This window comes from Pseudophryne corroboree, chromosome 3 (assembly GCF_028390025.1).
Source record: "Pseudophryne corroboree isolate aPseCor3 chromosome 3, aPseCor3.hap2, whole genome shotgun sequence".
In the NCBI taxonomy this organism is placed as follows: domain Eukaryota; kingdom Metazoa; phylum Chordata; class Amphibia; order Anura; family Myobatrachidae; genus Pseudophryne; species Pseudophryne corroboree.
The window spans coordinates 739,926,947-740,071,125 of record NC_086446.1 but is presented as its reverse complement, the minus strand read 5'-3'; the positions used below and the strand labels follow the sequence as shown (position 1 = coordinate 740,071,125).

The 144,179-nt window shown below is 47.0% G+C and overlaps 2 protein-coding genes across 3 annotated transcripts; one reads left to right on the top strand and one right to left on the bottom strand.

Moving 5' to 3' along the window:
• Window positions 1–68,081: 68,081 nt before the first annotated feature.
• ENTPD7 (ectonucleoside triphosphate diphosphohydrolase 7) lies at window positions 68,082–116,568 on the top strand. 2 transcript variants are annotated; one of them, XM_063962268.1, is made up of 13 exons: window positions 68,082–68,265; window positions 72,912–73,032; window positions 73,996–74,178; window positions 95,487–95,692; window positions 98,925–99,075; window positions 100,257–100,360; window positions 100,595–100,654; window positions 101,329–101,477; window positions 102,321–102,487; window positions 102,593–102,917; window positions 103,001–103,086; window positions 107,628–107,789; window positions 114,054–116,568. In XM_063962268.1, exons 2-13 carry the CDS (start codon window positions 73,025–73,027, stop codon window positions 114,283–114,285), a joined length of 1,833 nt encoding a protein of 610 aa, XP_063818338.1. In that variant the 5' UTR covers window positions 68,082–68,265; window positions 72,912–73,024; the 3' UTR covers window positions 114,286–116,568. The 2 variants fall into 2 exon arrangements, with proteins under 2 accessions (XP_063818338.1, XP_063818337.1); XM_063962267.1 differs by having other exon boundaries at window positions 68,082–68,280.
• Window positions 116,569–118,040: 1,472 nt separating this feature from the next.
• LOC135056740 (V-type proton ATPase subunit e 2) lies at window positions 118,041–141,682 on the bottom strand. The gene is made up of 4 exons (XM_063962266.1): window positions 141,414–141,682; window positions 134,028–134,075; window positions 120,120–120,243; window positions 118,041–118,810 (listed from the first exon to the last, which is right to left on the bottom strand). Exons 1-3 carry the CDS (start codon window positions 141,515–141,517, stop codon window positions 120,150–120,152), a joined length of 246 nt encoding a protein of 81 aa, XP_063818336.1. The 5' UTR covers window positions 141,518–141,682; the 3' UTR covers window positions 118,041–118,810; window positions 120,120–120,149.
• Between the last annotated feature and the right edge of the window lie 2,497 nt (window positions 141,683–144,179).

Here is a 144,179-nt window from a genome sequence, read left to right as displayed (position 1 = left end):
GGAGGCTAAGAGCACATATAGACAATTACCACAAAGAACCAAAAACACAGGCCTAGAGTACTTACCTGCTCAAGATAGGACCAGTAACTTGCTTCAGATTGTAAAAGCCTAATATATATCCTATATAAAACACGCTGAAAGGTTAAAAGACTCAGTACGCTATTAGAGTAAGTGGTACCGTAAGGGTACGTACTCAGCGTAGCGGACGCTTAGCCGTGGATGAGACGCACGAGCGGCACGTTCGCTCACGGCTTAATGCGTAAAGGCAAGCACGCTATAGGCTGCCGACTAACGTAATGATACGCTATCAGTGTAGCGGACGCTCGAGACCACGAGGAGATCACGAGCGGCGCTGACGCTCACAGAGTTAAAACTTTGTAACAATATCCTAAACAATGTACTTATATTGTAAACCTTTGTGCAGTGATAAGGTGTAAATGCAACACAGTGTAACCTTGTTAGTTAGAAAGCTGTATGAGCGATTCTTACGCTCTGAGAACCCTTTAGCAATATAATAAACACTCAAATACCGGTCTAAGGGTCTAACACCTTTTAAGGGAATGAATGAACGTTCAATTGCAAAAGAATACACAATACAAGTTATACACTACCAAACTAACATAAAATACCTAACCGAGTTACTACACGTTAAAATACAACAAAGACACAATTACATTTAAGGGGGAAGGAGAGAGAGAATGGCTTACAACAAAATAGGAGATAAATATGGTTGCATAGAACTTACGTACAAGGGGAACAATCGCAAGCGCCTTTCTGGATATCCAGCTCCCGATTATCAGTGATGAGAACCGTTGAGAAGAGTAGAGAGCTGGCCCAGATCGGCTTGTCTTTATATACACTTACACACAGTACAGTACAATGGTCCCTACATTCTTATTGTTCATTGGACACAGGAATTCGTCTCTGCATTATAACAAAAGGTCATAGGTTGGTTCATACAGGTGGGCTGTGACTATTTCAAACTGCTCAGGTGGGAGGGAAACTGGGTTTCCCGCCGCATGGGTAATAAAGTGCAAATATAGTAAATGTCCATAAACTTCTTATGTCCATAACTATACGCACGAGCGAGTAATCCGCTTCAAACCAACACCGGAATATTGCTAATTATATTCTCTTCCGATGGATACTAAACACCACTGTGTAACCCCTGTCTGACCCTTCGTATCAAACAAAGAGGAATCTCTTTGTCCCCGAACATGCTATATTAACTAAACTTTCAGATTCTATCAAAGGGACCATAATCTACAAAATACATTATATGACTAAAATATGTTACGATTGAGTCGCCCGCTAGACGCACACAAACTCTACCGTAAATGCGCATACCGCGCGCCCGCGAGTGCACGCGACCGCGGGTATACGCACGCACGGGAGAGCTCATGCTCGTGCAACGGACACACGCATGAGGTGCATATATGGCAATGTGCAGCGTGATATTTTTCTGACTTTGACAGTCCACCCTTTGGCAGTCACCAATAACTGCCACTTCCTAAAACAGTTCAAAAAGAGAAAAATATATGTCATGTATAATACATTTCTATGATTGGGTAGGGGAGAAGAGGAGAAGGTGGGAAAACGGTATGACCTAGTGAGATAGCAGAAGCATGTGTGTATGAATCCATGTTTGGGGGGTCATGTATCATCGTGCCGTACGTGTTTTAAATCAAGCTTCGAGGTATTGCGAAGTATACATTTGAATTCCTTCTTATCCGTATTAAGGGTCTGTGGATGGGCTGTCAAACTTTACCGAGCTCTTTTCGGCTTTTGGTTGCAACAAAATGGGGAAGCACATTTTAGTTGATGATACATGAATGGGGGGATATGTGAGTGCTGGTATCTGTGCCTATATTCCCTATCGACTATGTGTGTTATTACCTGAAGGTTGTAGAAATGAAGATAAAGAGCAATTATGGTAAATGCAGTCGTAAACTATGTGAGTTTAATGTACATTTGCCGATTGAGGTCTTGTCTGTGTCTTGTCTTGTCTTGTCTCGATGTACATGTTGACTGTAGTCTCCCAATGCTTTTGCTATAAACGGTGTGCAAAAAGCTTTTTCAATGTCCATAGACTTACAAAAAGTGTTGGGCTAGCGTAAAGTTAAAGTTACTAGGGATATGGGGGTCTATGGCATAGTCCATCAGTTGTCTGTGTAAAAGGTTGTCAAATTCTTCTTCCAAGCGGATGTCTTTGTACCTTGGAGGAAAACAAAGGAGAAACGGGTGAAAGAAACGGACCGTGGAATCACATTTTCATCACAACATTGTCTCAATGGTTGGGTCGTAAATCAAATCAGTCGTTGTTATTACAGTATCTTCACTTCTTAAACTCATCACTCGGGCGCTACGTTTACACTTTGTTAAAACCCGAACGCATCTAAATATCAGACCGACCAATATGATGACACCCAGAATACACAAAAGAAATTTCCCTACATCCATGATAATACCTTGGGTCCATTCTCCTAAACCAGAGAACCAATTTCGTGGGTTCAACCATGTCACCCAACCGGTCAGCTCATTACCCACAGCGGCAAGGGTGAGATTGTGTTTCCTTCGGAACTCCCATTTTAATTGCAAAATGTCATCCATCTTTTGATCTATGACCTCGGCCGGGTCCTCTGTGCTGTTTGTAATATAAGTGCAGCACTTTATTCCATACTGAGTCGCTAGGGTAACACAATACCCGCCTGTCACAGCTGTGAGATAATTGAGAATCATCCTATGCTGAACCAGTTCTGTTTTATAAGCTTGGAGCTCCCTACCGGTATACCTGAATGTGTCATCATACATTTCAGTGATATTGTCTAATAAATTTGCAAGCGCAGATATATATTTATAATTTATCACTCCTCTGGCGGTACGAGTGATATCTAACGCGATTAGGAATTGAATCCCGGTGGATTCATGGATCAGGTCAGAGGCCGGATGCTCTGTTCTTTCTATCAGGTGCCGTTTAACGATGTGCTCGTAATGAGTGTGAGTATAAGGAGCTTGGGCACTGCGGTGAATATCCTTCATTTTAGTGTGGGATACGGTCATTACCTCAGGCAGTACTTTTCCAATATAACATAACCCTTCTGAGTTTGGGGCAAGCCACTTATATGCCTTCCTCCCGCATATAAAGTATGCATCATCGGGGAGAACATATGGGATGGAATAGGACATTACCATATTACAAATTTTCCATATGAAATCTCCTAACCCTAATTCTCCCATCTGTTTAGTACACGTATCTGTTTGTACGATATGTGCACAGTATCCTGGTGATACTTCTCCAACTCTCATGATCCTACTTCCTAGGGTATACCTATATCGGAAATATTTTCCACTACCAGCTATGTGGCGTATAAGTTCTGTATCTGTAGGCATTCTATCGGCTCTGTATGAAAAGGTCATGGTTTGTTTGTTCCATGACACTTCCCAATTTCCCGGCTTTCGGGGATTGGAAATGTTAAAACATACTAGGGATCTATCCACATGATATTTGTGGAGCTTCAAACTAGGAGGACTGGAGATATTAAACCTCCTGTCCACCGGCCTCCCACCACTTAGCTCAAGTACCTCCCCTATAGTTAGAGGGAATGGTACTAACCCTGATTTGCTATGGCCTTGAGGTACTTGAGAGCATACCCAACAATCTGTCTGATTTAACACTTTACCCACTAAGGAGTGATAGTCACTCAATGGATGCCGGTCCATGTGGATATTAAAACTGGATTGGCATTTCTTGATACACCCATCCTCAACTACACTGTCACAGAGTCTACAGATACAGTTCTCTTCCGCTAACAATCCTTCACAATTCCTTCTATTGTCAATGCTACCAGATCGTTTTCTGATACTCGCCTTTACTCAGCGATTATGTTGTTCTTGGAAATCTACGCCTCCATCTCTGTCATCAGAACCCATTCCAGAACCTCTCTCGACCTCCATGGTACTCTCACCGGAACAGACTGCTCTGGTCAACATCATGGTCAACAGGAAAATCCGGATCACAGTCTCTTGGGGCAAGTCCATCTTATAGGAGGAAATGGAGAAGAATGAGAAGGGGGAAAGAAATAATTGAGGGAGATGGGATGGGAAGTGGAGAAAAACAATAAAAGGGAACAGGGAATCGACAACTGCCTCCGATCTTATTATTCTCAATGCTCAGGTGCCGTCTCAGTCCTCCTGAAACAGACACTCCAGTGATACAACTTCCTCTACCGTCTGTTCTTTATCACGGGACCTCTCTGGATCAGCAACCTTCTTACAATGGGACGAATGAACCCAAGTCTCTCTCTCGGCAACCTTCAATGCTGTCGTGCTAATCAATAAGACTTGGTATGGTCCTTCCCATCTGTCAATAAGGCAACCTGAGCGTAGAAAATTCCGTATCATTACATAATCCCCAGGTTCAATGTCATGACAATTACTATCTGGCTGATCAGGAATCACTAGCTTCAAATTATCATTCTGATTCCTTAGCTGTTTACTCATCTTAACCAAATACTTTACAGTCACTTCATTGTTACACTTCAAATCATCCTGAGGGTTAATCCTAACATGCGGTTGTCGACCGAACAGAATTTCAAAAGGGGACAGATTAAGAGGGGACCTGGGAGTGGTTCTGATGCTGTATAATACAATGGGCAAAGCTTCTGGCCATGTCAATCCTGTTTCTGCCATAACTTTGCTCAATTTATTTTTAATAGTGCTGTTCACTCTTTCTACCTTCGCACTCGCCTGGGGGCGGTACGGAGTGTGCAGCTTACTATCAATTCCCATCAACTTACACATTCCTTGAAAGACATCACCTGTAAAATGGGTACCCCTATCACTTTCAATTATTCTAGGGATACCGTATCTACACACAAATTCCTGTACAATTTTCTTAGCAGTAAACATTGCGGTATTTGTGGCCGCAGGAAATGCTTCGACCCAATTTGAAAACACATCTATACAAACTAGTACATACTTCAAATTTCGACAAGGGGGTAATTGTATGAAATCAATTTGTATCACCTGAAAAGGGCCGCCTGTAGGTGGGATATGAGATGGTTCTGTTGGTATTGCCTTTCCGATATTCTTCCTCAAGCAGGTGAGGCATGTCATTGCCCTCTTTCCCGCATGGGAAGAAAATCCTGGGGCGCACCAATATGCTCTTACCAACTTGCACATCCCTTCCTTGCCTAGATGAGTCAGCCCATGTGCTGCTTCCGCTAAACTTGGAAGGTATGCTCTGGGTGCCACTGGTTTACCCTGTCCATCTGTCCAGAGTCCTGAGGACTCCTGGCCATATCCTTTTGCCCTCCAAACTGCCTTTTCCTGTGTGAAACACAAATTTTGCATTTCACACAATTTCTGTGTGTTGACGGTACTAAATACCATCAGTTGTGTGGTGTCTGTCTGTCTGGGGGTACCAGCTGCTGACTTAGCAGCTTCGTCTGCTCGGCTGTTACCAAGTGATACCGGGTCTTGGCTATATGTATGTGCTTTACACTTGATAACAGCCACTCTGTCAGGTTCCTGTATCGCTGCTAGAAGCCTTTTGATGTGAGCTGCATGCGCTACCGGTGTACCAGCTGCCGTCATGAAATTTCTGAGGCGCCATAGGGCTCCGAAATCATGGACTACCCCGAAGGCGTATCTAGAGTCGGTATAGATATTGGCTGTTTTTCCCTTAGCCAATTCACATGCTCTGGTTAGGGCAACCAGTTCAGCAACCTGGGCTGAGTGAGGTGGGCCTAGCGGTTCTGCTTCTATGGTGCCTTGGTCATCTACGACTGCGTATCCAGTACACAAGTCTCCCGAGTCCGTCTGTCTGTGACAACTACCGTCAGTGTAGAAAGTAAGATCTACGTCTTCCAGTGGGTTGTCACTGATGTCAGGCCTTGCCGTGAAATTTTGGGTCAAATATTCCATGTGAGTCAGTGTCTGTACCAAATCCTCCTTCACCATCACTCTCATCCCCCACCCTTTGTGCCTGTCCAGGCACACCTGGGAGATACGTTGCTGGATTTAGTGCACTGCATCTCTTTATGGTGATGTTTACAGGGGCCATTAGTGCTAATTCTCACCTTGTAAACCGTGCAGATGAGACATGTCTGGTTTGAGCAGAATTTAGTAAGGCTGACACCGCATGAGGTGTATGGATTGTGAGGTTGTGTCCTAGCACTACATCTTCGCTTTTTGTTACTAGCAATGCTATCGCAGCGACACTTCGCAAGCATGTGGGGAGGGATCGCGCTACCGTATCTAGCTGAGCGCTGTAGTATGCTACCGGCCTGCTGGCATCACCGTGCTTTTGGGTAAGGACGCCTGCCGCGCAACCAGCACTTTCTGTTCCGTACAGCTCAAAGGGTTTCCCATAGTCTGGCATACCTAATGCTGGTGCCTGCGTTAGGCACTGTTTAAGTCTCTCAAATGCCATCTCGGATTCGTCTGTATGCGAAATCCGATCAGGTTTGTTTGATGAGACCATCTCCTGCAAAGGTAATGCTAGAATGGAAAAACCTGGGATCCAGTTACGGCAATACAGACACATTCCTAAAAATGTTCTGATCTGTTGCTGAGTTTGTGGCAGTGTCATGTCTCGAATTGCTTGAATTCTATCAGCGGTCAGGTGTCTCAGTCCTTGTGTCAGACAGTGTCCCAGATATTTTACTTTAGTCTGGCATAATTGCAACTTGTCTTTGGAAACCTTGTGTCCTGTGTCTGAAAGATGAAACAGGAGCTGTTTCGTATCTTTCAGGGACGCTTCCAGTGAATCTGAACATAGTAGTAAATCATCCACATACTGGATCAATACTGATCCACTCCCTGGTTGGAAAGACTGTAAACAATCATGCAAAGCCTGTGAAAATATACTTGGACTGTCTATGAAACCTTGTGGTAATCGAGTCCATGTGTATTGGACTCCTCTGTATGTGAATGCAAACAAATATTGGCTGTCAGGGTGCAGAGGTACCGAGAAGAAGGCGGAGCAGAGGTCAATAACAGTGAAAAATTTTGCAGTGGGAGGGATTTGCATAAGGATGACAGCTGGATTTGGCACTACGGGGAACTGACTCTCAACTATTTTGTTAATCCCCCTTAGATCCTGCACTAGCCTGTAACCCCTCCCCCCACTCTTTTTCACAGGGAAGATGGGACTATTGGCAGTGCTGGATGTTCTCACCAGAATGCCCTGTTGTAGCAAGCGCTCTATTACGGGGTATACTCCTAACTCCACCTCTGGCTTCAGAGGGTATTGTGGGATTTTTGGAGCTATCCTACCATCTTTTACTTGCACAACTACTGGAGCTACGTTTGCCATTAATCCAGTGTCTTGTCCATCTTTAGTCCAAAGTGACTCTGGTATTTGGGATGTCATTTCTTCTATCTGGGATGAACTCCTATTTATCATAAGGGTATGTGACATTAATTTTGATGGGGTCTAGCATATCTTGTACTTCCTGGGCGTGTTTCTCAGGTATGTCTAAGAATACACCTTCAGGAGTACAATAAATTACGCACCCCATTTTACACAATAAATCTCTTCCCAGGAGATTAGTCGGTGCCGATGCAGCCAGCAAAAAGGAATGCTTGGTATGCAAGGGCCCTATTGTAATCTCTGCTGGTTTGCTAACAGGGTAGTGCTGTACTACTCCCGTTACTCCCATGGCTGGAATTGTCTTACCAGTGGTTCTCATGCCCACTGTCGAATTTATCACTGATTTGGCCGCCCCCGTATCTACAAGGAAATTTAATGATTTACCAGCTACATCAATTGTGATCTCGGGTTCACTTCCAAGACTTGCAATCAATTTCACTGGCTGCAGATTACAGGTGTGGCCACACCCCTATTGGGTATGGTGACCTCCCTGAATCGCGCTGGCAGCAATTACTTGTGGTGGGGGTAGATGGGAACTATCAGAGATTTGCCAGTCTCTTCTTGGGGGATACCTTTTTGTTTCCCCTGCATGTGGCTCATAGCTCCGCCCTCTCGGTCCTTGATCCCAATGTCTCGTATCAGGTCGTTGTCTAGGGGATTGATATGAATTTTGTATTTGTCTTGCTTTACAATCACGTGACATGTGTCCCTCTCTGTGACAACTATAACATTTTATACCTCTTGACTTACCCACAGGGGTCACAGTTCTGGGCTGAGGTGGCCGGGTAGTGAGGGCCTGTATGCTTACAGCCATTAACTTATCACTCTGTGACTCCCTGTGTCTGATGATATTCCGATCATGCCCTGCAGCAGCCTCTCCCAATGCATCCACCGACATACCTCTCCAATCAGGCCTAGTGGTTTGTATTTTATTCCTTAAAACCTCCTTTAGACCGTCCATTAATACTGAAACAGCTACTTCCCTGTGGTGTACATTAGTTTTAATGTCATCTATACCAGTGTACCTAGCCATATCCTGCAGAGCCCGGTGAAAATACTCTGGTGTGGATTCACCTTCTTTTTGTTTTATTGTAAAGATTTTATTCCACTTTACTACTGCAGGAAAATATACCCCTAACTGTAAGTTGATTCTTTTTACATTATCCTGATTATACTCGTCTGTTAGTGGTACTTCCTCATCTAACTTGCAATCAGCAATAAACTTTAACGGATCAACACTGGGGGGTAAACATGCCCTCAAAACTGTCCTCCAATCTTTGTTATTTGGCTCTGCAGAATTTCCTAGCTCCCTAATATACTTTTGACATGCAACTAAGTCTTTCCTAGGATCAGGGAATTCAGACATCATTGATCTTAATTCTGCTCGGGAAAAGGGACAGTGCATGGCGATGTTTCTGACAGGAGTTGCTCCTGAAGCTTCGGTTTTCCCATTTGGCACTGCTATTACCCTAACGGGATTAAGTCCAATAACATCATTCTGAGTAGATTCTACAACATGTGGTGAAATGGTTTCAGCATAGTGTATGGTGCCGTACTTACCAGTCGATACGACCTCACCTGTCCCTCCGCTAGGGGCCTTTGATACTAATCTTACGGGTTGGGTCGTGCCCACTGCTGTTTCTGATATGGTGGCTGCTAGGGAGAGTGCTGATATTGTTGTGGGCTCATCCTCTTGGTCACAATCCTGGGGAAAGTTCAAAACAGGGTACAACTTGCACGGATTAGTGTTAGCATTAATTACTTTGGTTACATTATCCTTAACTTCTACACATTTAACATAACCCTGAGTGCCATTCTCTGCAACCAATTTCTCTCCAGGTATGTACGGTGGTGGGGGTGCAGTGGCTATCAGTTTCCTGATAGGGTTAGATCCAGTGTCTTGCGCCAACCCCCTTTGTATTTCACCTTCCTGTTGCCACAATGTTAAATAATCATAATGTTTAATACACCTTTTTGAAGATTTAATCAGGCAAACTCTTCTCCTTAAATTCTGTAACACTTCTGGGTTAAAACTACCTACCCGGGGAAACTTTTCCCCGTCATGCACAGTCATCCTTTCCCATTCATTGCACAACATTTCTGTGTGATGACCATATTTCTCACACATGATATACCTTGCCGACCCGATTGGTCGGTTTACCAAATCAACCTGAACCTGGGTTGATCGCCCCTTACCTGAACAACTGGCCCCCATCTCTGCAGGTGCTGCTTTCACTACCTCTGACTTCAAATCAGGGTCTTCGGCAACCCTTACAAAAACCAAGATGCTCGGGGTAAAGCTGCGGTGGGGGTTTTGCAACGAGGTCCGCCCACTTAACTCCGCCCACGCTGGCCAATACGGCGACCAAAGTTCCCAGAGGTTCCGTACCCAACCTAGGGCACCTAAGTACGTCTACTTGCTCGGGCGTGTGGGAGTGTCTTACCCTCCCCAGCAAGTATCAGTCGCTGGAATGTCCCTGAGTGATCAGGCTACTTCCCTTAAAATAAAAAAATTACACAAATCACGTTAACAATGTGCAAGTAACGTTCTTCTGAATTCAAGACACGCTAATGCACACAATCACATGCGGTACAATCGTATCTGCACACAAGCAACTAATCTTATGTGCGGAACGATCAGTGGAATCGAAAATTTCGGCTGCGAATTCCTTCAGCAATGAGCTTCTTTGGCCTATATGGGTCTCGCACCAACCTTCTTCGGTTGTGCTCTCTACTTTTAGTCTACTGTACCTGAACCTCCTGGTCCTTGACCTCCTGGTCTGTTATGTACAGCAGACTCTACTGCTCATAAATATGTCGAGATTAACAAGGGACGCCTCCCAAGCCACCCCACGCTATCACTCTCGCTGGTGTACCTCTTTCTACTGGCCTATGGTTCCCACTTCCGTAATAAAAGAGAAATCTTATATATACACACTCTTACATTCGAACACTCTTATTTCTGTACAGAATTCCTTTCATTCAGTAATAGTCTAACCCAGAAGAATTACAACAGAGAAAGTCTTTTTTTCTTTTAACTTTAAACTTTTGGATTTGAGATAGATTTGCGTTATTTTCGCGTTACTTCCTTATCGCCTATTAAAACGATACTATCGTGCGGTTTGTATTATTTTGTGGGCGTATCCGTACGCTTCGTTGCGTAATATACGCTCCGTGCGTCGACCCTTGCCTTGCGTACGCCCTGCCCTTGTAAGGACACGTGTACGCAAACCAAGTACGTCCACAGTAACACACTACACGTTTATCAATGTGAATGATCTTTAACAGTAATCCTTCACTGAACACCACTCAAATTTCCCTTGTATTCTAGGCGAGATTGTGTGCGTGCCTTTTACAATTATTCCCTTAAATATTTATCCTTTAACTATTAATAACAACAAATGTCTCAACACGTTATCACTAGTGTGTGGCAATCAGGAGAATGAGGTACGGACAAATAATTCTAAACAAGGAATACAGGTGTGTGTGCTTATGCGTACGTTCGCAAAACAGAAACTAAACAGGTTTTAAAAGACAATAACGTACTGTTCCTACCTTTTGGTTCCGGATTCCTTCAGCACTCCTTACTACGCGAAGCAGACGCTTATCTGGTCAGCACTACGAGGAATATTACCTCCCGCCTTTTGCTGACCGATAATGTCTGCTGAAATTACCTAGTGCAGATATGTGAAGAGCGGGCGAGTCCCCAATTGTAAAAGCCTAATATATATCCTATATAAAACACGCTGAAAGGTTAAAAGACTTAGTACGCTATTAGAGTAAGTGGTACCGTAAGGGTACGTACTCAGCGTAGCGGACGCTTAGCCGTGGACGAGACGCACGAGCGGCACGTTCGCTCACGGCTTAATGCGTAAAGGCAAGCACGCTATAGGCTGCCGACTAACGTAATGATACGCTATCAGTGTAGCGGACGCTCGAGACCACGAGGAGATCACGAGCGGCGCTGACGCTCACAGAGTTAAAACTTTGTAACAATATCCTAAACAATGTACTTATATTGTAAACCTTTGTGCAGTGATAAGGTGTAAATGCAACACAGTGTAACCTTGTTAGTTAGAAAGCTGTATGAGCGATTCTTACGCTCTGAGAACCCTTTAGCAATATAATAAACACTCAAATACCGGTCTAAGGGTCTAACACCTTTTAAGGGAATGAATGAACGTTCAATTGCAAAAGAATACACAATACAAGTTATACACTACCAAACTAACATAAAATACCTAACCGAGTTACTACACGTTAAAATACAACAAAGACACAATTACATTTAAGGGGGAAGGAGAGAGAGAATGGCTTACAACAAAATAGGAGATAAATATGGTTGCAGAGAACTTACGCACAAGGGGAACAATCGCAAGCGCCTTTCTGGATATCCAGCTCCCGATTATCAGTGATGAGAACCGTTGAGAAGAGTAGAGAGCTGGCCCAGATTGGCTTGTCTTTATAGACACTTACACACAGTACAGTACAATGGTCCCTACATTCTTATTGTTCATTGGACACAGAAATTCGTCTCTGCATTATAACAAAAGGTCATAGGTTGGTTCATACAGGTGGGCTGTGACTATTTCAAACTGCTCAGGTGGGAGGGAAACTGTGTTTCCCGCCGCATGGGTAATAAAGTGCAAATATAGTAAATGTCCATAAACTTCTTATGTCCATAACTATACGCACGAGCGAGTAATCCGCTTCAAACCAACACCGGAATATTGCTAATTATATTCTCTTCCGATGGATACTAAACACCACTGTGTAACCCCTGTCTGACCCTTCGTATCAAACAAAGAGGAATCTCTTTGTCCCCGAACATGCTATATTAACTAAACTTTCAGATTCTATCAAAGGGACCATAATCTACAAAATACATTATATGACTAAAATATGTTACGATTGAGTCGCTCGCTAGACGCACACAAACTCTACCGTAAATGCGCATACCGCGCGCCCGCGAGTGCACGCGACCGCGAGTATACGCACGCACGGGAGAGCTCATGCTCGTGCAACGGGCACACGCATGAGGTGCATATATGGCAATGTGCAGCGTGATATTTTTCTGACTTTGACAAGATACAAACAAAAATAAATGAGGCTAATTGGCCAGAAAACAAATCAGGATAACTTCTCCAAAAAAATCACACCTACAAGAGACACACAAGAAGGCTAAGAGCACATATAGACAATTACCACAAAGAACCAAAAACACAGGCCTAGGGTACTTACCTGCTCAAGATAGGACCAGTAACTTGCTTCAGATACAAACAAAAATAAATGAGGCTAATTGGCCAGAAAACAAATCAGGATAACTTCTCCAAAAAATCACACCTACAAGAGACACACAAGGAGGCTAAGAGCACAAATAAAAAAACTAAAAAATATAACATATACAGTACAGTACAGTACAGGTTAGCCAAAAAAAAAAAGGAATACTAATCCATTTAAATTACAAACAGATATCCTCCCAAATACAGAAACCCACCTCCATTGCACCACCAAACATACTTGCCTTTAAAAATGACTAATGTAGGAATACTCACAAACGAAACTTCGCAAAAAAAACGCACTACGCTCTACATGCTATAAGCTAATAAACGGAAATCTGTATGCTTGACAATGCAAAAAATACTCACTCTGCAAAGTTCAAAAGACCACCTTCTCAGACCAAACACAACTACTTTCATCATACACACACTCACAGCCTGCAAACCAGACCCTTAAATAAGCAGTACAATCAGTCACACTATTAGCATTATTTACACCTGTGTGAATGTTCGCTGCGCACGTAGCTATAAATACCCACACACCTGTGCGTACAGACATGTCATTACCAACATGGCTACTCGTGAGGATTTCGCAGCAGAGATGGACCGCATTACGTGGCAGCAGGTAGAATTGGCAAAAAAACGCATAGATTTGCAGCGGCGAATGCTGGAATCCGCCTCTGCGGATTCGGAAGAGGCAGGACCCAGTACTAGAGACTTTCCAGCTTCTGATACCCAACAGTTAAGTGGGGTTACCCTGGCAGACACACATACTGGGCAAACTGAGGGAGAATCATCATTAGCCACACAACCACAACATACAGAAGCTGCTAGTGACGAGGAAGATGGTGAGGAGCAACAGGACCAAAGCTCACAGGCTACCTCAAGACGTAAAAAAAGACAGCCAGCATTCACTAAGAGGGAGTTGCGTGTTTTGGTCACGCAGACCATGTCCAAAATACATAGAGGACCGAAAAACATGGGTGCTGCTACGAAAGATCGCATCATTCTGTGAATGAAGTCGGCTCTATCGTCAGAACATCACAGGAAGTTAGACGACGGTAAGTGCATCTTGGCAGTCCATTCTCTGTGCTAAGTAGTCTTAAAAAGGTAGTTACATGTGATGTTGTGTATAGCAAACAAAAGCAGAACATGTGTCCTATATATTATTACCTCAAATAATAATACTCTACCTTGCCCCTATTTTTCAAAACATATGTAGTTGGGCCGACTTCAAATCCCGCCTGAAGGCCAAGAGGTCTGCGGAGTGGAATGCCTCAAGGGCTACAGGTGGAGGACCAGCTGTCGCTGTGGAGTTTACAGAGTTGGAGGAGATGGCGATGGACTGTGTGAGTTATGAGGAGGGCACAGGAGTGTCTCATATGGACACGGACCTGCCTGAGATCCTGACGGAACATGACTTGCCAGGTAATTTTACACACATATTTGTGTGGTATTTAAACTGTTTGAAAAACAAAAAAATAATTCTTTATTCTCCTTTTTTTCCACACATTCTTCTATTTGCTTGCCACATAACACAGCACAGGGGGGTGAGCAGTTTGAGTCACAGGAGGGTTATGTGGCTGAGGCTGAGGTGGAGGGACCTAGTGGGTCTGGCAGTGTGGGCCGACAAATCCCACCTCTCCAGGTTCCAACTGGTCCCCCCACCCAACCCTCTGCTATCCCGGAGATCCTGCTTGAAATAGCTAGGTATGGTGAGAGCCTAAATGCTTTTCAAGACGGGGTCATCCGGGAGGTAAGCCAGATAGCTGTCCGGCTCACTGAGCACCGAACCAGTGTTGAGCAAGGTGTTGCTCAACTCTGCCAAGGTCTGGCAGAGATCAGGCAGGGACAAGAACAACTTGCCTCCTCATTCCAAAACCTTGCAAATAACATCTTGCAAGGGCTCCAGGCCATCGCTGCAGAGAGCCACCCACATCGGCTCCCTCCCCTGCCCAGGAAGAACAGCCCACTGGGCAGGGCCCACGAAGGTCGCTCCGCAGACCAAGCCAAGAAGAACAGCATCAGGCGGGGAGAAAAAAAAGAAAGTGATGTCTCTCCAGATGGGCAGCACCCATGTTTCTCATGTTGTCTCTATGTTTTTTTGGAGTTGGATTGTGTGGCCAGAATGGCTAACTCCCTCTTAGTGAAATGTATTATTAATGTTTTGAGGTATTGTAGCCTGTGAGCTTTCTTTCTGAAACACCAGAGCCATCTTCCTCTTACTAATGTGCTGTGTATTGTTGTGTTTGTGTGTGTGCTCCTGAATCTTTCTCAGTTGCCCAAATATATTTGTCTGGCAGGGTGTTTCATATTATTTTTTTGCATTTAAATTATTATTTGGTCAGAAGCTGGAGTTTCCCTAGTACTGAGTTCTGCTATATCATTTGTGTCAGTGGCATCTGCTTGCTGCTTGGTCCATCTCTGCCTGTGAAAGTCACCTGTAGCCATGTTGTTTTGAGCACAAAATATATTACAACAGTAATAAAAAAACAAAAAACAAAAAAATTGTACTTTATTCTAGAGATGAGCGCCGGAAATTTTTCGGGTTTTGTGTTTTGGTTTTGGGTTCGGTTCCGCGGCCGTGTTTTGGGTTCGACCGCGTTTTGGCAAAACCTCACCGAATTTTTTTTGTCGGATTCGGGTGTGTTTTGGATTCGGGTGTTTTTTTAAAAAAACCCTAAAAAACAGCTTAAATCATAGAATTTGGGGGTAATTTTGATCCCAAAGTATTATTAACCTCAAAAAACATAATTTACACTCATTTTCAGCCTATTCTGAACACATCACACCTCACAATATTATTTTTAGTCCTAAAATTTGCACCGAGGTCGCTGTGTGAGTAAGATAAGCGACCCTAGTGGCCGACACAAACACCGGGCCCATCTAGGAGTGGCACTGCAGTGTCACGCAGGATGGCCCTTCCAAAAAACCCTCCCCAAACAGCACATGACGCAAAGAAAAAAAGAGGCGCAATGAGGTAGCTGACTGTGTGAGTAAGATTAGCGACCCTAGTGGCCGACACAAACACCGGGCACATCTAGGAGTGGCACTGCAGTGTCACGCAGGATGTCCCTTCCAAAAAACCCTCCCCAAACAGCACATGACGCAAAGAAAAAAAGAGGCGCAATGAGGTAGCTGTGTGAGTAAGATTAGCGACCCTAGTGGCCGACACAAACACCGGGCCCATCTAGGAGTGGCACTGCAGTGTCACGCAGGATGTCCCTTCCAAAAAACCCTCCCCAATCAGCACATGATGCAAAGAAAAAGAAAAGAAAAAAGAGGTGCAAGATGGAATTATCCTTGGGCCCTCCCACCCACCCTTATGTTGTATAAACAAAACAGGACATGCACACTTTAACCAACCCATCATTTCAGTGACAGGGTCTGCCACACGACTGTGACTGATATGACGGGTTGGTTTGGACCCCCCCCAAAAAAGAAGCAATTAATCTCTCCTTGCACAAACTGGCTCTACAGAGGCAAGATGTCCACCTCATCTTCACCCTCCGATATATCACCGTGTACATCCCCCTCCTCACAGATTATCAATTCGTCCCCACTGGAATCCACCATCTCAGCTCCCTGTGTACTTTGTGGAGGCAATTGCTGCTGGTCAATGTCTCCGCGGAGGAATTGATTATAATTCATTTTAATGAACATCATCTTCTCCACATTTTCTGGATGTAACCTCGTACGCCGATTGCTGACAAGGTGAGCGGCGGCACTAAACACTCTTTCGGAGTACACACTTGTGGGAGGGCAACTTAGGTAGAATAAAGCCAGTTTGTGCAAGGGCCTCCAAATTGCCTCTTTTTCCTGCCAGTATAAGTACGGACTGTGTGACGTGCCTACTTGGATGCGGTCACTCATATAATCCTCCACCATTCTATCAATGTTGAGAGAATCATATGCAGTGACAGTAGACGACATGTCCGTAATCGTTGTCAGGTCCTTCAGTCCGGACCAGATGTCAGCATCAGCAGTCGCTCCAGACTGCCCTGCATCACCGCCAGCGGGTGGGCTCGGAATTCTGAGCCTTTTCCTCGCACCCCCAGTTGCGGGAGAATGTGAAGGAGGAGATGTTGACAGGTCGCGTTCCGCTTGACTTGACAATTTTGTCACCAGCAGGTCTTTCAACCCCAGCAGACCTGTGTCTGCCGGAAAGAGAGATCCAAGGTAGGCTTTAAATCTAGGATCGAGCACGGTGGCCAAAATGTAGTGCTCTGATTTCAACAGATTGACCACCCGTGAATCCTTGTTAAGCGAATTAAGGGCTGCATCCACAAGTCCCACATGCCTAGCGGAATCGCTCCGTGTTAGCTCCTTCTTCAATGCCTCCAGCTTCTTCTGCAAAAGCCTGATGAGGGGAATGACCTGACTCAGGCTGGCAGTGTCTGAACTGACTTCACGTGTGGCAAGTTCAAAGGGCATCAGAACCTTGCACAACGTTGAAATCATTCTCCACTGCACTTGAGACAGGTGCATTCCACCTACTATATCGTGCTCAATTGTATAGGCTTGAATGGCCTTTTGCTGCTCCTCCAACCTCTGAAGCATATAGAGGGTTGAATTCCACCTCGTTACCACTTCTTGCTTCAGATGATGGCAGGGCAGGTTCAGTAGTTTTTGGTGGTGCTCCAGTTTTCTGTACGTGGTGCCTGTACGCCGAAAGTGTCCCGCAATTCTTCTGGCCACCGACAGCATCTCTTGCACGCCCCTGTCGTTTTTTAAAAAATTCTGCACCACCAAATTCAAGGTATGTGCAAAACATGGGACGTGCTGGAATTGGCCCAGATTTAATGCACACACAATATTGCTGGCGTTGTCCGATGCCACAAATCCACAGGAGAGTCCAATTGGGGTAAGCCATTCCGCGATGATCTTCCTCAGTTGCCGTAAGAGGTTTTCAGCTGTGTGCGTATTCTGGAAAGCGGTGATACAAAGCGTAGCCTGCCTAGGAAAGAGTTGGCGTTTGCGAGATGCTGCTACTGGTGCCGCCGCTGCTGTTCTTGCGGCGGGAGTCCATACATCTACCCAGTGGGCTGTCACAGTCATATAGTCCTGACCCTGCCCTGCTCCACTTGTCCACATGTCCGTGGTTAAGTGGACATTGGGTACAGCTGCATTTTTTAGGACACTGGTGACTCTTTTTCTGAGGTCTGTGTACATTTTCGGTATCGCCTGCCTAGAGAAATGGAACCTAGATGGTATTTGGTACCGGGGACACAGTACCTCCAACAAGTCTCTAGTTGGCTCTGCAGTAATGATGGATACCGGAACCACGTTTCTCACCACCCAGGATGCCAAGGCCTCAGTTATCCGCTTTGCAGTAGGATGACTGCTGTGATATTTCATCTTCCTCGCAAAGGACTGTTGAACAGTCAATTGCTTACTGGAAGTAGTACAAGTGGGCTTACGACTTCCCCTCTGGGATGACCATCGACTCCCAGCGGCAACAACAGCAGCGCCAGCAGCAGTAGGCGTTACACGCAAGGATGCATCGGAGGAATCCCAGGCAGGAGAGGACTCGTCAGACTTGCCAGTGACATGGCCTGCAGGACTATTGGCATTCCTGGGGAAGGAGGAAATTGACACTGAGGGAGTTGGTGGGGTGGTTTGCGTGAGCTTGGTTACAAGAGGAAGGGATTTACTGGTCAGTGGACTGCTTCCGCTGTCACCCAAAGTTTTTGAACTTGTCACTGACTTATTATGAATGCGCTGCAGGTGACGTATAAGGGAGGATGTTCCGAGGTGGTTAACGTCCTTACCCCTACTTATTACAGCTTGACAAAGGGAACACACGGCTTGACACCTGTTGTCCGCATTTCTGGTGAAATACCTCCACACCGAAGAGCTGATTTTTTTGGTATTTTCACCTGGCATGTCAACGGCCATATTCCTCCCACGGACAACAGGTGTCTCCCCGGGTGCCTGACTTAAACAAACCACCTCACCATCAGAATCCTCCTGGTCAATTTCCTCCCCAGCGCCAGCAACACCCATATCCTCCTCATCCTGGTGTACTTCAACACTGACATCTTCAATCTGACTATCAGGAACTGGACTGCGGGTGCTCCTTCCAGCACTTGCAGGGGGCATGCAAATAGTGGAAGGCGCATGCTCTTCACGTCCAGTGTTGGGAAGGTCAGGCATCGCAAACGACACAATTGGACTCTCCTTGTGGATTTGGGATTTCAAAGAACGCACAGTTCTTTGCGGTGCTTTTGCCAGCTTGAGTCTTTTCAGTTTTCTAGCGAGAGGCTGAGTGCTTCCATCCTCATGTGAAGCTGAACCACTAGCCATGAACATAGGCCAGGGCCTCAGCCGTTCCTTGCCACTCCGTGTGGTAAATGGCATATTGGCAAGTTTACGCTTCTCCTCCGACAATTTTATTCTAGGTTTTGGAGTCCTTTTTTTTCTGATATTTGGTGTTTTGGATTTGACATGCTCTGTACTATGACATTGGGCATCGGCCTTGGCAGACGACGTTGCTGGCATTTCATCGTCTCGGCCATGACTAGTGGCAGCAGCTTCAGCACGAGGTGGAAGTGGATCTTGATCTTTCCCTAATTTTGGAACCTCAACTTTTTTGTTCTCCATATTTTATAGGCAGAACTAAAAGGCACCTCAGGTAAACAATGGAGATGGATGGATTGGATACTAGTATACAATTATGGACGGACTGCCACGGTTAGGTGGTATAAAAAAACCACGGTTAGGTGGTATATATTATAATAATAATACAATTATGGATGGACGGACTGCCTGCCGACTGCCGACACAGAGGTAGCCACAGCCGTGAACTACCGCACTGTACACTGGTTGATAAAGAGATAGTAGTATACTCGTAACAACTAGTATGACACTATGACGACGGTATAAAGAATGAAAAAAAAACCACGGTTAGGTGGTATATATTATAATAATAATACAATTATGGATGGACGGACTGCCTGCCGACTGCCGACACGGAGGTAGCCACAGCCGTGAACTACCGCACTGTACACTGGTTGATAAAGAGATAGTAGTATACTCGTAACAACTAGTATGACACTATGACGACGGTATAAAGAATGAAAAAAAAACCACGGTTAGGTGGTATATATTATAATAATAATACAATTATGGATGGACGGACTGCCTGCCGACTGCCGACACAGAGGTAGCCACAGCCGTGAACTACCGCACTGTACACTGGTTGATAAAGAGATAGTAGTATACTCGTAACAACTAGTATGACACTATGACGACGGTATAAAGAATGAAAAAAAAACCACGGTTAGGTGGTATATATTATAATAATAATACAATTATGGATGGACGGACTGCCTGCCGACTGCCGACACAGAGGTAGCCACAGCCGTGAACTACCGCACTGTACACTGGTTGATAAAGAGATAGTAGTATACTCGTAACAACTAGTATGACACTATGACGACGGTATAAAGAATGAAAAAAAAACCACGGTTAGGTGGTATATATTATAATAATAATACAATTATGGATGGACGGACTGCCTGCCGACTGCCGACACAGAGGTAGCCACAGCCGTGAACTACCGCACTGTACACTGGTTGATAAAGAGATAGTAGTATACTCGTAACAACTAGTATGACACTATGACGACGGTATAAAGAATGAAAAAAAAACCACGGTTAGGTGGTATATATTATAATAATAATACAATTATGGATGGACGGACTGCCTGCCGACTGCCGACACAGAGGTAGCCACAGCCGTGAACTACCGCACTGTACACTGGTTGATAAAGAGATAGTAGTATACTCGTAACAACTAGTATGACACTATGACGACGGTATAAAGAATGAAAAAAAAACCACGGTTAGGTGGTATATATTATAATAATAATACAATTATGGATGGACGGACTGCCTGCCGACTGCCGACACAGAGGTAGCCACAGCCGTGAACTACCGCACTGTACACTGGTTGATAAAGAGATAGTAGTATACTCGTAACAACTAGTATGACACTATGACGACGGTATAAAGAATGAAAAAAAAACCACGGTTAGGTGGTATATATTATAATAATAATACAATTATGGATGGACGGACTGCCTGCCGACTGCCGACACAGAGGTAGCCACAGCCGTGAACTACCGCACTGTACACTGGTTGATAAAGAGATAGTAGTATACTCGTAACAACTAGTATGACACTATGACGACGGTATAAAGAATGAAAAAAAAACCACGGTTAGGTGGTATATATTATAATAATAATACAATTATGGATGGACGGACTGCCTGCCGACTGCCGACACAGAGGTAGCCACAGCCGTGAACTACCGCACTGTACACTGGTTGATAAAGAGATAGTAGTATACTCGTAACAACTAGTATGACACTATGACGGTATAAAGAATGAAAAAAAAACCACGGTTAGGTGGTATATATTATAATAATAATACAATTATGGATGGACGGACTGCCTGCCGACTGCCGACACAGAGGTAGCCACAGCCGTGAACTACCGCACTGTACACTGGTTGATAAAGAGATAGTAGTATACTCGTAACAATTAGGATGACACTATGACGGTATAAAGAATGAAAAAAAAACCACGGTTAGGTGGTAGGTATATAATAATAAATAATACAATTCTGGTCGGACGGACTGCCTGCCGTGTGCCGACACAGAGGTAGCCACAGCCGTGAACTACCGCACTGTACACTGGTTGATAAAGAGATAGTAGTATACTCGTAACAATTAGGATGACACTATGACGGTATAAAGAATGAAAAAAAAACCACGGTTAGGTGGTAGGTATATAATAATAAATAATACAATTCTGGTCGGACGGACTGCCTGCCGTGTGCCGACACAGAGGTAGCCACAGCCGTGAACTACCGCACTGTACACTGGTTGATAAAGAGATAGTAGTATACTCGTAACAATTAGGATGACACTATGACGGTATAAAGAATGAAAAAAAAACCACGGTTAGGTGGTAGGTATATAATAATAAATAATACAATTCTGGTCGGACGGACTGCCTGCCGTGTGCCGACACAGAGGTAGCCACAGCCGTGAACTACCGCACTGTACACTGGTTGATAAAGAGATAGTAGTATACTCGTAACAATTAGGATGACACTATGACGGTATAAAGAATGAAAAAAAAACCACGGTTAGGTGGTAGGTATATAATAATAAATAATACAATTCTGGTCGGACGGACTGCCTGCCGTGTGCCGACACAGAGGTAGCCACAGCCGTGAACTACCGCACTGTACACTGGTTGATAAAGAGATAGTAGTATACTCGTAACAATTAGGATGACACTATGACGGTATAAAGAATGAAAAAAAAAACACGGTTAGGTGGTAGGTATATAATAATAAATAATACAATTCTGGTCGGACGGACTGCCTGCCGTGTGCCGACACAGAGGTAGCCACAGCCGTGAACTACCGCACTGTACACTGGTTGATAAAGAGATAGTAGTATACTCGTAACAATTAGGATGACACTATGACGGTATAAAGAATGAAAAAAAAACCACGGTTAGGTGGTAGGTATATAATAATAAATAATACAATTCTGGTCGGACGGACTGCCTGCCGTGTGCCGACACAGAGGTAGCCACAGCCGTGAACTACCGCACTGTACACTGGTTGATAAAGAGATAGTAGTATACTCGTAACAATTAGGATGACACTATGACGGTATAAAGAATGAAAAAAAAACCACGGTTAGGTGGTAGGTATATAATAATAAATAATACAATTCTGGTCGGACGGACTGCCTGCCGTGTGCCGACACAGAGGTAGCCACAGCCGTGAACTACCGCACTGTACTGTGTCTGCTGCTAATATAGACTGGTTGATATTTAAAGAGATATTAGTAGTATACAACAATACTATACTGGTGGTCAGGCACTGGTCACCACTCCTGCAGCAAAAGTGTGCACTGTTAATTAATATAATTGTACTCCTGGCTCCTGCTAACAACCTGCAGTGCTCCCCAGTCTCCCCCACAATTAATTATAAGCTTTTAATTTATACATTGATGACTGTGCAGCACACTGGGCTGAGCTGAGTGCACACAGACTGAGTCACACTGTGTGACTGACTGTGCTGTGTATCGTTTTTTTTTTCAGGCAGAGAACGGATATAGCAGAGAGAAGTGAACGGATATATTATATTAAATAAAAGTTAACTAGCTGCTGCACTGGTCACTGACTGTGGTAAACTAACTCTGTCTGCGACTCTGCACAATCTCTCTCTATCTAATCTATCTATCTCTATTCTAATGGAGAGGACGCCAGACACGTCCTCTCCCTATCAATCTCAATGCACGAGTGAAAATGGCGGCGACGCGCGGCTCCTTATATAGAATCCGAGTCTCGCGATAGAATCCGAGCCTCGCGAGAATCCGACAGCGTCATGATGACGTTCGGGCGCGCTCGGGTTAACCGAGCAAGGCGGGAAGATCCGAGTCGCTCGGACCCGTGGAAAAAAAAGTGAAGTTCGTGCGGGTTCGGATTCAAAGAAACCGAACCCGCTCATCTCTACTTTATTCAAGGTAATGCATTATGTAAATCTTAGTTCCAGAAAGATTAGCTAAGCATATAGACACTTGGGGAACAAGGGAACAATCTGCTAAATTAAACAAACATTGCATCTTTAAAAATGCAGCAGATATGCCTTGCACCACACTTTAATGTCCATATTAATTAAAATGACACAACTCTGTATTTGTTTTACTATGGGCAACAGGACATCATTTTAAACCTTGACAGATATTAAAAACAAAGTTAAAAGTATAATTTATGCACAAAATTAAGGCCCTCATTCCGAGTTGTTCGCTCGGTATTTTTCATCGCATCGCAGTGAAAATCCGCTTAGTACGCATGCGCAATGTTCGCACTGCGACTGCGCCAAGTAACTTTACTATGAAGAAAGTATTTTTACTCACGGCTTTTTCTTCGCTCCGGCGATCGTAATGTGATTGACAGGAAATGGGTGTTACTGGGCGGAAACACGGCGTTTCAGGGGCGTGTGGCTGAAAACGCTACCGTTTCCGGAAAAAACGCAGGAGTGGCCGGGGAAACGGTGGGAGTGCCTGGGCGAACGCTGGGTGTGTTTGTGACGTCAACCAGGAACGACAAGCACTGAAATGATCGCACAGGCAGAGTAAGTCTGGAGCTACTCTGAAACTGCTAAGTAGTTAGTAATCGCAATATTGCGAATACATCGGTCGCAATTTTAAGAAGCTAAGATTCACTCCCAGTAGGCGGCGGCTTAGCGTGTGTAACTCTGCTAAATTCGCCTTGCGACCGATCAACTCGGAATGAGGGCCTAAGTGTATGCTGCATTATGTTGGCCTTGATATTTTGAATATACAAACGGCACATTTTAATTAGTGTAGATGTTGCTGATTTATTTTTTTAGTTTGCATAATTTCACTTGTTTGCATTTGGTAGTATTACACACATTAAAACATGCAGTTAACAAAAAATTTTATGCACAAACTTGAACACAAATAAAAACCTTATTTGGCAGTGTGACAGATTTATATGTGATTAGATTAAACATGTAATGTGTGTACACACAATTGCTGTTTGCAGGACTTCATCTGAGCAGTATTTAGCAAGTAATTGGCCAACAGATGAATAGGCACTCCAATTAACTGCTAATTAGTGCATACACACTTGTAACACAACTTCGCAAATGCAGAGTAACTGCAGACCTACTCGGCTGCTGCGTGAAGATTGTAAGGAATTGCTATGTTAGGTTTCAGAGCGACAATGCATTTTTGCGAAAAACACGCCTACTGCTAGTTGCATACTCCCACACTATATGCCCACTTTCACGCCCATGTCGGACCATTGCGAAGTCTCGCCTCTGCCACGCCTTCACCACTCCCCGTTTTCGTTTCTGGGTAACGAGCAGTTTTCTTTATAGTATTTTTGCACAAGTGTCGTATCGTTCAGCTCGCGCATGCGTATTTTTGCTTTTGCGCATGCGCAGGTAGTTGGTTTCATGTCGTTTGCGATGCGATGAGTCTCTGCGATCAACTCGGAATGAGGGCCTGAGAGTCCTTCAGGTGCATTTTGACAAACTCCAGACAGGTTGCCATGTGCTTTTTATTAAGGAGTGGCTACCATCTGGACATTCTACCATACAGGCCTGATTGGTGTATTGCTGCAGAGATGGTTGTCCTTCTGGAAGGTTCTCCTCTCTCCACAGAGGAATGCTGTAGCTCTGACAGAGTGACCAACTGGTTCTTGGTCACCTCCCTGACTATGGCCCTTCTCCCCTGATCGCTCAGTTTAGACGGACGGCCAGCTCTAGGAAGAGTCCTGGTCGTTCCGAACTTCTTCCCCTACCCAGCAAGAACACGCCCCTTTTTGGGCTGTGTGCCAAATGTGCACACTGTTCCTATTCAAAATATAGGTGGTAGGAGCACCAAAATGAGGACTGCTATGGGTGAGGGGTGATGGTGCTGGGAAAGGGGTGCAGGGTCAGAGGCGGAACTAGAGCCGGTGTTAGCCAAAATCTTGCCTAGGGCATCATATTGGTTAGGGCTGGCTCTGCCAACACAGTGTGAAAAGTCGTCACTCTAGAATCCTTCAAAAATAGACTAAAGACTTTCCTATTTACTCAGCATTTCACTAATATCTACTATTACGCTTGTTTTGTATTTTGAGCTGTATAGACAATTGTAAAGCACTTCCTATTAGGAGAAAGGTGCTATATAAATATTTTTATTATTATTAGACCTTAATCCACTCCAGAAGCCCTTACCCATCCATCTCCCATTTACATCTCTGACCATATCTCCCTTTACTCTCCCACCCGTCCTCTTCGCTCCACAAATGCACGCTGCCTCTCCTGCATACTGATTACTTCCTCCCACTTCTACCTCCAAGATTTTGCACATGTGGCTCCCTCACTTTGGAATTCTCTACCTCTTCCTGTGTGGGGAATTTATCAAAAATCGTGTTTCCAATGTGATATGGGCGCAATGTTAGTGCCCAAGATCGCATTGCAGGATGCGATTTTACAGGTGCCATGTATCATTTTACGCCCGCAGGGTCAGGGGGAGCCCATCCCTGCAGTGTACTGCCAGGCTACTGTGCATGCGTGGCCCCGCTGACCATACATTTGTGATGGTCATTGCCAGGGAGAACTCCAGGGGAACACTCTGCCAGCTGAATCTGCAATGTGTAGCGAATTGGCCCCCACATCCCGTTATAGCCTATCTCCAGAATGCATTGCATTCTGGAAGATGGCAAATATGGCAGAATCGCATATCCCATGGAAACCTATGGGGGTTGCGGCTGCCGGCTGGAATAAATGGATTGCTTCAGGTATCATCGATATCTGCTGCAGTCCCTCTATCATACATTTGGGGGATACTAAATATTTGTGGTTACTCCCCCCCCCCCCCTTAGAAACGGGTGTCTCCGAAGAATAAACCACAAATATTTATTGATAAATGGGACCCTATAAGACTCTCCACCTCTCTACAAAACCTGAAATGGGCTCTCAAGACCCACGTCTTCATCAAACCCAGTACCTAACCCTCTGTTTCAGCTGCCCTGATTCTTATTTCAGGGTTATGACCCTGATGCAGATATGTTTATATACCATGTACTTGTCCTGCACTGTCTTGTACTGTCTGTAACTGTTTTCTTGTTTCGCTCATTTGTTTATGTACTCAGGTTATGACATGACAGAAGCTAATGGGTTGCTTTGGGGAACGTAACTTTATTTCTTTCCAAGGCTTGATAAAACACTCCCTGGGTCATGGATGTTTGAATGTGCTGATTATCAATAGCTGGTCATTGAAGTGACACAGCTGTGCCAAACCTGGACATTTGTCCTTCTTAAGCGCACTTTTAGTAGGTACTAAGCACTGCCTACCAGGAACACCCCACAAGACCTGCCGCTTAGTGTATGCCCTGACCCAATTCATCCAGCCATCACAATTTGGTCCTTGTCGAAGTCACTCAGGGGTAGATGTATTAATATGAGAAGGCATAAGGAAGTGATAAACCAGTGATAAAGCAGTGTTAAGTGCAAGGTGATAATGCACCAGCCAATCAGCTCCTAACTGTTAATTTACATATGAGAGCTGATTGGCTGGTGTGTTTATGACCTTGGACATATCACTGGTTTATCACTTCCTTATGTCTTCTCCAGGTTAATACATCTGCCCCTCAGATCCTTACACTTGCCAATTTTCCCTGCTCCCAACGCATCAACTTCAAGAACTGAAGTCTAATACCGCTTTCAGATTGCAATGCCAGGTAACACCCGGGATTTGGAAATGGGTTCTTCCCGGGTGCGACGAGGCATTGGACGCTTTATGCCAGGTCAGGTTGCCATCGTGGGCGAGGGTCAGAGGCGGCGCTGACGAAATTGGGGCAGGGAGAAGGCTCCTGTATAGTGTGAACGGTTCTCGGGTCGCATTGACCCGGGTAACCTGTTCACACCGCACCTGACACGGTAATAACCCGTGTTAAACCTTTATTTTAATCGACCCGGAATATCGGACCTTACCCCTTTCACAACGTACCTCGACCCGGCAATATATACTGGGTCGATACCAGGTTATTTGTGCGATGTTAAGGGTTATAATATATCTCCCTCCTTGACAGGTGCCATTGTAACAAGATCATGTTATAATCAATGTCAATCAGTGGTTTTAAGGTTTTGACTGATCAGTGTGTGTATATTCTCTATATATAAATATCAGTGGCGTGCGGTGAGGCAGAGCCTTTTCTGTCATACATATACGCCAGAGTTTTGGCTGTGTAAAATACATGAAAAATACAACGAATATATGAAAAATATATTCTTTGTATTATTCTAATAATTTTTATAGTCCAAACTCTGGAGTAAAAAGTCTATGGCAGCCAATCTTTTCCCCACATCTCTGATCAACACCAAATTTCCAGCAGTATACACCGCTGCACCTGTGTGTAATGCCCACATGAATTCTTGGGCTCATATATTGTGTATAAATCTGGCTCTGGTACTTGCGGGCATGCGGTGAGCTATTTACCTCACCGCATGCCCCTGATATATACATACCTCGCAACTGTCCCGATTTTCGCGGGACAGTCCTGTTTTTTGGGACTGTCCTGCTGTACCCGCTCGTGCGCAGCAGTGTCCCGCGGAGGGGCAGTTGGGATGAGTCACCTGCACTCGATGCCCTGCATAGCAGAGCAGCGTTGAATAGACGCTGTGCGCACACAGCGTCTATTCACGGAGGCAGAGGGACTGGGGGCATGCCCCCATAGTGACAAGAAATGGGGGCCGTGGCTCGTAATAGTGGCATTATCACGAAGCCACGCTCCTTTCTCCAAAGCCATGCCCCTTTTCTAAAGCCACGACCCCTTTTCCCAGCGACCAAGTCCACAATGGGACTCAAAGGGGGAGATTCAGGGGGTCATTCCGAGTTGTTCGCTCGCAAGCGGATTTTAGCAGATTTGCTCATGCTAAGCCGCCGCCTACTGGGAGTGAATCTTAGCATCTTAAAATTGCGAACGATGTATTCGCAATATTGCGATTACACACCTCGTAGCAGTTTCTGATTAGCTCCAGACTTACTCGGCATCTGCGATCATTTCAGTGCTTGTCGTTCCTGGTTTGACGTCACAAACACACCCAGCGTTCGCCCAGACACTCCCCCGTTTCTCCGGCCACTCCTGCGTTTTTTCCGGAAACGGTAACGTTTTTTCCCACACGCCCATAAAACGGCCTGTTTCCGCCCAGTAACACCCATTTCCTGTCAATCACATTATGATCGCCAGAACGATGAAAAAGCCGTGAGTAAAATTCCTAACTGCATAGCAAATTTACTTGGCGCAGTCGCAGTGCGGACATTGCGCATGCGCATTAAGCGGAAAATCGCTGCGATGCGAAGATTTTTACCGAGCGAACAACTCGGAATGACCCCCTCAATTGTTTGAAAAGTCAGTTGGGTGTCTGTTTTTTCCTGTCTATTAGGAAAAAACAAACACCCAACCGACTTTTCAAACATTTGAATTCCCCCCAAAGTGCCTTACATTTGTACTTAAATAAAACACAAGTTACAAAATAAGCTTGACAGAGGACAGATAGGAATTTGGGTTGTATTCTCGTTTTTATTATTTATTTATTTTTTAACAAAAGGACATTAATGAAATGCTTAAGTAAACAGGTTAGCGCTGAGTTTCTTCTGAAGGTTTCTAGAGTGGAGGCCTTCCAAACTGTGCGAGAAAGTGAATTCTGGAGCCATAAAGTTAAAAACTCAACTCCAGAATGAAGAAAGGGAGATTGTAGGCAATGATAATTGTACTTCATTTGTAGATTGAAGTAACGCTGGGTATACAATAGGGCCTAGGCCGATCCGCCGACCTCTCTGACAAATATCGGCCTGATGTGTTGTGCCTGATGTCAAGGCGGGCATTTACATGTGCTCTGCCAAGTTGTGAGGTCAGTCACCAGCGGCCTCTGCAGCAAGTGTCTGGGCGGTCTGCAGACCACCCATACACACAGCACGATGCAAACATATATCTACAGATATATCCATAGGCATGCGCAGACGCCGACATGCGGGTGCCGCTCCGGAATCCCCCCCCTTCCCCCTTCGTGGCATTATAGTCTACTCTCACCTCCCCTGTCCTGGATATAGACTGCTTACCTGGGCGGCCCAGGTGAGCAGTCTTATGTCCCAGTGGAAGGGGTGGAGGACGTAGTCAGTTACCTGGCGGAGGGGGGGGGAGTCAGGAGCGGCACCCGCATGTCGGCGTCTGTGCACGCCTATGGATATATCAGCCATCGGTTGTACTGCAGTGCCGACATGATATGTCTGTGAACGGCATCGTTCACAGACATTTCTGGGGTACACACCCACAGACACGCTGATGAGATATCGGCAATTCAACTGAATGGTCGACACATAGGGGCCAGTGTGTACTCAGCTTTACCGAGTGAGGCAGCAAGGGATGAGAAGCTGCTTCAGATACCTGTTACAAGTGAAGATTCTTCTTCCCACACTGGACGGGCTTGCCGAGGATCTTCTGGGCAGTGACCCGTGTACACCCAGGGTTGAGACTCTTAGGGGTATATTTAATTGAAGTCAGATCCATTCCAACATTCATTTGTCGAAATGGATCCGACCTTGGCTATTCAATGCAATCTCAATTCGACTTTAAAAAAAGTCGAATTGAGATGCGGGAGATGAGACGGGGGAGAGCCGCGGGCAGACGGGGGAGAGCAGCGCCGGAGGATGTGTCACAGCCGCTTGCTGGAGCCGGGTGGACGCTGCTGTGAGCGGCGGCTGTGATACATCCTCCGGCTATGCTGCCGCAGCTGTAGCGCTGCTCTCCCCCGTCTTCTCGCGTTTCTCCCCCGTCTCTGCTCCCGCATATCAATTTGTCTTTTTTAAAGTCGAATTGAGATGTTTTCGACACAAGCATGCGGATCGGCAGCTATTTTGCCGATCCACGTGCTTTTCGACATGTCGAATTCCTCGACTTGTCGAATAATTTGGGGTTAGATTGAATAGGTCAGAACCCTTTCCGACCTAAAAAAGTCAAAAACTGCTGTCTTTTCGACAGACAGCAGCTTTCGACTTCAAATGAATATACCCCTTAGAACTCGCCAGCGGGTCTTCTTGCCTATAACAATCACTTTTACCATAAGGTGGAACGTGGTATGCCGCCAGGAATTATGCTGCTGGCGGTAGTACAAGCTCAACCCTGAGTGACCCGGATCAATGCTGGTACCTGTAATGAGACGACACATGGAGATAAGAAGATATAAAATAAATATGAGAAAACACTAAGGGGTCTATTCACGAAACAGTGAACAGTGTGGATAAGTGAGCCAGTGGAGAAATTGGCCATGGCAACCAATCAGCATTGACGTAACATTTATAATTTGCATACTATAAAATTATACAGAGCAGCTGATTGGCTGCCATGGGCAACTTCTCCACTGGCTCACTTCTCCACTCTTTTCATTGCTTCATGTATAGACCCCTGAGAGACTAAAGTTAAAGAAATACCAAAGACGAATTGGAGGGGATGAAGGGTTAAAGCTGGAAGTGCAGAGGACTATAGACGAACATATAACTTAAAACTACGAAGAGAACCAAAACACAAATTAGATAGAATTACACGGAAACAAGAATGGGGAATAAATGCAAAAGGTTCAGGAGATGACCCGAGGTGGACACAGAATGCTGCAGGAAAACCACTATACAGAGGACAGTAGTATTTCCCAAGAACTGAAGCACAGAGAGACAAGGGCTCCCGCTGCAACACAGGGCCTAATTCAGACCTATTCGCTTGCTAGGGGTTATTTGCAGTCCTGCGTACGCATAGTCGCCGCCCCATAGGAGAGTGTATTTTAGCTTTGCAAATGTGCGAACGCATGTGTAGCAGAGCTGTACAAACAGATTGTGCGCAGTCTCTGAGTAGCCCAGGACTTACTCAGCCGCTGCGAACACTTCAGCCTGTTCAGGACAGGAATTGACGTCAGACACCCGCCCTGCAAACGCTTAGACACGCCTGCGTTTTTCCAACCACTCCTAGAAAATGGTCAGTTGACACCCACAAATGGCTTCTTCCTGTCAATCTCCTTGTGAATGCCCGTGCGAATGGATTCTTCGCACAAACCCATTGCTGAGCGGCGATCCGCTTTGTAGCTGTGCGATGCACCTGCGCATTGCAATGCATATGCATGTGCAGTTTAGACCTGATCGCCCACTGTACAAAAATGCAGCCTAGCGAATTAGGCCCCATGACGAGCAGGGAGAGAGAAAGAGAAGAATACAGAATAAATAGCAAACATGGGCCAATAGGTTGCCAAGCACAGTGCCTCTCTAACAACTCCATGCAGCTGTCTCACTGCACGTGCACCGGAAGCACAAGCCCCCCTTCCGCCAGTGTCACTGGTTGCTAGGGAGCTGGTTTCTGGGGAGCTATAAGCATCCCCGGTCACCAGGGAAGCGGCGGCCGGGAAGCGGAAGCTCACATCTGGTCGCTTAGCAACGACCAGACGCTGCAGAAGTCGCGGGCTGCAGCGGCTCGTGACAATACTTTGGACCCTGGATGGTCATGTAGGACTTTCAAAGTCATTGAAACAATCCTGACTGACAATCTTACAGGCAGCCGGTGACTGGAGTAGAGAATGGGTGGACAGTACGTGGCAGCACCGGAGCTGGTTAGGTAACAGCCTGGCAGCTGCATTTTATACCAACTGCAAACCATGCAATTCTTTTTCAGAATACATATACACAGTACACACACACAAAAGAAAAGGGAGTGGCAAAGTGTAGTAATTGCAAATCCACACCTTAGTGCAGCATTAAGTAATAGGCTTACTAGAAATAAGAAACAATGGGTTTATCTGACGGTTGCACTGCTCACAAATACCAAAGAATTTGCAGTATTGTAAAAAGGTTGTCCGTAAATGGCTATATTACTGTAACTAATAAAATGGGTCAGAAGACACTCCTCGTGTAGTAAGTTAAAACACTTGCTTTAGTAAAACAAAGCTACAACCCTGTACAGAGTAAACAGGGCCGGTTCTAGACCTTGTGGCGCCCAGGTCAAAAGTTTCCTGTGGCACCCCCCCCCCCCTCCAGGTAAAATACAGTTGGTGCACTCCGAGGGCGCGCGCCCCAAAATAGGGGCATGGCTTCTTCATACTTCATATTGTGCCCCCTGTAGCTGTGCCCCCAGTAGCTGTACCCCCAGTTAATTTCCCCCCAGTAGCTGTTCCCCCTGTAGTAGTGCCCCCTTTAGTAGTGCCCCCTGTAGTTGTGCCCCTTGTAGCTGTGCCCCCAGTAGCAGTGCCCCCTATAATAGTGCCCCCCAGTAGCTGTACCCCTTGTAGCTGTGCCCTCAGTTGATTTGCACCCTGTAGCAGTGCCCCCAGTATGTGCCCCCAGTAGTTGTGCCCCCCTGTAGCTGTGCCACCAGTAGTTATGCCCTCAGTAGTTGTGCCCCCTGTACCTGTGCCCCCAGTTAATTTGCCCCCAGTAGCTGTGCCCCCTGTAGTAGTGCCCCCAGTAGTAGTGCCCCCAGTATGTGCCCCCTGTAGTAGCGCCGCTTTGAAACCCTAAAAAAAAACAACAATACTTACCAGCTTCGCTCCTGCTTCCGGACCACTGCTGCTGCTGTCTCCGGGCGCCGGCTCCTCTGTATGGGAGAGATGTCATGACGCCTCTCCCATAGCAGCGCCGCACTGACACTAGGGGTCAATTTTGACCTCTAGCATCAGTCAGCGACGCCGGCTGCAGCGGGCGCACATGGCGCTCGCTGCAGCCGGGGAACGGGGAGGGAGGTTTACTAGTGGCTCTTGCCACGGCGGTGGCGCCCTCAGGGTAGCGGTGCCCCGGGCAAAAAGCCTGCTTGCCCGTGGCAAGAGCCGCTACTGAGAGTAAAATAAATACATCAGATGGCTAATCTTATCAAAGGGCCTTATTCAGGTTTATTAGCAAACCAAGAAAAAAACACACTAATCGGCAAAACCATGGGCCTAATTCAGACTTGATGGCAGCAGCAAATTTGTTAGCTAATGGGCAAAACCATGGGGTCATTCTGACCTGATCGCACGCTATGCTATTTTTTGCAGCACTGCGATCAGGTCAGAACTCGGCAAAACTGCGCATGCATATGCACCGCAATGCGCAGTTGCGCCGTACGGTTACAAAGTGGATCGGTGCTGGGCGATGGATTTAACAAAGAATCCATTCGCACAGCCGATCGCAAGAAGATTGACAGGAAGAAGGCGTTTATGGGTGTCAACTGACCATTTTCAGGGAGTGGTTGGAAAAACGCAGGCGTGTCCAAGCGTCTGCAGGGCGGGTGTCTGACGTCAATTCCGGGACCAGACAGGCTGAAGTGATCACAGCGGCTGAGTAAGTCCAGAGCTACTCAGAAACTGCACAAAACTTTTTTGTACCGCTCGGCTGCACAGGCGCTCACACACTTGCAAAGCGAAAATACACTCCCCCATAGACGGCGACTATCTGATCGCAGCGCTGCAAAAAATAGCTAGCGAGCGAACAACTCGGAATGACCCCCCATGTGCACTGCAGGGGGGTCAGATCTAACGTGCAGAGAGACTTAGATTTGGGTGGGGTGTGTGCAAACTGAAATCTAAATAGCAGTGTAAAAATAAAGCAGCCAGTATTTACTCTGCACAGAAACAATATAACCCACCCAAATCTAACTCTCTCTGCAAATGTTATATCTGCCCCACTCGCAGTGCACATAGGGGGTCACTCTGAGTTGATCACTCGCTAGCTAGCTTTAGCAGCCGTGCAAACGCTATGCCGCCGCCCACTGGGGAGTGTATTTTAGCTTAGCAGAAGTGCGAACGCATGTGCAGCCGAGCTCTGCAAAAACGGTTTGTGCAGTTTCAGGGTAGCTCTGAACCTACTCAGCGCTTGCGATCACTTCAGCCTATTCGTGTCTGGATTTGACATCATACACCCGCCCAGCGAACGCCCAGCCACACCTGCGTTTTTTTAGACACGCCTGCGTTTTTGCAAACACTCCCTGAAAATGGTCAGTTGACACCCAGAAACGCCCCCTTCCTGTCAATCTTCTTGTAGCCGTCAGTGCGACTGAAAACTTCGGTAGAACCTGTGCAAAACACCAAATGCCTTTGTGCCCATACGTCGCGCGTGTGCATTGCGGTGCATACGCATGCGCAGAAATGCCGATTTGTAGCCTGATTGCTGCGCTGCGAACAACGGCAGCTAGCGATCAACTCGGAATGACCCCCATGGTTTTGCCCATTAACTAACAAATTTGCTGCTGCGATCAGATCTGAATTAGGCCCCATGTGCACTGCAGGTGGGGCAGATGTAACAAATGCAGGGAGAGTTAGATTTGGGTGGGTTATTTTGTTTTTGTGCAGGGTAAATACTGGCTGCTTTATTTTTACACTGCAGACCCCACCCAGATCTAACTCTCTCTGCACATGTTACATCTGCCCCACCTGCAGTGTACATGGTTTTGCCTATTAATGTGCTTTTTCAGTTTGCTAACAAACCTGAATAACCTCCATAAATCGCTGAGGATTTGCCAATGTCAGAGATAGCATAATGAAATGGCGCCATCCGTCCGTATCTTTCCTTTCTTGGAATTCTGGGAAACATATGGGAGCCAACCCTACGCCTTTCCTTAGAGACATCATTAGAAATATTGTACAAGCAACAGTGTTCCTGGTCCACCGTATACAATTATATTCAGACCTGATCACTGTTGTGCGATTCCGCATGACGGGCGATTTTCGAACAACTGCGCATGCATATGGATCTCAATGCGCAGACGCAAGGCCAAACTGCAAAAGAATGGTGCGAAAATTTTGATCACTAGGCGTACGCAAGGTGATTGACAGGAAGCCAGCGTTTGGGGCTGGTAACTGGACGTTTTTTTGGGAGTGTCAGAAAAACGCAGGCGTGCCCAAGCATTTTCTGGGAGGGTGTGTGACGTCAGCTCCAGCCCCGACCAGCCTGATTCTATCGCACTGTAGGAGTAGGTCCTGGGCTGCGCACAGACTGGAAAAATCATTAGATGGTGAGTGAGCTGCAAACGGATTTGCAGATGTCCGCTGTCTGGTGAAGCTTTCGCACGGCATACGCATGCATTCTCACACTTGTACGGGGCGGGTTTTTACTCTGTGGGAGGCGACTATCTGCAAAAACTCAGAGGAGCTATCAGGTCTGAATCAGGCCCTTAGTTTTCATCTTTGTTACGGGATCCGGTCTGAAGGTCGACACTGTCTAGGTCGACAATGTTTAGGTCGACCACTATAGGTCGACATTCACTAGGTCGACATGGATGGAAGGTCGACAGGGTTTCTAGGTCGACATGTGCTAGGTCAACAGGTCTAAAGGTTGACATGAGTTTTTCACATTTTTTTTAATTTTTTTTTAATTTTTTCATACTTAACGATCCACGTGGACTACGATTGGAACGGTAATCTGTGCCGAGCGAAGCGAAGGCACCATGCCCGAAGCATGGCGAGCGAAGCGAGCCATGCGAGGGGACGCGGTGCACTAATTGGGGATCCCGGTCACTCTACGAAGAAAACGACAAAAAAAAAAATTAAACCTCATGTCGACCTTTAGACCTGTCGACCTAGCACATGTCGACCTAGAAACCCTGTCGACCTTCCATCCATTGTCGACCTAGATACTGTCGATTTGATGAACCACACCCCTTTGTTACGCCTTAGAGCCATCCTAGATGGACAACCCAACATTTCCGCAAGGTAGGGTCTAACCCTCAGGTATGCTAGCCGGAATTCTTTCCCTTTCTATCTCCTGCATATCTGTCCTGCAAATGGATACTGCCGTTTCCCGCATTGTGCGTGTTTCAAGGCCGAGAGTCCGCAACTAGTAACAACTACGGGCGTTGCCGAGGCATATACGCAGCTCAGTAGCATCTAAAGGGGCGTAACCAGGTGGTGCGGCGTTCTCTGAGGCATGTCAGGGGCATATATGTGGCATTGGTGGCCATGCGGAGATCTGTTGGATTTTGGACGGATCTCTTGCATTAGGTCTAGGGGTGGTATAAGTGCACACTGATTGGGATGACAGCTATTCGAACAAGCTTATGAAAAGTATAGTGCAGCAGTAAAGATGCTTCTAGCGTATATGGGTGAAAATCCACATTTATTTCCGTGTTCGCCGCGCGGCCGACTTGCGTGTATCTCTGCATCAGCACCTTACTGCCTCTGCGATTACCTGGGGTATTTTTTACATTCCTGTTCAGTCTGTGCCTTGCTGCATGGTGTAACGTCTGGGTGCGGCATACCTGTTATATATCCTTTGGCACATTGTGTAATGAGCACACTTAATTTAATTACAGTATGCTCTGCTGCTGCTGCTGCTGTACATAAGTGGGAACATAAAAGGTAAAACATAATTTGAGCCTCCTAAAGCGTAGCGGTTGGGTAACAGGAAAGCAGGTACTGTCTGCCAAGACTTCCCCATTCAGGCTGAAAACATGATCTGACGTTGGTCTGTAAGCTGCACAAAACAGTTCCCGATAATAACAAGAGAGAGTGGTGCAGGGGCGGTGTAAGAGAAAAGAGGGCCTGTGTGCAGGTTCTGTGCAGGCCCCTTCCTCTCTGGCAGCATAGCAGACTCTGGTTTTCATCTCCAGGAACATGGTACCCGTGCTATAGGCCTGATTTAGACCTGTCTGCATCAGCCGCCCGCAGCGCAGTTTGCCTATATTGGCAAACTGCGTATATGCAGCAGTCGCATTGTGGGTACACGGCCTCACACATTGTGGCTGCATCCCAGAAACGGCAGGCATTCGCGGGCCGGCGACACAGCATTGGTGGAGGGGTGTACCCAACCGGGGCGTACCGTGACCGTTTTCGCGGCGGTTGCGTGACGTCACACGCAGCAGTTCCGATTAAAAAAAATAGCCGCAGACTGCCTGACAGTGCGCCAGGTGTCAACCTTAGTTTGATGCGTCCACAATCTAATTGCAGACGCATCGGGGGGTGGGGGGCGTCACATATACTGGGCGGTCTTGCCCTGTGCTGGGTGGCCCCCAGCATGTGAAGAGATGGACGTGGATCTAGCTGCATATGCAGCGATCTGCGTCCATTTCTGAATTAGGTCTTGTGGGGGTCATTCCGAGTTGATCGCTCACTAGCTACTTTTAGCAGCCGTGCAAACGCATAGTCGCCACCCACGGGGGAATGTGTATTTTCGCTTTGCAAGTGGGTGAACGTGTGTGCAGCCGAGCACAGCAAAAACATTTTGTGCGGTTTCTGAGTAGCTCTGGACTTACTCAGCCGCTGCAATCACTTCAGTCTTTTTGGTCCCGGAATTGATGTCAGACAACCGCCCTGCAAACGCATGGACACGCCTGCGTTTTGCCAAACACTCCCTGAAAACGGTCAGTTGACACCCATAAACGCCCTCTTCCTGTCAATCTCCTTGCGATCGGCTGTGCGTATGGATTCTTCGTTAAATCCATCGCCCAGCAACGATCCGCTTTGTACCCGTATGACGCGCCTGCGCAATGCGGTGCATACGCATGCGCAGTAGTAACCTGTTCGCTGCGCTGTGCGAGTGATCAACTCGGAATGACCCCCTATGTTCCTGGACGCTTCTCTGCTGCGCGTGTGCAAATCTCAGGGTCCGTAGAAGCTGTAATATCGCAGAGTGCGTCTTTAGACGCCACCATCGGTCACCATCTAAACTTGAACCAGGCCTATGGCAGGTTCAGAATTTCCAGCTGATTATGGCCTGCAATGTGAGCAATTGGATTCTGTGTACGGAAACACTTTAGCAACACTCGCACGTCATGCCCATAAGACGCCTATACCATGAACCACTTTTGCGCATTTTAATTCCCACCGCCCAGGAACACCCAGCACTTTTCCAAAACATTCCTGATACCGTGCATCTCATTTGCAAATGCGCCTATGTGCATACACACAACGCCTGCACCATAGGAGTTTTTAGGGACTATCCCACCACTTACAAGAGCAAAAAACTGCTCAACTCCATAAACTTCGGCATTGCGTGCAACTCTAAATCAGGCCCTATGTTCCACAATTGTCCCCTGTAAGCCAAATTTCCACAAAAATAGGGTTACTTCTGCAGCTCGTAGTATGATTGGCGGACCATGTTTATATGCTATAATTTTGTAGCTGCACTGCATCTAGATTGCATGCATCTCGGTTCACAGCATGTATATTCTCACCACTTGTGTATATAACAGCCCAGTTTTTGTATAATTAGTCTACTTTGTAGTGTTATACCAGTAATTATTGCTGCTCATACTATTTTGTATTGAAAGAGGAGTGCACTACTGCTTAGACTCCAGTCTTTCGGTCCACCAGGGAGGCTTCATGGCTTATCCCAAGATGGCCACTGAGCTCTCTACTGAGCATGTGCAGTGGCCATCTTGTCTATACTGTTAAGAGTGACATGGTGGGAGACAGAGGTCTCCTACTTAGATCCAGTGAGACCTGTGACAACCTGCTGATATAACTGCTTCCAGTGTTTCTGCACGTGTACCTGGTAATTACATGCACTCACCAGCTGGTGAGCTGTAGAAACCCCGCTCAGCTCCATCTGCCAGTGCATATAATAGTGAGTACGGTTGTACCTGCTTTATTATTCAATAAACCAAAGGCACTGGTTAAGTAACTGGGCTGTTCATAGTGTGAGTCATCCACTAGTGTGTTCCTATATAACTCTGCAATATCAACACCTGCACACACACCATTTCCAACATTTTGTAGGCACACCTGCTGTATGTTAGTTTATCTAATTAACATATGGTATATAGCAGCCAAACCCTTTTTAATTAGTTTGTTTCCTCGTCTTTATATCACAGGGCTGCAGTGTCAGATTACAGTCCCACAAAGTTTTTCTATATAGGCATTTCCCATGTACAGTAGATGATTCTGGAGGTACTTCAGACCTTTGCTGTTCTGCGTTCAGATAGTCGCTGCCTCCAGGGGGAGTGTAAATTCGCTGTGCAAGTGTGCGATCCCATGTGTACGCCGAGCTGCAAAAATCCACTGTGTGCAGTCTCTGCACAGCCCAGGACTTACTCCTACAGTGTGATGAGAACAGGCTGATCGGGGCCGGAGCTGACGTCAGACACCCTCCCTGGAAACACTTGGGAACGCCTGCATTTTTCCTGACACTCCCAGAAAATGGCCAGTTACCACCCACAAACGGCCTCTTCCTGTCAATCACCTTGCGAACGCCCGTGCAAATTCGCTGACTGGTGATGCTCGTTGTTGTTGGCTGACGCGTATGCACATTGCAGTGCATACGCATGCGCAGTCTATTGCTGATCAGCCGCTGTGTGAACACGCAAAGCAGTGATCAGGTCTGAATCACACCCACTGTTTGTTCTACAATATAGTTAACTAATTAAGTTATATACTGTACTAATACACTCTCCAGTTGCCAGCTGCATTCACTAGTATCTCTGGGCCTCATTCAGATTTGTATGCAAACCGATGGTTAGCTAACACATCCGACGGCGGCAGGATTTGTGTATGCTCATGTACAGGGCCCGCAGTTCCATCCAGTGCCAGATTAAGGCCCACAAAGGCCTGGAGCTGAAAATTCTGAAAGGCCTATTGTGTGCCACTGCAGGGGGTGTGACCAATGCTGTGGGGGTGTGGTCTTTACATGGATTGTGGGGTGAGGCTAGCACCATGGAGAGCACAGCTAGCTCCTACCTTCAACCCATTTAATTCTCCCCTCTTCACACATAGGCCCTCATTCAGAGTTGATCGCTCGCTAGCTGCTTTTAGCAGCAGTGCAAACGCTAGGCCGCTGCCCTCTGGGAGTGTATATTAGCTTAGCAGAAGTGCGACCGAAAGGTTAGCAGAACTGCTCAAAAAATTTTTCTGAGTAGCTGCAAACCTACTCCTACCTTGCGATCACTGCAGACTATTTAGTTCCTGTTTTGACGTCACATACATGCCCTGCGTTCGGCCAGCCACTCCCCAGTTTCCCCAGGCACGCCTTTTTAGCGCACTCCCGGAAAACAGACAGTTACCTCTCAGAAACGCCCCTTTCCTGTCAATCACTCACCGATCAGCACAGCGACTGAAAAGAGTCGCTCGACCTTGTGTAAAACTGCATAGTTTTGTGTGAAAGTACTTCGCACGTGCGCACTGCGACCCATACGCATGCGCAGAACAGCCGATTTTTAGCCTGATCACTGTGCTGCGAACAACGGCAGCTAGCGATCAACTCGGAATGACTCCCATAGCAATAGTGTAATGCGAGTCTAATTTGACAAAAAAAGAAAAATGGCACGTAGGCATATTTTTCCATTATTGGGTTTTAGACACAGTAATTGTAAGTTCTTATCACCACTATTCATAGCAATAAGAAATTCTACACGGCCAAAATATATAAAAATTCACACGCATGGACCGGAGCTCCAAAACGAGTAAGTTCCCTGCAATGTGTTTGGCGTTCAGTGGGCACTTCACTCCCCTATCGGGACCCCTGGGTGCTACTGCGCCTGTGTGACGGCCATTGCTGGAGAGATGAAGTAGGCTGAATCTGGAAATGCGCAAACCCACATGGGAGCTGCAGCAGCTGTCAGAAATGGGGGGCCATGGCAAATTTAGAGTTATATGCTGCAGTTCTAATAGCCTCCCTCTATATGTTTTGTATTGAGTGCCCCTTTATCTGTATATTTTGTAGTTTGCCTTTCGTCCTCTTCATTGGTGTATCCTGTATTGTGCTGTCTGCTTATTTATACTGTATGTCCTACATTGCGCTGTCATAACACCCACCTGTGTTGTGTATTATGCACTATATTCTCCCTCCAATGTGTATGTCCTTTAGTGTGCACTCCATTTTTTCTGTTTTCTATATTGTGCTCCTCATCCCTATCTGTAAGTTTTACATCCCCTCCACGTCTTGTATTATGCTTTATCACTCCCCTGCTGTCTCTTGTATTGTCCCTTCCCCCCCATCCTGTGTGTCTTGTATTGTCTTATCCCCCACTATGTTGTATATATTATGCACTGCCCTCTATTCCTTGATTTTTCATATCCCCCCCCCCCCCCCCATAGATAAGTTGCCTCTGTATTCCCATGTTCTCTTCTGCTCCTCTGCACTGCTGTGCCTCCAAGTACCATCATTGCTGAGGCGTCAGACAGCAGCACCACAGTGTCATCACCTGACGTCTGCACCGCTGTTGGGAGATTGCATGGCCAATCACAAAGGGGAGGGTCAAGGACGGTAACAGAAATCTTAGCTCCCGGCACACTGATATCTCTGCTCCAACCCCTCAACCACCCTTGAAACCCCCCTCTAAACATACCTAATCTGCATATGCCATGTATCACCAAATAAAGACACTGTAATTGTGCATATACAGGAATCCATACGAGAGAGAGAGAGAGAGAGAGAGAGAGAGAGAGAGGATTCTGCACTCACAAAAAAAGAGTTCATACAACAAGTGGGGTGCTTCTCAATAGGCACATACGAATAGTCCAAACATACAAGAGTAATTACGAATTCATGGAGGAGAAGGCACTCATCACCTAAAAAAAAAATAATAATAATAAATATTATATATATATATATATATATATATAAAAATAATAACACCATGTAGAAAAAAAGATCTGCGGCACTCAAAGTCTTTGCAGTGCAAAAAAGTGTATTTAAAATTAAAAGCCAATGTTTCGGGGCTGGCACGCCCCTTTGTCAAGGTGAACAGACAAAGGGGCGTGCCAGCCCCGAAACGTTGGTAATGGTGTGTTACTTTTAAATACACTTTTTTGTACTGCAGACTTCGAGTGCCACAGATCTTTTTTCTACATGGTTTTACCTCATTCCACACTGGAGGCACCGGAGCACCTTACTAACAATCTTGTGGAGTGCCGGTCCAGATACAACTAATATATATATATATATATATATATACCAATGAAAGAAGACAGCGGCACTCCAGGACTTTGAATGGTCAAATTTCGTGTATTTACAGCATCAAAAGATACAGCTCAAACCGACGTTTCGGGGCGCGTAGCCCCTTTTTCAAGGTGTATGTGCTGTGCGGTGTAAAAATCTTACCTTAAGTACCGTGAGGAGATTTTTACACTGCACAGCACATACACCTTGAAAAAGGGGCTACGCGCTCCGAAACGTCGGTTTGAGCTGTATCTTTTGATGCTGTAAATACACGAAATTTGACCATTCAAAGTCCTGGAGTGCCGCTGTCTTCTTTCATTGGTATACACTTCGTCTCGACGGAAGGCACCTGGGCCATTTACACTCTTAGATAGAGTGCCAGACTACATACTGCATTATATATATATATATACACACATACATACATATATACATATATACATACACACACCACAGGTATACACGTACATAGATGTTTGTACACACACACTGTGAACCAGACTGGCACAGTGGTGAGGGAGGATGTCAGGACCCAGAAAAGACTCACCAGCACTACAGTCAGGGTGACTTCTCTTGTCTGTAGCATAGCGGCGGAGCTGCGGGCGGCCGCTGATGCAGTCTTTATATGCCCCCTCTGTCCGTGTCTGTGACACACTTGTGGCTGGCGATGGTGGGTTGCTGGGCTAACCTGCGGGGCTGGCTAAAGGATGCGCTCCTCGGCGGCGGCAAGACACAGGGCAGTGCCGTCTCAGCTTCATGACGTCGCACCACGACAACAGGACGGACTAAATGACGGGGAAACGGAGAGGGAAGGGGGGAGATAGTGCGGCCACCGGCTGGATTATTTGGCTGTGGGAGGGCACTGTGGGAGGCCTGGAGGCGGGGTCAGCCAACAGTTAACCAACCCACCACCATCTAGTACTAGACAGGTGCGGGCCGCAGGATTAATTTACTGACAGTATGGGGACGGCAGTCACCTGAATAGGTTGTAAGTAAGGCAGAACGGCTGCTGCCCTGTACTTACAACAATAATCTCTGCATGATCCTGTGGGCCTATTTTTTACGAGGGGCCTGGAGCTGCAGCTCCATCCGCCCCATTGTTAATCCGGCCCTGGTTCCATCATTAAGCTCTCACCTTTGCCTTGGTGAGAATACCTTGTTAAAGCACAGTTTTGCCTCTGCAGTCCTAAGTGGCGCTACAATATAAATTTTGTATGACTCTGAATACCTCGTACTTGCGTATGTAAGTATGGTGTGAAACCGCTTGCTGTAGGGACTTGTGAGATACGTCTTACACCAGACTGACCCCCCAGTACTACAGACGGAAGACGTGGCCTCACTTTAAGTCGCCAACTTCATTTGAAAACCTTTTCCATGGCTCAGACAGGTCATCAATTTCTCCACTTCTCTGTATGCAACAGTGAGAGGAGGACCTGGTCAGGCCTAACCTTTATTGAAGTTTCCCTAAGGCTCACCTAGTTTCTCAAGCCTACCTGTATGAGTGGGTGTTTAAGAGAAAGACTGATGGAGCTATACAACTCCCTATCATCTCTATTACACGTCTTCATCCAATCAATGAGCGGGTCAAATTTGAGACCCTACCGTCTTTCCGAAGTATTTGATGAGTAGAAAATCTAGGGGGGAGATGTACTAAGCGGTGAAAAGATTGGAGAAGTGAGCCAGTGGAGAAGTTACCCATGGCAACCAATCAGCATTGAAGTAACATTTAGTATTTGCATACTATAAAATGATACAGAGCAGCTGATTGGTTGCCATGGGAAACTTCTTCACTGGCTCACTTCTCCACTCTTTTCACTGCTTAGTGGCCCTCATTCCGAGTTGATCGGTCGCAAGGCGAATTTAGCAGAGTTACACACGCTAAGCCTACGCCTACTGGGAGTGTATCTTAGCTTCTTAAAATTGCGACTGATGTATTCGCAATATTGCGATTACAAACTACTTTGCAGTTTCAGAGTAGCTTCAGACTTACTCTGCCTGTGCGATCAGTTCAGTGCTTGTCGTTCCTGGTTTGACGTCACAAACACACCCAGCGTTCGCCCAGACACTCCTCCGTTTCTCCAGCCACTCCTGCGTTTTTTCCGGAAACGGTAGCGTTTTCATCCACACGCCCCTAAAACGCCGTGTTTCCGCCCAGTAACACCCATTTCCTGTCAATCACATTACGATCGCCGGAGCGATGAAAAAGCCGTGAGTAAAAATACTATCTTCATTGTTAAATTACTTGGCGCAGTCGCAGTGCGAATATTGCGCATGCGTACTAAGCGGATTTTCATTGCGATGCGATGAAAAATACCGACCGATCAACTCGGAATGAGGGCCTGTACATCCTCCCCCTATTACTTAGGCAAACAATAGAAGTTTCTGAGAGTGCACAAGTAGCCACATGGATTACTGTGTATTGGCAATCTTATTCTAAACCCTTGTTGTGTATAAATTCTACAGACCTCGTTTCAGTCTATTCAGAGAAACAGAAAGCTTGAAGTCACTCTCATTGAGAAACACTATACTGGGGCAGCTATCCTCAACGACCAGCTCATAGTGTACCCCGAGTTAACAGGTAATGACTGTTACATCAAGTTAGTACATACCAGGACCCGTTTTATCCAAATGCTTGTCCCAATACTGTTGACATGGGAAGGTATTTTTACACACAGGCAAATACGTGAATAAAGAAAGTATGAGTCTATTAACATTGTCACCGAAGATCTATATAATTTTCAAGAAGGGGTTAACTATTACTCTAAAAGCATACTTTATAATTACCACTCTCTCTCAAGGAATCCTCTATAATAATATACCCCTTTCACATCTCCAATGCCGGATCCCACCCGGGAATTGGAAACGGGTCCTTCCCGGCAGGGATCCGGCATTGGAGACTCTCCTACCCCTTTCGCTGGCTTCCAGACCCGGCAACATGCCGGGTCGGTTGCCATAGCGGGGGGGGCGGAGCTGGCGGCGGCGATGGGAGATGAGCTCATCTCCGCGCCGCCTCTTCCTATCTGGTAAACGGGTCCCGGGTCGCATCGACCCGGGAATCCGTTTATGCAGCCACTGACCCGGCATTCAACCCGGGAATAACACTGCTTATAATAACCCGGGTTGAATTGCCAGGTCAGGCGACCTGGGAATTCGGACTTGGCGCTTTCACACCGCACACTGACCCGTGTCGACCTGGCAATATGTCGGGTCGATACCAGGTTATTTGTGCGGTGTGAAAGGGGTATAAGGGCATCCTGCTTACACAAAGTCATCCAGAACCAGGTTTCGACTCACTCTTACACAAACAAAAAACTGAAGGAGAAATGGGCGTTAATATTAATACAAGCCAATAATATATAGGCCCACTAGTTACCAAACCGCTGTCCACGGAGGACTTCTTCTTTAAAGTTAATCTGTAACAGGGAAAATCTAGATCTGCCACATCAATAAAAATAGCAAAAAACTAGCAGGTGTAAGGGAGGTATCTCTTTTACAGCATGCAATTTGAATTGCAACCCCATATCATCATATAATAGAGATCCATGTTGGCACAAAGCTCCTGTAACCAGTTGACTGATGAACACAAGGTTACGGAGGCACTTAGCAGAAATCTACCAATGTACTCATAAGAAATAAGAAACTCTGCATATAAAGCACATATTGTAGCAATAACAAAGTGCTTTTCACCATTATTTATCAACACTATATATCTCCAGGACAGCGATGCTTAAATACTCTGTGTAAAGAGGCACAGGAAAAATGTAAATTTATCTCTATATATACATGAACACTGGGTAGCCAAATTATTATGACCACCTGGTTGCCACTTTTTGCCCTTTGTATGGCTTGTATTCTTCTAGCCATAGATTTCACACGGTCGAGTCACATTATTATCACCACCTCCTACATTTGACGTCGGCAGCGCGTAGCCCATGAACTACGTCACATCTCGAGCGCTGGTCTGGTGGGTATATAAGGTGTGCGATAGGCCGTCTGCACACATATCACTCGTTGCTGACATGGGTAAAAGGGGCGATTTATCCGAGTTACAAAAAGGGATGATTATAAGCTTTCAGGCCAAGAGTGGTGGTATTTCTGACACAGCGCAGTTTGTGAGCTGTTCGCGTGCTGCTGTGGTGAAGGTGTATCGTGACTGGACAAATGGCACCATTGCGAATAAGCGATGTGGAAACTGCGGAGCACCATGTGCCACTGATGTGAGGTAAATGTCGGCTATGAAGGTGCGTGAGGGCCGACTGACACACTACAGTGGAGCAATCACAATCAAAATGAACCTGGGGGCTACCAGACGTGTGTCTAAAATGACAGTTCAGCCGTCTAGCTGCTGTCCGAGTTGCACACGGTGGTTACTTTGGCTATTGGCTGGTGGTCATAATAATGTGACTCTGCCATGTACTAACTGTTGGTATGTTTCATGGGGAATATAATTAGCCCAAATCCAGTCAACTGCATCTTTTAATTCCTGAAGGTTTGATGGTAGCAGAAACATTTGCTAGTTCCTCCATGCTTCTGTGCTGTTATCCAAGGGCAGAACGAGTGGTGCTGCAGCTGGTGTAGTGCACCGGGGCCCACTGCAATAAAAGGACCAGCTGCCGACAGCATTATTAACAGGCCAGCCGTACTAATAATTAGAGATGAGCGGGTTCGGTTCCTCGGGATCCGAACCCCCCCGAACTTCACCCATTTTACACGGATCCGAGGCAGACTCGGATCTTCCCGCCTTGCTCGGTTAACCCGAGCGCGCCCAAACGTCATCATCCCGCTGTCGGATTCTCGCGAGATTCGTATTCTATATAAGGAGCCGCGCGTCGCCACCATTTTCACTCGTGCATTGGAGATGATAGCGAGGACGTGCAGCGTTCTCTCAGTTTCTGTGTTCAGTGTGCTGCAAATATCTGTGCTCAGTGTGCTGCAAATATCTGTGCTCAGTGTGCTGCAAATATCTGTGCTCAGTGTGCTGCAAATATCTACGTTCTCTGCCTGAAAAACGCTCCATATCTGTGCTGCATTGTAGTAATAAGTAGGAGGACAGTGCAGAATTTTGCTGACCACCAGTATATATATATAGCAGTACGGTAAAGTAGTCCATTGCTCTACCTCTGTGTCATCAAGTATACTATCCATCCATACCTGTGCTGCATTTTAGTTGTGCGCAGTATATAGTAGGAGGACAGTGCAGAATTTTGCTGACCACCAGTATATATATAGCAGTACGGTACAGTAGTCCATTGCTCTACCTCTGTGTCATCAAGTATACTATCCATCCACACCTGTGCTGCATTTTAGTTGTGCGCAGTATATAGTAGGAGGACAGTGCAGAATTTTGCTGACCACCAGTATATATATTAGAGATGAGCGGGTTCGGTTCCTCGGGATCCGAACCCCCCCGAACTTCACCCACTTTACACGGTTCCGAGGCAGACTCGGATCTTCCCGCCTTGCTCGGTTAACCCGAGCGCGCCCGAACGTCATCATCCCGCTGTCGGATTCTCGCGAGATTTGTATTCTATATAAGGAGCCGCGCGTCGCCGCCATTTTCACTCGTGCATTGGAGATGATAGCGAGAGGACGTGCAGCGTTCTCTCAGTTTCTGTGTTCAGTGTGTTGCAAATATCTGTGCTCAGTGTGCTGCAAATATCTATGCTCAGTGTGCTTGCAAATATCTGTGCTCAGTGTGCTGAAAATATCTACGTTCTCTGCCTGAAAAATGCTCCATATCTGTGCTGCATTGTAGTATATAGTAGGAGGACAGTGCAGAATTTTGCTGACCACCAGTATATATATAGCAGTACGGTACAGTAGTCCACTGCTCTACCTACCTCTGTGTCGTCAAGTATACTATCCATCCATACCTGTGTTACATTTTAGTTGTGCGCAGTATATATAGTAGGAGGACAGTGCAGAATTTTGCTGACCACCAGTATATATATAGCAGTACGGTACAGTAGTCCACTGCTCTACCTACTTCTGTGTCGTCAAGTATACTATCCATCCATACCTGTGCTGCATTTTAGTTGTGCGCAGTATATAGTAGGAGGATAGTGCAGAATTTTGCTGACCACCAGTATATATATATAGCAGTACGGTACAGTAGTCCACTGCTCTACCTACCTCTGTGTCGTCAAGTATACTATCCATCCATACCTGTGCTGCATTTTAGTTGTGCGCAGTATATAGTAGGAGGGGACAGTGCAGAATGTTGCTGTGACCACCAGTATATATATAGCAGTACGGTACAGTAGTCCACTGCTCTACCTTTGTGTCGTCAAGTATACTACAAACTTTCAGTAAAATGACCCAAAAATCAAAATTAAAAGCGTCTGATGAGAAGCGTAAACTTGCCAATATGCCATTTACGACACGGAGTGGCAAGGAACGGCTGAGGCCCTGGTCTATGTTCATGGCTAGTGGTTCAGATTCACATGAGGATGGAAGCACTCATCCTCTCGCTAGAAAACTGCAGTGCCACTCCTAGATGGGCCAGGTGTTTGTGTCGGCCACTTGGGTCGCTTAGCTTAGTCACACAGCTACCTCATTGCACCTCTTTTTTTCTTTGCATCATGTGCTGTTTGGGGACTATTTTTTAAATCTGCCATCCTGTCTGACACTGCAGTGCCACTCCTAGATGGGCCAGGTGTTTGTGTTGGCCACTTGGGTCGCTTAGCTTAGTCACACAGCTACCTCATTGCACCTCTTTTTTCTTTGCATCATGTGCTGTTTGGGGACTAATTTTTAAATCTGCCATCCTGTCTGACACTGCAGTGCCACTCCTAGATGGGCCAGGTGTTTGTGTCGGCCACTTGGGTCGCTTAGCTTAGTCACACAGCTACCTCATTGCACCTCTTTTTTTCTTTGCATCATGTGCTGTTTGGGGACTATTTTTTAAATCTGCCATCCTGTCTGACACTGCAGTGCCACTCCTAGATGGGCCAGGTGTTTGTGTCGGCCCCTTGGGTCGCTTAGCTTAGCCATCCAGCGACCTCGGTGCAAATTTTAGGACTAAAAATAATATTGTGAGGTGAGAGTTGTTCAGAATAGACTGGAAATGAGTGTAAATTATGGTTATTGAGGTTAATAATACTATGGGATCAAAATGACCCCCAAATTCTATGATTTAAGCTGTTTTTGAGGGGTTTTTGTAAAAAACACCCGAATCCAAAACACACCCGAATCTGAGAAAAAAATTCCAGGGAGGTTTTGCCAAAACGCGTCCGAATCCAAAACACGGCCGCTGAACCGTATCCAAAACAAAAACCCGAAAAATTTCTGGTGCACATCACTAATATATATAGCAGTACGGCACAGTAGTCCATTGCTCTACCTCTGTGTCGTCAAGTATACTATCCATCCATACCTGTGCTGCATTTTAGTTGTGCGCAGTATATAGTAGGAGGACAGTGCAGAATTTTGCTGACCACCAGTATATATATAGCAGTACGGTACAGTAGTCCATTGCTCTACCTCTGTGTCGTCAGGTATACTATCCATCCATACCTGTGCTGCATTTTAGTTGTGCGCAGTATATAGTAGGAGGACAGTGCATAATTTTGCTGACTACCAGTATATATAGCAGTACGGTACAGTAGTCCATTGCTCTACCTCTGTGTCGTCAAGTATACTATCCATCCATACCTGTGCTGCATTTTAGTTGTGTGCAGTATATAGTAGGAGGACAGTGCAGAATTTTGCTGACCACCAGTATATATATAGCAGTACGGTACAGTAGTCCATTGCTCTACCACTGTGTCGTCAGGTATACTATCCATCCATACCTGTGCTGCATTTTAGTTCTGTGCAGTATATAGTAGGAGGACAGTGCAGAATTTTACTGACCACCAGTATATATAGCAGTACGCTACAGTAGTCCATTGCTCTACCTCTGTGTCGTCAAGTATACTATCCATATCTGTGCTGCATTCATTGTAGTTGTGCGCAGTATATAGTAGGACAGTGCAGAATTTTGCTGACCACCAGTATATATATAGCAGTACGGTACAGTAGTCCATTGCTCTACCTCTGTGTCGTCAAGTATACTATCCATCCATACCTGTGCTGCATTTTAGTTGTGCGCTGTATATAGTAGGAGGACAGTGCAGAATTTTGCTGACCACCAGTATATATATAGCAGTACGGTACAGTAGTCCATTGCTCTACCTGTGTCGTCAAGTATACTATCCATCCATACCTGTGCTGCATTTTAGTTGTGCGCAGTATATAGTAGGAGGACAGTGCAGAATTTTGCTGACCACCAGTATAAATATAGCAGTACGGTACAGTAGTCCATTGCTCTACCTCTGTGTCGTCAAGTATACTATCCATCCATACCTGTGCTGCATTCTAGTTGTGCGCAGTATATAGTAGGAGGACAGTGCAGAATTTTGCTGACCACCAGTATATATATAGCAGTACGGTACAGTAGTCCATTGCTCTACCTCTGTGTCGTCAAGTATACTATCCATCCATACCTGTGCTGCATTCTAGTTGTGCGCAGTATATAGTAGGAGGACAGTGCAGAATTTTGCTGACCACCAGTATATATATAGCAGTACGGTACAGTAGTCCAATGCTCTACCTCTGTCTCGTCAAGTATACTATCCATCCATACCTGTGCTGCATTTTAATTGTGCGCAGTATATAGTAAGAGGACAGTGCAGAATTTTGCTGACCACCAGTATATATAGAGCAGTACGGTACAGTAGGCCATTGCTATTGATATGTTACTGGCATATAATTCCACACATTAAAAAATGGAGAACAAAAATGTGGAGGGTAAAATAGGGAAAAATCAAGATCCACTTCCACCTTGTGCTGAAGCTGCTGCAACTAGTCATGGTCGAGACGATGAAATGCCATCAACGTCGTCTGCCAAGGCCGATACCCAATGTCATAGTAGAGAGCATGTAAAATCCAAAAAACAAAAGTTCAGTAAAATGACCTAAAAATCAAAATTAAAAGCGTCTGATGAGAACCGTAAACTTGCCAATATACCATATACGCCACGGAGTGGCAAGGAATGGCTGAGGCCCTGGCCTATGTTCATGGCTAGTGGTTCAGATTCACATGAGGATGGAAGCACTCATCTTCTCGATAGAAAAATGAAAAGACTTAAGCTGCCAAAAGCACAGCAAAGAACTGTATGTTCTTCTAAATCACAAATCCCCAAGGAGAGTCCAATTGTGTCGGTTGCGATGCCTGACCTTCCCAACATTGGACGGGAAGAGGTGGCGCCTTCCACCATTTGCACGCCCCCTGCAAGTGCTGGAAGGAGCACCCGCAGTCCAGTTCCTGATAGTCAAATTAAAGATGTCACTGTTGAAGTACACCAGGATGAGGATATGGGTGTTGCTGGCGCTGAGGAGGAAATTGACATGGAGGATTCTGATAGTGAGGTGGTTTGTTTAAGTCAGGCACCCGGGGAGACACCTGTTGTCCGTGGGATGAATATGGCCATTGACATGCCTGGTCAAATTACAAAAATAATCACCTCTTCGGTGTGGAATTATTTTAACAGAAATGCGGACAACAGGTGTCAAGCCGTGTGTTGCCTTTGTCAAGCTGTAATAAGTAGGGGTAAGGACGTTAACCACCTAGGAACATCCTCCCTTATACGTCACCTGGAGCGCATTCATCAGAAGTCATTGACAAGTTCAAAAACTTTGGGTGACTGCGGAAGCAGTCCACTGACCACTAAATTCCTTCCTCTTGTATCCAAGCTCCTACAAACCACCCCACCAACTCCCTCAAAATTTCAGGGAGGTTTTGCCAAAACGCGTCCCAATCCAAAACACGTCCGCGGAACCGAATCCAAAACCAAAACACAAAACCCGAAAAATTTTCGGTGCACATCTGAGTCAGACTGACATGTGACATGTGCAGTAACAAAGACAGAAGAGGAGTTGGTCTGGCCAGAGGAGTAATGGGAGATCCTCCCCTCTCCTTATTTCACCCCCGACTTATCCTCTCTATCTCCTTTCTAAGGCAGTCACTGTGAATGAAGGGAGGAGAGGAGCCATGCTGCCTGCAGCTGTCAGCCAGCCCTCACAGTCTACTTCCCTCACATCTGTCGCTCTCCTTACCATGCTGATGTGTGCTAAGAAAGGGATTGGATTAAACTCTTTGTGTGCTGGGTTCTCACCTACGTAATCAGTCTGGCTGTGCTAAAGAAGATGAATAGGTGTATAAGGGGCACTACTGTGCATAACGTGAATTGTGGGCACTAGTGTGTGGCATAATGTGAATAAAGGGCACTACTATGTGGCATAACGTGAATTGTTGGCACTACTGTGTGGCATAATGTGAAAAAAGGGGCACTACTGTGTGCCATAATGTGAATAAAAGACACTACTATGTGGCATAACGTGAATTGTCAGCACTACTGTGTGGCATAATGTGAATAAATAAGATTTTACTCACCGGTAAATCTATTTCTCGTAGTCCGTAGTGGATGCTGGGGACTCCGTAAGGACCATGGGGAATAGCGGCTCCGCAGGAGACTGGGCACAACTAAAGAAAGCTTTAGGACTACCTGGTGTGCACTGGCTCCTCCCACTATTACCCTCCTCCAGACCTCAGTTAGGATACTGTGCCCGGAAAAGCTGACACAATAAGGAAGGATTTTGAATCCCGGGTAAGACTCATACCAGCCACACCAATCACACCGTATAACTCGTGATACTATACCCAGTTAACAGTATGAAATATAACTGAGCCTCTCAACAGATGGCTCAACAATAACCCTTTAGTTAGGCAATAACTATATACAAGTATTGCAGACAATCCGCACTTGGGATGGGCGCCCAGCATCCACTACGGACTACGAGAAATAGATTTACCGGTGAGTAAAATCTTATTTTCTCTAACGTCCTAAGTGGATGCTGGGGACTCCGTAAGGACCATGGGGATTATACCAAAGCTCCCAAACGGGCGGGAGAGTGCGGATGACTGCAGCACCGAATGAGCAAACTCTAGGTCCTCCTCAGCCAGGGTATCAAACTTGTAGACTCTTGCAAAAGTGTTTGAACCCGACCAAGTAACAGCTCGGCAAATTTGTAAAGCCGAGACCCCTCGGGCAGCCGCCCAAGAAGAGCCCACTTTCCTCGTGGAATGGGCTTTTACAGATTTAGGGTGCGGCAGTCCAGCCGCAGAATGTGCAAGTTGAATCGTGCTACAGATCCAACGAGCAATAGTCTGCTTAGAAGCAGGAGCACCCAGCTTGTTGGGTGCATACAGGATAAATAGCGAGTCAGTTTTCCTGACTCCAGCCGTCCTGGAAACATATACTTTTCAGGGCCCTGACTACGTCCAGTAACTTGGAATCCTCCAAGTCCCAAGTAGCCGCAGGCACCACAATAGGTTGGTTCACATGAAAAACTGATACCACCTTAGGAAGGAATTGGGAACGAGTCCTCAATTCCGCCTTATCCATATAAAATACAGATAAGGGCTTTTGCATGACAAAGCCGCCAATTCTGATACACGCCTGGCCGACGCCAAGGCCCACAGCATGACCACTTTCCACGTGAGGTATTGTAGCTCCACGGATTTAAGTGGCTCAACCCAATGCGACTTCAGGAAATCCAACACCACGTTGAGATCCCACGGTGCCACTGGAGGCACAAACGGGGGCTGACTATGCAGCACTCCCTTAACACAAGTCTGAACTTCAGGCAGTAAAGCCAGTTCTATTTTGGAAGAAAATCGACATAGCCGAAATCTGGACCTTAATGGAACCCAATTTTAGGCCCATAGTCACCTCTGACTGTAGGAAATGCAGAAATCGACCTAGCTGAAATTCCTCCTTTGGGGCCTTACTGGCCTCACAGCACGCAACATATTTCCGCCATATGCGGTGATAATGGTTAGCGTTCACTTCGTTCCTAGCTTTAAATAGCGTAGGGATAACTTCCTCCGGAATGCCCTTTTCCTTCAGGATTCGGCGTTCAACCGCCATGCCGTCAAACGCAGCCGCGGTACGTCTTGGAACAGACAGGCCCCCTGCTGCAGCAGGTCCTGTCTGAGCGGCAGAGGCCATGGGTCCTCTGAGATCATTTCTTGGAGTTCTGGGTACCAAGCTCTTCTTGGCCAACCCGGAACAATGAGTATAGTTCTTACTCCTCTCCTTCTTATAATTCTCATTACCCTGGGTAAGAGAGGCAGAGAAGGGAACACATACACCGACTGGTACACCCACGGTGTTACCAGAGCGTCCACAGCTATCGCCTGAGGGTCCCTTGACCTGGCGCAATATCTTTGTAGCTTTTTGTTGAGGCGGGACGCCATCGTGTCCACCTGTGGCCTTTCCCAACAGTGTACAATCATTTGGAAGACTTCTGGATGAAGTCCCCACTCTCCCGGGTGGAGGTCGTGTCTGCTGAGAAAGTCTGCTTCTCAGTTGTCCACTCCGGGAATGAACACTGCTGACAGTACTAACACATGATTTTCCGCCCATCGGAGAATCCTTGTGGCTTCTGCCATCGCCATCCTGCTTCTTGTGCCGCCCTGTCGGTTTACATGAGCGACCGCCGTGATGTTGTCTGACTGGATCAGCACCGGCCGGTGTTGAAGCAGGGGTCTAGCCTGACTTAGGGCATTGTAAATGGCCCTTAGTTCCAGAATATTCATGTGTAGGGAAGTCTCCTGACTTTTGGAAGTTTCTTCCCTGTGTGACTGCCCCCCAGCCTCGAAGGCTGGCATCCGTGGTCACCAGGACCCAGTCCTGTATGCCGAATCTGCGGCCCCCTAGAAGATGAGCACTCTGCAGCCACCACAACAGCGACACCCTGGCCCTTGGAGACAGGGTTATCCGCCGATGCATCTGAAGATGCGACCCGGACCACTTGTCCAACAGATCCCACTGGAAGATCCTTGCAGGGGACCTGGCGAATGGAATTTCTTCGTAAGAAGCTACCATCTTTCCCCGGGCTCGCGTGCATTGATGCACCGACACCTGTATTTGTATTAGGAGGTCTCTGTCTAGAGACGACAACTCCTTGGACTTCTCCTCCGGGAGAAACCCTTTTTATCCTGTTCTGTGTCCAGAACCATACCCAGGAACAGAAGACGCGTCGTAGGTACCAGCTGCGACTTTTGAATCAGAATCCAGCCGTGCTGTTGTAGCACTTCCCGAGATAGTGCTACTCCGACGAACAACTGCTCCCTGGACCTCGCCTTTATAAGGAGATCGTCCAAGTACGGGATAATTATTTCGGCCATTACCTTGGTAAATACCCTCGGTGCCGGGGACAGACCAACGGCAACATCTGGAATTGGTAATGACAATCCTGTACCACAATTTTGAGGTACTCCTGGTGAAGAGGGTAAATAGGGACATGCAGGTAAGCATCATTGATGTCCAGTGATACCATGAAATTCTCCAGGCTTGCAATAATCGCCCTGAGCGATTCCATTTTGAACTTGAACCTTCGTATATAAGTGTTCAAGGATTTCAATATTAGAATGGGTCTCACCGAACCGTCTGGTTTCGGTACCACAAACATTTTGGAATAGTAACCCCGGCCTTGTTGAAGGAGGGGTACCTTGATTTCACCTGCTGGAAGTACAGCTTGTGAATTGCCGCCAGTACTACCTCCCTTTCTCCGAGGGCAGCCGGCAAGGCTGATGTGAGGTAACGGCGAGGGGGAGTCGCCTCGAACTCCAGCCTGTATCCCTGTGATACTACTTGCAGAACCTAGGGATCCACCTGTGGGCAAGCCCACTGGTCCCTGAAGTTCCCGAGACGCGCCCCCACCGCACCTGTCTCCACCTGTGGAGCCCCAGCGTCATGCGGTGGACTCAGAGGAAGCGGGGGAAGATTTTTGATCCTGGGAACTGGCTGTCTGGTGCAGCTGTTTTCCTTCTTCCCTTGTCTCTGTGCAGAAAGGAAGCGCCTTTGACCCGCTTGCTTTTCTGAAGCCGAAAGGACTGTACCTGAAAATACGGTGCTTTCTTAGGCTGTGAGGAAACCTGAGGTAAAAAAAAATTCTTCCCAGCTGTTGCTGTGGATACGAGATCCCAGAGACCATCCCCAAACAATTCCTCACCCTTATAAGGCAGAATCTCCATGTGCCTTTTAAAGGCTGCATCACCTGTCCACTACCGGGTCTCTAATACCCTCCTGGCAGAATGGACATTGCATTAATTCTGGATGCCAGCCGGCAAATATCCCTCTGTGCATCCTTCATATATAAGACGACGTCTTTAATATGCTCTATGCTAGCAAAATATTATCCCTGTCTAGGGTATTAATATTATCTGACAGGGTATCAGACCACGCTGCAGCAGCACTATTTATGCTGAGGCAATTGCAGGTCTCCGTATAGTACCTGAGTGTGTATATACAGACTTCAGGATAGCCTCCTGCTTTTTATCAGCAGGCTCCTTCAAGGTGGCCGTATCCTAAGACGGCAGTGCCACCTTTTTTGACAAACGTGTGAGCGCCTTATCCACCCTAGGGGATATCTCCCAACGTGACCTATCCTCTGGCGGGAAAGGGTACGCCATCAGTAACTTTTTAGAAATTACCAGTTTCTTATCGGGGGAACCCACGCTTCTTTACACACTTCATTCACTCATCTGATGGGGGAACAAAACACTGGCTGCTTTTTCTCCCCAAAAATAAAACCCCTTTTATGTGGTACTTGGGTTTATGTCAGAAATGTGTAACACATTTATCATTGCCGAGATCATGCAACGGATGTTCCTAGTGGATTGTGTATATATATCTCAACCTCGTCGACACTGGAGTCAGACTCCGTGTCGACATCTGTGTCTGCCATCTGAGGTAACGGGCGTTTTTTGAGCCCCTGATGGCCTTTGAGACGCCTGGGCAGGCGCGGGCTGAGAAGCCGGCTGTCCCACAGCTGTTACGTCATCCAGCCTTTTATGTAAGGAGTTGACATTGTCGGTTAATACCTTCCACCTATCCATCCACTCTGGCGTCGGCCCCACAGGGGACGACATCCCATTTATCGGCCTCTGCTCCGCCTCCACGTAACCTTCCTCATCCAACATGTCGACACAGCCGTACCGACACACCGCACACACACAGGGAATACTCTGACTGAGGACAAGACCCCACAAAGTCCTTTGGGGAGACAGAGAGAGAGTATGCCAGCACACACCAGAGCGCTATATAATGCAGGGATTAACACTATAACTGAGTGATTTTCCCCCCAATAGCTGCTTGTATACATATATTGCGCCTAAATTTAGTGCCCCCCCTCTCTTTTTAACCCTTTGAGCCTGAAAACTACAGGGGAGAGCCTGGGGAGCTATCTTCCAGCTGCACTGTGAAGATAAAATGGCGCCAGTGTGCTGAGGGAGATAGCCCCGCCCCTTTTTCGGCGGACTTCTCCCGCTTTTTCTGGAATACTGGCAGGGGTATTTTTACATCTATATAGCCTCTAGGACTATATATGATGTAGATTTGCCAGCCAAGGTGTCTTATATTGCCCTCAGGGCGCCCCCCCCCAGCGCCCTGCACCCATCAGTGACCGGAGTGTGAGGTGTACATGAGGAGCAATGGCGCACAGCTGCAGTGCTGTGCGCTACCTTGGTGAAGACCGAAGTCTTCTGCCGCCGATTTTCCGGACCTCTTCACGCTTCTGGCTCTGTAAGGGGGACGGCGGCGCGGCTCCGGGAACGAACACCAAGGTCGGGTCCTGCGGTCGATCCCTCTGGAGCTAATGGTGTCCAGTAGCCTAAGAAGCCCAAACTACCACCTGTTAGGTAGGTTCGCTTCTTCTCCCCTTAGTCCCTCGCTGCAGTGAGTCTGTTGCCAGCAGATCTCACTGAAAATAAAAAACCTAAATATACTTTCTTTCTAGGAGCTCAGGAGAGCCCCTAGTGTGCATCCAGCTCAGCCGGGCACAAGATTCTAACTGAGGTCTGGAGAAGGGTCATAGTGGGAGGAGCCAGTGCACACCAGGTAGTCCTAAAGCTTTCTTTAGTTGTGCCCAGTCTCCTGCGGAGTCGCTATTCCCCATGGTCCTTACGGAGTCCCCAGCATCCACTTAGGACGTTAGAGAAAGAGGCACTGCTATGGGGCATAACATGAACTGTTGCACTACTGTGTGGAATAATGTGAATAAGGGGCACTACTATGTGGCATAACGTGAATTGTCGGCACTACTGTGTGGCATAATGTGAATAAGGAGCACTATTATGTGGCATAACATGAACTGTTGCACGACTGTGTGGCATAATGTGAATAAGGGGCACTACTATGTGGCATAATGTGAATTGTCGGCACTACTGTGTGGCATAATGTGAATAAGGAGCACTATTATGTGGCATAACATGAACTGTTGCACTACTGTGTGGCATAATGTGAATAAGGGGCACTACTATGTGGCATAATGTGAATAAGGGGCACTACTATGTGGCATAATATGAATTTTTGCACTACTGTGTGGTGTATAATATGAATAAGAGGTGTTACTGTGTGGCATAACGTGAATTGAGGGCACTACTATGTGGCATAATGTGAATTGTGGGCACTACTGAGTGGCTTAATGTGAAAAAGGGGCAATACTGTGTAGTGTAATGTGAATTGTGAGCAGTGTTGTGTGGCATGTGAATATTGGGGCTGGTGCATCCAAAATTTTGTTTCAAAATTCAAATGTGCGCTCCCCCATGGTCAGCACCCAGCCCAACGAAATCATAGTGTGAGCACTGCAAGAGATGGTGCGCTGCCCACTGTGAAGATGCTGTACACTTGCGCATGAGAGTGCTTCCTCTAACTCGTCCCCCACTGAGGGAAACTGTGACACACAGGTGGGATGGTGGCACAGTCCCTCAAAAAGGTGGGAGTGTTTCACCCAAAGTGGAACAGTTGGGGTGTATGTAGTTAGTTTGTGCATACTGTACCTTCGCTTTTCCATTGTTATACAGACTCAGACATCCTATGTCAGCATTAATAAGAATTTACTTACCGATAATTCTATTTCTCATAGTCCGTAGTGGATGCTGGGACTCCGTAAGGACCATGGGGAATAGCGGCTCCGCAGGAGACTGGGCACAAAAGTAAAAGCTTGAACTAGCTGGTGTGCACTGGCTCCTCCCCCTATGACCCTCCTCCAAGCCTCAGTTAGGATACTGTGCCCGGACGAGCGTACACAATAAGGAAGGATTTTGAATCCCGGGTAAGACTCATACCAGCCACACCAATCACACCGTACAACCTGTGATCTGAACCCAGTTAACAGTATGATAAACGAAGGAGCCACTGAAAAGATGGCTCACAACAATAATAACCCGAATTTTGTAACAATAACTATATACAAGTATTGCAGACAATCCGCACTTGGGATGGGCGCCCAGCATCCACTACGGACTATGAGAAATAGAATTATCGGTAAGTAAATTCTTATTTTCTCTAACGTCCTAAGTGGATGCTGGGACTCCGTAAGGACCATGGGGATTATACCAAAGCTCCCAAACGGGCGGGAGAGTGCGGATGACTCTGCAGCACCGAATGAGAGAACTCCAGGTCCTCCTCAGCCAGGGTATCAAATTTTGTAGAATTTAGCAAACGTGTTTGCCCCTGACCAAGTAGCTGCTCGGCAAAGTTGTAAAGCCGAGACCCCTCGGGCAGCCGCCCAAGATGAGCCCACCTTCCTTGTGGAATGGGCTTTTACAGATTTTGGCTGTGGCAGGCCTGCCACAGAATGTGCAAGCTGAATTGTACTACAAATCCAACGAGCAATCGTCTGCTTAGAAGCAGGAGCACCCAGCTTGTTGGGTGCATACAGGATAAACAGCGAGTCAGATTTCCTGACTCCAGCCGTCCTGGAAATATATATTTTCAGGGCCCTGACTACGTCCAGTAACTTGGAGTCCTCCAAGTCCCTAGTAGCCGCAGGCACCACAATAGGCTGGTTCACGTGAAACGCTGAAACCACCTTTGGGAGAAATTGAGGACGAGTCCTCAATTCTGCCCTATCCGTGTGAAAAATCAGGTAAGGGCTTTTATAAGATAAAGCCGCCAATTCTGAGACACGCCTGGCTGAAGCCAGGGCTAACAGCATTACCACCTTCCATGTGAGATATTTTAATTCCACAGTGGTGAGTGGTTCAAACCAATGTGATTTTAGGAACCCCAAAACCACATTGAGATCCCAAGGTGCCACCGGGGGCACAAAAGGAGGCTGTATATGCAGTACCCCTTTGACAAACGTCTGGACTTCAGGCACTGAAGCCAGTTCTTTTTGGAAGAAAATCGACAGGGCCGAAATTTGAACCTTAATGGACCCTAATTTTAGGCCCATAGACAGTCCTGTTTGCAGGAAATGTAGGAAGCGACCCAGTTGAAATTCCTCTGTAGGGGCCTCTTTGGCCTCACACCACGCAACATATTTTCGCCAAATGCGGTGATAATGTTTTGCGGTTACATCCTTCCTGGCCTTTATCAGGGTAGGGATGACTTCTTCTGGAATGCCTTTTTCCTTCAGGATCCGGCGTTCAACCGCCATGCCGTCAAACGCAGCCGCGGTAAGTCTTGGAACAGACAAGGCCCCTGCTGGAGCAGGTCCTTTCTTAGAGGTAGAGGCCACGGTTCCTCCGTGAGCATCTCTTGAAGTTCCGGGTACCAAGTCCTTCTTGGCCGATCCGGAACCACGAGTATAGTTCTTACTCCTCTCCTTTTTATGATTCTCAGTACTTTTGGTATGAGAGGCAGAGGAGGGAACACATACACTGACTGGTACACCCATGGTGTTACCAGAGCGTCCACCGCTATTGCCTGAGGGTCCCTTGACCTGGCGCAATATCTGTCTAGTTTTTTGTTGAGACGGGACGCCATCATGTCCACCTTTGGTTTTTCCCAACGGTTTACCATCTCTTGGAAGACTTCTGGATGAAGTCCCCACTCCCCCGGGTGAAGGTCGTGTCTGCTGAGGAAGTCCGCTTCCCAGTTGTCCACTCCCGGAATGAACACTGCTGACAGTGCTATCACATTATTCTCCTCCCAGCGAAGAATCCTTGCAGCTTCTGCCATCGCCCTCCTGCTTCTCGTGCCGCCCTGTCTGTTTACGTGGGCGACTGACGTGATGTTGTCCGATTGGATCAATACCGCCTGACCCTGAAGCAGGGGTTTTGCTTGACTTAGGGCATTGTAAATGGCCCTTAGTTCCAGAATGTTTATATGAAGAGATGTTTCCATGCTTGACCACAAGCCCTGGAAATTTCGTCCCTGTGTGACTGCTCCCAAGCCTCTCAGGCTGGCATCCGTGGTCACCAGGATCCAATCCTGAATGCCGAATCTGCGGCCCTCTAGTAGATGAGCACTCTGCAGCCACCACAGAAGAGACACCCTTGTCCTTGGCGACAGGGTTATCCGCTGATGCATCTGAAGATGCGATCTGGACCATTTGTCCAGAAGATCCCACTGAAACGTTCTTGCATGGAATCTTCCGAATGGAATCGCTTCGTAAGAAGCCACCATTTTTCCCAGGACCCTCGTGCACTGATGCACTGACACCTGGCCTGGTTTTAGGAGATTCCTGACTAGCTCGGATAACTCCCTGGCCTTCTCCTCTGGGAGAAACACCTTCTTCTGGACTGTGTCCAGAATCATTCCTAGGAACAGGAGACGTGTTGTTGGAATCAGCTGCGATTTTGGAATATTTAGAATCCACCCGTGCTGACGTAACACTAACTGAGATAGTGCTACTCCGACTTCTAACTGTTCCCTGGACCTTGCCCTTATTAGGAGATCGTCCAAGTAAGGGATAATTAAAACGCCTTTTCTTCGAAGAAGAATCATCATTTCGGCCATTACCTTGGTAAAGACCCGAGGTGCCGTGGACAACCCAAACGGCAGCGTCTGAAACTGATAATGACAGTTTTGTACTACAAACCTGAGGTACCCTTGGTGAGAAGGGTAGATTGGGACGTGGAGATAAGCATCTTTGATGTCCAGAGACACCATATAGTCCCCTTCTTCCAGGTTTGCTATCACTGCTCTGAGTGACTCCATCTTGAATTTGAACCTCTTTATGTAAGTGTTCAAGGATTTTAGATTTAAAATTGGTCTCACCGAGCCGTCCGGCTTCGGTACCACAAACAGCGTGGAATAATACCCCTTTCCCTGTTGTAGGAGAGGTACCTTGATTATCACCTGCTGGGAATACAGCTTGTGAATGGCTTCCAAAACTGCCTCCCTGTCGGAGGGAGACTTTGGTAGAGCAGACTTCAGGAACCGGCGAGGGGGAGACGTCTCGAATTCCAGTTTGTACCCCTGTGATACTACCTGCAGAATCCAGGGGTCCACTTGCGAGTGAGCCCACTGCGCGTTGAAATTTTTGAGACGGGCCCCCACCGTGTCCGAGTCCGCTTGTAAAGCCCCAGCGTCATGCTGAAGACTTGGCAGAAGATGAGGAGGGCTTCTGCTCCTGGGAAGAGGCTGCCTGGTGCAGTCTTTTTCCTCTACCTCTGCCCCGGGGCAGAAATGAGTGGCCTTTTGCCCGCTTGTACTTATGGGAACGAAAGGACTGAGTTTGAAAAGACGGTGTCTTTTTCTGCTGAGAGGAGACCTGGGGTAAAAAGGTGGACTTTCCGGCCGTTGCCGTGGCCACCAGGTCCGATAGACCGGCCCCAAATAACTCCTCCCCTTTATACGGCAATACTTCCATATGTCGTTTGGAATCCGCATCCCCTGACCACTATCGCGTCCATAACGCTCTTCTGGCAGAAATGGACATAGCACTCACTCTTGATGCCAGGGTGCAAATATCCCTCTGTGCATCACGCATATATAGTAATGCATCCTTCAAATGCTCTATAGTTAGTAATATACTGTCCCTATCCAGGGTATCAATATTTTCAGTCAGGGAATCCGACCACGCCACTCCAGCACTGCACATCCAGGCTGAGGCGATTGCTGGTCGCAGTATAACACCAGTATGTGTGTATATACCCTTCAGGATATTTTCCAGCCTTCTATCCGCTGGTTCTTTGAGGGCGGCCGTATCAGGAGACGGTAACGCTACTTGTTTAGATAAACGTGTGAGCGCTTTATCTACTCTAGTGGGTGTTTCCCAACGCGCCCTTACCTCTGGCGGGAAAGGGTATAGTGCCAATAATTTATTAGAAATTAGCACTTTTTTATCGGGGGAAACCCACGCTTTATCACACACCTCATTTAATTCATCTGACTCAGGAAAAGCTACTGGTAGTTTTTTTACTCCCCACATAATACCCTTCTTTGTGGTACTTGTAGTGTCAGAAATGTTCAATGCCTCCTTCATTGCCGTGATCATGTAACGTGTGGCCCTACTGGACATTACGTTTGTCTCCTCACCGTCGACACTGGACTCAGTATCTGTGTCTGGGTCTGTGTCGACCCACTGAGGTAACGGGCGTTTTATCGCCCCTGACGGTGTCTGAGACGCCTGGACAGGCACTAATTGATTTGTCGGCTGTCTCATGTCGTCAACAGTTTTTTGTAAAGTGCTGACATTGTCACGTAGTTCTTTAAATACAACCATCCAGTCAGGTGTCGACTCCCTAGGGGGTGACATCACTAACACAGGCAATTGCTCTGCTTCCACATCATTTTCCTCCTCATACATGTCGACACAATCGTACCGACACCCAGCACACACACAGGGAATGCTCTGATAGAGGACAGGACCCCACTAGCCCTTTGGGGAGACAGAGGGAGAGTTTGCCAGCACACACCAGAGCGCTATATATATATATATAGGGATAACCTTATATAAGTGTTACTCCCTTTTATAGCTGCTGTTTATAATTTAGCTGCCAATAGTGCCCCCCCTCTCTCGTTTTTACCCTGATTCTGTAGGGACTGCAGGGGAGAGTCAGGGAGCCGTCCTTCCAGCGGAACTGTGAGGGAAAATGGCGCTTGTGTGCTGAGGAGATAGGCTCCGCCCCTTCACGACGGCCTTATCTCCCGCTTTTTTCTGGAAAACTGGCAGGGGTTAAATACATCCATATAGCCCAGGAGCTATATGTGATGTATTTCTTTTGCCATCCTAAGGTATTTCAGTTTTTATTGCGTCTCTCAGGGCGCTCCCCCCCAGCGCCCTGCACCCTCAGTGACCGGAGTGTGAAGTGTGCTGAGAGCAATGGCGCACAGCTGCAGTGCTGTGCGCTACCTTAGTTGAAGACAGGAACGTCTTCTGCCGCCGATTTCACCGGACCTCTTCGTTCTTCTGGCTCTGTAAGGGGGCCGGCGGCGCGGCTCCGGGACCCATCCAGGCTGAACCTGTGATCGTCCCTCTGGAGCTAATGTCCAGTAGCCTAAGAAGCCCAATCCACTCTGCACGCAGGTGAGTTCGCTTCTTCTCCCCTTAGTCCCACGATGCAGTAAGCCTGTTGCCAGCAGGACTCACTGAAAATAAAAAACCTAAAATAAACTTTTACTCTAAGCAGCTCAGGAGAGCCACCTAGCATGCACCCTTCTCGTTCGGGCACAAGAATCTAACTGAGGCTTGGAGGAGGGTCATAGGGGGAGGAGCCAGTGCACACCAGCTAGTTCAAGCTTTTACTTTTGTGCCCAGTCTCCTGCGGAGCCGCTATTCCCCATGGTCCTTACGGAGTCCCAGCATCCACTTAGGACGTTAGAGAAATGGGGGGTATTCAGAGGTGGATGCTGTTTTGCAAAAATCGCAGACAGCTGATTTTCGGACACCTGCTCATGTGCCGCGATCACACTGCGCGTGCGCAGGCTTTCACTATGCAATCGCATACCAGAAGCATGTGATCGCATAGTGATTGACAGACGACAGGTGTCGGGGGCGGCATTGTGGCGCAGGAAACGCAGGCATGTCATGCCCATTTTCGTGGCGGCCAGATGACATTGCCTGCATTTCCGGTGATAGGAAATATGGTGGTGGTGCGCTGGTATACTCAGCCTGGCTGCATATACAGATGTCTACCTCTATTTCGAGCTTTGAGCGAAGCGATCGCAATTGAATTGCGATTGTATCGCTGAGTGGCGCTACACATGCAGAGCGGCCTTGCCCTGTGCTGGGCCGCCCCCAGCATGCGATTTTAGCGGTAACAATTTTTGCTATTTTAGGAAAACCGCTACTGACTCTGAATAACCCCCTATCTGCGGAATACCTGCATTGCATTAAATTGCTGGTAATAATTTGGTAATAGATTTTCTTAAAAACAAATCTGCAGACAAGTAATACAATTATGAGTTTAAAAACACACTTTAAGAGCGTAATGGTGCACAATGGGGGTCATTCAGACCCGATCGCACGCTGCCTTTTTTTGCAGCCGTGTGATCGGGTCTGAACAGCGCATTCATGTGGTCCGCAATGCGCAGGCACGTCGCAGACCGGCGACAGGGGTCGCCGGACAGCGACGGATTCTATAAGAAAGTGATCGCAGAGGCGATCACAAGAAGATTGACAGGAAGAAGGCGTTTGTGGGCGGCAACTCACCGTTTCCAGGGAGTGTCCGGGAAAACGCAGGCGTGCCCAGCCGTTCGGGAGGCGGATTTCTGACGTCAGCCACAGCCCGGATCGTCGCAGCGGCTGAGTAAGTCCTGGGCTGTGCAGAAACTGCACAAACTTTTGTTTGTGCAGCTCTCTGCACAGCGATTACCCCTTCCCCTGTAGGCAGCGATTACCTGGTCGCAGCAGTGCAAAAAACAGCCTGCGTGCGACCAGGTCTGAATTACCCCCAATGTGGAGCAATCTGTTTAAATCACACTTGCCTACTCTCTCGGAATGCTGGGAGGCTCCCGAAGATCAACCGGTATCCGGACTCTGGGTCGACACCACTTAGGTCGACACCCATTGGTCGACAGTGGCTAGGTCGACACTAGAAATAGGTCAGCACGGCCATTAGGTCGACATGAACAAGGTCGACATGCAAAAATGGTCGATATGACTTTTTCATACTTTTTGATCCACGTGGACTATGATTGGGACGGTAACCTGTGCCGAGCGCAGCAGTAGCGGAGCGAGGCACCTTGCCCGAAGCATGGTAAACTAAGCTAGCCATGCGAGGGAACACGGTGCACTTATTGGGGTTCCCGGTCACTTTACGAAGAAAACGACACAAAAAAAAAACATGAAAAAACTCATGTCAACCTTTTTGCATGTCGACCTTGTTCAGGTCGACCTATTTCTAGTGTCGACCTAGCCACTGTCAACCAATTGGTGTCGACCTAATGGATGTCGACCCTGAGTCCCATACCTGATCTATCTATCTTTATTAGCAATCAGGCTTTGCTACCTTTGCTTAATATGCTCAATAGAGAAAGAGCTATCAAACCTTTGAGAGAGGTAAAGTAGAAGAGAGATAAAGTACCACGCAATCAGTTTCCAATTGCCATTTTCCATAGTCTGCAAAATGGCAGTTAGATGCTGACATGAGTTTTGGAAATAAGGGGGACATTTACTAAGCAGGGATAAGAGCAGAGAAGTGAGCCAGTGGAGAAGTTACCCATGGCAACCAATCAGCACTGAAGAAACATCTATAATTTGCATACTATAAAATGATACAGAGCTGCTGATTGGTTGATGGGGCCACTTCTCCACTGGCTCACTTCTCCGCTCTTATCACTGCTTAGTAAATGTCCCCCTTATTCCCTAGAGATCTATACACTTAGCCTTGGAGAGTCATTGGCTGATACTTTATCTCTTACCACTTTATCTCTCTGCAAGGCTTAGACATAGGCCCCAAAGTACCAGCCAATCAGCTCCTAACTGCCATGTTAAAGGTTGTTTAAAAAAAAAAAAAAAAATGACAGCTAGTAGGTGGTTGATTAGTACTTTCTCTCTCTCCACGGCTTAGTACATAGGGGGTAATTCAGATCTGATCGTAGATGTGCTAAATTTAGCACATCTACGATCATTTACTCTGACATGCGGGGGGGGGGGGGGGGCACCCAGCACAGGGCTAGTCTGCACCACATACCAGGCGCTACGCCCCTCCCCCCCACGGTGGCGATGCTTTTGTACCAGGTGAGTAGCTCCTGTTGTCACAGCTCCTGCGCGCTGGAAGGCCGCTACTCGCTGCATCCCATGTTGCGTTAGAACGCCGATGGCACGCCCCCTCCTGCTGGCGACCGCCTCAATCAGGCAGAGGCGATCGCAGCCCTGAAATGCTGGTCATCTCACTGGGCCCCTGGGGTGCGCACGTGCGGTGCGGCCACTGCTGCAGCGATCCAGTCTGAATTAGGCCCCTAGACCCCTTATTAGTAAATAGACCCCATGGTCTTGATTGGCTGTCTAGTCCTGATGCGGGCTGGTCTCAGTCTGTGGTAACTGCTACCACCCTTTAACGTGTTAACTACAGTATGCTAAATCCACAGTTAATATATGTGCCAGAGACGATCAGTTCAGCAGGATCTATAGAGCACATTTTATACGGAAGCGTCTAGTTCCCCTTCCGTAAATGTTAGCCGGTGACATCACAGGCCATGTGACCAGACCATGTGACGGTCCGTTTTTCAACAGGGTAGCATCTAGTTTCCCTTCGTGGAGAGGACCTTTTCCCATAAGACATGTCACAAACTATTTGGAATAGTAACCTGTGGCGAGCGAAGCGAGACACCGAGCCCGAAGCGTGGCGAGCGAAGCGAGCCCGCGAGGGTCCATTGGTGCATAGACAAAAACAAATAACCTATCTGAACAGCGGGGAACAAAAATTTACATAAACAGAAGGGGAAATAGAGGGTTTATAATAAATAATCTAGTTCCTCTTCAGTTACTGAAACAGAGGGGGATCTAGTCTCCACTTTGATAGTGTCTAGTTCCCCTTCCGTAAAAACGTACATAAACAGAAGATGAAATAGAAGGCTCATACTAAATAGTCTAGTTCCTCTTCAGTTACTGAAACAGAGGGGGATCTAGTCTCTACCCATTTTATACACCTTGCAGGAAACAAGTGCGGGCTAACTTTGCCATTTATCTCGCTAAAAAACTAATGATGCAATGTTGTCGTGTCAATAAAGTTATATGAAAAAAAAAAAAAAAAGATGACGTGATAGGATCGTCACTCAAGACCAGTTTCCCAGTTCCGGGAGGAGAGTAAGGGCATTGTAGTGCTGGCAGTGTGGACATTGTAAGTGCTGGCAGTGTGGGCACGGTGTCTTGTAGTGGCTTCATAATGGGGAGCCTGACACCAGCATTACCGCGGGAGAGTTAAAGGGAAGACGCTGTATTCTGGCAGAAACAGGACTGGAGGTAACACTGACACAGGTAACTGGCTAGCTGGGGCTTCTGGAACTTGTAGTGCCACAGGGGCATCATAGGTTGTCTAAGGCAGCTATTCAGTAACTTGTCTGATAAGTCTACTCATGTTTGAGTTTCTATACCAGGTTCCTAGCTAATGCATTATAAGAGATGCATTTACAAGCTGCTGCTGCACCTCATGTTATATTTAATTTATTTTCATCTTATTTTCTTAATTTTATGAGATTTGCTGTTGGAGAATTCATGTTTTGGTCCCGATTTTCTTCACCAGCCTGTAAATAATCCATGTTGGCCCGGACCCGGTGTATAGTGCGCACAGAAGCCAATCAGCATGCAACAATTAATGTTACGTGATTGACAGCTGCAAAATGCAATTGGTACTATCAGCTGATGTGTTTATTTAAAATTATTATTATTATTATTATTATTATTATTATTATTATTATTATTTATTTGCTTTTTAAACTTGGTGTAATTGGAAATGGACAATTTTTGGGCCACTTGCGCATTGCTAGGAAATGTTTGCGGAAAGTCTTCGGACGCTCACGTTTGCCAGAACCTACATTGGAGAGACCAGATGCAGTTGCCCCGTGTCCGTGGTAATGAGCGGAACGATGACGCTCCGCAAACTGTCGCCAGTTAGGGAAAGATGAAGGACTGTATTTCTAATGGGTGAAAAGCCCTAAATTCAGGAAAAATGAGAGGTCTTCACAGGATGTAGGGATTCTACCTGTTCATCAAATCCCCTGTTTGTGAAGACTCTAGTTGGCGATAGCCTTCGCTGGGGACCTCTTGCGATTCTTCCTCATACAAAGCACGGGGAAGCCAATTTAACATAACCACCAGTGGTACAAGTGCCGCCACTGTCTACTGCTATGTGTGACACAGCAAAATTAGAATAAAGAATGGGTTCAGTTTTTACCTGCGTACCTGAATTGCCCTATATCATGTCACCTGACTGTGAACCGCTGGAATATGAAGAAGCTTTCCCAGCAGCCAGAGTAATAGAATTATTTTTTTCCCTAAATCCTTTTTGCCCTTGTTTTAGTGCATAACCACTTTGAATTTGCAGCATGTCAGAAATAAGATACTGTAGCGCTGTATTTATAAGGACTAACTCTGCGGCAACCACTTGGGCAGCTATGGAGAAGTTCATTAATTGGGTGCACAGAAAAATCCTCAAGCACTTAAAAGTGCTGCATGTGATACAGAGGGATTCCAATGTCTAGGTCAATAGGTAGATAGTGCTAATGGTCGACACAAGTTGTTGTTTTTTTATCATGATTTTCCAGCTTCTGCTAGATTTACTATTCACGTAGACTACAATTGGGAATAGTAACCTGTGGTGAGTACATGAATACATACATTTCGTCTCGGAATATCTGGCTGAGGGGTGTGGTTCATCAAATCGACAGTATCTAGGTCGACAATGTTTAGGTCGACCACTATAGGTCGACATGGATGGAAGGTCGACAGGGTTTCTAGGTCGACATGTGCTAGGTCGACAGGTCTAAAGGTCGACATGAGGATTTTTTATTTATTTTTTGGTGACGTTTTCTTCGTAGAGTGACCGAGATCCCAAATTAGTGCACAGCCCGAAGCATGGCTAGCGTATACGTTTCTATTAACTGGCCTTGGATATGGTTAAACATACAAAATGACAAAAAAAAGATGTCAACCTTAACCACTGTCTACCATTTACCTGTTGACTTTTGAGCCTGTCGACCAAATGGGATCAACCTAATGACTGTCTATCTAGGCCAGGCCTGGCCAGCCTGTGGCTCTCCAGATGTTGTGAAACTACACATCCCAGCATGCCTTGCCACAGTTTTAGCATTCCCTAATAGCAAAACTGTGGCAAAGCATGATGGGACTTGTAGTTTTACAACAGCTGGAGAGCCACAAGTTGGCCAGGCCTGATCTAGGCAGTGTAGCTCTTCTATACTACACCTGATATAGAGGGCCCCAGTGTTTCATTACTCATAATCTGAGATATGAAACAGAACCAAACATTGGGGCACATGTATTATGCCTGGAGAAGTGATAAGTGCAAGGTGATAACGCACAAACCAATCAGCTCCTAACTGTCAATTTGCATGTTGGAGTTGATTGGCTGGTGCGTTATCACCTTGCACTTATCACTGCTTTATCACTTCTCCAGGCTTAATACATCTGCCCCATAATGAGAAAAATACAACATTTAGCTAAAGTAGCTGTTGTAATGTGCTAAAGGTGGTTTGGTTTCAGTGTGATGTTTACACTTTGGCGTCACCCTTTTCCAGTTTGGCGCCTGTTCGCAAACCTAGACAAACTTCTTATATATGGCGGTGTCTCCAAAGACGGGCAACTTGAAGTGCACTGTTTGGCTCAGACTAGTGAATAGGGCAAATAAGAGGTTGGTGGTGCACATCACAAGTAATGACCTTAGCTTTGTTAGTGTAAGCCTGGAATGTAAACTGGGCAAGACGAATGCTTTGCATTAACAACGCGTTTGTGAATTTTGAGTCCATAATATGGTAATCAATATGATCTGGGCTTTCATTCATCTCTTATCATTGATATGTTATGTAGACGTCTACAAATGTTTTTCTATGTATTTCCACCTGACAGTCATTGGTAGTAGCACCTTTTACACAAGGTGAAAACCTTTTTGGAGAAGGTCCATTGTATGCGTCGGTAGCATGTTTATATATGGTGACCAGGTGTTAAAAAAACTGTCCCTGTTAGTTGTTGATGATTATTATTATTATTATTATTATTATTATTATTAATAATAATAATATTAATAATAATATCAATTGCTTCTAACCAATTCCTATGAATTGAGTATGTCAGCTGAAGTTCTATCATATTTAGGCCCAGACTTATCAATCCTTAGAGAGTAATAAATTGCTCGGTGATAATAAACCAGCCAATCCGCTCTTAACTGCCATGTCACAGAGGCTGTGTTTGAAAAATGACAGTTAGGAGCTGATTGGTTGGTACTTTATCATCGTGCAATTTATTACTCTCCAAGGCTTGATAAATCTGGGCCTTCGTCTCGGAATATCTGGCTGAGGGGTGTGGTTCATCAAATCGACAGTATCTAGGTCGACAATGTTTAGGTCGACCACTATAGGTCGACAGTCACTAGGTCGACATGGATGGAAGGTCGACAGGGTTTCTAGGTCGACATGTGCTAGGTCGACAGATCTAAAGGTCGACATGAGGATTTTTTTTTTGGTGACGTTTTCTTCGTAGAGTGACCGAGATCCCAAATTAGTGCACAGCAGAGCAGCTTCGGTAAATAGATTCCATGCGCATGTTCAAGGCATCTGTTCAGAGTATAGGGGGAGCCTGGGGGCAGCCCATTATCTCCAGGAGCTCGCCATGCTTCGGGCATGGTGCCTTCGCTCCGCTACCGCTTCGCTCGGCACACTTTACTGTTCCAATCGTAGTCCACGTGGATCGGTAAGTATGAAAAAATAAAAAGAAAAAGAAAACAAATGTGAAAAACTCATGTCGACCTTTAGACCTGTCGACCTAGCACATGTCGACCTAGAAACCCTGTCGACCTTCCATCCATGTCGACCTAGTGACTGTCGACCTATAGTGGTCGACCTAGATACTGTCGATCTTCAGACCGGATCCCCTGGCTGAGACCCACTAGGATAAAATCCCCTTTTCAGATGCAGCTGCCATCATTAATAATAATAATAATAATAATAATAATAATAATAATCTAGTTATTAGTTGTGCAATAAATGCTTGGGAAAGCCGTGTGGTTTGTGGGTGGTCAGGGGCGAATACTGATGATAATGTTCGCCAGCACTAGTGAATTGTCATTGCTCAGGTGAAGAATATGCTATTTTCAACATTAGGTTTTCTTTTCATTTGGATATTTCTTTTGCGTGCATGAGACGGTGAGTTGTTCTGCAGTTATTAGAGAGGTTTTCGCTGTTTAATGTGATTCCTAATAGCAAATTTGTTGCACATAAATGGTTTGCAACTTTGCACAAGTAAGTGTCGTCTTCCTGGCATGAACCAAAAGCATTTGTTACCGTTGCTGACCGCACAGCACCTTGGTGAGCTCTTCATATGGGCAAAAATGCCTTAAATAAAAATGTACTCTGAATCAGAACCCTTATGTGCAGAGATTAAGGAGGTTGAGAATGGTGCAGTCTATAATACCACTACTTATCATTTTAATTTACAATTGCCAATTAAAGGGTCGATTTTAAAGCTGTAAAAAAAAAAAAAAAAAAAAGACCACTGGAGAAATTGACCATGACAACCAACCAGTTTGAGGTAGCGTCTATCAAGTACATGCTATAAAATGATAAGTAAAAGCTGATTGGTTGCTAGGGGTAACTTCTTAACTAATCCACTCACTACGCCTGATACAGATAGGAATAATAAATAAGTAGCTCGTTGTCAGACGTGCATCTAGCTGGTAGAACTCCTTGTATGCCACTAACTTCCTGTACTTCCGAGGAAGGCTTCTTATCTCTCTCCAACGTGTCAGCTGGATTGCGAATACAGTAATCTGTGAGGTTAATGTTCAACACTTATGTCACGTCAGTCTTACCTTGTACATTACCTAAGCAAGGCAATATTGAGGCTGTGTTACAGGTTTAAACCTCACTTTTTCCCCCTAGATTGGAGGAGGAGGCAATGCTGGGACCCGTGTCTCCTGTTTCTTGCACCAGACTGCGCAATAGGTGACATGTGGAGAGCCAACGCAGAGAGCGGTTGACTGGGATTTTTGCTTATGGCCAGGTAATGCCTAAATCGTGTGTGGTATTTGTAGTGCGGACTGGCCACTCTGATGGGGGAGGAAATCTTGTACAGTATCGTGACCCGTTCCTCACATTTCACTGGTCATATTATTTCTGTGGAAATGTTGTAAGCCTCATACGTGATGGAAATGAATTTAATCCACTCATGATATTTTACATTCTGTTAAAGTGGGGATTATCGTGGCACCCCCAGTCCATAGGTCCTGCTCTTCATTCGGGTGTGGTTTATAGGGTCAAAAACACTTAGGTCGACAGTGTCTAGGTAGCGTCACTATTGGTCAACAGTGACTAGGTCGACATGGTCACTAGGTCGATGTGAGTTTTTTAAAGTTTGTTTGGTGTCGTTTTCTTCGTACAGTGACCGGGAACCCCAATTAGTGCACCGTGTCCCCTTGCTTCGCTCGCCATGCTTCGGGCAAGGTGCCTCACTCCGCTGAACTCGGCACAGGTTATTGTTCCCAGTTGTAGACCACGTGGATCGGAAAGTATGAAAAAGTTAAAAAAATGAAAAAGAAAAAAAACTTGAAAAACTTACGTCGACCTAGTAACCATGTCGACCTAATGCACGTCGACCTTTGTGACTGTTGACCTAGAGACTGGATAACCTTCATTCTGCGTGCAGTATGTAGCGGAAACATCTATAGACCTTTTCCACGTTCTGTTAGTCTGTATCTATGAATAACTTAATTTCTAGGGAAAAGCATTCTGCATTAAAGACTGCAAAATTACTATCCAGGACACACGGGAGGCTGTATAGGCTCTCGTGCCCCGACTGCAAATTGATTAAAAGTAATTGAATAACCAATAATGGACATTGATTAAGTGCAGAGAGCTTCCAGGCTCAGACTGGACGCAGCAGGTATTCTGTATGTGTTATTAAAATGTGTTTTTATTTCTTTCTTTCTTTTTTTTTTCTTCCAATTATTATTTTGTTCTTTTTCAGAATTAGCTTTTCTTGCTTGTATCCTGTGTCCTGGCACTGCAGCCTGCCGTCTGTCACACAGTTTTCCCGGCAACGAGTGGCCCTACTGCTCATTTTCATCCTCAGTTGTCTTCTGCTTCTGGTGGCTTTTGCAAACCCCGGATTGTGGAGCCCTAAAGCGTTCCAGGATCGGCAGTTTAGGAGGTAAAGTACATTCCAATACTTGTGATATGTTACAGTGAATTGTGAGCAGATTGCTGTACACCGTTTGTTTTCAATCTATAGGAGCAATTCATGCATGCCGCGGGATCCGGTCTCTAGGTCGACAGTGTCTAGGTCGACCACTATTAGTCCACAGGGTTTCTAGGTCGACAGGGTCTCTAGGTTGTCAAGTCAAAAGGTCGACATGAGTTTTTAACAAATTTTTTCCCCCCTTTTTTTGAACCTTTTCATACTTAACGATCCACGTGGACTATGAATGGAACGGTAATCTACCATGCCCGAAGCATGGCGAGGGGACACGGTGCACTAATTGGGGCTCCCGGTCACTCTACGAAGAAAACGACACCAAAAAAACATTAAAAATTCATGTCGACCTTTTCACCTGTCAACCTAAAAACCCTGTCGACCAATAGTGGTCGACCTAGACACTGTCGGCCTAGTTACTATCTACCTTTCATACCACACCCGCATGGCAGCAAGGATGAACATGACTATATCTGTGTAAGGGTTCTTAGCTCACATTGGTGGAGATGTATCAAACCTTCAAAAAGTACTATGAGAAGATATTTACCCCTGGCAGCCAATCAGCTGCTAGCTATCATTTATCAAGTACATTTTATAAAATGACAGCTATAAGCTGATTACTTGCTAGGAGCAACTTCTTCACTAGTCTTTTTTTAGAAGGTTTGATACATGTCAGCTATTATAGTGCCTTTGTTATAGACCACAGTAGATTATTGGTGTTAGACATTGTACATCACCTCTGCATGTGTAGGAAACCATTTGAACCCAGCAATAGCACTTCTGGGTAAATAGATTGGGCATATATAATGGGAAGGTCACAATTATAAATTCGAACCCACCTCTCAGTGCGGACCTTCAGGCAGTTTCCACGTAGACGTTATACGTTGGCGAGCGTGCAATGTGTACAAAGGGTGTGCTGGAGCCAGTTACCACCTCCAGACTAACCACACATCATGCATACACCGGAACCTCCCATGTGATAGGAAGGGAAATCGTGGGCTTGATCGGTACCAAAAATGTGTGATATGATAATGGTTCTAAATATGATGTATAATTGTTCCCTCATCTTTGCCTCATTCAGGCCATTTAGAGGCAATCCAACTTTTTTTAGGCAGCAGCATCAGCGGCAATATCATCAACTTGTTTTATAAATTGTACTAACTGGTAGAGGGGTTTACTGGATTATGATATGTGTAGGGAATAGGAGAGGTTAGCACTATGGGCCTAATTCAGACCTGATCGCAGAAGCAAAATCTTTCTCTAATGGGCAAAACCATGTGCACTGCAGGGGAGGCAGATATAACGTGCAGAGAGAGTTAGATTTGGGTGGGTTATTTTGTTTCTGTACAGGGTAAATACTGGCTGCTTTATTTTTACACTGCAATTTAGATTTCAGTTTGACCACACCCCACCCAAATCTAACTCTCTCTGCACATGTTATATCTGCCCCCACCCCCCCCTGCAGTGCACATGGTTTTGCCCATTAGATTTTGCTGTTGCGATCAGGTCTGAATTAGGCCCTATGTTTATTTACTGTGAGGAATGCAGCTAAACCAGTTGAAAAAGTGGGAGTGTCAGGGCAGTGTGGAAAAGATGAGGGCTCAGACATTAGGGGCCGGATTGGTTTTTCCTTGTAAATTTTTGCGGTTTTAAATTTAACAAAAAAACTAGTTCGGCTGGAATCTCGGAGCTTCGGGCGTCTGAATTAGGCCCAGTGTCCATTTGTAGGAAATTTCCACAATATATAGAGAACAAGAGTTTAAAATATTTTATATATATATATATATATTTATATATTACACAGTACCAGTCAGTTTGGACACTCCTTCTCATCCAATGGATTTTATTTATTTTAGTTATTTTATATATTGTATATTAATACTGAAGACATCACAACTATGAAAGAACACATATGGAAAGTGGCCCCCTTTTGCTTTGATGGCAGCTTTGCACACTTTTGGCATTCTCAGATTCGACTTTTTGCATTTCGACATTTTTAAAATTCGACATGTCTGCAGTGGTAAAAATGCGGCTTTTCAACAAAAGTATATTCAATTGAAGAATGTCGATTCGACAACAGTGCTTTTCGACAGTAATTTCGTAAATTTCATTCCGCCTCACTTTGCTGGCTGAATCTATTAAAAAATTTAAAAAACGTTTTTTTTGTGTTTTTTTTTTTTTTTTTTTTTTATTGCTAATAGCATATCTATTTATATTAGAAGGGATTATGTACTTGGTTTGTCTATTAGGAGACATAAGTATTATTTATATATTTTTTTAAAAGAATATTTTTTTTTTTAACTGACTAAAATAGAGAGAGCATGGTTTTCAGTGGGAAGTGGTTAAAATCGAGAGAAAAAAATGCGTGGGGTCCCCCCTCCTAAGCATAACCAGCCTCGGGCTCTTTGAGCCGGTCCTGGTTGTAAAAATACAGGTAAAAAATTGACAGGGGATCCCCCGTATTTTTAGAACCAGCACTGGGCTCTGCGTCCGGTCCTGGTGCAAAAAATACGGGGGACAAAAGATGTAGGGGTCCCCCGTATTTTTCACACCAGCACCGGGCTCCACTAGCTGGAGAGATAATGCCACAGCCGGGGGACACTTTTTTATATCGGTCCCTGCGGCCGTGGCATTAAATCCCCAACTAGTCACCCCTGGCCGGGGTACCCTGGAGGAGTGGGGACCCCTTAAATCAACCTCACCGCTGACCGCAAAGTTCCCACCATTGAAGATAATGGAGCGGCTGTGCAATGCGTTGTCTGACAGCTCAGACGCGCATAGCCAATCAGGAGAGTGCCACGACGTGGCGTTCCCTGATTGGCTGAAGGGACCCTCTGTGACAGGAGTCACAGGGGGTCCCGGCAGTCGGGGAAAGGGGTCCCATGTGTAAACATGGGACCCCTTTCAGTCCGTGGTCCGGGTAAATGCGGTTTGTTTTTTTGCCAAGTACGTGGATTACAAGCTCAGAAGAGGACCGATCTACACTGGATTTTGGTGAGTATAATTTTATTTTCAGGTACACCGTAGATTCTACTTGGAGAATTGGACCGAACCTCGTGTCAACATAGGTAAGTATGTGTGTGTCGGCATGTATGTAATAAAGTTTTACTTTCACGGTGTCTGTGTACTGTTTTTTATTTGGGTATTTTTTTTGTAGTAGAACTACAGGTACCAGCGGGCCCGTTTCCCCCCCGCATGCTGGTACTTGTGGTTCTCCAAGTACCAGCTTGCGGGGGAGGCTTGCTGGGACTTATAGTTCTGCTGCAAAAAACAATATTATTTTCTTTGACACAAGGCTATCAGCCCCCCATCCGCAGCCCTTGGATGGGGGGACAGCCTCGGGCTTCACCCCTGGCCCTTGGGTGGCTGGAGGGGGGGGGGGGGGGCTTGATTTAAGGGGTCCCCACTCCTCCAGGGTACCCCGGCCAGGGGTGACTAGTTGGGGATTTAATGCCACGGCCGCAGGGACCGATATAAAAGTGTCCCCCGGCTGTGGCATTATCTCTCCAGCTAGTGGAGGCCGGTGCTGGTGTTAAAAATACGGGGACCCCTACGTCTTTTGTCCCCCGTATTTTTTGCACCAGGACCGGACGCAGAGCCCGGTGCTGGTTCTAAAAATACAGGGGATCCCCTGTCAATTTCCCCCCCGTATTTTTACAACCAGGACCGGCTAAAAGAGCCCGAGGCTGGTTATGCTTAGGAGGGGGGACCCCACACAATTTTTTTCAGGGTTTTTTAACCATTTTTGTGCCGTCTGAAAAGTCGAATCCGGGATTCACTTATCCGTCAATTGGTCCGTTTTTCGACAGCGGGACTGTCGAATCCGTTTTTAATTGAATATGTCGAATTCCGGCACTCGCCGGCCGGGATTCGACGGTCGAATTGTGTCGAATTTAAAAATGGGCGAAAAAAAGGCGCAATTCGTCCGGAATTGCATATACCCCAATGACTACATAAAATCACATAAATATAAGATTTTTTCCCTTTTTTTTTTTTTATCGATTAGTAGCCATGTAATAGATGGTATACTAGGTATCCTTATCCAATTACCAGATGGTCAGAGCTAAGGAAGCCTAAATGAGCCATTTCACATTGTAAAACTATTTTTAGTGGATTTTAATTGCGCCTGTTATTTATGTGTTTTTTTTTGGGGGGGGACTTTTGCCCTGTTGATAAGATTCTAATTTATCAATTCGATAATGTACTTGCGACACTGGATCCCGGTGTATTGATTGGCCGCTATCTCATGTTTGGTCAGTATACACAATAGTGGCAACTGTGTGTAGATGAGTTGCACTTCAAATAAATATTCCTACATGGTGAGCAGGGCTTGGCTATATTGGCCTTTCCCATTTCCAAAGTCTACTTACCTGTTTATTTTCTTCATCTGGTCTGCATCTTATTGAGAGGTACAGATTTAGGGGCTGATTCTGGGCAAGGGAACAACAGCACGTAACTTTGCACTCTAGCAAGCCCACGTTGCACTGCAGATGGGGCAGATATAAATGGCCTGACTCTGAGTCACCTTCAGCGGCCTGTGTCTTTTGCCAGTTGCACATCTGCAACTTTTTGCAATTACTGCCTTGGTGTTCAGCCGTACGCCTGAATGTGCAAGGATTGAGACATCGACTTTGGGCATCTTCAGACGCTAAAGTCATCCTTGCTGCGTCTTTAGTTGCAAACATCGCTTGCACCATTGAAACTTACCCATGGTAGGTGCAGATTCTCTGTCACAGTATGGCCTCCAACGTGAGCGAACCTAATGTGTACGAAACCTCTTCAGCAACGCGCTTACAAGACGTATCATAACCGCGCAGCTGCATATCCACCTCCATGTCACAGACCATTAACTCCCAATACATTTTCTATATGCTGCTGAGACTGTGCGTCCCAATCGGTACTGCAATTCTGTGCGCACACAATCCTGATGTATGCGCAGTGCGATTTAGATGCATGCACAGTAGAAAGTCATTGCTCCACTGCGTCCGACTCCAAACCGAGCACACAAAATGCAGGGCATGCAGACGAAGCAAAACCCCCGGCTTACCAGGGCCAATTAACGCGCCGGCTTACCGGGGCCAATTAAATAGCCCCCGCCGGCCGATACTTATCACCCGGCACCCCGGGTCAAATTGAATACCCTAGCTAGTCTGTGTTCCACCAGAAAGTACTGAAACTCCGCTTTTAAGGACTATCTGATTTACTTGAATAGTCTGTGGAGCTAATTCAGACTGGATTGCTGTAGCGGCAGCGATTGCAGTCTGAATCCTTTTGTGGAGTGCGCACACACGGCGGGCAGACTGCAAGTGCGCACCTCCCGGAGCCCAGTGAGTTGCTAAAAGCATGTCAGGGCTGCGATCGCCTCTGCCTGATTGACAGGCAGAGGCGGTCCAGGGAGGGGGCGTGCAAACGGCGTTAAAACGCTGTTGACCGAGCGTGGTACGGACAACAGAGGCGTGTTCAGACTGTTGCGGGAGCGGGCAGCGGCACCTGTGCGATGTCGCACGCAGCCGTGGCGAGTAGCTGCCTGCCATTGCGCAGGAGCTGCGCTGGCAGGGAGCTACTCTGTGGGTGCAAAAGCATCGCCGCTGTGCGATTCTTTGGCACCGTCGCAGGGGGATAGAGCCAGACCTGCGGGGCGGACTAGCCCTGAGCAACTGATCGTAGTTGTGATAAATTTAGCACATCTAATATCAGATCGGAATTACCCCAGTGAACAGGTCATTGACACTGATCTGCCTGTGTATGGTACAGCCAGTCCAGATAGCCTGCATATTATGGGTAACTGAGTCCTATGGTTGTACCGCCGCAGTAAATCCTGATGACCTTTTTAAAACCACTTAACTGGCATGGTCAGATTTCATGCAACTGCGCTGTCCCACCCTGTCCCCCCGTTTTTGACGAGGAGATCAGTTCTGCAGATGTGCATAATATAATGTTTAAATATTTAAAAAAATACTTTTTCAACTTTATTAAATAAAATAAATTTAAAAAAACAATGTTGTTAACGCATTTGAAGGGAAAAATCGTCAGTTAAGTGGTTAAATGTAATTTCTCTAACGTCCTAGAGCAGGGGTGGCCAACCAGTCATAGACAAAGAGCCAAAAAATCTTGTTAGGTACGTCAAAGAGCCGACATCAAGCCGAAGGAACGTGTGCACAAATGGGGTGTGGCCTTGTGCCTGCTAGGCCACACCCCTGGTATAAAATACAATGAAAATGCCAGATCCACATAAAATAAATTTTAAAGCCAGAATCAACATAAAATACATTGAAAAAGACACTTCCACATTAAAAAAACAAAGATATCCACATAAAATATATTGAAAAAGCCATATTCACATAATACACTTCAGCTCCTCCGTGTGTCACTCCAGCCAGCACCCTATGTCACTCCAGCCAGCTCCCCCATGTCAATGTGTCTCTCCAGCCAGCGCCCTCCTGTGTCACTCCAGTCAGCTCCCCATTGTGTCTCTCCTACCAGGAGTCTCCTTTGTCACTCCAGCCAGCTCCCCATTGTGTCACTCCTGCCAGCACCCTCCTGTGTTACTCCAGCCAGCACCCTCATGTATCACACCAGCTAGCTCCCCCATTGTGTCTCTCCTTCCAGCGCCCTCCTGTGTCACTCCAGCCAGCTCCCCATTGTGTCAATCCAGGCAGCACCCTCCTGTGTCACTCCAGCCAGCACCCTCCTGTATCACTCCAGCAAGCACCCTCCTGTATCACTCCAGTCAGCTCTCCCATTATGTCTCTCCTACCAGGATCCTTCTGTGTCACTACAGCCAGCTCCCCCTTGTGTCATTCCAGTCAGCTCCCCCATTATGTCTCTCCTACCAGGATCCTTCTGTGTCACTCCAGCCAGCTCCCCCTTGTGTCATTCCAGCTCACCCTCATATGTCACTACAGCCCAGTATCTGGCTCCCTCAGTTTTCAGTCGCCGTAGTGCTGCTGTGTGTCTGGTTGAAGTGCACCAGTTTCCAGGATCTGTTGTGGTCAGGTGACTTTGAGTGTCGAGAGCCACATTTGAATAAAGAAAGAGCCACATGCGGCTCAAGAGCCACAGGTTGGCCACGACTGTCCTAGAGGATGCTGGGACTCCGTAAGGACCATGGGGATAGACGGGCTCTGCAGGAGACATGGGCACTTTAAGAAAGACTTTGACTCTGGGTGTGCACTGGCTCCTCCCTCTATGCCCCTCCTCCAGACCTCAGTTTGATACTGTGCCCAGAGGAGCTGGGTGCATTTCAGGAGCTCTCCTGAGTTTCCTGTAAGAAAGCATTTTTGTTAGGTTTTTTATTTTCAGGGAGCCTGCTGGCAACAGACTCCCTGCATCGAGGGACTGAGGAGAGAGAAACAGACCCACTTCTCTGAGTTTCAGGGCTCTGTTTCTTAGGCTGCTGGACACCATTAGCTCCAGAGGGATCGGTACGCAGGTCTCACCCTCGCCGTCCGTCCCAGAGCCTCGCCGCCGTCCTCCTCGCAGAGCCGGAAGAAAGAAGCCGGGTGAGTATGTGAGGAAAGACTTCAGAGGCTTCAGAAGACATGATCTTCATAAGAGGTAACGCACAGCAGTGAAGCGGTGCGCCATTGCTCCCATTCACCTCACACACTTCGGTCACTGTAAGGGTGCAGGGCGCAGGGGGGGTGCCCTGGGCAGCAATAAACACCTCAGGTGGCAAATACACATATATACATGTACAGCTGGGCACTGTACATGTATAAAAAGAGCCCCCGCCATGTTATTAGTAAATTTGAGCGGGACAGAAGCCCGCCGCCGAGGGGGCGGGGCTTCTCCCTCAGCACTCACCAGCGCCATTTTTTTCTCCACAGCACCGCTGAGAGGAAGCTCTTCGGACTCTCCCCTGCTTGACACACGGTGAAAGAGGGTTTTATAGTAGAGGGGGGGGGGCACATAATTGGCGCAAATACATTATACATAAGCGCTACTGGGTAAACAGTCTGTGTTTTTTCCTGGGTCATATAGCGCTGGGGTGTGTGCTGGCATACTCTCTCTCTGTCTCTCCAAAGGGCCTGGTGGGGAACCTGTCTTCAGAAAAGAGCTTCCCTGTGTGTGTGTGTGTGTGTGTGTGTGTGTGTGTGTGTGTGTGTGTGTGTGTGTGTGTGTGTGTGTGTGTGTGTGTGTGTGTGTGTGTGGTGTGTCGGTACGCGTGTGTCTACATGTCTGAGGTTGAAGGCTCACCTAAGGAGGAGGGGGAGTGTATGAATATTAGGTCTCCGTCGGCAGCGCCGACACCTGACTGGATGGATATGTGGAATGTTTTAAGTGCTAATGTTAATTTATTGCACAAAAGATTAGACAAAGCTGAAGCTAGGGTACAGTCAGGGAGTCAACCCATGCCTGTCCCAATGTCGCCTGGACCTTCGGGGTCTCAGAAGCACCCACTATCCCAAATAGTTGACACAGATACCGACACGGATTCAGACTCCAGTGTCGACTACGATGATGCAAAATTGCAGCCAAGGGTGGCTAAATGTATTCGATATATGATTATCACTATAAAAGATGTTTTGCATATCACTGAGGAACCCCCTGTCCCTGACACGAGGGTACACATGTATAAGGGAAAGAAACCTGAGGTCACCTTTCCCTCCTCACATGAGCTGAACGAATTATGCGAAAAAGCGTGGGAAACTCGAGACAAAAACTGCAGATTCCCAAAAGGATTCTAACAGCGTATCCTTTCCCGTCACAGGACAGAATACGGTGGGAATCCTCCCCTAGGGTAGACAAAGCTTTGACACGTTTATCAAAAAAGATAGCGCTCCTGTCCCAAGATACGGCTACCCTCAAGGATCCTGCTGACCGCAAGCAGGAGGTTACCTTGAAGTCCATTTCCACTCATTCTGGTACGTTGCTCAGGCCGGCAATTGCGTCGGCCTGAGTTTGTAGTGCTGTAGCAGCATGGACAGATTCTTTATCAGCGGATATTGAGACCCTTGATAAGGATACCATTTTATTGACCCTAGGGCATATAAAAGATGCTGTCTTATATATGAGGGATGCTCAAAGAGACATTAGTTTACTGGGTTCCAGAATAAATGCTATGTCCATTTCTGCTAGGCGAGTCTTATGGACTCGACAGTGGACGGGGGATGCCGACTCAAAGAGGCATATGGAGTTTTTGCCGTACAAGGGTGAGGAATTGTTTGGAGAGGGCCTCTCGGACCTCGTCTCCACAGCTACGGCAGGTAAATCGAATTTTTTGCCTTATGTTCCCTCACAATCTAAGAAAGCGCCTCATTATCAAATGCAGTCCTTTCGTTCAAATAAAAGCAAAAGAGTACGTGGATGGTCCTTTCTTGCCAGGGGTAAGGGCAGAGGAAAAAAGCTGCACAACACAGCTAGTTCCCAGGAACAGAAGTCCTCCCCGGCCTCTGCAAAATCCACCGCATGGCGCTGGGGCTCCCCTGAGGGAGTCCGCTCCAGTGGGGGCACGTCTTCGACTTTTCAGCCACATCTGGGTTCAATCACAGGTGGATCCCTGGGCAATGGAAATTGTTTCCCAGGGATACAGGCTGGAATTCGAAGAGGTGCCTCCTCGCCGGTTTTTCAAATCGGCGCTACCAACTTCTCCCCTGGAAAGGGAGATAGTGTTACAGGCGATTCAAAAATTGTGTCTTCAACAAGTGGTGGCCGAGGTTCCTCTGCTTCAGAGGGGGAAGGGGTACTACTCAACCCTGTTTGTGGTCCCGAAACCGGACGGTTCGGTCAGACCCATTTTGAATTTAAAATCCCTGAACCTAACGGTTCAAGTTCAAGATGGAATCGCTCAGAGCGGTCATCGCCAGCCTGGAAGGGGGGGATTTTATGGTATCTCTGGACATAAAGGATGCATACCTGCATGTTCCCATATATCCTCCTCATCAGGCGTACCTGAGATTTGCGATACAGGATTGTCATTACCAATTTCAGACGTTGCCGTTTGGGCTTTACACGGCCCCGAGAATTTTCACCAAGGTAATGGCGGAAATTATGGTACTCCTGCGAAAGCAGGGTGTCACAATTATCCCGTACTTGGACGATCTCCTCATAAAAGCGAGATCACGGGAGAAGTTGCAGAACAGCGTATCCCTTTCACTAAAGGTGTTACAGCGACACGGCTGGATTCTCAATATTCCATAGTCGCAGCTGGATCCTACGACGCGCCTGTCCTTCTAGGGCAGGGGTGGCCAACCAGTCAGAGACAAAGAGCCAAGAAATCTTGTTAGGTATATCAAAGAGCCGACTTCGAGCCGAAGAAGCACTTGCAAAATGGGGTGTGACCTTGTGCCTGCTAGGCCACGCCTCTGGTATAAAATACATTGAAAAAGCCAGATCCAACATAAAATACAATGACAAGCCACTTCTACATCAAATAACTGATAGGCCAGATCCGCATAATATATATTGAAAAAGTCAGATTCACATAATACACTTCAGCTCCCCCATGTGTCACTCCAGCCAGCACCAACCTGTGTCACTCCAGCCAGCAGCCTCTTGTGTCACTCCAGACAGCTCCCCCATGTGTATTTGGCTCCCTCAGTTCTTAGTCTACGTAGTGCTGCTGCATGTCTGGCTGGAGTGCAGTGTTTTACAGATCTCTTGAGGTCACGTGAGTTTGAGTGTTGGGAGCCACATTTGAATAAAGAAAGAGCCACATGTGGCTCAAGAGCCACGCGTTGGCCACCATTGTTCTAGGGCATGATTCTGGACACAGACCAGAAAAGGGTTTTTCTTCCGGAAGAAAAAGCGCAGGAACTCATGACTCTAGTCAAGAACCTGTTGAAGCCGAAACAAGTGTCAGTGCATCATTGCACTCAAGTCCTGGGAAAAATGGTGGCGACATACGAAGCCATTCCCTTCGGCAGGTTCCATGCAAGGACTTTCCAGTGGGACCTATTGGACAACTGGTCCGGGTCGCATCTGCACATGCATCAGTGGATCACCCTGTCCCCCAGGGCCAGGGTTTCTCTCCTGTGGTGGCTGCAGAGTGCTCACCTTCTAGAGGGCCGCAGGTTCGGCATTCAGGATTGGATCCTGGTGACCACGGACGCGAGCCTCCGCGGTTGGGGAGCAGTCACACAGGGAAGAAATTTCCAAGGCCTTTGGTCAAGTCAAGAGACTTATCTTCACATCAACATCCTGGAACTGACGGCCATATTCAACGCCCTACGTCAAGCGGAGACCTTACTTCGCGACCGACCGGTGCTGATTCAGTCGGGCAACGTAACCGCAGTAGCTCATGTAAACCGCCAAGGCGGCACAAGGAGCAGAGTGGCGATGGCGGAAGCCACCAGAATTCTTCGCTGGGCGGAGAATCATGTAAGTGCACTGTCAGCAGTGTTCATTCCGGGAGTGGACAACTGGAAAGCAGACTTCCTCAGCCGACACGACCTGCATCCAGGAGAGTGGGGACTTCATCAGGAAGTCTTCGCACAGATTGCAAGTCGGTGGGGATTGCCCCAAATAGACATGATGGCGTCCCGTCTCAACAAAAAGCTACAAAGGTATTGCGCCAGGTCAAGAGATCCTCAGGCGGTAGCTGTGGACGCCCTAGTGACACCGTGGGTGTTCCAGTCGGTCTATGTATTTCCTCCTCTTCCTCTCATACCCAAGGTGTTGAGAATAATAAGAAAAAGAGAAGTGAGAACAATACTCATTGTTCCGGATTGGCCACGAAGGACCTGGTATCCGGATCTGCAGGAAATGCTCACAGAAGATCCGTGGCCTCTTCCTCTAAGACAGGACCTGTTGCAACAGGGTCTTTGTCTGTTCCAAGACTTACCGCGGCTGCGTTTGACGGCATGGCGGTTGAACGCCGGATCCTAGCGGAAAAAGGTATTCCGGATTAGGTCATTCCTACGCTAATACAGGCTAGGAAGGGTGTGACATCTAAACATTATCACCGGATATGGCGAAAATATGTTTCTTGGTGTGAGGCCAGGAATGCTCCTACGGAAGAATTCCATCTAGGCCGTTTTCTTCACTTCCTACAGACTGGTGTGAATTTGGGCCTAAAGTTAGGCTCCATTAAAGTTCATATTTCGGCCTTATCCATTTTCTTTCAAAAGGAATTGGCCTCTCTGCCTGAAGTACAGACTTTTGTGAAGGGAGTACTGCATATTCAGCCTCCTTTTGTGCCTCCGGTGGCGCCTTGGGACCTTAACGTGGTGTTAAGTTTTCTTAAGTCACATTGGTTTGAACCACTTCAAACAGTGGAGTTGAAATATCTCACTTGGAAGGTGGTCATGTTGTTAGCCTTGGCTTCGGCTAGGCGAGTTTCGGAATTGGCGGCTTTATCACATAAAAGCCCCTATCTGGTTTTCCATATGGATAGAGCGGAATTGCGGACCCGTCCTCAATTCCTACCTAAGATGGTCTCATCCTTTCATATGAACCAACCTATTGTCGTGCCTGTGGCTACACGGGACTTGGAGGATTCCAAGTCCCGTGATGTGGTCAGGGCTTTGAAGTTTACGTGGCCAGAACGGCTAGGATCAGAAAAACAGATGCACGGTTTGTCCTATATGCAGCCAACAAGGTTGGCGGCCCTGCTTCAAAGCAGACTATTGCTCGCTGGATCTGTAACACGATTCAGCAGGCGCATTCTACGGCAGGATTGCCGTTACCAAAATCTGTTAAGGCCCATTCCACTAGGAAGGTGGGCTCGTCTTGGGCGGCTGCCCGAGGGGTCTTGGCACTACAGCTGTGCCGAGCTGCTACTTGGTCAGGGTCAAACATCTTTGCAAAGTTCTATAAGTTTGATACCCTGGCCGCGGAGGACCTCCTGTTTGCTCAATCGGTGCTGCAGAGTCATCCGCACTCTCCCGCCCGTTTGGGAGCTTTGGTATAATCCCCATGGTCCTTACGGAGTCCCAGCATCCTCTAGGACGTTAGAGAAAATAAGATTTTAAACCTACCGGTAAATCTTTTTCTCGTAGTCCGTAGAGGATGCTGGGCGCCCGTCCCAAGTGCGGACTATTTCTGCAAGACTTGTATATAGTTGTTGCTTTCATAAGGGTTATGTTATAGTTTCATCGGTTATGGACCGATGATATGTTGTTGTTCATACTGTTAACTAGATTGTATATCACAGGTTATACGGTGTGATTGGTGTGGCTGGTATGAATCTTGCCCTTAGATTAACTAAAATCCTTTCCTCGTACTGTCCGTCTCCTCTGGGCACAGTTTCTCTAACTGAGGTCTGGAGGAGGGGCATAGAGGGAGGAGCCAGTGCACACCCAGATCCAAAGTCTTTCTTAAAGTGCCCATGTCTCCTGCGGAGCCCGTCTATCCCCATGGTCCTTACGGAGTCCCAGCATCCTCTACGGACTACGAGAAAAAGATTTACCGGTAGGTTTAAAATCTTATTTTTCAGCTTTGTTTGTGAGGCTGAATGAAGACTCTTCTTTGTAGTAAGCTGAATGACGGAGCTGCCTGCACTTAACCCCATGTATTTACAGAAGTACGGCTTCAATGTTTGAAAGGGGGAGGAAGTGTGCACCTGATTAAATGGGCAATATGGAGATCCAATCAGGTGCTGCTATAACAAGTACATGTCTCTCTCCTTCCAAATTTTCTGTAGATGCAGAGGCCTAGAGAGTACAGTGTTGTGGAGAGTATGCCAGTAACAGGTAGGCACTCCAAGAAAGGGACTGCTCAGCTAATTGGGGAACAGAAGTTTGGGAGGTTAGAAAGGAAAACATGAGAACCAAATGTTCCTAAGGTGGATGCATCATACAAACACCGCAGTGCTTTACTGTGTGATCTTATTACATAGTGGTAAAGTACTGAGCTGTGCTATTCTCCTTAAGCATGGGCATGCAGTTTAATTAGCGCAGGCCAGATCCGCCAGGTGCTCGCGGTCACACTGCCCTCTTGTGAGATTCGCAGCTGCTTTCAGGGTCATACATGAGTCTGATATACCAGATGCTGAGTGCCTGGAGACTCATGGCAGTGATCTCACAGCTCAGCAGCTGTGGGTGTTAGGGGACCTGCAAAATGATTAAAGACCTTTGGTAATTGCTTTGGCGAACTGTTAACTCATTAGGCTCATTACGTCTTTGTGTACCACACGCTGGTGAAAGCTATAAGCTGGGTCATATCCTGGTGCAGACATCAAAAGAGGTTTGTAAGCCCATGAGACAAAGCAATGAAATCTCACAAGTAATACGTAGTAATATGTCTACGCGGAGATTTCAGCAGTGATTTAATGTGCACCTGTCTGCGATCCAGACAAGGGTCTGAAATGACTGGGGGAAGCCGGCCTGTAGTTATTCAGCTGTTTTGCACCTACAGGTCCCAGCATGCACTGTCAGCATCTGCTGGGTCTTGTAGTTCTGCAGCTGCTGGAGAGCCACAGAAAAACCTGTTTAATTTGAGTCTTACTTTTATGAGATTTGTTTCTGTTTGTCCACGTATGTTATGCAGCCACCAGCACTGGTTTTGCCTATTACATTGACCGTAAACAATTTGAATTGGTCCTGGACCACCAAACCAGGGCACCCCTGCAAGCGTCCCGAGGCACCCCAGGGTGCCACGTCACACAGTTTGAGAACCGTTGTAGTATTTGGGAGCGGAAGCAGTTAGTTTATCGACATACAGGATCCCGGCGGTCAATATACCGACGCCGGGATCCCGAGGAAGGACGCATTGCCGGCGTCAGGATGCCGGCGTCATATTACCGACAGCCGGCATCCTGATCTTCCTCACAGCGGGACGCGCTGCCTTCCTGCTGCGGAGGGCGGGAGGTTAGGTTTAGGCTGCATAAGGGGGGTTAGGGTTAGGCTGCAGCACCGGGAGGGTTAGGGTTAGGGACCGGGGGAGGGAGGGTTAGGCATCAAGCAGGGAGGGTTAGGGTTATTCATCCACAAGGGAGGGTTAGGGGCCTTAATGGGGGCTGTTAGGATTCTGATGGACGGGATGCCGCTGTCTGTATACTGAACGCCGGCATCCCATCCATCGGTAAATCATACTGATCCCTTTGGGAGTATATTTTAATGAATTGAAGAGATTGATATCTTCCCTTACTACATACAAGTTCCCACTGACTCCTGAGTTATATGTTTGCCCAACCTAGGGCCATTCGCTCACAGGTCAGAGCTGACCCACAGAATCCATTCCGCTCAGATTAATGTGTGTAGCCCACAGAGCTTGCGCTTTTTCTGATTAAACCCAATTAGTTCCTATACACAGAAGGTAAAGCTATTGGTAAGGTCTACAAAATGATACATGCGGCTAAATATAACATCCTCTGAGTTCCGGAGGTGCAGGAATTTTGGTGGGGATTCAGATCTGATTGCTGGGCTGCTAACTTTGCCGTCCTGCATTCAGATAGTCACCGCCTCCAGGGAGAGTGTAAATTCACCGTGTAAGTGTGCGATCCTATGTGTACGCCGAGCTGCAAACATCCAGTGTGCGCAGCCCAGGACTTACTCCTCCAGTGTGAAGAGAACAGGCTGATTGGGGCCGGAGCTGACGTCAGACACCCTCCCTGAAAATGCTTGGAAACGCCTGCGCTTTTCCGGACAGTCCCAGTAAACGCTCAGTTACCACCCACAAACGGCCTCTTCCTGTCAATCACCTTGCGAACGTCCGTGCGATCTGAATTTTCGCACCATCCCGTCGCTGTTTGGCGATGCCCTTTGTTGCTGTCCGAAGATGATGTGCGTTTCGGCACATATGTATGCGCAGTTACTACCTGATCACCTGCTGTGCAAAAACGCACAGCAGCGATCAGGTCTGAATCACCCCCTTTGTGCTAGTTTGCCTTGTAAATTATTGCTGCGTTAAAAAAAAGGGGCAGATTTGCACAAAATTCCCTCACGTCCGGAACGCGGAGGCTGTTACATATAGCCATTGGAGTCTTACTAGCATCATTACCACTTGCTATTTTAGTTGTGTTTTCTTGTTGACTGTTTCAAATACTTTTATTTTTTATTCTAAGTATTGACAAAAATTAGAAGCGTTTCTTCTTTTTCTGCCCTGGACATAGGGGCCGGATCAGAGTGTCATACACGTCTGCCGCAGTTACACTCTCTTTTTGTGCACGGAACTAAATAGCCTGTATACTAAGTTGTTCAGATTTGTCCTCCTACACCGGGTTCAGTATGAAAAGCTGGCGGTTGGGATGCTGGTGTTCAGTATACCGACGCCGGCATCCCGATCGCGGTAATGCCAATAAGGGTTCAGGTGGTACCCTAACCTCCCTCCCCTAACCCTCCCACTCCGCAGCCAAACCCTAACCTCCTCTATTGGTGCCGGACCATAACCTCCCACCGGTGGTGCCTAAACCTTAACCCCTCCCTTTCCCACAGCCTAAACCAAACCCTCCCCGCTTAGTGCCTATCCCTAATACTTTCCTGGTGGTGCCTAACCCTTACCCCTTGTGTAGTGTGCCTGCGGCGGCAGTACATACTTACCTTCGGGATCCTGACTGTCGGGATGTCGTCGTCAGGTTCCTGATCTCCTCGGGATGCTGACATCGGTATACTGGCGGCTCTTGATATTCCGGCGTCGGTATTATGGCTGCCAGGATCCTGAACGCATACTCATAAACCTATCGTTTTTGTTCTTTTCATACATTTCTGCTCCCCATCTCAGGAGGCTGCAAGAAAAAATGTCTGCACCGGCGGCACTCGCGCCCGAATGAAGTAACAATTGAATAGCTCCTACGGTCGCCTATTAATTAGTGCAGCCTGCAAAACAGTATACTAGTATTTTTGTTGCAAAGGAATTGATTTAAAGTCCCAGAATAAGCATAACGATGCATTGAGCCGGTCACTCGTATTGGACCAGTCTTTTGCCTTTTTCCACAAGTTTTTGTTTTAGTTCCCCTTGTTACTAGGTACTTAGGGGGTCATTCTGATCCGTTCGCTCGCTGCTTTTTATCGCACCCGAGCGAACGGGTCCCCACGGCGCATGTGCCGGCGCACTATGCCAGGCGGCCGAAGGCCGTAGCAGGGCTGCAATTGCCTCTGCCTGATTGACAGGCAGAGGTGGGAGGGGGCGGAACGGCGGCTTTTGGCCGCCTTTTCGTGGGCGCGGTCTGGCCAACGCAGGCGTGACCGGACCGTGCGGGGGGCGGGCCGCAGTGGCTGCGTGACATCACACGCAGCCGCTGTGGGCCGGGGAGCGACTAGTAGCTCCCGGCCAGCACGCTAAAGCTGCGCTGGTCGGGAGCTACTCTTGAAGTGCAAAGGCATCGCCGCTGTGCGATGCCTTTACACTTCTGCGGGGGGGGCGGCACTGACATGCGGGGCGGGATAGCCCTGTGCTGGGCGTCCCCCCGCATGTCAGTGTGAATGATCGTAGCTGTGCTAAATTTAGCACAGCTACGATCATCTCGGAATGACCCCCTTAGTGTTTTGGACGCAAAGGACCTCATTCAGTAAGGATTGTAAATTCTACCAAACAGCAGAATTTACAATCCTTATTTCCGCATGTTGATTTTGCGGTCGCATTGCGCTTGCAATATGACCTGAATCAGCCCCAAAGTCCATGGCGCTCTAATCTGGGCTATTTGCCGCGATTTAAAGAGAGTGCAAAATATGTCTCAAATCGGGTGGATCTCTGCGCACACACAATTCTGCATAATCCGCTGTTTTCGCTACATATGAACGCCCCATTGATCACCTCTATCCACATTGGCTACGAAACATGCGCAACGCTTAAAATGCCTTTTTCGCCGTCCAAGCGCAGTTTTGCATGAGTTTAAATAATATTTAAATGGACAAAGTCCCCATCACAGAGAGTTGCGTGTCTGTTTGGCGAAAAGTTTTTTTTCCAAGAACAAGTGTCAGCTGCCAAGAGATGAAAAAGCAAACAGTCGCTTGTAATTATGGAAAACGGATTAAGGGCTGACATATTAGATAATACTTTAACCCAGGCTGCACGTTTGACCCAAATACCTCTAGTTTGGAAAAATAAATAAGAGTAACCGTAGAATCGGTCACATTTCAAACAGTTAATAAGCTCATTAACCAGCTCAGTGGCAAAGGGGGCTTAATGATGTGTTCTGCTAACAAAGGGGGACTTAGGCGGCCGGCTATGAAAACTGAACTAGAGTTTAAGACGCTGGGAGGAAGCAAGGCTATGATGTAACGGCAAGACCGCAGATTTAGTAACATCAAACCGAGAAGTGACGGCATCTTCAAACAGCAGATGGGTCCTGGTATAATCAGATTAGAAAATGACCGTTCAGAAATTGCAGCCATCATCATTTCCCAGCTCTGCGGTCTGATTTCTGCTTGCAGAAACAAGTCCTAGCTGCATAACCTGATTGAGGTTTTACTTACCGATTAGAATTTGGCTAAGTCAGTGCCAGTTTGGCGACCGCAGAAAGGCCGGACAATTTGGTTTAATGGCTGGTTATTGCTGTTAGCGACCGCCCCTAGAGGGTTAGCTCTGTCATTGTTAGGGAACGCGATGCTCCGGTTGGGATAATCGCATTGTGCTGCGGCATCCTAATAACGTTATGTTTATCCTAATCATGAATGTAGTCTGTTATCTCTCTGGTAACGTGGTTGTCCGGTGGCTCCTATTTAATTTCTGTGCACTAAGCAAAACCCAACGGCTGAAGTTGTTTGCAGGAAGGTGATTACAGATAATAGATGAGTTTTTGCCAGCAGACGGACATAGTGTAGATGTAAGCAGGATATCATCTCTCCTATTAGTATCCTCGGCGGGGTGTTTGACTGTCACGTTAATGATTCTTGTGTGCATTAGACCCATTACCCAGTCTGTACAGCCGCCCCCCTGTGACTCGCTGCGAAGAATAGAATCCTGTTTATCTATTCGCCTGCCGTAAATATTCTGTGTGTTCCCTCTGATTTCAAACTTAACTTTTTTAAGAATTAAAACTTTAATTCAAAAACCAACGTAGTTTTGTCTCTGGGCCCGATTCTGATTTGCACGATGCAGCGTCTGTTGGCGGTTGCCCGTCTGCGGCTTTGTGCAAATGCAGCTGCAAACTGCTTCCTTCGTGTACGTCCGTGGTGCATGTGCAGTGTCTCCGTCTATCTATGGACTCTTGTGCCTGCAGCAGTGTGTCTGGCAACGCAGCCACTTGCATTCACACACCTGAGACGTTCCCATAACACCCACTGAACGGGACATTTTTGCATTTGTTTCTAGCCACCTCCCGTTCACTGCCCATCTCTTTTCCACAACATTTCCAATACTGTCTTTCTCCATTGCAACAGCGCCTCTGTGCGTACACTGCGCTGTAGGAGGTTTTCGAAATTTCTACGCAGTTGCAAGGAACCGCTGAACTACATAAACCCGGCATTGCATGCAGATTGCATGTGACTCTGAATCGGACCCTCCTGTGTCTTAGCGTCACACCTGGGGCCGGATGAAATAGAGTGTGAGACGTCCGGAGCTCCGAGATTCCAGCCGACCTTTTTTTTTTTTTTTTAAACACGGCAAACATTTACAAGGCAAAAAAATCTTGGCACTCCGGCCGTCTTGCACTCTATTTCAACCGGGCCCCTAATGTCTGAGCCTTCATCTTTCCCACACTGCCCTGACACTCCACTTTTTCAACTGGTTTAGCGGCGTTCCTCACACTGAATGAACATAGAGCCTAATTCAGACCTGATCGCAACAGCAACATTTGTTCTCTAATGGGCAGTACCAAGGGGGTCATTCCGACCCGATCGCGCGCTGCGCTTCTTCGCAGCTTTGCGATTGAGTTGGAACTGTGCATGCGCGGCGGCCGCATTGCGCAGTCGCATCGTTGCCTGGTGACAGCCGCTAGCAAAGAAAGCAGTCGCAGCGGCGACCGCAAGAAGATTGACAGGAGGAAGGCGGATCCGGGTGGCAACTCAACGATTTTGGGGAGTGGTGAGTCCACCGCAGGAGTGTCCAGGCGTTTGGAGGGCGGATGGCTGACGTCAATTCCGGGACCTTCATCGCTGGATCGATCGCACAGGGTAAGTAACTCTTACTCTGGTCTTCTTTTACAGGAAACTTTTTTTGCATAGCAGAGCTGCACAAGCGTTCGCAGCCCTGCTATGCAGAAATATACTCCCCCATAGGCGGCGTCTAGTTGATCACACGGGCAGCAAAAAGTTGCTACGTGCGAACAACTCGGAATGACCCCCCATGTGCACCTCAGGGGGGCAGATGTAACGTGCAGAGAGAGTTAGATTTGTGGGGGGGGGGGGTGTTCAAACCTAAATTGCAGTGTAAAAATAAAGCAGCCAGTATTTACCCTGCGCAGAAACAATATAACCCACCCAAATCTAACTCTCTCTGCACGTTATATCTGCCCCCCCCCCCCCCTCCCCTGCAGTGCTGCACATGGGGGGTAATTCAGACCTGAACGCTAGGCTGCGTTTTTGCTCAGCCGGCCAGCGGGTATAAACTGTGTATGCACTGCAATGCACAGGCACGTCGCACGGGCACAAAGCGGATCGTCGCTCAGCGATGGGTTTGTGGGAAGGAACCATTTGCACGGGCGATCGCAAGGAGATTGACATGGAGAGGGCGTTTGTGGGTGGCAACTGACCATTTTCAGGGAGAGGTTGGAAAAATGCAGGTGTGTCCATGCGTTTGCAGGGAGAGTTCCTGATGTCAATTCCGGTCCCGGACAGGCTGATGTGATCGCAGCGGCTGAGTAAGTCCTGGGCTGCACAGAGACTGCACAAAATCTGGTTTTGCAGCTCTACTACACATGCGTTCGCACACTTGCACAGCTAAAATACACTCCCCTTGTAGGTGGCGACTATCTGATTGCAGCAGAGTAAAAATCGCCTGCTAGCGCTCAGGTTTGAATTAGGCCCCTGGTCTTGCCCATCAGAGAGAGATTTTGCTTTTGCGATCAGGTCTGAATTAGGCCCATTGTGTGATAAAATGCCTGAGGAACAGCATTTTTTTGTCTTCATGAATAGAATTTATCGCTCTTGTGTTACTTTATTGCTCACTGCAAGATAACGGGCGCTATTTTATGCAATAGGTAGTGTACAAATAATATCACATTTTAAAATAAGTTTTCAGTTGGTGGCATAGAATAGATATGAAAAATAGAGCGAACAGGGACCCCATCCTATAGTCTTGTGTGCAGAGTGAAGTTATGATTATGTAGGTGTTCATCAGTCAGTGGCCAGCTTTCTTCAATATCGGGACCATGCCATCACTGTGCACTTGGTATTACTGTAAACAGACATCCGTATGCGGTAGATGAAGCAATTGTTTATATTTCACCTTTTATTCCATTGTTCTCTTCGTCAGAACTCCACTACAATTTGATTCTATCCCTATAGGTATTTGGATCAGATAGAAGACTTGGAAGCTACAGATACAAAGGACCTGAAGTTAAACTATGGAATTGTCATTGATTGTGGCAGCAGCGGCTCCCGAGTGTTCGTGTACTTCTGGCCTCCGCACAACGGGAATCCACACGACCTCCTTGACATTAAGCAAATGAGGGACCGCGGCAGCAAACCCGTGGTGAAGAAAATTAAGCCAGGTATCTGCACTGATTGAGTAACGTACAGTATAACTCATATACCCATAAGGTGCGTACAATGCTATTCTGATTTGTTACAATAGTACCAAAACCAGATAACTCTATTTGATTATGTAATGATTTGTAGCCACCTGAGAGAGAAGCTTTTAAAAGAGGTACAGTGGATTCAGCTATCAACGTACAAAGAGAAGATTGCAGGGTTTAGTTTATATAAGACATCTCCCTTTCAGTAGCTATTAGTCCTGAGAACACTATTCACGTGGCGGTGTCAGGCATGACATAGACTTCCACCTACAGACAACTCTTTAGTCCTTTCGTCACTCATCAGTGCGGACTATATTGACAGTCTCCCTCATTAATATGAATAACATTAGGAATAATTTTAAGCTCATTCCTCATAACTATACGCTATAACACTCATAGTAACATAGTATCTAAGGTTGAAAAAAGACATTTGTCCATCGAGTTCAACCTATTTGTGGTCTCCTATGCAGGATTATTTGGTCTAAAATTGTGACTGATGCTGATGTCTGCCGTTGCGTTTTACCCTTCATTTTATAGTAACTATAGTGCGTGACTATGCACCATAACCCTGGATATCCATTAGGAATTTATCTAACCCAATCTTAAAGGTGTTGACTGAGTCCGCCATTACAACTCCCTCAGGCAGAGAATTCCAAACACGTATTGTCCTTACCGTAAAAAAGCCTTTACGCCGTATTGTGCGGAATCTCCTCTCCTCTAACCTGAGCGAGTGTCCACGAGTCCTCTGTGTTGATCTAACCAAAAACAGGTCCTGCGCAAGATCTGTGTATTGTCCCCTTATTTATTTGTAGATGTTGATCATGCCCCCTCTTAGTCTCCTCTTTTCCAGTGTAAACATGCCTAGTCTTGCAAGCCTTTCCTCGTATTCCAGCGTCTCCATGCCCTTAATTAGTTTGGTCGCCCTCCTTGCAGGAGTCGTTATTTCATGGCATCCTGTAAAGTCAGGATTTTTGAACATGATCTGGGCTGAAGCCGAGACGCTATAACACATGGCTGTGTAGGTTGGCATTCCACCATAGAGGGTTTATCTATTGGTACACAAATAGTGGTCATGTATTCAAAATGTACACCAACCAATATTGGTACATAGCCAACCCATTCACTGGTCACTATGCATTGGCCTGAATTATAGCATTATGCAGGTACTGAACAGCATTAATTTGAAAGGCATTCAATACAAATGCCCATGTATTAAATAAAAAAATGCATGTATCAGGCTGTTTGTAAATGTCCTCCATATATTCAGAATAATTTACATTTTACAATGAACGTGTGACTTTCGCGCAAAGAAAATAAAAAATATTGAGCATTTTCCTTTTCTGTAAAGAATCAAGATTCATTCTAACACTGTCAAAGTCTACTATATTGTTACATAGAGATGTGCTGCCTCCTAGTGATGAATTTGGGTTACTGCAAAAAAGTGAGATACAAGAAATATGAACATCCAGTTTGACAATTTAGTAATATTCCTGCAGCAAAAAGTGTGCTTCTACTAAACCGCAAATACTTTTAAGGTGTCCTTAGCGTACAAGTATAACATGGCTACGACTAAGGTCTGGAACTAGAGTATGCGAAGGGAATGAACCTACCAGTATGAGAGATATTGGAATGGTGTAATTGAGTTTAGCATACTTCGCATCTTGTGTAATAAAGAAATAACTGGTTATAAACATCGGGGAAAAAACTAGCTGTCGCTGCTCTAATTGTTTACGAACATGTCAGGGCAAAATTACCCATGTTTATATAATCCTCTGTTTGCTATATAGGGAATATAAGGAGTGAGTCAGGTACACGTTAGTTACATATATCCTGCCAGTTGGGCTCTCTGCGGTCAGAATACCGATGCCATATTTGTTGGCTTGTGCGCATAAACATAAAGCAAAATACTACCTTGGCAGCTCATTGGCTAATTCATGGTTTGCTGAAAAATGGGGGGGGGGAAATCTTTGCGGCAGTATTTTTATTATATTGTATTTATAAGGAGCCACAAGGTATCCACATCACTGTGCAGGGATTCACAATAGAAATGTACATCAGTACATGGGATCACTATATCAAAATGATGGAACCAAACGCAGGGTGCATGTTGGAAGGGAAGGGAGGGTGAAGGATAGAGCGACTCATTATGGGCAGCAAAAGATCTTTTGGTCTATTCATGAAGCAGTGAAAAGAGTGGAGAAGTGAGCCTGTGGAGGAGTTGCCCATGGCAACCAATCAGCTGCTCCGTACAATTATATAGTACGCAAATTATAAATGTTACTTCAGTGCTGATTGGTTGCCATAGGCAACTTCTCCACTGGCTCACTTCTCCACACTTTTCACTGCTTCATGAATAGACCCCTGAGAATGGGGTGTGAGGCGGTAGGAAGTAAATCACCATTCACTGATCCTGTAGGGAGACAGGGGAGCACTGGTGGCAGGGATAGTGCTAGGAGGAGAGAACGAGGGAAGCAGGGCCTTGTCTGTGAGAGCTGTAAGCTAAGTACACACTAGGCGATATATTGGCCGCTTAAGTGAACAGCCGATATATCGCGAGCCGGTTGGCTGTGCAGTACAGCCGACGGCCGATATACTGTATCTATAGATATATCTGTGCATCTAGCTGAGTGTATGGGCGGTCCGCCAAGCTGTTACCGTCAGTCCCTGCAGCCTGTACACTTGCTGCAGGGACTGACGTCCAAACTGGGCAGGCAAATTCAAATGCCTGACCAACTGGGCGTCCTGACTGACACATCGAGGGGCCAATCGGTAAGTGTGTATACTTACCTGAATCGGCCGCTCTGTCGGGTTCACTGACTTGTCTATCTGGTGTGTACCCAGCCTACCATTCCAAAAACATTCCTAGAAGTGTTTGGAAATGTGTATATATTTATGATACACCTTTTCTACACACTTTTATCTTTTATGGTGTGTCGTGATAGGACTATTACAAAGCTGGATTCTGTTTCTGTTTTCTTGCCGGTTATAATCTTCATATTATCCATTCAGCATAATAACACGTCCCAGGAAATTTGTATTATGTTTTTGGGTAAAAAAAAGTATACTAGCCAATAACGGTAATTGTATAACAATGTGCCTTAGATTTCCCATAGTACTCTGGGTGATTGTGTGTATACATCTGTACATATATACATACATAGTACAAATATTACACTCCCTCTCTCCGCTATCATATCTGATTCCGCAGGTATCTCTACTTTGGCGCTGACACCAGAAAAGGCAAATGAGTACATGAACCCCCTTTTAAGTTTCGCAGCGTCATACATTCCAAAAAGTAAGCACAAGGAGACCCCGTTATACATCCTGTGCACAGCTGGCATGAGGGTCCTGCCCGAAAGGTGAGAAATGTTCCTCCTATACTTCTTTTGAATTTTAAATGACACAGGGCCTAATTCAGACCTGATCGGTGCTGTGCTTTTTCGCATGGCAGCCGATCAGGTCTGAACTGCGCAGCGCCGGCCGATGGCCGTCTAAGCCCTGCGATTGCCTCTGCCTGATTGACAGGCAGAGGCGGTCGCTGGGCAGGAGGGGGCAGGCTGGCGGCGTTTGGCCGCTGTTTTGGGGGAGCAGTCCAGGCAAAGCAGGCGTGCCCGGACCGCACGGGGGGGCGTGCCGCGGCAGCCGCGTGACGTCACACGCAGCTGCTACGACCCGGACTGTGATGAGTAGCTCCCTGCCAGCGCACAGGTGCTGTGCAGGTAGGGAGCTACTCGTCAAGTACAAATGCATCACCGCTGTGCGATGCTTTTGTACTTGTGCGGGGGGATTGGGGGGTAGGGCCAGACATGCGGGGCAGACTAGCCCTGTGCTGAGCGTCCTCTCGCATGTCTGAGTAACTGATCGTAGCCGTACGATCAGGTCTGAATTAGGCCCATGAGGGGTTATTCCAACCTGATCGCACGCTAGGATTTTTCGCTGCGCTGCCATCAGGTCACTACTGTGCAGGAGTATGCACCGCAATGCACAGGCACATCGTACGGGTGCAAAGCGGGTCGATTTTACGAAGAATCCATTTGCACAGCTGATCGCAAGGAGATTGACAGGAAGAGGGCGTTTATGGGTGTCAACTGACCGTTTTCTGGGAGTGGTCGGAAAAATGCAGGCCTGTCGAAGCGTTTGCAGGGCGGGTATCTGACGTCAATTCCGGCCCCGGACAGGCTTAAGTGATTGCAGCGGTTGAGTAAGTTCAGAGCTACTCAGAAACTGCACAAAATGTTTTTGTACAGCTCTGCTACACATGCGATCGCACACTTGCAAGGCTAAAATACACTCCCCTATAGGCGGCAACTATCTGTTTGCAGCGCTGCAAAAAATTTGCGCTCGCGCGGTCAACTCGGAATGACCCCCAAAGTGTTGACATTTTGCCATAAAAAAAACAACTTTGCATCAGCCACTACTTAATTCAGATTTCATTCCAGAATGTGTTGCGCTAGGCAACTGTTAGTCTGTAAATAAATAAATGTATAGATAGTGCCTTATATAACTGAATAAATCTATATTAATAATTTGTACCTCTCAGCCAGCAGGCTGCCATCCTCCAGGACCTCATCAAGGACATTCCCCAGGAATTTGACTTCCTGTTCTCTGAGGCTCATGCCGAGGTTATCTCAGGAAAACAAGAAGGTATTAAAATGACTGTGATCATAGATAGACCTGTCTGAGATGCGTCTTCTATAAAGCTCTGGTTGGACTGTGAGGCTCTTCATGCAGAAGTAGCATTCAACTTTAAGTAAATGGGGACACAGCGTTTTATAGACCATATAAAGCTAATGCTATCTAATGCATCAAGCTATAGGAAACATGAACAATATATATCTTCTGCAGCTAAAGCCAATGTTTTTTTTGTTTGATATATAGGTGTTTACGCCTGGATCAGTATTAATTCTGTTCTTGGACGATTCGACCATGTTGTGGATGGTGAGTATTTATGTGGATAAAGGGGGTCATTCCGAGTTGATCGCTAGCTGCCGTTGTTCGCTGAGCAGCGATGAGTGAAAAAAACGGCTAATCTGTGCATGCGTATGCACCGCAATGCGCACGCGCGACGTACGGGTACAAAGAGCATCGTGGTTTTGCACAGGTTCTAGCGAAGCTTTCAGTCGCACGGCCGGACGCAGGAAGATTGACATGAAGGGGGCGTTTCTGGGTGGTAACCGACCGTTTTCAGGGAGTGCTTAGAAAAACACAGGCGTTTCAGGGAAAACGCAGGCGTGGCTTGCCGAACGCTGGGCGGGTGTGTGATGTTAAAAGCCGTCCCTGTGTCGTTCGATTTAACGCACACGCTAGCGAGGGATCAACTCTGAATGACCCCCATAGAGAATTAATGTTTTGTGTTTTCTTTTTTTTCTATTACTGGAAAACTTTATTTTTATAAATAAACTAACTTTAATAATGGTTTCAGCAACCATAAAATCTGTACTGTATTGGTAATTGCATTGGCTGAGTACTACAACTTATAGCTTCAAATTATTGTAGCAGTTCAAAGCTTTGTTGTATAGTAATCCTTTGGAAATATAGCTACTGTATTATATGTCCCTAGGTTTCCATGTGCAGCCCCTCTTAGTGACCTGTGCCTCCTGTGCTTTTTATAGAGGAAGACAATGTGGTTGCAGTGACGCTAGGTGCTCAGGAGGAGGCCATTATCCGCAAGCGAACAGTTGGCATTATCGATATGGGTGGTGGCTCCCTTCAGATCGCCTACGAGGTTCCGAAAACGATGACATTCCCCTCTGCAGAGCATGTAAGTCTGTCATTCACTTCTAGTGCTAAGCGCCAATTACAGGCAATATAAAGGGAAAATCTATTTTATTTCATTTGTAATCAGGAGAGATTTTTTTTCCAATAATAAGAATGTTATATTTATTAATATTACACTTGCAGTGGTACTCAGGACTTTCATTAGTGAACGTGTGAACTACCAGTCTGCAGTGCCAAGCAAATTGGAACAATCGCAGTGATGTAATGCATTAGTGCCCACTAATATGCCATCAGGAACTATAATGATCAATAATATTCCACCTGTAATAGTAATACCCTATAATAGGTCACTATTCATAGTACTGCACAGTAGTATGACGATGCTTACGAAACTAGAAGATATGGTTCCTGCTAGTTGTAATGCCCGGTGTTGTACCAGCTGGAACAGTAATGTCTGGTACTATCATCTGTAGTAATGCCCAGAAATAAAACACCAGTTACAAGAATACCAATGTCCCGCCAGCCGTACTTACTCCACTGCATCCGTCCCCTTGTTCTTCTGTATTCCACTCCTTGACCGTATTCGTGTTTCTGTGCAAAGTGATGTTAGGCAATTTACCTGTATTTGGGCAATAATGTTACTACTGCCTCTCACCATCCAAAGCCTATGTCCCATGTGTGACCATGTCTCTTTGTCCGTGTTTGGTTACTGATTGTGGGCACTGGACGGGAGGAGGTAGCACCATCCAATCATGGTCTTACCCAGCAGCACAGGATGTGTGATGGCACCAGGCAGTGGAGAGATGCAGAAGGCCCTCATGAGAGAGTCATGTGAATATTCTGATCCTTTGAAGGCACCTAACGTGACCTTTTTTATGCATTCCAGGAGGAAGTGGCAAAGACCTTGCTGGCAGAGTTCAACTTGGGATGTGACCTCCAGCACACGGAGCACGTGTACAGGGTTTACGTCACAACTTTCATGGGCTTCGGGGGAAACTTTGCTCGGCAACGCTACGAAGACATGGTGTTCAATGAGACGATCACCAAAAACAGGTATATTGTGCGGTGTCTGGTGGAGTCTCTGGGATTGTGGAAACAGAAGAACCCATTCTGATTGGTTCGCACCTGTAAATTACAACACGTTCTCATTACTTGCAGAGCATTGGGAGAAAAGATGGGAGTGAGCCCCAGCACTCCATACTTGGACCCTTGTCTGCCGGTTGGCCACAAAGACAAGATTCAGCGAATAGCCCAGGACTTCCACATCCTGGGGAAAGGGAACTGGGACAGCTGCAGGCAGCTGCTGGAACCGCTCTTGTCCAAATCTAACGACTCTCAGGCCTATCTGAACGGGGTGTACCAGCCAGTAATTGATTTTTCTAACAGCGAGTTTTACGGATTTTCTGAGTTTTATTACTGCACAGAGGATGTGCTTCGTATGGGCGGGTTATACGACAGTCACAAGTTCTCCAAAGCTGCCAAGGTACTGAACTCAGCCACCACTTCTTCCCAAGCTCTGGAGCTATGTGACCAGTCTTTTACATGTTGTTCTCCCTTCTCCGCTAGGATTACTGTAGCATGCCTTGGACGTCATTAACTGAGCGCTTTAAGAACGGTCTCTATTCTGCCCATGCCGATCAACATCGGTTAAAGTAAGTTAAACAAGAGTATTCACATAGTTGCTAGTAGGGGCGACAATAAAATAATTTGAATCATGCTGATCACTCTCTATACATCTCCTTGGGTGATTGTCATACCAGGACTGCAGCTTTTCATCAGCATTATTCTTGTTAACATTTTATTTATATAGTGCCAAAGTCAGTTATTTCCTAGCTCATCACCAATGTGAACAAACACCGTAATAAAACAAGACTGGGTATTAACAGAGAGAGGTTAGAAGGCCCTGCTTACAGTCTGTAGGACAGTAGGTGCTTAGTGAAGCCATGTAATCCAGTCCCACAGTGTCGTTGGTTTGGAGGTCACTTGGTTATTTGACTAGCGTGAAAGAATAAATGTAAATTTAACATTAATTGTTTTAGGAGTGGTAACCTGGTGGACTAGTTTAGGGGGGTGGAGTGGTAGGTCGTATGGGAATGTCTTTGATTAGTGTAAAGAGTTGAGTTTTCCAGGAACACTTGAAGGTTTGAAGGCTACAGGAATGTCTTAGGGGTATATGCAATTGCGGTCGAATTCCCGAAATTGGCGAAAAACAGGACTTTTTCGCCAAAAAAAAAAAATCGTCAATGCAATTCAGTACTTTCCGTCAAAAAAACGGACTTTCAAAATTCGACTTTTTGAAATTCGACTTTTGTCAAATTCGACTTTTCTGCAATGATACAAGTGCTGCAATTCGACCAAAGTATATTCAATTGAAGTTAGGAAATTCGACAACAGTGCTTTTAGACAGTAAATTCGTCATTTTCAATCCGCCACACTTTGGTGGGTGAAACTAATAAAAAAAAATTAAAACATGTTTTTTTTGGTGTTTTTTTTATTGGCAATAGCATAACTATTTATATTAGAAGGGATTAGGTACTTGGTTTGTATTTTTTGGAGGCACAAGTATTTTTTATATATTTTTAAAAATAATTTTTATTTTTTTTATTTTTTTTAGATGGAATGGTAAAATCCCGATAAAAAATGGTGTGGGGTCCCCCCTCCAAAGCATAACCAGCCTCGGGCTCTTCAAGCCGGTCCTGGTTCTAAAAATCCGGGGGGGGAAATGACAGGGGATCCCCCGTAATTTTTAAAACCAGCACCGGGCTCTGCGCCTGGTGCTGGTGCAAAAAATACGGGGGACAAAAAGAGTAGGGGTCCCCCGTATTTTATACACCAGCATCGGGCTCCACTAGCTGGACAGATAATGCCACAGCCGGGGGTCACTTTTATACTGCGGCCGTGGCATTAAATATCCAACTAGTCACCCCTGGCCGGGGTACCCTGGGGGAGTGGGGACCCCTTCAATAAAGGGGTCCCCCCCCCAGCCACCCAAGGGCCAGGGGTGAAGCCCGAGGCTGCCCCCCCCATCCAAGGGCTGCGGATGGGAGGCTGATAGCCTTGAGAAAATGTAAAGAATATTGTTTTTTCCTGTAGTACTACAAGTCCCAGCAAGCCTCCCCCGCAAGCTGGTACTTGGAGAACCACAAGTACCAGCATGCGGGAGAAAAACGGGCCCACTGGTACCTGTAGTACTACTGGAAAAAAAATACCCAAATAAAAACAGGAGACACACACCTTGAGAGTAAAACTTTATTACACACCTGCCGACACACACATACTTATGTTGACACGCCGACTGCCACGTCTCCTGATCAGACGATCCGGGGTACCTGTGAATAAACCTATACTCACCTCAATCCAGTGTCCAGATATAAATCCACGTACTTGGCAAAAAAACAAACCGCATTTACCCGAACCACGGACTGAAAGGGGTCCCATGTTTACACATCAGACCCCTTTCCCTGAATGCCGGGACACCACGTGACTGCTGTCACCGAGGTCCCTTCAGCCAATCAGCGAGCGCAACGTCCTGGCACTCTGCTGATTGGCTGGACGTAAGCTGTCAGACAGCGCCTCGCAAAGCCTCTCCATTATACTCAATGGTGGGAACTTTGCGGTTAGCGGTGAGGTCAGCGGGTAACCCTACCGCTGACGGCAAAGTTCCCACCATTGAAAGTAATGGAGGGAGCTGTGCGATGTGCTGTCTGAGGTCACACGCGCACAGCCAATCAGGTGAGCGCCACGGAAGTAGCGCTTCCTGATTGGCTGAAGGGACCTCAGTGACAGGAGTCACGTGGGGTCCCGGCACATTCGGGGAAAGGGGTCCCATGTGTCAACATGGGACCCCTTTCAGTCCGGCATGGTCGGGTATGCGTTTTCTTTTTTACCAAGTACGTGGATTATCTCTCGGACACTGGATCAGGTGAGTCAAATTTTTTTCACAGGTACCCCGGATCGTCGGAGACCGTGGCAGTCGGCGGGTCAACATAGGTAAGTATGTGTGTGTCGGCAGTTGTGTGATAAAGTTTTACTATCAAGGTGTGTGTCTCCTGTTTTTATTTGGATATTTTTTTTCCAGTAGAACTACAGGTACCAGCGGGCCCGTTTTTCTCCCGCATGCTGGTACTTGTGGTTCTCCAAGTACCAGCTTGCGGGGGAGGCTTGCTGGGACTTGTAGTACTACTGGAAAAAACAATATTCTTTACATTTTCTCAAGGCTATCGGCCTCCCATCCGCAGCCCTTGGATGGGGGGGGGACAGCCTCGGGCTTCACCCCTGGCCCTTGGGTGGCTGGGGGGGGGACCCCTTGATTGAAGGGGTCCCCACTCCCCCAGGGTACCCCGGCCAGGGGTGACTAGTTGGATATTTAATGCCACGGCCGCAGGGCACTGTATTAAAGTGACCCCCGGCTGTGGCATTATCTGTCCAGCTAGTGGAGCCCGATGCTGGTGTATAAAATACGGGGGACCCCTACTCTTTTTGTCCCCTGTATTTTTTGCACCAGCACCAGGCGCAGAGCCCGGTGCTGGTTTTAAAAATACGGGGGATCCCTGTTAATTTTCCCCCCGGATTTTTAGAACCAGGACCAGCTCGAAGAGCCCGAGGCTGGTTATGCTTTGGAGGGGGGACCCCACGCCATTTTTTTTCGGGTTTTTCCCGTTTTTAAAAAACCGGATCAAAATCCGTCAAATCGGCCACGGGACTGTCTAATCCGTTTTTTATTGCATATGGTCAATTTCGGCACCCACTTGCCGAAATTAGCCTGTCGAATTGTGTCGAGTTGAAAAACGGCCGATAATTTGCCGCGATTCGCCGCTAATTGCATATACCCCTTAATGTCTTAACGTATGAGAGAAGTCATTCCATAAATTGGGAGTAGCCTGAGAAAAGTTCTGTAACGGTGACCTGGAGCAAGGAATTAATACATGAGAGAATGAGAAGAGCGGATCTCGAGTTTGGGGATATTTTGAGCCATGTAAAAATGGCTATGTCCAAGTTCTATAATGGCTATAGTATATCAAATTCTGTTAAGTACAGGCAGCCAATGTAACGACTGCTCAAGTTAGGAAATGGATTGTAGGGAAGATGTCCAGAGGGCAGGTTACAGAGAGTAGTATGGATGTGCTTCAAATGATGGGAACATGAGTGAAGAAACAAATAGGAGAACTTTGTGCAAAGGGAAGGAATAGTCCAACCCCACATCCTTTTCTGCATTCAAACCCTGTTGTGTGGATTAAGTGGAAACCACAGTGTGTAAAATGGGATGTGTGATACAAAGGGTGATGAAGGAAGTTGTGAGGATAATGCCATTGATGAATAGTAGGACTGATTGTGGTATTTGATATAGGTTTATGATGGACTAACGTCCTGACAACTATATTGTGGCTGTTATAGTTGCTGACCTATGTGAGAAAATTGTGCCACTGATAAGAGTCACACTGTACATATGCTGGTAGAATTGACAACCAAACCAAGCAACTTTAATTTAATGTTACTCGTTAGTTATACAGCGCACACTTATTCTGCAGCACTTTACAGAGTATATGTAGTCATTCACATCCATCCCTGTCACAGTGGAGCTTGTCCTAAGCAAGTTAACCTCCCAGTATATTTCTGGATTGTGGGAGGAAACCAGAGTAACTGGAGGAAACACCTGTAGTTCCATTGGGTGGGGGCACATACAATCTCCACACATATTGAGTCTCGAGAGGAACAAGCCCAGAACCTCAGTGCTGTGAAACAGCAATGCTAACCATTGCACCACTGTGCCACATCACTGATCAAGGTTTAAGCCTATAAAATAGAGAGGTGTAGTCTTTTCTTGGATATCAGGAGATAACAGTGGTCTTCTATAACTGAATTCCCACCACTTTGTAATCAGAAATGTTTGAAGGGCTATAGAACAGTATTATTAGATCTCATCAGTACAAGATACAGGTCTATCGGCACTGAAGTGTGGAACTTGTATCTATATTATATGCCAGCAAGATTACACATAGCTGGGCTACAAGGAGACAGGAGTACTGCATTTAGAGACATACATTCGAGGCACTATGGCAGAGGGGTCTGAGGTTTTCATACACAGGCGGAGCCTCTGTCCAATACAGAGGTGCTGCACCCGTATTCTATTAATAGCCCACCTTCTGTTATGTCGCTCTGTACGTTTGTGCCATCAGATATATCTTTTTTCCAGGTATCAGTGTTTTAAGTCGGCATGGGTGCATAAAGTGCTTCATGACGGCTTCTACTTCCCGCACAACTACCCAACTCTCAAAACTGCCCAGCTGGTATATGACAAGGAGGTCCAATGGACGCTCGGAGCAATGCTTTACAAGACCCGCTTTCTGCCTCTCAGGTATGTGCTCTGTGTGTGACAGAATCTTCATGTCTGAGGATTATTGGATCAGGCTGAGGGTGATGGCACACTGTAGCTTCTGCCCTCCAGGTTGTAGCCTGGCACATAACCTGCCAGACGTCGGCACGGCAGGATGGGACATGTATCTCCACAGCTGTCCAACTAGTTGTCTAACCCTGCATTACATGATGTGATCTCTTACACAAGTGTTTCCCAAATCCAGGCCTCAGGGTGTGCTCACAACGCATGTGTTCCAGGTCTCCTCACAGAATTACAAGGGAAATATAATTCACTCCACCTGTGGATCTTGTAAAAAGTGTGGGTCAGTAATGAATATACGTGTGCACCAGCAAGGCTATCTGGAAAACATGCACTGTTAGGGTTCCCTGAGGCCTGTCTTTTACCGTACAATTCATAGTTTAAAGAGACTAGCTGCATGACTTGAACTTGCTCATTGCTCATACATAGTCCTAGGCAGGATTATAGGTGTCATACTACCTCCGATAACATAACTGCTAGTATAGAACATTTATGGGAACGTGGGGGACATTTCCTTGTGCTTGTATAATAAATATGGCTTGTACTACAGCACGTATAAGTGTACATGGCCCAGAATACATATAATTTATATGGCAATGAGAAGAATCTAAATCCATTTTGCATTTCCTTTTATAATTTAGTGATACCATATTAGCAAATTTCCCAGTTGACAGATTATATCTATAATGACCAGCAGCAGCTCCTACCTGTTTGTAAGACGGGGGCTGCTGCTGCCCATACCCGGGATCCTGCGCAATGGATCTGGCAGGCATCCGGACAAAAATAAAATGGCTTCTATGGACTGCATCGGCTGTAGCCCATAGAAGCAGGGTAGGGCTGCCTAAAAGGCAGGGAGTGGCTTCCCACAGGGGGCACGCTTTCTGCTATGGCAGCCCTGTCTGCCAGTCCCGGAGGGACAAAATACCTCTCCCTAGGGCTGCCTGTAGTGTGTGTGTCCGACAGGTTGCACTTCCAATAGAAAGTCACTGCCAGACGTGGACTGCAACTGGTTCACTGAGGTGGAGGATTTTACTGGGCGGACAGCAGTCCTGCAGCACTTAGGTAAAATCCACCACTGAATAACCACAGATAATAATCAAAGCACGCACATGGATGATAATAATAAGATTTTAAACCTACCGGTAAATCTTTTTCTCCTAGTCCATAGAGGATGCTGGGGCCTCCGTAAGGACCATGGGGTATAGACGGGCTCCGCAGGAGACATGGGCACTCTAAAGATTTTAGGATAGAATGGGTGTGCACTGGCTCCTCCCTCTATGCCCCTCATCCAGGCCTCAGTTAGAGAAACTGTGCCCAGAGGAGACGGGACAGTACGAGGAAAGGATTTTTGTTAATCTAAGGGCGAGATTCATACCAGCCCACACCATCCACACCGTATAACCTGGAATATACGCAACCAGTTAACAGTATGAACAAAACAGTATCAGCCAACAACTGATCTTAACTGTAACATAACCCTTATGTAAGCAACAACTATATACAAGTCATGCAGAAATATGTCCGCACTGGGACGGGAGCCCAGCATCCTCTACGCACTAGGAGAAAAAGATTTACCGGTAGGTTTAAAATCTTATTTTCTCTTACGTCCTAGAGGATGCTGGGGACTCCGTAAGGACCATGGGGATTATACCAAAGCTCCAAACCGGGCGGGAGAGTGCGGATGACTCTGCAGCACAGATTGAGCAAACATGAGGTCCTCATCAGCCAGGGTATCAAACTTGTAGAATTTAGCAAAAGTGTTTGAACCCGACCAAGTAGCCTCTCGGCAAAGCTGTAAAGCCGAGACGCCTCGGGCAGCCGCCCAAGAAGAGCCCACCTTCCTAGTGGAATGGGCCTTTACCAAATTTGGTACCGGCAATCCAGCCGTAGAATGAGCCTGCTGAATCGTGTTACAGATCCAGCGAGCAATAGTCTGCTTAGAAGCAGGAGCGCCAACCTTGTTGGCTGCATACAGGACAAACAGAGCTTCTGTTTTCCTAATTCGAGCCGTCCTGGCTACGTAAATTTTTAAGGCCCTGACTACATTAAGGGATTTGGAATCCTCCAAGTCTCCCGTAGCCACAGGCACCACAATAGGTTGGTTCATATGAGACGATGACACCACCTTAGGCAAAAATTGAGGACGAGTCCTCAATTCTGCTCTATCCACATGGAAAATGAGATGGGGGCTCTTATGAGACAAGGCCGCCAATTTGGACACCCACCTTGCAGATGCCAAGGCCAACAACATGACCACCTTCCAAGTAAGAAATTTTAACTCAACAGTTTGAAGAGGCTCAAACCAGTGAGATTTTAGGAACTGTAACACCACGTTAAGGTCCCATGGTGCCACTGGGGGCACAAAAGGAGGCTGGATGTGCAGCACTCCCTTTACAAAAGTCTGGACTTCTGGGAGAGAAGCAGATTCTTTCTGGAAGAATATAGAAAGGGCCGAAATATGTACCTTAATGGAGCCTAACTTTAGGCCCATCTCCACTCCAGTCTGCAGAAAGTGGAGAAACTGGCCCAAGTGGAAGTCTTCTGTAGGAGCATTCTTGGCTTCACACCAAGAAACATACTTCCTCCAGATACGGTGATAATGTTTCGCCGTCACCTCCTTCCTAGCCTTTATCAGAGTAGGGATGACTTCTTCCGGAATACCCTTCCCAGCTAGGATTTGGTGTTCAACCGCCATGCCGTCAAACGTAACCGCGGTAAGTCTTGGCACACGCAGGTAACTCTGCTGCAACAGGTCCTCCCCAAGAGGAAGAGGCCAAGGATCTTCTGTGAGCATCTCCTGAAGATCTGAATACCAGGCCATTCGAGGCCAATCTGGAACAATGAGTATTGTCTGCACTCTTTTTCGTTTTATGATTCTCAATATTTTTGAGATGAGAGGAAGAGGAGGGAACACATAGACCGACTGAAACATCCATGGTGTCACTAGGTCATGCCCAATAAAATACAACCGAGTTGTCGGTACCCATTGCTACTTTGGTAAATTTAGAATCCAGCTGTGCTGTTGTAGTACTCTCAGGGAGAGAGACACTGTCTTTAATAACTGTTCCCCTGAACTCGCTTTTATCAGGAGATCGTCCAAGTATGCGATACTTATGACCCCTTGTTTGTGCAGGAGTACCATTATTTCCGCCATTACCTTGGTGAAATTCTCGGGCCCGTAGAAAGCCCCAAGGGCAACGTCTGAAACTGGTAATGTCAATCCTGTACAGCAAACCTTGGGTACGCCCGATGAGGAGGATATATGGGGACATGAAGGTATGCATCCTTTATGTCTAGTGACACCATAAAATCCCCCCTTTCCAGGCTGGATATCTTTGCCTTGAAAGATTCCATCTTGAATCTGAACCTCTTTAAATGTAGGTTTGGGGATTTTAGATTCAGAATTGGTCTGACCGAGCCATCCGGCTCTGGGACCACAAATAGGGCTGAATAAAACCCTTTTCCCTGTTGCACTAGGGGAACCATGATAAACACCTGCTGTTGACCAAGCTTTAGTATGGCAGCCAAAACTACTTTCCTCTCCGAGGAAGTAGCTGGCAAGGCCGATTTGAAAATCGGTGTGGAAGCACCTCTTTGATGAATTTGGTAGAGGCCGGGGAGGACATTTTTTCTGTGAACTGGCCGTAGCCGGTGATCTTTTCCCTCTACCTTTGGCGAGGAAATAAAGCCACGCCCCTTTCTGAACTTGCGTGATCGCAAGGACTGCATCTGTTATTAGGGTGTTTCCTTTTGCTGTGGGGGAGCAAAAGGCTGTGAAAACCAGGTCTGTGAGACCCTCCCCAAATAAAACTTCACCCTTGCAAGGTAAAGCTTGCATATGACTCTCTGAGTCAGCATCACCTGTCCATTGACGGGTCCGCAGGGACCTACTAGCAGAACCTGCCATGGCCTTAGCCTTTGAACCCAAACACCCAATATTTCTCGCAGCCTCTCTCATATATAGTCTGCGTCCTTGATATGACCTAAGGCAAACACCATACTATCTTTATCTAGGGTGTCAATGTTAGACGGCAAGTAACCAGCCCAAGCTGTAATTGCGTTACCTACCCATGCCGACGCTACTGCAGGTCTAAATAGGGCTCCAGCAGTCGCATAAAATTTATTTTAAGGTAGATTCCTGCTTACTATCCGCAGGATCCTATAGGGCCACCGTATCAGGGGATGGTAATGCTACCTTCTTGGACCAGGGCGTTAGGGCCTTGTCCAGCGTGGGCGAGGATTCCCACCATAACCTGTCCTTTGAGGAGAAAGGATTTGCCATAATAATACCCTTGGGAACCTGCAGTCTAATGTCAGGAGTCTCCCAAGCTGTTTTAAATAACACGGTCAGCTCATGAGATGAGTTAGGTTATTTTTCTTCAAATATGCAGACCCTCGTGTCAGGGACTGAGGAGTCCTCTGTGATATGCAAAACAACGTTTATTGCAATAAACCTATATTGAATACTGTCGCGACCCATGGATGCAACCTTGCATCATCCTAGTCGACACTGGAGTCGGAATCCGTGTCGGTAGCAGTGTCTGCTAACTGGGTAAAGGGACATTTATGGGACCCTGAAGGGTCCTGGGACACAGTAAAAGCCATGGGTTAATCCCCTGCTTGTCTTTGGACTCTGCTTTGTCCAATCTGTAATAAAGCCACATTATCATTCAAAACATTTCACATGTCCAACCAATCAGGTGTCGGCTGTGCCAACGGAGACACCACCACCATCTGCTCCGCTACCTCCCAAAACGAGCCTTCCGCTTCAGACATGTCGACACGCACGTACTGACACCCCCACACACACTGGGATAAATAAATATGGGGACTGACCCACAATAAGGCCCTTTGGAGAGAGAGAGAGAATGCCAGCACACACCCAGCGCCACAATATGCTGAAAACACGGTCCCAGCCTAAATAGCGCTATATATATATATATATATATATATATATATATATATGTATGTATGTACAATCTGCACCAAATAAATGTGCCCTCCCCCCTCGTTTTTGTCCCGGTATTGTTCAGCAGGGGAGAGTCTGGGAGCACTTCTCTGCAGCATGCTGTGGAGAAAAATGGCGCTGGTTAGTGCTGGATGATCAAGCCCCACCCCCTCGACAGCAGGCTTCGGTCCCGCTCAATTTCTTTATACTGGCGGGGGTTTTATAATATATATATATATATATATATATATATATATATATATATATATATTGCCTCAGCAGTATCTAATATTTGTGCCAGTGCTGTTTATGAGGTAATCATTGCTGCCCAGGGTGCCCCCCCCTGCGCCCTGTACCCGTACAGTGCCTTCTGTGTGTGTGTGTGTTGGGAGCAATGGCGCGCAGCGTTACCTCAGTGAAGATCTTAAGTCTTCTGCCGCCGTTGAAGTCTTCTTTCTTCTCATACTCACCCGGCTTCTATCTTCCGGCTCTGTGAGGGGGACGGCGGAGCGGCTCCGGGACGAACGACGAGGATGAGACCTGTGTTCCGACCCTCTGGAGCTAATGGTGTCCAGTAGCCTAAGAAGCAGAGCCTATCATTTAAGTAGGTCTGCTTCTCTCCCCTCAGTCCCACGATGCAGGGAGCCTGTTGCCAGCAGTGCTCCCTGAAAATAAAAAACCTCACAAAAGTCTTTTTCAGAGAAACTCAGGAGAGCTCCCCTGCAATGCACCCAGTCTCCTCTGGGCACAGGATCTAACTGAGGTCTGGAGGAGGGGCATAGAGGGAGGAGCCAGTGCCCACCCATTCTATCCTAAAGTCTTTAGAGTGCCCATGTCTCCTGCGGAGCCCGTCTATACCCCATGGTCCTTACGGAGTCCCCATCATCCTCTAGGACGTAAGAGAAATTGCATATACCAGATATTGAAACAAAAAGTCAGAAAGGCCTAAATCCACACATGGGCCATTTGCCTACATTGAGTAACATCCAACTGTTTTGGCCCCTTAGGTCAAGCTTCCGGCTCCATTTCAGGCTGTTAGTGATGTCAGCCTGACCTCTATTTTGATAGGAGCATTATTGGGTATCGGTATCCTATTCAGCCCACACATGCTGCAATGTGGGGTCACTGCCCAATGTGACATTACAGCGTATGTGGGCATCTCAAGTCTCAGGCTTTCTGGAATATGGTTCCCTTCCCTGTAGGATGCCCCTGTAATGCTTTCATGTTTCCTTGCTCTGTGTCACCTCTCTGAGCACTGGTTTGTTTTGATGTTGCAGGGATATCCGCCAGGAGAACGCGCGTCCGGCCCACGTTAGCTGGTACAGGTTCTCGTTCGTCTATAACCACTATCTGTTCTTCGTCTGTATCCTGGTGGTGCTGCTGTCCATTGTGCTGTACATTCTCAGGCTGAGGCGCATACACAGAAGACAGGCCCGCGCCTCGGCCCTGGACCTGTTACTGCTGGAGGAGGGTGTGCATGTGATAACAGATCCTGGGATCCCCAGATAACAGCGTCTCCTTTAGCATTGGTCCATCACTTATTGTTGGATTCGTCAGGTGCATATCTTTCAAAAAATGTAAAAAAATTGCTGGTTTGTATTGTCAAAATCCTTTCTTTGGACATTCCTGTTTAATTAATGATGTCAGGCAGTTGGCCAAAATCCCTAATTGTTGTTCGGCTTCCAGAAATGGGAGTATATGCTTACCACAAGTATGTACTAGTCAACTGTACCCTGTGGAGGAAGCCATTTTGAAAACTGGTCCAACGTTCAACCTATCCAGTTTCGAACATTGAGTGAAGTGACTGAGGCATAATCCACAAAGCACCTCCTGAGTGTTTGTCATTACTGAATTAATAGTCTGCCTCCTCAAATGTTGGTACAACCCACAAAATGGCTGCCTCCTCATGAATATAGGTACAGCTTACAAAATGGCTGCCTCCTCATGAATAAAAGGTTCAGCTGACAATATTGCTGCCACCTTATGAACTGTATAAAATGACCGTTCTAATTTATTTGCTCTTATTTCTGCCTAGAGGCAGTAATTCACATATATAGGGCTCTTTTTTTTTAGAGCTAAAATGTTTCTCTGCATTTCATTTATTGTCACATTTATTTAGCTTAAGAACATATTAACTTATGGCAGAATCCCGTATCTCGCGACATTTAGACATGCAGAATCGGACAAAAGAAGACCTGCCCCGATCCTCCCCAAAATACACATTTCCAAATAAGCTCTGTCCCTTGCCAGCTCCACGCTCAAGACTGTCCTGCAAAACTCAGGACAGCTGGGAGGTATGGAAGCCCTATAGCCGGTTATTATGTCACAATGATTGTGGAACCGGTGCCGACGCACCAACACTTCAGAGAATTGGATTTGTGCATTGTTTTCACCGGGTTTATTTTTGTTTTGTTTGTTTTTTGTGAAAACTCGTGTTCGTGTTAAAGCAATGTGAATTGAATGTAGTCATTTATTTTTTTTATCTCAAATTGATAAGCTTGGCTGCTTCAATAAACACAGTGACCTCTGTACCTATGACATAAGATGCCAGTGGTTCTCAAACTCTGTCCTCAGGACCCCACACAGGTCACGTTTTTCATATCACCCCTCAGGAACACTGTATCACCAACTGTCACATTTTAAGCATCCACAGGTGACCTGGGAAACATGAACTGTGTGGGGTCCTGAGGATAGAGTTTGAGAACCTGTGTTCTAATGCAATTAGCTGAGCTTTACAAATCAGATCAGGGTTTTGTCTTCTTAAAGAGACCTGTCCTATGTGAGATTCTGAAAAGCCAGGAATTTTCTACCTGACTGGAACTATAAAACATAGGGCGTTGTTTTGTGATTGTCCGCTCAGGTGTCTCTACTGTTTTGTATCATAATGCACACCCTGCATATGTTAGTGACATAACACAAAGGAAGCCATTTTTTACAGACATAACCAATAATTGAGAGTAGTGTCTACAGCACATCACTGAGTAACACATCAACCCTCTGTATTGTTGATATGGACCTGATCCTCATGATCATTATTTCAGCCCTTGAAACAGCTGCTTCATGTCTGCAAGCAATTGGACACTTTAGTTATGGAACGGAGGTCATTAGTTTTCTGAAGCTGCTGTTATACCACTGTCCTCTAGGGGGCAGTGTTACGTGTTGGTGCTTGTAGTGTCACTCGTCTGCTTCTGCGCACGCATCCAGAAGAGGTGCTAACATTTACTTTTAGTCTTCACTGTTTTGTTATGTCTACTGTACACAAACCAACATTTCACTCCATGTTTAGTGTGGTTTCTCTAGCTATGTTTGAGCATTGCCACTCCGGAAAATGCTAATCAAATGGACTTTCACCCCCACCTCCCGTGAATAAATCCATCTCCAATTATACATTTCAGATTCAGTTAAATCTACAAAGAAAAGCTAATGCTGACTTATAGTGAACAATCGTTTCAGACATGCCAGCTCACACAATCCTCTGAACCAATCATCCTCTGTGTCCTCTCACACACGTTTGAAGGAACGCATGTGATTAGGAGCCAGTGATGTGTTCATTCTTCCAGGGAGCAGCTAATCCTGTTTAGACTGGGCCGTGTACTCTTACAATAAGCATACGGCTTGTCGGGTCAATGTTTCTGTAATACCTGCGTTACCTGTACACACCTCACATTCCAGCTGTGGCATGGTTAATGCTGTGAAAGGGAATACTATTTGTTCTCCACCAGTTTCATTTTATATGACGCATCAGCCTGTGCTATCTATGACTGTTTCTCAGTAAAGTGACATTCTGATTAACCTGCCTCTGTCTGCTTCTGTTTTCTGCGTTACAAGATAGAACTATCACACAGTCCAGCAAACAAATGCAGGGTATTTTGGGGTTGCAGAATTCAAAAATGAGTGTTCTTTTCTGAATTCAAGTAAAGGATACTCTGAATTAACAGGGAGTTTAGCCATAACGCGTGCATATGGGATTCTACCAGACTATTCTATAAAGGTGAGACACGAACATTCGCTACTTCATAAAGTATTGATCGGCCACTGTCAGTCGAGCAGGTCACATTGTCTAGTGTGTTTTTCGGCCATGTATCCAAAAAGTTAGAGCCAATCTACAGTAGAAAAACCGATGTCCAATGCAGAATCAGCACCACAGCGTTTTCCCAAAATCACTGATCTGTTTGGTAATAAAGTTAGTGTTGATCAGTATTGTCTGTGGTTGAGCAAAACTAACTTAAGAGTTCATTGTAGCAGCCTCCACCTGTCACAACCCGTGCAGTTCCTCTTTCATGCCTGGGGTGTCACGCTCTGCTCTGGTGCTTCTAGCACACTCTGGTCTGAATCTCTATGCTGATGTTCAGACCACAGTGTGCTAGAAGCACTATTATTATTAAATTTTATTTATAAAGGCACCACAAGTGTTTCGCAGCACCGTACAAAGGACAGTACAGGGAGACAAAACTTAGCATAACAGTAAATAAATAACAGAAATAGAGTACAGGTTACATAGAGCACCACACATTCTCAAAACATAATACAGCTAAGATGTAAATAGTGAGGGAGTGATCATCATACTACAAGGGCCTGGTGGCCATAGATGGAGATGAGCCTTTACCAGCAGGAGAAAAAGCAGGTAAAGATAATCGCTGAGTAGGGGAGAGCTGCGAGTGAAATGTGTCGAGAAGAGGGCTTAGATAACAAGAGGAAAGAGGGCCCTGATCTGAGGAGCTAACAATCTAGTGGGAAGGGTCGACAGACAGATGACGGAACTGCATGGGTTGTGACAGGTGCAAGGTGCTACAATAAACACTATAACTAATACCCTGTTCAAACTGCACAAATAACCCGGTATTTTGCCGGGTCGCTGTGCGGTGTGAACAGGTCACCGACGAATTCCCGGGTCGCCGCCCCGCTAATTCAACCCGGGAATAAAGAAGGGTTATTCCCGGGTCAGGCGCAGTGTGAACAGGTTACCCGGGTCGATGCGACCCGGTACCCGTACACAGCATAGGGAGAGGTTGCACAGAGATGATCTCATCTTGAGCGCTGGCTCCGTCCCCGCCCCGACGACAAACCGACCCGCCATATTGCCGGGTCTGGAAGCCAGTCTGAAAGGGTCCAATGCCGGGTCGCACCCGGAGAGGACCAGTTTCCAATTCCTGGGTGCGACCCGGCATTGTAATCTGAATGGGGTATTAGATACGCATTTATTACACTGCAGGGTACAGACCGATCACTAATAACATTATCAAATGAAAACAAGCGTGCTGATCTAATAGAGACATCCACTAATTTATTGCACAGTCCATAAATAATAAACGCTCTCACATATAAATACATCACATGGTAGTTAGATTCAGGGTATTGGAAGAAAGTTCATTATTTACCACTGTTAAAGCGCTACTTTGTATTTTGTGACTTTTCCCAATCTGGATTACTGCAATGCCACAATAATCTAAATTAATTTTCCGTAATAACTTTAAAAAATAAAAAAAAAACGCTCCCAGAGCAGTTATGAGACTTGTGGTGTTTGCAGTAATTTCACATTAACAATCTCTAGATCAAAACCAATACCAGTAATTATAACGATCAGTCACAGAATGCATCTCCTCTCATTACGTAATACATATCCTATTTACAGAGCATCCATAGTTCTAAACCACTTGCATTTAGACACAGGTTCTAGTACTCACAATAGGAAGCAGGTTTGTAATATTAGTGGTCACTACAATCGTGGCCGGGGAGGTGATGTGACCTTTCCACTAAACCCAATGGGTCGTATCTCCTGGGTCAACATTTACAGTGGTATATAATAACGCTATGTACATATTTTTGTATATTCAGAAAACAACCTACAGTTCTTTACAAATCACTCTTAAACCATGCTTAAATAATAAGACAATAAATAGAACAGGTATCTATAATTTAAGACTGGGAGGAACTGGTTTCTGCTTCAGTTTGGTCAAGGTGTGTAGGACGTAGTAGTATTCGTGTGTGCCAAGTACTATCGCAGTGCAGGAGGGAAACAACTTCTATGGAAAATCTAGAAGCAGAAAGACGTATTTATTACTCACATTAGGCTCAAAGCAATACTCTTTCCATTTAATGAGTTAGTCAATTTTACTAGCATTGCAAAGAATATTCTATTGTACAAAATAAGCCCATCATTATAGACCAGTGGTTTTAATTGAAGCTAAAAAAAAATATATGTAAAAGAACCACATAAACAAAGAAACATAGGGGCTAATTGAGACTGGATTGCTGCAGTGAAGTGATCGCAGTCTGAATCCTTTTGTGGAGTGAGCACGCGCAGCGGCCGCACTGCGCGTGTGCACCCCGGGAGCTCAGTGAGATGCTAAAAGCATCTCTGGACTGCGATCGCCTTTGTCTGATTGACAGGCAGAGGCGGTTGCAGGAGGCGGCGTGCCAACGGCATTAGAATGCCGTTGGCAGGGCCTGGTCCGGACCATTGCTGGGGTGGGCCGCGGCGGATGTATGACGTCACACTAGGCCGCTGCAACCCGGGACACGGCGAGTAGCGGCCTGCCAGCGTGCAGGAGCTGCGCTGGCAGGGAGCTACTCAGCGGGTGCAAAAGCATTGCTGCTATGCGATGATTTTGCACCTCGGGGGGAGGTAGGGCCTGACTAGCCCTGCGCTGGGTGTCCCCCCACATGTCTGAGAAGCTGATAGTCTACGATCAGATCTGGTCATGAACAAGGTATAAAATACCTTCTTACCCAAATACTAACAGCTAGCTGACAAGTCTCTGCACGATTGCTGCAATCTTAACAGGCTAATATGGCACAAACATTAAACCTAAACTGAGAAGAAAAAGAAAAAAACACCTAGGAAAGGCAGTATAGAGATTACTATGACTAGAATGAAATTACTCAGCATGAAGTGGACCCTGAGAGATGAATACTGACATTAGGAGTTATTCAGAGTTGTTAGCAATTGGGCAAAACCATGTTGCCCTGCAGGTAAGGCAGATGTAACATGTGCAGAGAGTTAGATTTGGGTGGGTTGTATTGTTTCTGTGCAGGGTAAATACTGGCTGCTTTATTTTCACACTGCAATGTAGATTTCACTTTGAACACACCCCACCCAAATCTAACTCTCTCTGCACATGTTACATCTGCCCCACCTGCAGTGCAACATGGTTTTGCCCAATAGCTAACTCTTTTTGGTTTGCTAACAACTCTGAATAACCCCCATTATCACAAGGTCACCTTTGTATATACGCAACAAGTGCAGTCTGGGAGTCAGGCGATAATTAGTAAGCTTTAGGTTCCGAGGGCACACTGACTTTTTAGTAATTACTAGTGTAATAGCAACTGTTGTAACACGTTACCTTAATTAATTGACTGATGTTCAAGCTTGCTCATTCCCATACAAAACGCACATACCAAATGGTGTCGTTTTTCAGCTGGGGTCCAAAGAGGGGATTCACTTGGGATAAAATGGCGATTAGCCAGCTATAGAAGAGGAATATCAGGTGTAAACACTCACAATAAAACCTCTGTGACTTGTAATAACATGGAATAACACATACTGTATAATATGTATAGATATAACACTCATATCCTCTAACTCACGGATGAGGAACCTTCGGCCCTCCAGCTGTTGTTGAACTACACAAACCAGCATGCCTTGCTACAGTTTTGCTATTTGGCTGCTAAAACTGTTGCAGGGCATGCTGGGATGTGTAGTTCAACAACAGCTGGATGCCCGAAGGTTCCCTATCTCTGCTCTAACTGGACCCAGTTCATCCAAAGCACCATATTTTGCTCACTTGGTTTTCTAACTGGGGGGAGGGGGGGGGGGGGGGGAATTGGGTATGATAATGGTTGTTATTTAATGCAAGGGTAACAATTCTGAATGATCACTGGTCAAAACAGGAGGAGAATGTGGAAATAAGCACTGCCGATGACAAAACAGGATTTGCTGGTTAGAGTCAGACTGTAATACATGCTTTATAAAAGGAAGATTGTGCTGTATATCTATACAATTGTTGTAGATCTGTTCCATCTCATCATTACACAAGCATTGGAAGCCAGGTGCATGCACCCCAATGGCTCTCACTGTGAGGGAGACCGGATAAAACGTCAGGTCTGTTATACTAGTATTGAATAAATTAATATTGGAAACACTTTGTAGGTTTTATCACAAGAGCATTCAACAAAATAGGATTTTAAATACCTACCGGTAAATCCTTTTCTTGTAGTCCATAAGGGATATTGGGGACAGAATTAGTACAATGGGGTATAGGACAGGTCCAAAGGAGCAAGTGCACTTTAAATCTCTTCCACTGGGTGTGCTGGCTCCTCCCCTCTATGCCTCCTCCTACAGCTCAGTTATAGGTAAAACAGTGCCCGAAGGAGAATGACATACTTGAGAAGGAACAACAACACTTAGCCAAAGTCTGGCAACATTAACAGCTGAACAGGAACATGTAACCGAGAACCTGCAGAAAGTCACCGCACAGAGGCGGGTGCCCAATATCGCTTATGGACTGCAAGAAAAGTATTTACCGGTAGGTATATTAAAATCCTATCTTCTCTAGCAAAGGGATATTGGGGACAGAATTAGTACGATGGGGATGTCCCAAAGCTTCCAGAACAGGCGGGAACGTGCGGAGACAACTGCAGCACCGCCTGCCCAAACTGGGTATCCTCTTTGGCCAGGGTATCAAATTTGTAGAAATTCACAAAGGTGTTCGTCCCCGACCAGGTAGCAGCTCGGCATAGTTGCAGGGCCGACACTCTACTAGATCGGTAACCCGGGCGACTACCCGTAGAGTGGGCCTTCAGAGACTGTAGAACCGGTAAGGCTGCCGACACATAGGCTTGTTGGATAGAAAGCCTAATCCAACGAGCAATGGACTGCTTCGAAGCAGGGCAACCCTTTTTTTGCGCATCACACGGCATGAACAAGGAATCAGTCTTTCTGATCAGAGCCGTCCTCTTGACATAGATTTTCAAGGCTCGTACAGAATCCAATGCCTCCTGAAGAGTAGCAGTGTCAGAACCGCACGGAATCACAATAGGTTGATTCAAGTGAAACGCGGAGACCACCTTCGGCAGGAACTGCTGTCTAGTCCTGAGCTCCGCTCTGTTCTCGTAAAAAAACAAGTAGGGACTTTTACACGACAAGGCCCCCCCACTTATGAGACATGCCTAGAAGTAGTCAGGGACAGTAACATCACCGTTTTCCACATGAGGTTCTTATCTTCTACCGTCGTCAGAGGTTCAAATCAGGAGGACTGTAGAAAGCGTAACATTACATCCAGATCCCAAGGTGCCGTAGGCGGCACGATAGGAGGTTGTATGTGAAGCACCCTTGCAAGAAGGTCTGAACTTCCGGCAAGAGAATCAACTTCTGAAAGAAGATGGAAAGAGCTGAAATCTGGACCTTAATGGATCCCAGCCGCAAGCCTTTATCCACACCAGCCTGCAGGAAAAAGAGGAATCTTCCCAAGTGGAATTCTGCTGACAGATATTTGCGTTCCTCGCACCACGAGACATAACTCCGCCAGATATGATGATAGTGTTTTGACATCACAGGTTTTCTGGCTTGCACCATAGTGGCAATTACCTTTTTGGAAAGCCCTTTGTGAGCTAAGATGTTCTGCTCAACTTCCATGTCGTCAAACGAAGCCACCGTAAGTCCTGGTAGACGAACGGTCCTTGTTGAAGAAGATACCTTCTTAGTGGTAGAGGCCAAGGGTCCGCTACGGACAAGTCCAGGAGAGTCGTGTACCACGCTCTTCAGGGCCAATACGGGGCAATCAAGATTGCTTCCACTCTGATGTCTGACTCGCTTTAGCACCCTTGGGATCAGAGGAATCGGAGGAAACAGGTAGACCAGCTGGTAAGGCCAAGGCGAAGTCAGCGCATCCACTGCACTCGCCTGATGGTCTCTGGTTCCTGAGCAATAGCAGTGAAGCTTCTTGTTGAGACAAGAGGCCATCAAGTCGTTCTGTGGGCAACCCCACCTGTTGACGATCAGTTGGAACACCTGAGGGTGTAGTCCCCACTCCCCCGGATGGAGGTCGTGGCGACTTAGGAAGTCCGACTCCGAGTTGTCCACTACCGGAATGAAGATTGCGGACAGCACTCTTGCATTTCTTTCTGCCCAGAGGAGTATTCTTGACATTACTCGCATGTCGGCCCTGCTTTTTGTCCCTCCTTGTCGACTGATGTACGCCACCCCCGTGGCGTTATCCCACTGCACCTGGATCTCTCAATCCTATAGTAGACGCCTGAAGCAGAGCATTGTGGATAGCCCGAAGTTCCAGAATGTTGACTGGAAGTAGGGCCTCTTGGGCAAACCACCTGCCGTGGAACTGCGCCCCTTGGGTGACAGCTCCCAGTCCTCTTAGACTCGCATCCGTTGTGAGGAGGATCCAATCCTAAATCCCGAAGCTTCGGCCTTCCACGAGGTTGGAAGACTGACTAACCACCACAGGAGTGAAATCCTGGCCTGGGGTGACAGCTGAATCATCCGGTGCATCTGAAGATGGGAACCGGACCACTTGTTCAGGATGTCCAATTGGAAGGGTCTGGCATGGAACCTTCCCTACCGTATCGCTTCGGAAGAGGCCACCATCTTTCCTAATAATTTTATGCAAAGATGAACGGAGACTCGGGAAGGTTTGAGTACCATGCAACCAATTCCTGGAGTGTTCTCGCTTTTTCCTCTGGGAGGAACACTTTCTGCGCTACAGTATCCAGTAGCATCCCCAGAAACAGGAGCCGCTGAGACGGTTCCAGGTGGGACATCTGCAGATTGAGGATCCACCAGTGGCAAGACTGAAGTTGGATAGTGCGATCTATATGGAGCAAGAGAAGCTCCCTGGAACTTGCTTTTAGCAGGAGATCGTCCAGGTATGGAATCACATTGACCCCCTGGACCCTGAGCTGAAACATCATTTCTGCGATCACCTTCGTGAACACCCTCGGAGCTGTAGACAGGCCAAAGGGTAACGCTTGAAACTGGTAGTGATCATTCAGCAGGGCAAACCTCAGATAGGCAGCATCAGGAGGCCAAATTGGGATATGTAGGTAAGGGTCCTTGATATCCAGGGACACTAGGAATTCCTGTTGTTCCAGGCCTGTGATCACCGCCCTCAAAGATTCCATCTTGAATTTGAAAACCTTCGGGTGAGGATTCAAGGACTTCAGATTCAGAATGGGTCTCACAGACGCGTCTGGTTTCGGTACTACAAACAGAGTGGAGTAGTAACCCTGTCCTTGTTGTAGGAGTGGTACTGGAACAATGACTGGACCAACTTGTTTATGGCCAGTAGTAGCGTACCACGCATACCTTCCAAAGCTGGTAAGTCCGGTTTGAAAAATCGTTGGGGAGGAGTACCGTCGAACTCCAGATTGTAGCCCAGAGAGATAAGGTCCCTTACCCAAGCATCTTGGCAAGAACAGTCCCAGATGTGGCTTAAGTGACGTAACCGAGCTCCCACCACGAGATCTCCTCAGAGTGGGTGGGCACAGTCATGCTGAAGTTTTTGCAGAAGCAGAACTGGTGTTCTGGTCCTGGGATCCAGCAACGGCTGGTTTTCTAGGTTTTCCTCTGGAGCCTCTAACTACGTTGGAGGCCCCTCTGGCCCTAGATCAAAATCTGGAGGACCGGAAAAGGATGGCATAGACAGTCCCGGATAGGTACGTCTAGCAGGTTGAGCCCCCGAAGGGAGAAACGCGAACTTCCCAGCTGTAGCTTTGGAAATCCATGTGTCCAAGTCACCTCCAAAGAGCCATTCACCTGTGAAGGGAAGAGATTCCACATTACGTTTGGAGTTCGCATTAGCAATCCACTGACGTAACCATATGGCTCTGCGCGCAGACACAACCATAGCCGTGGTCCTAGCATTAATAGTGCCAATCTCTTTAAGGGAGTCACAAAAGGACTCTTGCCGTATCCTGAATGCGAGTCAGGAAAGCAACAGTATTGACTAAGGTCATATCACCTGAGAGATTTTCCTTAATTTGACTAGCCCAGGAATAAATTGCATGCGTCATCCAGCAACCTGCAATGACTGGCCTTTGAGCAACACCTGCAGCAATGTAAATAGATTTTGGAGTGGTCACTATTTTCCTATCTGCCGGGTCCTTCACTGTAAGGGCGCCCGGAGCAGGGAGCACCACCTTTTTAGAAAGGCGAGAGACTGAGATGTCTACTGCTGGAAACTCCTCCCAGAATTTTCTGCCTTCAGGGGCAAAGGGGAAAGTATTCAAAAACCTTTTTGACACTTGATATTTTTTATCTGGATTCTTCCAGGCTATTTTAAATAAGTCATCCAATTCCTTGGAATCAGGAAATGTAACTCTTAATTCCTCTTGTGGGTGGAAAAAATGACTGCTGAGTATTTGCATCCCCCAGGGGGAGCTTTAACACATCCCTAATAGCCAATATGAGGGGTTCAATACCCTGGATAGGGGTGGGATTCCCACTTATGGGGTCCACATCAACCTGTATATCATCATCAGTATCTGATAGGAGTGCAGGTAGAGCATGTTTTTGTGCACCTGAAGCAGACAGGGGGGACGTTTTGCAGTTAGGCTAGTCACTGCTTGTTGCAGTTCCTGAGTCTTATTGGCATTTGCAGTGAGCTGAGATGACATATCAGACATCATAGTTTTGATAGCCCCAAACCAGGAGGGCTCTGGACTCTCCCCCACATTGATATCAGCATGCTGAGATGGCTGACTACACTGCTCACATGATATGGAGCTGGATGAACTAGGAGAGAATCTGGCATTACATACGCTGCATAACTTCTGTTTTACCATTGTGATCAGAAAAACAGGTATAATACACACACACACAGCCTGTTAATATATATTACAAGCCTGCCCTATTGCATGTGAGAGAGGAGACAGGGAAGAGAGGACCCGAGCGCACCCAGCGCTGCACAGCCCCAGTGAGGCTGTCAGCGGTTTTATATGTGTAAACACAGTGAGACTGTTTATGATAAAATTCCTCAGAGGGATGTTATCATTAACAGGGGGCTCTTCCCTCTTCCCCCCCCCCCCCCCCCTCCCCCTTGCACCCGGTACCAGCGATCCAGGGACAGTTTTGGAGGAGCTGTGGAGGCTGATGCAGCTGCTGCTATGCAGAGGAAATCGCCAAAATGCTGCTCTGATGTAGCTCCGCCCCCCGCCATGGCGCCGGAGTTACTTCTGTATATTTATACTGCCTATGTCTCCCAATGTGTAAAAACCTCACATAAATGCTTGGTTTACCTCATATTTAGCCAGTCTCACGCGGGGCTATAGCGGGTCCCCCCCCAGGAGGGATCCACCCGCGCTGTCAGCCGCACAGTAAACCGGGGGACCCCCCCTAGTGGGGGCCCCGGTTGGTACTCACCACAGACGATCACCTTCAGGCAGCGTTAGGGGTGTATGGCATGCTGCGGCTGCGACAGCCAAGGCGCCATGCCCCGCTGAACAAACAGCCCCTCAGGATGGTGGTCCTGCAGCGGGAAAGCGGCTCTGCACCTCAAGAGGCCGGTGACCATCCTCCCCCCTAACTCCCACGGCGCAGGTATGCTGCTGCCCAAACAGCATACAGAAATAAATAAAACTTAAAAAGAAAATGAAGAAAAACTCTGGAGCTGCAGAGTGTGCATCCTCTCCTGAGGGCACTTTTTTCTAAACTGAGCTGTAGGAGGAGGCAGCACACCCAGTGCAATAAATGTAAAGTGCACTGGCTCCTTTGGACCAGTCTATACCCCATCGTACTAATTCTGTCCCCAATATCCCTTATGGATGAAAGAAATCCTGAAAACGGGATGTGGTCAGGATTCCGGCAGTCAGAATACCAACAGCGAGATCCCGCAGGTAAGTACTGGCCTTTTTGGGTTAGGGTAAGGCTGGGGGAGGGGGTGGCATTTACAGTTAGGGTTAGGCTACAGGAGGTGGCGGTTAGGGTTACGGGTAGGGTAAAAATACTTCAATCAGTCGGGATCCCGCTATGAGTATTTCGTACCCAACCCCATAAAACAAACAGAACGTATCAGTAATTCTACCTGCCCTGACAAACATACCAGAAAGCAGGGGTGGCCAAACCTGTCCTCAACAACCCCTAACAGGCCATGTTTTCCATAGCACCTGCAGCTCTCTAGAATGTGACAGTTAGGAATGACAGTTGATAATCACTACACCTGTGCACCTGCTTGGTGGCCTGGAAAATGTGGGACATATGTACTAAGCCTTGGCGAGAGATAAGGGGGACGGAGATAAAGCACCAACCAATCAGCTCCTGTTATTTTTCAAACACAGCCTGTAACATGACCGTTAGGAGCTGGTTGGTTGGTACTTTAGCTCTGTCCCCTTTCTCTCTCGCCAAAGCTTAGTACCTAGACCTGTGTGAACTGTTAGGGACCCTGTATGGACCCTGCCAAAGAGGATACACCCCTGAGAAATACATCAGCACCCTAGAATAAAAAACTCAGGTTTTACAAGAGCCAGATGCATAACTGTAGGTCACTTGGATGGGAAATAGGTCAGATGTCCTATAATCAGTATTTCAGTAGGTGAAGCAGTCACCGATTACCACACATGTAGCCAATTGGGCAGTTCGGAAAAATAAGATTTTACTTACCGGTAAATCTATTTCTCGTAGTCCGTAGAGGATGCTGGGACTCCGTAAGGACCATGGGGAATAGACGGGCCCCGCAGGAGATAGGGCACTTTAAGAAAACTTTGGACTCTGGCTGTGCACTGACTCCTCCGTCTATGCCCCTTCTCCAGACCTCAGTTAGGGAAACTGTGCCCAGAGGAGATGGATGGTACGAGGAAGGATTTTTGTAAATCTAAGGGCGAGATTCATACCAGCCACACCAATCACACCGTATAACCTGTGATAAACTTACCCAGTTAACAGTATGAACAACAACATAGCCACGGTTCCACCGAAAAACTATAACATAACCCTTATGTAAGCAATAACTATATACACAAGTCTTGCAGAAGAAGTCCGCACTTGGGACGGGCGCCCAGCATCCTCTACGGACTACGAGAAATAGATTTACCGGTAAGTAAAATCTTATTTTCTCCAACGTCCTTGAGGATGCTGGGACTCTGTAAGGACCATGGGGATTATACAAAGCTCCCAAACGGGCGGGAGAGTGCGGATGACTCTGCAGCACCGATTGAGCAAACAGGAGGTCCTCCTCAGCCAGGGTATCAAACTTATACAACTTTGCAAAGGTGTTTGTCCCCGACCAAGAAGCTGCTCGGCACAACTGTAATGCCGAGACCCCTCGGGCAGCCGCCCAAGAAGAGCCCACTTTCCTAGTGGAATGGGCCTTAACCGATTTCGGTAACGGCAATCCTGCCGTAGAATGCGCCTGCTGAATCGTGTTACAGATCCAGCGAGCAATAGTCTGCTTTAAAGCAGGAGTGCCAACCTTGTTGGCCGCATACAGAACGAACAAAGCTTCAGTCTTCCCGATTCTAGTGGTCACATAAATCTTCAAAGCCCTGACTACATCCAGGGACTCGGAATCCTCCAAGTCCCGTGTAGCCACAGGCACGACAATAGGTTAGTTCACATGAAAAGATGAGACCACTTTTGGCAGAAAGTGAGGGAGTCCTCAACTCTGCCCTATACACGTGAAAAACCAAGTATGGGCTTTTATGTGATAAAGCCGCCAATTCGGAAACACGTCTTGCCGAAGCTAACGCCAACAACATAACCACTTTCCACGTGAGGTATTTCAACTCCACAGTTTTGAGTGGTTCAAACCAAGGTGACTTGAGGAAACGTAACACCACGTTAAGATCCCAAGGCGCCACCGGAGGCACAAAGGGAGGCTGAATATGCAGCACTCCCTTCACAAAAGGTCTGTACTTCAGGAATAGAGGCCAATTCTCTTTGAAAGAAAAAGGATAAGGCCGAAATCTGCACCTTTATGGACCCTAATTTTAGGCCCAAAGTCACTCCTGTTTGAAGGAAGTGGAGTAGACGGCCCAAATGGAACTCCTCCGTAGGAGCAGCTCTAGCCTCACACCAAGAAACATATTTCCGCCATACTTGGTGATAATGTTTTAACGTCACATCTTTCCTAGCCCTGATCAGGGTAGGAATGACTTCCTCCGGAATCCCTTTTTCCGCTAGGATCCGGCGTTCAACCGCCATGCCGTCAAACGCGTTAAGTCTTGGAACAGACAGGGCCCCTGCCGCAGCAGGTCCTGCCTTAGAGGAAGAGGCCACGGATCCCCTGCGAGCAACTCTTGCAGCTCTGGATACCAAGTCCTCCGTGGCCAATCCGGAACAATGAGTATTGTTCTGACCCTGCTTCTTCGTATTATTCTCAACACCTTGGGTATGAGAGGAAGAGGAGGAAACACATAAACCGATCTGAACACCCAAGGTGTCACCAGAGCGTCTACCGCTACCGCCTGAGGGTCCCTTGACCTGGCACAATACCGCTTTAGCTTTTTGTTGAGACGGGATGCCATCATGTCGATTTGAGGCTGTCCCCAACGATCCGTGATCTGTGCAAAGACTTCTTGATGAAGTCCCCACTCTCCCGGATGCAGGTTGTGCCTGCTGAGGAAGTCCGCCTCCCAGTTGTCCACCCCCGGGATGAACACCGCTGACAGCGCGCTTACATGGCCTTCTGCCCAGCGTAGAATCCTGGTCACTTCTGCCATGGCCATTCTGCTCCTTGTTCCGCCTTGGCGGTTTATATGAGCCACTGCCGTGACATTGTCTGACTGAATCAGAACCGGTTTTCTCCGAAGCAATTCCTCCGCTTGACGCAGGGCGTTGTATATGGCCCTCAACTCCAGGACGTTGATGTGGAGACAAGACTCTAGGCTTGACCAGAGACCTTGGAAATTTCTTCCCAGTGTCACTGCTCCCCAGCCTCGGAGGCTTGCGTCCGTGGTCACCAGGACCCAGTCCTGAATGCCGAACCTGCGACCTTCTAGTAGGTGAGCACTGTTCAGCCACCACAGGAGAGATACCCTGGTCCTGGGAGACAGGGTGATCCTTTGATGCATTTGTAAATGGGACCCGGACCACCTGTCCAAGAGGTCCCATTGAAAAGTCCTCGCATGGAACCTGCCGAAAGTGATGGCCTCGTAGGAAGCCACCATCTTCCCCAGGACCCGCGTGCAATGATGCACTGAAACCTTTTTTGGTTTTAATAGGTTCCTGACCATGGCTATGAGTTCCTGAACCTTTTCGATTGGAAGAAAAACCTTTTTCTGGTCTGTGTCTAGAATCAGCCCCAAAAAGGTCAGACGCGTTGTAGGGACTAGCCGGGACTTCGGTATATTGAGAATCCAGCCGTGTATCTGCAACGTCTTCATGGACAGAGACACGCTGTCCAGCAACCTCTCCCGAGATCTCGCCTTTATGAGGAGATCGTCCAAGTATGGGATAATTGTGACCCCCTGCCTGCGCAGGAGCACCATCATTTCCGCTATTACCTTGGTGAAAATCCTCGGGCCGTGGAAAGCCCAAACGGCAACGTCTGAAATTGGTAGTGACAGTCCTGCACTGCAAATCTCAGGAACGCCTGATGCGGGGGTGAATATCGGAACATGAAGGTAAGCATCCTTTATGTCCAGGGACACCATCCAACCCCCCCCCCCCCCCCCCTCCAGGCTGGCGATGACCGCCCTGAGTGATTCCATTTTGAACTTGAACCTCTTCAAGTACAGGTTCAGAGATTTCAGGTTTAAAATGGGTCTGACCGAACCGTCCGGTTTCGGGACCACAAACAGGGTTGAGTAATATCCCTCTCCTTGCTGGAGATGAGGTACTGTGACAATCACCTGTTGAATATACAATTTTTGGATTGCTGCCAACACTAGCTCCCTCTCTGACGGGGAAGCCGGCAGAGCCGATTTGAAAAATCGGCGAGGAGGCAAGTCTTCGAATTCCAGCCTGTATCCCTGAGAAACAATCTCTAATGCCAAGGGATCCACCTGCGAGTGAACCCAGACGTGGCTGAAAAATCGAAGACGAGCCCCCACCAGATCTGCCTCCCCTCGGAAAGCCCCAGCGTCATGCGGTGGACTTTGCAGACGCAGGGGAGGACTTCTGCTCTTGGGAACTAGCTGTATGCAGCTTTTTTTCCCCTGCCTTTCCCTCTGGCAACAAAAGGATGATCCACGTACCTTCTTGTTTTTATTGGAACGAAAGGACTGCATTTGATAATGAGGTGCCTTTTTTGTATGCTGCGGGGGGGACATAAGGTAAGAAATTTGACTTACCAGCCGTAGCGACAAGATCCGAGAGGCCGTCTCCAAACAACTCCACCCCTTTGTAAGGCAAGAACTCCATATGCCGCTTTCAATCGGCATCTCCCGTCCACTGTCGGGTCCACAAGAGCCGCCTAGCAGAAATAGACATAGCATTTATTCTGGAGCTTAATAAACAAATGTCTCTCTGAGCATCCCTCATATACAAGGCAGCATCTCCGATATGCTCTATGGTCATTTGAATGGCGTCCCTATCTAAGGTGTCAATTTCCGTAGATAAGGAATCTGCCCATGCCACAACCACACTACAAACCCAGGCCGACGCCATAGCCAGTCGAGCAATAGTACCGGAGTGAGTGTAAATGTGCTTCAAGGTAATTTCCCGCCTGCGATCAGCTGGTTCCTTGAGGGAAGCCGTATCCTGAGAAGGCAGTGCCACCTTTTCGGACAAACGTGTCAGCGCCTTGTCAACTTTTGGCGAAGATTCCCAGCGTATTCTATCAGTTTGTGGAAAAGGATACGCCATGAGAATCCTTTTGGGAACTTGTGGTCTCCTATCCGGAGATTCCCAAGCCTTTTCGCACAAGTCACTTAATTCAAATGAGGATGGAAAAGTGACTTCAGGCTTTTTCCCTTTATACATGTGTACCCTCGTGTCAGGGACAGGGGGTTCCTCAGTAATATGCAAAACCTCTTTAATGGCAATAATCATGTACCGTATACCCTTAGCCACCTTTGGCTGTAATTTTGCATCTTCATAGTCGACACTAGAGTCAGTATCTGTGTCGGTATCTGTGTCATCGATCTGGGATATGGTGCGCTTCTGAGACCCCGAAGGACCTGTCGCCCCAGGGACAGGCATGGACTGGCTACCTGACTGATCCCTAGCTTCTGCCTTGTCTAATCTTTTATGCAATAGATTGACATTTGCATTCAAGACATTCAGCATATCCACCCATTCCGGTGTCGGCGTTGCCGACGGCGACCTGACATTCAAGCACTCCCCCTCCACATTAAGCGAGCCTTCCTCGTCAAACATGTCGACACGCGCGTACCGACACACTTCACACACACACACACACGGAACTCCTTTCCTGAAGACAGTATCCCTGTCAAGGCCCTTTGGAGAGACAGAGAGAGAGTATGCCAGCACACACCCCAGCGCAATAACCCTGGAGACCAACACATTGTTTTTCCCCAGCAGCGCTGTGTAATATGTAAACCGCCAATTATGTGCCCCCCCCCCCCCTCTCTTTTAAACACCCCTTCACCGTGTGTAAGCAGGGGAGAGTCCGGGGAGCTTCCTCTCAGCAGTGCTGTGGAGAGAAAATGGCGCTGGTGAGTGCTGAGGGAGAAGCCCCGCCCCCTCAGCGGCGGGCTTCTGTCCCGCTCAAACTGCGTAAAATATGGCGGGGGCTCTTTTATATACATGTACAGAGCCCACCTGTACATGTATATAGTCTTTTTGCCATGCAGAGGTTTATATTGCTGCCCAGGGCCCACCCCCTCCCCTGCGCCCTTACAGTGACCGGAGTATGTGAGGTGTATGGGAGCAATGACGCACAGCTGCAGTGCTGTGCGTTACCTCAGTGAAGCTGAAGGCTTCTGCCGCCTGACGACTTGTCTTCTGTACTTCTAGCTCTGTGAGGAGAACGGCGGCGCGGCTCCGGGGGTGGACGCCCAGTAAGAACCTGCGTTCACCCCCTCTGGAGCTAATGGTGTCCAGTAGCCGAGGAAGCAGAGCCTATCTTTGACAAGAAGGTCTGCTCCTCTCTCCCTCGATGCAGGGAGCCTGTTGCCAGCAGTGCTCCCTGTGAAAAAGTAGTGAAAGGTAGAAAAAAATCCAAACAAAAATGCTTCTAGGCAGAGAACTCTGGAGAGCTCTCTGCAGTGCACCCATCTTGCTCTGGGCACAGTGTAAAACGGAGGTCTGGAGGAGGGGCATAGGGGGAGGAGCCAGTGCACACCCAGAGTCCAAAGCTTTCTTAAAGTGCCCTATCTCCTGCGGAGCCCGTCTATTCCCCATGGTCCTTACGGAGTCCCAGCATCCTCAAGGACGTTAGAGAAAGGAGTATACTTCCTGCTCCTAACAGCCTGGAGATGTACTAGTCCCCCTGAAGACTATCCTTCAAGATACTAAGAGAATGAAGCTCCAGAGATAGCACCCCTCTCCTCTTGAAGTTCCTGACACTAAAGCTGGGCATACACACAATGGTTAAATCAATTTGTCTGGACGACAGTTCTTGTCCATTTTCCAGTGTTTGGCAGTAAATGGGCGATTGTCATTTGCTTTCATCTATTACCAGATTTTCATCATCAGATCTGGCAGCCCAGCTTAAGGGGTCAATTCAATCAGCCGTGAGGTGGGCAAGTTACCATGGAAACGCAAACTGCGTTGCAACTCTCCCCCTCGCTGCACAATCTTGTCCTGGGCTCAAGGATTTTTGTTCACAGGCTGCAAACAAAAATTTGCGAGATCGGAGATACTGTAAGTGTGGCATACAGAGTATCAGAGTAGTTTGCCACTAACTGAATCGCCCCCTTAGATGTATGAGCTGGTCATTTCTCTTTAATAATTACCCTTGGTACAGTTTTATATAACCTACAACTGTGCAGATTTCTAGGATTTTCCCAGATCAGAACATCTGGGTTGAGGAACGGAGAAGTTTTATTGAACAATGGCCATGCAACATAGTAGTTTAGCACAAGTTAAACAATGAAAGTAATTGTTCAGGTGGTCACTAATGCCCCAGTGCAGGTTTGCACCTTTTGCTATGTTAGTAAATAGCCCATATAAATCTTGGAGTGTGAAGACAGGACTGAGAAATCTGAAACATGCTAAACAAGCTCATCCATAAGATCTGTCCTGTTCACAGGATGCCCAAGTTACAGATGCAGATTTGTTTACAGTATATAAACTATACTAATATGATCCCATAGTGAGTGCTGTGTACATTTCAATATGTAGCCTCATTCTACACAACACTACGAGCAGTGTCTAATATATCATAATAGCAGATACTCACAATAAATAGCAGCAGACCGCTGTAGTTACCAGCATAGTTATAATGACACTGAAAGACAGAAAGAGGGGGTTACTGATCATGCAACAGGCGGCTAACTATATATATATATATATAATTTTTTTTTAATATATATTTTTTTCCCCGTGTAGGAGTGTCTACTTTTACCATTGATGGGGGAGAACCAGATGGTTTCCCGCCATCGATGATACAGAGCTATCAAATATATATTTTTTTTTTCCAGGATGTCAGTGCCACAGAGCATAGCTTAGCCCCCAACACCCACAAAACCACACCCCTGGGCCCTGATTGGCCAGTGACCCACTCAATATTGAAGGGTGACCATCGATGGGCAAAACCATCGATTGTTCACTTACAGATGGTTTCCCACTTTTTAGGTTATCCATCAATGGTACCTACAATGGTAACTATCAATGGATAACCCACCAATGGCCATCCCTAATAAGGACAGCAAGATCCCTCTCGTCCAGACGGGCCCGGCACTACCCGCTCAGTGAAGGGATGCAGTGCAGGGAGACGCTGGGACGGAGAGGCGCTCCCACTGCTCTGCATTTCCTCCCTGCTGCTGCGCCGTCCTGTCCCCCCTACTGCTGCTGCCATCACTGTATGACAGGCAGCGGTGCCAGCAGCATGAAAAGCCTCCTCCCCAATCACCTGCAGCTTTTTCAAAAGAACAATTGGACCCTTCATTCTCATAAGAGACTCTTGCCACTGGACTTTCATCTAATACAAGGGCACTATTTGGAACGGATTCCCTGCTGATATATGTCCTGACCCAGTATCCCGGGTAAACCATTCCCTTTTTAATTACATGAATTCATCTGGTATACTATTTATTGCATAGGATAGTGTTTTAATAAATTGTCTTTTTTAAATTTTATATATTTTGTGAAAGTGATTGTTCTTTCTTCTTGGAGCGCAGCCTTTTTCTCTTTTTGTTGTACAGAGGTCACACTGCAGTCCTCATTGAGAATAATGGGCACTAAAATAAGATTTTACTTACCGATAAATCTATTTCTCGTAGTCCGTAGTGGATGCTGGGACTCCGTAAGGACCATGGGGAATAGCGGCTCCGCAGGAGACAGGGCACAAGAATAAAAGCTTTAGGATCAGGTGGTGTGCACTGGCTCCTCCCCCTATGACCCTCCTCCAAGCCTCAGTTAGGATACTGTGCCCGGACGAGCGTACATAATAAGGAAGGATATTGAATCCCGGGTAAGACTCATACCAGCCACACCAATCACACCGTACAACTTGTGATCTGAACCCAGTTAACAGTATGATAACAACGAAGGAGCCTCTGAAAAGATGGCTCACAACAACAATAACCCGATTTAGTTAACAATAACTATGTACAAGTATTGCAGACAATCCGCACTTGGGATGGGCGCCCAGCATCCACTACGGACTACGAGAAATAGATTTATCGGTAAGTAAAATCTTATTTTCTCTGACGTCCTAGTGGATGCTGGGACTCCGTAAGGACCATGGGGATTATACCAAAGCTCCCAAACGGGCGGGAGAGTGCGGATGACTCTGCAGCACCGAATGAGAGAACTCCAGGTCCTCCTCAGCCAGGGTATCAAATTTGTAGAATTTAGCAAACGTGTTTGCCCCTGACCAAGTAGCTGCTCGGCAAAGTTGTAAAGCCGAGACCCCTCGGGCAGCCGCCCAAGATGAGCCCACTTTCCTTGTGGAATGGGCTTTTACAGATTTTGGCTGTGGCAGGCCTGCCACAGAATGTGCAAGCTGAATTGTACTACAAATCCAACGAGCAATAGTCTGCTTAGAAGCAGGAGCACCCAGCTTGTTGGGTGCATACAGGATAAACAGCGAGTCAGACTTTCTGACTCCAGCCGTCCTGGAAACATATTTTCAGGGCCCTGACAACGTCAAGTAACTTGGAGTCCTCCAAGTCCCTAGTAGCCGCAGGCACCACAATAGGTTGGTTCATGTGAAAAGCAGAAACCACCTTAGGGAGAAATTGAGGACGAGTCCTCAATTCTGCCCTGTCGGAATGAAAAATTAAGTAAGGGCTTTTATATGATAAAGCCGCCAATTCTGACACACGCCTGGCTGAAGCCAGGGCTAACAGCATCGTCACCTTCCATGTGAGATATTTTAAGTCCACCGTGGTGAGTGGTTCAAACCAATGTGACTTAAGGAACCTCAAAACAACATTGAGATCCCAAGGTGCCACTGGAGGCACAAAAGGAGGTTGTATATGCAGTACCCCTTTTACAAATGTCTGAACTTCAGGTACTGAAGCCAGTTCTTTCTGGAAGAAAATCGACAGGGCCGAAATTTGAACCTTAATGGACCCTAATTTTAGGCCCATAGACAGTCCTGTTTGCAGGAAATGGAGGAAACGACCCAGTTGAAATTCCTCTGTAGGGGCCTTCTTGGCCTCACACCACGCAACATATTTTCGCCAAATGCGGTGATAATGTTTTGCGGTTACATCCTTCCTGGCTTTGACCAGGGTAGGGATGACTTCATCTGGAATGCCTTTTTCCTTCAGGATCCGGCGTTCAACCGCCATGCCGTCAAACGCAGCCGCGGTAAGTCTTGGAACAGACAAGGCCCCTGCTGGAGCAGGTCCTGTCTTAGAGGTAGAGGCCACGGGTCTTCCGTGAGCATCTCTTGAAGTTCCGGGTACCAAGTCCTTCTTGGCCAATCCGGAACCACGAGTATCGTTCTTACTCCTCTCCTTCTTATGATTCTCAGTACTTTTGGTATGAGAGGCAGAGGAGGGAACACATACACTGACTGGTACACCCACGGTGTCACCAGAGCGTCCACCGCTATTGCCTGAGGGTCCCTTTACCTGGCGCAATATCTGTCTAGTTTTTTGTTTAGACGTGACGCCATCATGTCCACCTTTGGTTTTTCCCAACGGTTTACAATCAGGTGGAAGACTTCTGGGTGAAGTCCCCACTCTCCCGGGTGAAGGTCGTGTCTGCTGAGGAAGTCTGCTTCCCAGTTGTCCACTCCCGGAATGAACACTGCTGACAGAGCTATCACATGATTTTCCGCCCAGCGAAGAATCCTTGCAGCTTCTGCCATTGCCCTCCTGCTTCTCGTGCCGCCCTGTCTGTTTACGTGGGCGACTGACGTGATGTTGTCCGATTGGATCAATACCGCCTGACCCTGAAGCAGGGGTTTCGCTTGACTTAGGGCATTGTAAATGGCCCGTAGTTCCAGAATGTTTATATGAAGAGATGTTTCCATGCTTGACCACAAGCCCTGGAAGTTTTTTCCCTGTGTGACTGCTCCCCAGCCTCTCAGGCTTGCATCCGTGGTCACCAGGATCCAATCCTGAATGCCGAATCTGCGGCCCTCTAGAAGATGAGCACTCTGCAACCACCACAGGAGGGACACCCTTGTCTTTGGTGACAGGGTTATCCGCTGCTGCATCTGAAAATGCGAACCGGACCATTTGTCCAGTAGATCCCACTGAAACGTTCTTGCATGGAATCTTCCGAATGGAATTGCTTCGTAAGAAGCCACCATTTTTCCCAGGACCCTCGTGCACTGACACCTGGCCTGGTTTTAGGAGGTTCCTGACTAGCTCGGATAACTCCTTGGCCTTCTCCTCCGGGAGAAAAACCTTCTTCTGGACTGTGTCCAGAATCATTCCTAGGAACAGAAGACGTGTCGTTGGAATCAGCTGCGATTTTGGAATATTTAGGATCCACCCGTGCTGACGTAACACTATCTGAGATAGTGCTACTCCGACTTCTAACTGTTCCCTGGACCTTGCCCTTATCAGGAGATCGTCCAAGTAAGGGATAATTAATACGCCTTTTCTTCGAAGAAGAATCATCATTTCGGCCATTACCTTGGTAAAGACCCGAGGTGCCGTGGACAACCCAAACGGCAGCGTCTGAAACTGATAATGACAGTCTTGTACTACAAACCTGAGATACCCTTGGTGAGAAGGGTAGATTGGGACGTGGAGATAAGCATCTTTGATGTCCAGAGACACCATATAGTCCCCTTCTTCCAGGTTCGCTATCACCGCTCTGAGTGATTCCATCTTGAATTTGAACCTTTTTATGTAAGTGTTCAAGGATTTCAGATTTAAAATTGGTCTCACCGAGCCGTCCGGCTTCGGTACCACAAACAGCGTGGAATAATACCCCTTTCCTTGTTGTAGGAGGGGTACCTTGATTATCACCTGCTGGGAATACAGCTTGTGAATGGCTTCCAGAACTGCCTCCCTGTCGGAGGGAGACTTTGGCAGAGCAGACTTCAGGAACCGGCGAGGGGGAAACGCCTCGAATTCCAGTTTGTACCCCTGCGATACTACCTGTAGAATCCAGGGATCCACTTGCGAGTGAGCCCACTGCGCGTTGAAATTCTTGAGACGGGCCCCCACCAAGTCTGAGTCTGCTTGTAAAGCCCCAGCGTCATGCTGAAGACTTGGCAGAAGCAGGGGAAGGCTTCTGATCCTGGGAAGCGGCTGCATGGTGCAGTCTTTTTCCCCTTCCTCTGCCCCGGGGCAGAAAGGAATGGCCTTTTGCTCGCTTGTATTTATGGGAACGAAAGGACTGAGTTTGAAAAGACGGTGTCTTTTTCTGTTGATGTGAAGTGACCTGGGGTAAGAAGGTGGACTTTCCAGCCGTTGCCGTGGCCACCAGGTCCGAAAGACCAGCCCCAAATAACTCCTCCCCTTTATACGGCAATACTTCCATATGTCGTTTGGAATCCGCATCCCCTGACCACTGACACGTCCATAACGTTCTTCTGGCAGAGATGGACATAGCACTTACTCTTGATGCCAGGGTGCAAATATCCCTCTGTGCATCACGCATATATAGTAATGCATCCTTCAAATGCTCTATAGTTAACAATATATTGTCCCTATCCAGGGTATCAATATTTTCAGTCAGGGAATCCGACCACGCGACTCCAGCACTGCACATCCAGGCTGAAGCGATTGCTGGTCGCAGTATAACACCAGTATGTGTGTATATACTTTTTAGGATATTTTCCAGCCTTCTATCAGCTGGTTCTTTGAGGGTGGCCGTATCAGGAGACGGTAACGCTACTTGTTTAGATAAACGTGTGAGCGCCTTATCTACCCTAGGGGGTGTTTCCCAACGTGTCCTAACCTCTGATGGGAAAGGATATAGTGCCAATAATTTATTAGAAATTAGCAGTTTTTTGTCGGGAGAAACCCACGCTTTATCACATACCTCATTCAATTCATCTGACTCAGGAAAAACTATTGGTAGTTTTTTCACCCCCCACATAATACCCTTCTTAGTGGTATTTGTAGTGTCAGAAATGTGCAATGCTTCCTTCATTGCCGTGATCATGTAACGTGTGGCCCTACTGGACATTACGTTCGACTCATCACCGTCGACACTAGACTCAGTATCTGTGTCTGGGTCTGTGTCGACCCACTGAGGTAACGGGCGTTTTAGGGCCCCTGACGGTGTCTGAGACGCCTGGACAGGCACTAATTGATTTGCCAGCTGTCTCATGTCGTCAACAGTTTTTTGCAAAGTGTTGACATTATCACTTAATTGTTTGAACACGATCATCCAGTCAGGTGTCGACTCCCTAGGGGGTGACATCACTAACGCAGGCAATTGCTCCGCCTCCACATCATTTTCCTCCTCATACATGTCGACACACACGTACCGACACACAGCACACACACCGGGAATGCTCTGATAGAGGACAGGACCCCACGAGCCCTTTGGAGAGACAGAGGGAGAGTCTGCCAGCACACACCCAGCGCTATATATATATATATATACAGGGATAACCTTATATAAGTGTTATTCCCTTATAGCTGCTGTTTATATTGTCATTTGCTGCCAATAGTGCCCCCCCTTCTCTTTTTTTACCCTGATTCTGAAGCAGGACTGCAGGGGAGAGTCAGGGAGCCGTCCTTCCAGCGGAACTGTGAGGGAAAATGGCGCTTGTGTGCTGAGGAGATAGGCTCCGCCCCTTCACGACGTCCTTATCTCCCGCTCTTTTGTGTAAAAATGGCAGGGGTTAAAATACATCCATATAGCCCAGGAGCTATATGTGATGTATTCTTTTGCCACCTAAGGTATTATCATTTATATTGCGTCTCAGGGCGCTCCCCCCCAAGCGCCCTGCACCCTCAGTGACCGGAGTGTGAAGTGTGCTGAGAGCAATGGCGCACAGCTGCGGTGCTGTGCGCTACCTTAGTCTGAAGACAGGATTGTCTTCTGCCGCCGATTTCACCGGACCTCTTCGTCTCTTCTGGCTCTGTAAGGGGGACGGCGGCGCGGCTCCGGTGACCCATCCAGGCTGTACCTGTGATCGTCCCTCTGGAGCTAATGTCCAGTAGCCTAAGAAGCCCAATCCACTCTGCACGCAGGTGAGTTCGCTTCTTCTCCCCTTAGTCCCACGATGCAGTGAGCCTGTTGCCAGCAGGACTCACTGAAAATAAAAAACCTAAATTAAACTTTTATTCTAAGCAGCTCAGGAGAGCCACCTAGCCTGCACCCTTCTCGTTCGGGCACAAAAATCTAACTGGGGCTTGGAGGAGGGTCATAGGGGGAGGAGCCAGTGCACACCACCTGATCCTAAAGCTTTTATTCTTGTGCCCTGTCTCCTGCGGAGCCGCTATTCCCCATGGTCCTTACGGAGTCCCAGCATCCACTAGGACGTCAGAGAAATACCCTTTGGTGGGATGTTATCCGGTCTCTAGGTCGACCACACTTTGGTCAACATGGTGTAGGTCGACATGCATTAGGTCAACGTGACAAAAGGTTGGCATGAGTTTTTCACATTTTTTTTTCTTCATTTTTGAACCACGTGGACTACGATTGGGAATAGTAACCTTGCCCGAAGCATGGCAAACGAAGCGAGCCATGAGAGTGGACACGGTGCACTAATTGGGGTTCCCGGTCACTCTACGAAGAGAATGACACCACAATTATTTTTTTAAACCCATGTCGACCTAATGCTTGTGTCGCCCTATTTCAAGTATCGACTTAGTTACTGACGACTCTATGATCCACACCCAGTGAGCTAGTGTCGATATGTAAAATGATGCAGAAGTTTCTACATCATCTCAATAAAAATATGCCTGAAACATGGGAATCACTGCAGTGAAGGCGTCAGGGCATTTGCATTTGCTGTGATTTAAAACACAGGCTCATGTCATGCCATCGGTGATTTAATATCCACCCTTGAAGCAGCTCAATGTAACCCAGGCAGTGGCCAGCTACAGCCTCTCCTGGAAAGCAGAGATCATAGCCCAGGCATGTAGGGTGTTCCCTGCTGCTGTGGAACCACAAGCCCAAGCATACCCTGCCAGCCATCTAGCACTGCATGGTTAAGTCAGACATATACACCATAGAGGGAAATCGCTCTTACCCTCGGTTGGGGCCTTTCGGGACGAACCAGGGAGCCGCGATGCCTATGAGGCCCCAGAAGGTGGTGAAGATGATCATGGGCACGGTAAAGGAGTGCGCCGTCATACTGATACAATGTATCTCTCTGTAGAACGTTCAGGTAACGGTCAGTGTATCACCTGCAGGTGTCTGATCTCCTCCCCCAACATCCGCCGCGTCCTACCTCCGCCCTCACTGCCTATTGGCTGCTGCCTTCTCGTATCCTCACTCTATTGGCTGAGCCACGAGTCAATCACTGCATTCAGGCGGAGATTACACTGAGATGCACCGTGATCTGGTCCTGTCTGTGTGATGATAATGAGCATTATTATTTATATAGCGGATTATTACATGGCCTCACACATGCTGCCAAGAACTAGGCGATAATATAATGTAGGTGTGTTGTTATAGAAGATATGGGATAGGAAATAGAAATCATTTCCCTAGGGTCAAGGTTTGTTCTTCCTTTCAGATTGGTTTACTTAGGTGTCACACCAAATCAATTGTGCCTGATGACTGCTGCCCAATAGGAATGCCTATCATAGCTCTGCTATTAATGGTTTGACTTTGCCCATCCTCAAACGGTTCCACTTGAATCCAGCATCTACCATCCTTCAAACCGCACCAATGCACGCGCAGACGATAGCTGACCATCGGGCCTCTGAGCCTGATATAAAGGTGGATCCACTGTGACTGCGTCTTTTTACGCAGCAGTACTGTGAAAATATACTAATGCCGCAGCCGCTGGAATGTGTGTGTGTAGTCGCCCCACAGGCTGAGTCTTATACACTGCTCGCGTACAAAGAAGCACCATCAGCAACATTGGTCGCACATCCGTCCTACCACGGAACTTCTGTGCAACCTTCCTGAGGCACAAAGGAGAACCTTTTTGAGTTGATCGCACGTAGCAACGTTTTGCTGCTCGTGCGATCAACTAGACGCCGCCTATGGGGGAATGTATTTCTGCATAGCAGGTCTGCGATCGCTTGTGCAGCCCTGCTATGCTAAAAAAGTTTCTTGTAAAAGAAGACCAGGGTAAGAGTTACTTACCCTGTGCGATGGATCCAGGTCCCGGAATTGACGTCAGACATCTGCCCTCCAAACGCCTGCGTTGGACTCACCACTCCCCGAAAACGGTGAGTTGCCGCCCAGTTCCGCCTTCCTCCTGTCAATCTTCTTGCGGTCGCTTCTACGACAGCTTTCTTCGCTAGCGGCGTCACTGCCTGGCGACAGCAGTCGCCGGTCAACGACGCGCCTGCGCAATGCGGCCGACACGCATGCGCAGTTCCAACCCGATTGTACGGCTGCGAGGAAGAACAGCGTGCGATCGGGTCGGAATGACCCCCAAAGATTTACTAATTTTATGGGTGGTGCACAGGGGCTGCTGTGTTCTCATTTGCACATCCACAACCTCAGAGGTCATCTTTAGTTGGGTTTTAGGAGAGTAGCTAGAGTAGACCTCAGGCTACCTGAAACATAAATGTTGCAGTCTTTACAATCCCCATCGCAATTACACAGACCAGGGAGGCTGAAAGTGGGAGTCTTAAGGGGCCTACACACTCAGCGATGCTTGCAATTTTGACGATGATCGATCATTGGGGGGTCATTCCGAGTTGTTAGCTCGTTATTTTTTTCTCGCAATGGAGCGATTAGTCGCTGATGCGCATGCGCAATGTCCGCAGTGCGACTGCGCCAAGTAAATTTGCTATGCAGGTAGGTATTTTACTCACGGCATTACAAGGTTTTTTCTTTGTTCTGGTGATCGTAATGTGATTGACAGGAAGTGGGTGTTTCTGGGCGGAAACTGGCCGTTTTATGGGAGTGTGTGAAAAAACGCTGCCGTTTCTGGGAAAAACGCGGGAGTGGCTGGAGAAACGGGGGAGTGTCTGGCCGAACGCTGGGTGTGTTTGTGACGTCAAACCAGGAACGACAAGCACTGAACTGATCGCACTGGCAGAGTAAGTCTCGAGCTACTCAGAAACTGCACAGAGAAGTCTTTTCGCAATATTGCGAATCTTTCGTTCGCAATTTTGATAAGCTAAGATTCACTACCAGTAGGCGGCGGCTTAGCGTGTGCAAAGCTGCTAAAAGCAGCTTGTGAGCGAACAACTCGGAATGACCCCCATTGTCCAAATTGACTTGCATTGCAAAGTGACGGAGAACCAGCTATGAACCACCGCGCATCATTCATCATTGGTGCCTACACACTGAGCTATATGAACGATTTCTCATTCATTACTGAACTAAATCGTTCATATCGCCCACACACATCGGCAAGTTGCCCATACACTCCTCTGCATGGTGGCGCTCAAAGGGAAGGTTGAGATTAGCATTTGCGTATTTCCGCAACTGCTATTGCAGGTGCATTACCAACCATCTCCGAATCAAGCCCTGAGACGCTCCAACACTCACAGTGGAGGCCATACTCTGGAGAATCTGCACCTAGCATGGGACAGGTGATAGTTTAAATGGTGGTAGCGTCTAAAAATGCGCTGTACAAAATAGGCGTCCAAGTTTGCACACTCGGACGCACACTAGTACACCAGGGGAAGGGCTGATACTAGCGTTAGTAGTAAATTGTGCGGCAGAGCGGCTCCCGCAGCAGCAGGGACACCGCACACACTGATGTGCTCCCCGGCTGCCTGGCCGTGGGGGGGGGGGGGGAAGGAAGATGTGTGGCACAGCGGCTCCCGCGGCAGCAGGAACACCGCACACACTGATGTGCTTCCCGGCTGTCTGGCGGGTGGGG

Bases quoted from the DNA above. Each gene is read 5' to 3' on its own strand.
- ENTPD7 (XM_063962268.1), top strand. The intron at 102,488-102,592 runs GTATATTGTGCG...CATTACTTGCAG, and splicing joins GAGACGATCACCAAAAACAG to AGCATTGGGAGAAAAGATGG. The intron at 107,790-114,053 runs GTATGTGCTCTG...TTGATGTTGCAG, and splicing joins ACCCGCTTTCTGCCTCTCAG to GGATATCCGCCAGGAGAACG.
- LOC135056740 (XM_063962266.1), bottom strand. From the start codon at position 141,517: ATGACGGCGCACTCCTTTACCGTGCCCATGATCATCTTCACCACCTTC. The intron at 134,076-141,413 runs GTAAGAGCGATT...TCTGTCTTTCAG, and splicing joins CCGAAAGGCCCCAACCGAGG to TGTCATTATAACTATGCTGG. The intron at 120,244-134,027 runs GTGAGTATCTGC...CCTCTTCTATAG, and splicing joins GCGGTCTGCTGCTATTTATT to CTGGCTAATCGCCATTTTAT.